General features: G+C 29.8%; 3 protein-coding genes, 1 long non-coding RNA gene and 3 pseudogenes across 10 annotated transcripts; 5 read left to right on the top strand and 2 right to left on the bottom strand.

The window, feature by feature from the left end:
• The first annotated feature begins 2,197 nt into the window (after window positions 1-2,197).
• Window positions 2,198-5,334, top strand: LOC149877953 (uncharacterized; annotated as a pseudogene). Its single transcript, XR_016448053.1, has 3 exons — window positions 2,198-2,248; window positions 3,127-3,383; window positions 3,528-5,334. The product of XR_016448053.1 is annotated as an uncharacterized LOC149877953 (transcript).
• A 5,507-nt stretch (window positions 5,335-10,841) lies between these two features.
• Window positions 10,842-29,042, top strand: LOC149877952 (uncharacterized). Of its 2 annotated transcripts, XR_016448113.1 has the most exons (4): window positions 10,848-10,968; window positions 11,192-11,261; window positions 25,865-28,168; window positions 28,788-29,042. It is a non-coding gene; the product is annotated as an uncharacterized LOC149877952 (long non-coding RNA). The 2 variants fall into 2 exon arrangements; XR_016448112.1 differs by lacking the exon at window positions 28,788-29,042 and having other exon boundaries at window positions 10,842-10,968; window positions 25,865-28,246.
• A 9,629-nt stretch (window positions 29,043-38,671) lies between these two features.
• On the top strand, window positions 38,672-103,940 carry LOC145191501 (uncharacterized). 3 transcript variants are annotated; one of them, XM_090073564.1, is made up of 83 exons: window positions 38,672-38,779; window positions 40,650-40,752; window positions 40,851-40,938; window positions 41,136-41,324; window positions 44,299-44,456; window positions 44,576-44,866; window positions 45,222-45,418; window positions 45,686-45,774; window positions 50,433-50,546; window positions 50,648-50,743; window positions 50,897-51,124; window positions 51,390-51,543; window positions 52,222-52,343; window positions 52,421-52,609; window positions 52,698-52,945; window positions 53,990-54,086; window positions 54,255-54,378; window positions 54,856-55,046; window positions 55,344-55,466; window positions 55,621-55,818; window positions 61,525-62,212; window positions 62,313-62,684; window positions 63,400-63,582; window positions 64,078-64,257; window positions 64,570-64,847; window positions 64,934-65,239; window positions 65,485-65,679; window positions 65,767-65,915; window positions 66,982-67,438; window positions 67,576-67,931; window positions 68,143-68,299; window positions 68,392-68,734; window positions 68,919-69,425; window positions 69,552-69,812; window positions 70,121-70,570; window positions 70,951-71,330; window positions 71,742-71,934; window positions 73,917-74,774; window positions 75,086-75,422; window positions 75,597-75,838; window positions 76,038-76,223; window positions 76,320-76,535; window positions 76,734-76,889; window positions 77,010-77,652; window positions 77,887-78,125; window positions 78,711-79,001; window positions 79,232-80,710; window positions 80,859-81,143; window positions 81,348-81,467; window positions 81,584-81,859; window positions 81,960-82,166; window positions 82,434-82,853; window positions 82,998-83,336; window positions 83,623-83,959; window positions 84,337-85,082; window positions 85,312-85,950; window positions 86,144-86,374; window positions 86,480-86,722; window positions 87,253-87,696; window positions 87,858-88,162; window positions 88,258-88,548; window positions 88,694-89,551; window positions 89,750-89,861; window positions 90,020-90,397; window positions 90,510-90,635; window positions 90,763-91,151; window positions 91,245-91,481; window positions 91,652-91,849; window positions 92,644-92,847; window positions 92,974-93,150; window positions 93,633-93,758; window positions 94,232-94,408; window positions 94,694-94,918; window positions 95,008-95,211; window positions 95,324-95,404; window positions 95,767-95,932; window positions 96,994-97,178; window positions 97,332-97,485; window positions 100,701-100,940; window positions 101,027-101,304; window positions 101,747-101,891; window positions 102,287-103,029; window positions 103,151-103,940. In XM_090073564.1, the coding sequence occupies exons 2-83, from the start codon at window positions 40,703-40,705 to the stop codon at window positions 103,694-103,696; spliced, it is 23,880 nt and encodes a 7,959-aa protein (XP_089929690.1). In that variant the 5' UTR covers window positions 38,672-38,779; window positions 40,650-40,702; the 3' UTR covers window positions 103,697-103,940. The 3 variants fall into 3 exon arrangements, with proteins under 3 accessions (XP_089929690.1, XP_089929689.1, XP_089929691.1); XM_090073563.1 differs by having other exon boundaries at window positions 38,768-38,904; XM_090073565.1 differs by lacking the exons at window positions 38,672-38,779; window positions 40,650-40,752; window positions 40,851-40,938; ... (15 more) ...; window positions 55,344-55,466; window positions 55,621-55,818 and adding an exon at window positions 56,630-56,672.
• Window positions 46,419-49,097, bottom strand: LOC149877951 (uncharacterized; annotated as a pseudogene). The gene is made up of 4 exons (XR_016447812.1): window positions 48,849-49,097; window positions 48,208-48,551; window positions 47,671-47,863; window positions 46,419-47,591 (listed from the first exon to the last, which is right to left on the bottom strand). The product of XR_016447812.1 is annotated as an uncharacterized LOC149877951 (transcript).
• LOC149877950 (uncharacterized) lies at window positions 59,076-60,606 on the top strand (annotated as a pseudogene).
• LOC149877949 (uncharacterized) lies at window positions 97,667-100,638 on the top strand. The gene is made up of 2 exons (XM_090074307.1): window positions 97,667-98,420; window positions 98,610-100,638. The coding sequence occupies exons 1-2, from the start codon at window positions 97,820-97,822 to the stop codon at window positions 100,001-100,003; spliced, it is 1,995 nt and encodes a 664-aa protein (XP_089930433.1). The 5' UTR covers window positions 97,667-97,819; the 3' UTR covers window positions 100,004-100,638.
• Window positions 103,941-104,827: 887 nt separating the features above from the next.
• Window positions 104,828-111,184, bottom strand: LOC149877948 (uncharacterized). Of its 2 annotated transcripts, XM_090074275.1 has the most exons (7): window positions 110,902-111,184; window positions 110,585-110,777; window positions 110,238-110,311; window positions 108,963-110,073; window positions 108,637-108,868; window positions 105,666-105,750; window positions 104,828-105,099 (listed from the first exon to the last, which is right to left on the bottom strand). In XM_090074275.1, exons 1-7 carry the CDS (start codon window positions 111,108-111,110, stop codon window positions 105,057-105,059), a joined length of 1,947 nt encoding a protein of 648 aa, XP_089930401.1. In that variant the 5' UTR covers window positions 111,111-111,184; the 3' UTR covers window positions 104,828-105,056. The 2 variants fall into 2 exon arrangements, with proteins under 2 accessions (XP_089930401.1, XP_089930402.1); XM_090074276.1 differs by lacking the exon at window positions 110,902-111,184 and having other exon boundaries at window positions 110,238-110,315; window positions 110,585-110,718.
• Window positions 111,185-112,636: the final 1,452 nt, after the last annotated feature.

Raw genomic sequence — 112,636 nt, 5'->3', positions numbered from 1 at the left:
TTATGAAAAAATTAAAATCATTGATTTTACCTCAGCACCCCATATTTTAATCCCCTTTTCATCAAAGCAAATCAAAAATAAACTTAAAAATTGAAATATTTTAAAAATGGAAGTTAGTAATGTGAAAATTTGATTTGTTATGTTTTAAATGGTATTTTTTTGGATTCATTACACCTTAAAATACTTTACTTCCAAATATTTCAAATATTAATGATGTAGATTTAAGATAATTAAGAAACCCCCTCAACATTTTGTCTTAACTTACGTACTTAAAACAAGCCACAAGAGTAGAGGCAAGAATATTTGGTATGATTTTATATATGTAGTTCAGGCTAAAAATTCGTAATTCCAAAAAATCTACGTACTGAGCATAGTGATTTTTCTTGTAAATGCAAGAAAAGCCATTATACTCAAGGGGTTAATGCATTTTTTTTATTCAGGGGGAAAACCGGGAAAACTTAGGGAATGTTTGGAAAAACTCAAGGAAATCATTATACACATTATTTCATTATACACTTTCATAATAATCAGGAAAAGTCATTTCTTTTTAACAGAAGAATTGTTTAACGTAACCAGTAAGAAAATAAATTAACGTAATAACTTGCGTTGCCAGTATAAATTATTTCAATTTCAAAAACTGTATGCAATTGAATACAAAGAAGAAAATAAAAAAACCATTTTAAAACTCTGATATTTAGATTTTTTTTATATCATAATGTTATTTTAAATTTATACAATGTTAACAACCTCTTCATACTTCGATGGATGTATATGTTCACCGATCGCAACGCAGCAGCAAATTCCTGAACAACACCCAGTTCCCCCAGCTATGTACTTAATAACTGCAACACCATTACAAAATGTTGTAGTCATATGAAGCGGATTAACACATGCTGCTATACTGCCAGCAAGGCAAAGTGCCCCACAAACCGAAGCACCGCATTTGCCTAAAAGTGCTGCGCCGCCAAGCGTACTCCAACAAAAAACCTTAGCGACTTCCATTTGGTTGTTTTATTCCTAAATGTAAATTTATGATTTATAAAAATATTAATATTTTATATTAACATAATTTATAAAAAATATTAATGCATATTTTAATATTTAGATGGAGATTTTAATATTTAGATGCATATTTTAATATTTAGATGCGTATCTTAATAATGTTCAAGTCATCAAATTCTTGAAAGCAAAAAAATATTCAAACTATACATTATTTGTATTTTTATAAACTGAGACTGAGCAGTGGACGTCTTTAGGGAAAGAGAAAATACTTCAAAGTAAACTAGAGAAATTAAACCAAAGAAACAGGTGTGGAAAGGTGTCCAAAAGTTACCACTACACAAAAAACTATAAAAAATTGGTTCTAGCAACTTATAGGACTTGAACGATTACACTAGATTAAGATGACAAATGATCCACAAGTTTGCTAAATGTACGCTACCTAGAACAAAAAAATTATTATTATTATTATTGTTATCATCATTATAATTATTATTATTATTATTATTATTATTATTATTATTATTATTATTATTATTATTATTATTATTATTATTATTATTACAATTGTTATCGTTATTATTACTATTATTATTATTATTATTATTTTTATCATTATTATTCATATTATTCTTCTTCTTCTTATTATTATTCTTATTGTTATTATTATTATTATTATTGTTATTTTATTGTTATTTTTATTAATTTTATTATTATTATCATTATTATCATTATTATTATTATTATTATTATTATTATTATTATTATTATTATTATTATTATTATTATTATTATTATTATTATTATTATTACTATTATTATTATTATTATTATTATTATTATTATTATTATTACTATTATTATTATTGTTGTTGTTGTTATTATTGTTATTATTATTATTATTATTGTTATATATGAATCTTAAAAAATATTAATCCGAAAAAAATTAAAAAAAAAGAGTGATGTTGTTTTCAACATAAAATACTAATTAAGGAAAGAAAAAATACTCCATTTATTTTTTTTTAGACAGCTAAAGAAAAATGATGCCAAAATACATTTTGTTGGGTTGTTAACATAATAATCATCAAAAAAATCTTAACCTATAAAAATTGTTACAAAAACCACATACACCATTAGTAAAAATAAACACAGGCGCTTTCAAGGTTGTAAGAGATGAATTTTAGATCGTTTCTAATATATGCAACTTAATAAACGTTTTGTCCCTTTAGCTTGCAAATATTTGGTAAAGGTTTTAAAATTTGGACTGGATATTAGTAAGAGTGGACGAATCGTATCGTTATAAATTTCAATATCCGAGAAAAAATTTCAATATAATTCCGAGAAAAAAAGATTTTTAAAAAATGATGATCTGATTACAGGAAAATTAGCAAATCAAAAAATCCGAGCATATTCTGACGTCATTAAACAAATGTTACCAATAAAAAATTTATTGAAAATAAGAATTTTTGAACCGAATGAGATATTAAATCACCGATTGAATCAAAGTTTATCAATTAAAGACAAAGATTACCGAAATTAAAAATTTTATTACTTCAAATGGATTATAAAACTAAATATTTCACTAATAATCATGTAGATATATTTAGTTTTTGTTCTAGTGACGTCATCATTTTACTTTTTTAATTTGATAATTAAGCTTGTTAACAGTGTAAACTTTTTTAAAAGTGAAGAAAAAAAGGAAAAAAAAAAAAGCCTAAATTAAGTTCTTCTAAATAATTGAACCCGTCATTTTGAAAAGGGCACAAGTCACACTTTTTTCGAATTTCACTTTTTTGGGCCATTTTATTTATTGAAGTGTTTTACATATTTCATTTGAAAAAGGAACAATTAAAAAAATGAAAAATAAAATGAAAATTAAAGTCTGTTTGAAAATGGCACCAGTCCTAGGACTTATGCCGCTTTCACGTGAAACGAAACGAAACTATCAAATGTAACATCACTTTATCAGTTACAAAAATGGAGAATCGCGAGCCTGCCGAAAACAATGATATATTAAAAATAACTAGATGTCTAACTTCCGCGTATTTTTTGAAGCAAAGATCGGCCATTATGGGGGGCAAATTTAACAAATCAAAAGCTTCGTATTTGTTTTGTTTTGATAAATAGCGTAAAGATTTTGCCCCCCATAATGGCCGATTTTTGCTTCACTCTTTCTTATACCGATTTACGGCAGTTAGACATCTAGTTATTCTTAATATATCATTGGCCGAAAATGCTTACAAATCTAGAAAAAGAGTGTCTGGTATAAAAAACAGTGAAAAATATAAACATACTAAAATAAAAAAAGCTGAAATTGCTGGAGAAGCTCATAAAAACCACAAAGGGAATGATGTGGCACCAAGATATACAGGAGCTTCTTGCAGGTTAGTTTTTCTATCTTGTTATTTTGTTTATTTGCTCATGATTTTTTACCACCAATAATTAGCAGTTAATGGTTACCTTAAGGTAATAGTATAGTTCTTATATCATTACCTCAAGATAATGTTGATTGTTTTCTTTGTTTATAGATGCAATTCAAAATGTATGGAGCTTATATCTGAAGATGCTATGAAAAGTACTATACAGTTTGTTAACAAATTTGATAGCAAAAACGCTCTAGGCACATATTTGCAATCATTAATTGAAAAGAAGGATATACAGAGAAAACGTCCTAGATCTGAAGAACCTAAGAAAAAAGAATTTACCTTTATCACATTAAGATAAACGGTGTTAGAAAAAAAGTGTGCAAGAAAGCTTTTTGCAGTATGAATGGAATTTCTATGAAACAAATGAGACGTTTATGTGTTTTATTAAAAAGAAATGAGCAGCCCATAGATCACAGAAGTAAATCTGAGGGATCAAGAAGCAACGAATTGCCTGGTGATACATTAATTAAAATACAAGAGCATATTGAGTCATTTCCTGTTAAACATGTGCACTACTATAATAAAGATGCATCATCTTATTATTTAGATGAAAAACTCAATGTGAAAATTATGCACACATTATACGAACAAAAATATCCAGATTATCCTGTTAAATATAAATTTTACTTAAAATATTTCCTGGAAAATTTTAGCTTATCATTTGGTAGAAAGCAAATTGATATCTGTGGGCTGTGTGAAGAGTTAAAGATTAAACTAAAAAATCCACATAATGATGAAAATGCAAAAAGAGTCTATCAAGCAGATATTGAGATCCATAAAAGATAAGCAAATAAGTTTTACAAAAAAATACAGGAAGTAGAAACTAAGTGCAAGAATGATCCGAATGTGTATGGGATTGCATTTGATTTTATGCAAAATTTGCCACTTCCACATATCCCTGTCCAGGAGATTTTTTATCTACGTCAATTATGGCTATATGAGTTTTGCATATATGATCTTAAAACAGGTAAATCAGTATTTTATTCTTATTGTGAAGGAGTTGCTAACAAAGGTCCCAATGAAGTATGTACTTTTGTACTGGATTATATTTAAAAATATATTGGCAATGATGCCAAAGAACTGCACCTATTTTCAGATGGTTGTGCTGGCCAAAATTGGAATCATGTCATGGTCCGGGTTCTTTTATCACTGGTAGCTGAACTAGGTAGCAATATAAATGAGATCCAATATTACATACCCAAACAAGGTCACTCATTCCTGCCAAATGATAGAATGTTTGGGACAGCGAAAAGACATATTCGAAAAAATGACAATTTACACACCAACTGAGTATGAAAATCTTATAGCTGGGGCTAACAAAAACTTTGAAATAATAAGGCCTAAAACTGAAGATATTATTGACATAAAAACATGGTGGCCGAACCATTATAAGAAACTAGTGCTATCTGTGGATTCCTATGGCAAAGGAATACCCAAGGACAAAAAATTAATTTTTGGTATTTCTAAAGTGTCACATTTTACTTTTTCTAAAACCACACCTGGTCTAGTGACAACACGTGAATCCATAGATTGCTTAGTCAGTCATGATTTCCAGCTCTTACAAAGGATGGGTACCAAGCCATCCTTACCATCAAGTAATACTCCTGCATATGCTGGGAAAGTGCCAATCAATGAAAAAAAAATATCAGATTTGAAAATAATAGAAAAATGTATTCCATATTCAATAGTAGAGTATCAAAACTTCTATACAGAAGTTTTTGCATGGCCAACAACTTTAACAAACAATGAATATCAAGAAATAAAAGATGATTAACTAAAGATTTTTCTGAATGTCATTGGATTTGTATGTAAAAAAAAGAATTCATTTTGAAAAAGGCATTAGTCCAGAAGTTTAAGTTAAAAAAATCTGTGATTTTTTTTTTTTTTTAATAAATAAAGTTCACAAAAACTCTGTATGTTTTTTTATTTATCTACTCCTATATTTAGTTTTATAAGCACCGTAGACTTTTTTGATAAGAAACATATTTTTGTTCATCCTGAAAAGTTTTAATTAACGGACTTGTGTCCTTTTCGAAATGACGAGTTCAATTGACAAGTTGTCAGAAATCTTCATGTTGTCAAAATGGTCTTGAAACAAATATTGGAAGCTAAGGGTCTGCGTCTCGTTATTTTTTTAAATCGAGACGAGACGATCCTAAAAGCTTTGTCCCGATTAGCGATAAATATGTAGACAATTTTTAATTTTCACTCGAAATCCGGGACGATACCGAGACGAAACGAGATGTCCCGGACAAAATAGGAGCTTCAGAATTTCCCGGAATTTACATCTTTTTAACGGGACATAACAAGACATACTAGTTAATCCTTAATGTGAAATTTAGTATTCTGCTGGGGGGCTCGGCCATTATAATTGTTTTGGTTACTTTATCGTAATTAAACTATTTACCGAGACTTAACAAGAAAAATAAAAATTGAAATGAAAATTTGCATGTGTTTCATTTATTTTATTTGTGATTGTTGTACTGTAATACACATTAACTAAATTTTATTGGCAATAAATAAAAGTTTTTAATTACAAACTTTGTCAAATAATTCATTTACTTGTGTCACTAGTTGAAGGTGCATCAGTTGGAGCTTTGGATCGTCCAGCAAAAGGAGCTGGAGCAGAACTCCTTGAACTGGTAATTAGTGGTGTAATACCTGGTACATGAGATGTTGTAGCAGTAGAGATTCTAGAGGATGCCGTACTTGCTCGTGATATCGGCTGACTTGGCAGTCTTGGATTAACCTGAATCTCAACCACATCATCTGATTCAACAACATTGGCTTGATCACTCTCTTGAGACAACAAATCTGGAAGGAAATTTACAAAATTTTTTTAAACTGAGAAAAATTTCAGTTTGAAAAGAATTTAAAAGTTTAAAGTTAAAACAAAAAACATAGAAGCAATAGATGGAAGTTGCAAAATTTAAGATTTTACTAAAGGCAAAGACAAAGTTAAGATCTCTCTTTAGAATTTTTGTGGATGCCCTACCAGGATGTTTGTCATCTTCTGAGGTCAGTTTCCAGGACTTGATTTGAACAAAGTCATAGTTCTGTTGGATATAGAGCAACTTTTCAACATTTTCCGGCTGAAGCTTGGTCCTTTCGTGTGTGACTATGTTTCCTCCTGCAGAGAAGGCCCTCTTGGACGTGGCCGAAGATGCTGGAATTGCCAGGTAACACCGTGCTGCTTCAGCCAAAAGAGGTAAAGTCATTTCATGTTTTTTCCAAAACCCTAGAACATTTTCCTGGGCCTCTTTCATTGGCCAGGGATGCATATTCTTAAGACATCTCATTCCTTGGCAATGTTGGACTTGTCCGAAATTGCTGTGTGTTGAGAATGAAATTCAATCACGTCTTGAGCCAACGAATCTGTTTCCTCCTCCAAGTTTGCAGTGGCCGTTGGTTGATCCATAATTTTGTTGAGCCATTCATGATGATTGGTGTGGTTTTCAACCAAGTACTTGTAGGTTTTATCATAGGTTCCAAATTTTTTGGATGCCACACCCTTGTAGTAAGGATTAAGGAGAACACCAAGAAACATGGTTTGAGCGCCAGCATTGGGAAACCTTTTATCAAGCTTGGCTGAAAAAGTTCTTAAAAAAGATTTGCTTGTGTCTGACAAATCATCCTTGACCAATTCAACCCTGTTGATGTGGTGCTGCAAATTGTGGAGACCACCAACAACGATGTGTAGAGTTGGCTTTTTATCTGCACTAGGTCTCTCAGATGTCTTTGCTAACAGTTTGAGAGTAGGCAACAGTTCCTCAAAGATTTTAAACTCCAATTCAGAGGGCACAAGAGATGCAACATCTGCTGGGTCAATGCCTGGCCTTGCTTTTATTGCCAAAAGAGGTTCTTTCATGTCAAAGACACTCTGCACACACCTGTATGTAGAATTCAAGCGAGTGTTGTTGGCAGTGATGAACTTTTTGTAGACCAACTCTGTAACATTTTCCTTTGAATCTGTTTCCATGGCAAGACGAATATCCCTGTTCATAGCTGCAATTTCGGCCTTGATTCTCTCATTCGCCAAATGACTCTTGTGCGTCTTTTCTGCTAGCCTTTGAGCACAAGTGATTCCATGATCTACTGCTGTGGTGGCATCGACAGTGTCCTTGATGGCCAAATTCAAGGTATGGTCCACACAAAGCAAAGACTCATCAATAAAGGTGCATTTTGAAATTGCAGCTTTGAAATTGGCAGCATTGTCATGAGTTACGACAACTGAAACAGTTCCTGATGCAGGTAGATCGGCAACAACCCTAAAAAAGTAACAAAAAATTACAGCAAACTGAAATGTCACAGTATGGTAATTTATATCTAATACAAACACTAAAATAACTAACTTTTCTTTGCACTGATTATAAACGTGCATAATGGCGAGATCAGGCATATCACTTTAACTGTTGAACACAATTAACTTAACTCATGTAAAAAAGTACATTTTGTAATTTAACTTACTTGTTGATCTCTTTGGCAATGCTGTCTGCTGTGTGCCTCTCCCTGAACGGACTGACAGAAACGACAAACTTGTTCAGGGTCCACTCCTTGTCAATGTAACGAACAGACAATAATTGGTATGGATCAAAGTTCCTTGAAGTCCAAATGTCCGTGCTCAGAGCCATTCCCGGACTTTCCAGTAGATCAGTTTCCAAAACTTTATCCACAGCCGTCTTGACATTGTCATACAACAAAGGCAGCTTGTACCTAAAATAAGTTGTGGCAGCCTTGCTTTTCAGCTTTGGATCTAAGTAGTGCATAAACTCCTTGAAAGGTCTTGCCTCAACAAAGCTGAATGGAAGATTCATCCTTGCCAGAAGTTTCATAATTTCCAAGTTACCTCGATGTTGCTTTGGACCTCTGGATTTGTACTTAAAACACTGACTCAGTCTTGCCTGGCTTGACTTGCGCTTTATAAGATCTGGGATAGAAAGCCGTCTTTTCTTAACGGAGCGGTTGAGAACTTGAGGAGATTTTTCGTCTGGAAAAAATCTAAAAATAATTTAGTATTGCTAAGTCTCGTTACGCTTTTCCCGGTTCATTTCGAGAAAACAATTCCGAGACGCAGACACTTAATATCTAGTTAATATAATTGCTCTGTCTCGTAACGTTTCGTAAATATCCGGGACACAGTTTTTAAATTCCGAGAAAAAATTTATGTCCCGATTTATAACTTTATTCCGGGATAATCGTTTCCTTTGTCTCGTTATTTTTTTCCGGGAAATTTCTCGTCATGTTATGCTTTTCCCGGTTCATTTCAAGAAAACGATTCCTAGACGTAGACCCTTATTGGAAGCACCTCAGGTAAGGGAAACTGGTTATTTTTAAGATTTTTTAAATTACTGGTATAAGCATATGAAAATCAACATTTATGAACTAAGAATATATTTTAATGTCCAATAACAAACAAACAAATATGAAATAACAACAAATATGAAATAATAACAAGCAAACAAATATGAAAGCTTTTTCCATGTACCAACTACTTAAATAAGTTTTTAAACCCTGAAATTATTTTGAAGCTTCAACTTAAAGAGTAAAAGTGCAAGATTTATTTAATAAATTACTGTCCATTTCTAACCAACTTCGTGTTAATTAATTTTTTCATAATTAAATTTAATTGGGTAAAATAGCGAGCTACAAACGGTAACTTTACCTACAAAGTATTATAGGATATTTTGCGGAACCAAATACAAAGCATCTGCCTCTCGTTACTTTTTTATTCGACACAAGACGATCCTAAAAGATTTGTCCCAATTAGCGATAAAAATCGAGTATATAACAGTTGTATATATATATATATATATATATATATAATTGTTTCTGTAACATAATCCCCTTTATTTGCTAGGATACTGTCTGTATTTCCTACAAAATATAAAATACTGGGATACTGTCTCTACTTTCTACAAAATCTTAAAAACGTTAGTTTTAAATTCTTTATCAGAAATTCTTCCAACCCAACCATGTGATGGAAATCTTATTGCCCTATCAATAACGTTTCTATGAAACCAATCAAAATTCAGCTGGGCTGAAACAAATCAGATGCTTTAACGTATTTAAAATCTCAGCATAATCAATTATGACGACACATTTCTTAAAATTTGAAAATTGTGACGGAAGATTTCATCGTGTTGCAATTCGTGAAGCCCATACAGTTAGATATTTAACTTTTAGCCATCGCAGGCATCCATTTTCAATAAAAGAGATATCTATTTGGTAAACCTTATTATAGTTTCATCAAAAATAAGAGACAAAGATTTTCATAGCTCAACTTTTTTCACACTTACGTGACACCTTCTATGAAAAAATAAAGAACCCAATTAAATACCTGACATCTTCTATAAAAAAATAAAGAACCCAATTGAATACCATAATTTGAACTTCATGACTGGTTTTTTTTAAACCAGCCATGAAGTTCAAATTATGTGAATTTATTTTCACCAAATTACTTACTTTTTTTTTATTTTCCCAGTATTTTTGTCTTTCGGAAAATTATATTCATCTGATTGTTAAGCTTTTCTTACTTTAATCATACAATTTCTTCTTTACTAGTTTTGCATTTCCGGAAACATGAATTTATTTCAATGATAAGAAATTAGTCTTTAACATTTCTAATTTTGAAGAACAATAGTATATTTATTCTCAATTAACCAATTTGCTCTTGATTAACCACTTGCTCATGACGCTTTAACTTTCCATTTTTGTTTATTGCTGTTTTATTGAAACAGAATAAGTTTGAAAAGTGAGTCAGGGTTTTAAGCGATTGTTTGATTTCTTTCCTATAAAATGATAGTTATAAATAATAAGTCGCTTATTCAATGATATCACTCTTATAAAACAATATAAATGATATAAAATGGAGACTGTAAGTGCAAGCATTTTCTTTATTATTATTTTTGTCTCCATTTATCTCCATTTATTGCATCTATTCATAAAATCCTTCTTCTTTTTTCCTTTTCTGATTTGTTTATAAATGGTTTATTCTACTTTTTTTTTTCGTAGAACCTAAAAACTCTGTTATCACCTCTTCTTTTCGTAATTCAAAACTCAACTCCTAACCGTATTCTCTTTTCCATCCCTCTCAGTTTGCCGGTCTGTCTTCTCAGACTTCTTTTTTGTTGTTTTTTTTTGCTTGTTATATTGGTTATATTGCTTTGAGCGTTGGCGTCTTTTCATTTTTATTTGTTACTGTATAAAATATTGATTGATGTTTTTGAGTGGTTACAGTGTTATAAACTGCAGCTTGTTTCAATTTGAATTAGCTTCCTCACAGTATTGGCATTTCTTTGAAATCTGTATTTTTTCTCGGAATTATATTGAATTGTATAACGGGATAATATAATACGGGACGTAATACGGGACGTCCACTCTTAAAAATATCTAATCCTAGTTTCAAAACTTTTAACACATGCACACAAAAGAAACGCAAATAAAGCCAAGTAAAATTTATTTAAGAGAGATCGTGAATTCAACTTTAATTCTCCAGCGCCTCTAATTCTTTTTACAAAACGTAAACTCTTGTTTAAGCATCCATGTAAGCTAACTTTTGTTTTGATAGACATTGTGTCAATAAACCTACAAAATGTGTTTTTGCTATTTTTTCCTTATTTTCCTTAAAACTAAATGAAATATTTTTTATTTCCTTAAAAAGCGTTTTATGCTAAATTATTATCTTTTTAAATCATTATTTTATATAATTATATAAATATTTCCGCATAATTATTAATCATGCTGAATTATTCGATGTTTTTTTTTAGGATAAATGTAATAGAGTAATTCCTGATCAAAAAAACAAGGGAGTTGCATCCTACCTCACTAAAAAACAAGGCGGTTGCATCCCTACCTCCTTGTTGCATCCTAGTCGCTGAAATTTGCCTCAAATGTTTTGAGACATTTAAGAAAGACTGTAAACTCTTTTCTTATAATTTGAATATTATTTACATTGCATCTTAAGCGCAATGAGCTTCACTTCATCTCCATCCTTTATATAATAGTCTTCCATCGTTAATTAGATCTGAAGATGCACTTACCATTTGTTTTGATTTATTTTCTACAAAATCATTTCTAAAAAATTATATTTCGCTTTAATATCACCATTGTATTAAATACGGGTTACCATGAGTTTTGAGCTAAAATAAATAAATAAATATAAAATGATAAGTAAAACACACCAATGTTATTATTTCTTTTTGATTATTAGGACTTCCGTAATTAACTAATGAACTGTATCACATTAGTAAGTTTCTAAAAATAGTTCATATGTACAAATTTCATTGGATAGCCAATTTTGGATTCTAGATGTCCACATCATTTGCTGAATCGAAATACCAACTATCAAGCAGGACTTTGCCACTATTAAGCCAAATACGACTTGAAAAAAATTAGTGACATATTTTCGAAATCTTTTTTGTTTTTGTACATTTTACATGTAATTTGCTCTCATAAAATAAAAAATTTGAATGTAAAGCATAAAATCCCTAAATGTCTTCTTTAAAAATGCGCTTTTAAACCTTTTAAGTCAGTATATGGTTTCTAACTTGATCGATCTCAGCTAAACGTGAGGCTAAACGCGAGACTAAACGTGAGGTTAAACACGAGACTAAGCGTGAGGCTAAAACAAGATTAGTCCTCAGAATAGGCATAAATTCAACCTTAAAGAAAATGTAAGTAGAATATTTCTTTTTTCAGGTTTTATGTTGATTTGAGAGATAAGAAACTACAACTTTCAGATACATCTTAAACTACATATGCATACAGCGTAACACCACAATTACAAATACCTTATCAGCGTAATAGTAAACGTTAACAGTTTATCTCTTGTCCCCTTTCATTTTTAAATTGACCAAACTTCAAGAACCTATAAATCTTGAACAGATAGGAACTCGAAGGAAAAAAGATACAGTCCTTCCTAATTAATATTTCTAGACATTTTATTTTACATTTTATCTCTAAACGTTTTTGTGGCAAATTTCAGGTGATGTAGATAACAGATTTTTGTTTTTTTGCGTTATTTGACATGGAATCACTCAAAAATGTGTTCTGGGTAAGGCTGTTTGTTTTCAAAACTTAATCAAGCAGTTTTTAACATAACTATTGATGATAAAAATGTTGGCTAACTACCTACCCTAGTTTTAAAATGTCTATAAAAACTCTATATGAATTTTAATTTTAGAAGTCACTAAGACTCTAATAGATTCTCAAAAGTCAATAAAAATTCTATAGGAATTTAAAAGAACTTTTGTCAGGGTAGCGTACTTTTCAGCCAACTAACAGACTATTAATTATTTTAATGTAATGCATCAGTTCAAGTTCTGTAAACTCTTAGAGGCAATTTTTTAAAGTGCTTTCTCTCTTTCTCTACCTAAAGGCGTCCATTATATATATATTATTATTATTATTATTATATATATATATATATATATATATATATATATATATATATATATATATATATATATATACATATATACATATATATAATGAAAAAAAACATATAACAAAAATATATAAATTATATATAATTTATATACAACATTAAAATATGGATAAAATTAATACCATCAGTTACAAATATTTATATTTATATTTAACTTTTTTAAAATAAAATTTATATTTAGAGATTAAGTAAAAAAGTATGATGGGGGTAACTGGAAGGTGTTGTATTGCTTGGTTTTGTGCAGCTGCATGGTTTTCTGGTAGCATTTCAGCGTGTGTTAATCCGCTCAATATTGGTGTAGTAATCGCTAGAATCACAGCTGGAGTAACTGCATATTTTTCAGGTTTTTGCTGCATGCTTGGGATCAACCTGTGTAGAGGCGAACCACCATGGTATGAACAAGGATCCTATGAAGTAGTATAAAAAAATCTAAACCTAAGGACAATGTGTTTAACTGCATATAGTTTTAGAAATTCTACACAACTTATTCTGTAACTCAACTTATTGTCAAACTATTTTCAAAGTTATTACGCTGGACAATTGACCAATGAAGACAACGTTTCCTGATTATTATAAATTTTTTGTAATATCTGGAGTATATCAGATGTTTCCTGACTTTTTCCGGTGTTCCTAAGTGTAACATTTTTTCTTTACATTTACGATATGTAGATTTTTTTGAATTTGAATTTTAGTTTCGGTACTTTTATCATTTTTCCGGCTTATTTATCATTTTTCCGGGTTATTTAAATGTGCACACAAAGAAGTTTTATCAAAACTATATTTTAAAAGGAAAAGTAATGCAATTATGACAAGAGCTATAGTGAGGATCCTCTGCATTCTTCTAAATAAACTTTTCAGAGAAACTACTCAAAAGATCTGATCTTTTTTCCAAGTTTTAATCAACTTTGAAAAAGTTTACGTAAGTCATTTGATGCTGACAAACAACTGTACATCATAATCTACTCATAAGCTCTCTTTTAAAACGAGTTTACAAAATGCATAAGGTTTTACATTACCAAAAGTTATTTACATACTTTTAAAGTTTTTCAATATTGCCGCAACCCTTTAGCGGCCATTTCTCTCCTACAATTAATACTTAGGAAATCTGTCTCTTGCAAAAGTCTGTTTCATAAAGCAAAACAAAAACTGTAAACCTGTAAAAATGAGACAAAAAAACGAGTCAATTTCAACTTTAGTTCCTTCAGCCAATGTTAAAGACAATACTCACCATCAGCGGGTGACGCTTTTGAAAGGCTATTTAAAGTGGCAATGTGGATTTCAAACATGAAGATGAAGACCGCTTGAAGGATAATTGTGCCCTAAACGTGCCTGATAAAGAGGAACCAGTTCTAGTCCCGGAAATTGATTCCGTGATAAAGAAAGTTCGTGTAATAGTGATCGCATGAACGAGATGTTGCAGCAATACGTAGTTCTAGGACATAAAAAGAGCTGCAACTTTTGAGAGACTGGAAAGCTCGTCGGATCTCGAAGCTGAATATGATTGAGAGGCTTCTACTGCTACAACGTGCAATACTTTAAATATTAATGTGTATATGTATCTAATACCTTTGTAGTTTTTTCAGGCAAAATGAATATAAATGGAGCAGATTTTAATTTTTTGGAAGATCTAAAACGTGTTACTACCCATACTCTTATATACTTAAGTGGTAGTTGAAGCTCTGTGAAGAGACAATGCATCTCTTCTTACTGTTTGATTTTTGCTGATATAACAGGAATATTAGGTAGATTTAATTGTCAGATTGAGGATTGAGGAGCCCTAATACCAGTATGCTCTGGTTATGAGTTGAACTGTGAAAGGTTTGGTCAGTATTGTTATGAAAAAACTGCTCTTATACTAGAAAGGTATTCTTGGTAGCTCTTGAAACATGGGGTGCAGATATCTGAGGCATTAGAACTGACTGTCAGGAGTCACAACAGGCTCTGTATAAGGAAATTCGCAAAGCAAAGATTGAACCATACCACCAAGATATCTAGAAAGAATGTTAGGATGAACCAGTACCAATACCTCTGGATCAGAAGTGATCGTGTAATATCTAACATTAGTTTCAAAAAATACAAATCCAAAAATGGATCACCACTTCCCCCAGAAAGTTTGTCTTTATCAAGGACGTAATAACAAAATAAAGCTGTTGTTGCTAATACTACCTTTTTTCTTTTTTTGTTTCGGTCATAGAAAAGATAATACCTTTTGGTTTTTTAAATGCAAGTTTTTTTTAAACTTTTGAAAAAAGTTTTTTTAAAAAGCCAAGTTACTTTAGTTTATATACGTGCGTGTTTTAGTTTGAGGAACCCAAATTTTTTTTTATTTAAATCAATTTTTGTGCGCGTAAAAGGCTATAACACGCATACGCGTATGTAGTGCGCGCTTTAGGTACACGTAAGGTTTATTTAAAAAATACGTGGTATAAATTTTCTAGGTAGTATAATATGATATTTGGGATTGAAGAGCCTAAATTTTTTATTTAAATCATTACTTACGCGTAAATTACACTGAGACGTGTACGCACACGAAACACGCGTCTTGGGTATGCGTAAAATTTTTTTATATTTTCTGACCCAAAAATACTAGAATTGATATATCACATTTTTATATTCGATGGTTATATCATTTTTGCCGTTTTTTCACCATTCAGACTCACTGTGCGACGCGAAATAACGGAATTTGCGAAAAGATAAACTCGACTAAAGAAGAGCTACTAAAAATTCCGGAAGTCATAAAGGAGTTCAAAATGAATCAGAAAGCAGAAAAAAATACTTTAGTTTCCTGGACCGTACAACAAAACTGAGTGTAAGGCTTCTTCTGTCAAATATGGTTCTACTTTTGTTATTGACTTTGCAAAGGCGTATATATATATATATATATATATATATATATATATATATATATATATATATATATATATATATATATATATATATATATATATATATATACGCCTTTGCAAAGTCAATAACAATAATTTGCTTAGTTGTTACGATACACTTTGCTAATTTAAATAAAAACTTGGTATCTGATAGAAGATCTAATGATCTTGTCGCCAGAACCATAAAAAGTTATAATAGAATATAACTTAGGCCATTAATAAATATAGACAAATAAAAATGACAAAATACAAAAAACAAAAGACCGTTTTTATACAAATTTCTTATTTTTAAAAGTATTTCAACATATTGACATTAAAGAGAATGAATTTTTTAAATTTCTTTTTAAAGACTGGGAAGGTAAGTGATAAATCAAAATGAGGTAAAACAACTTTGTTCCAGAGATTGGGTGCACGATAAGCTATACAGAACTGATTGAACTTTGTTCGACAAAAGGGTTCAAAGAGTGAGTTATCATTTCGTAGTGTATACTTATTTATTGTTTTTAAGGTAATAAAATCTTTAAAAACGTGTAAGGACGGATTGATTTTACATTGAAACATAAAGCATAATATTTTATATACATTCACTTCATAAATGTTAGGTACTTTTATTTTTTTGAATAAAAACTTTGAATGCGTAAGTCGATTTTCAAAACAAACTAAGCGTATTGCGTATTTCTGACGATGGTAAAGAGTGCGCAACTTACTTTTGCTTGTACTTCCCCAAGCAATATTTATATAGTTAATATAACTATGTATAAATAGTTAATATAACTATGTAAAAATGAGTTAATATAACTATCTTATATTAACTCATTTATACATAGTTATACATTTATACATAGTTAATATAACTATGTATAAATGAGTAATAGAGTTGGATTAAAATGGTTTTGTTTAAATAATTTCTTGACTTATAGAGGACTCCTATATTTTTAGAAACCTTTGTACAAATGTAGCCAATATGTGGTTTCCATGTAACATTCTCATCAAGATAAATGCCAAGAAAACTAGTAAAAGTTTCCTTTTTTATTTCTAGTTCATCAATAAGAATTTTTGGCATGGTTGTTGGTAAAAAACGTTTTTTAGATATAGGGTGAAATAGAATGTATTTTGTTTTATCAAGGTTTAAGGTCAACTTGTTACATTTAAACCACTCAGATACGCATTTAAGTTCTTTGTTCATATCTGAAAACAGCTCATTAATATTACTGTTTGATAAGAAAATTCGTATCATCAGCAAACATAATACTTCGAAGATTAGCTGCTTTGCTTAAATCATTAACATAAATTAAAAACATAAGATGACCTAGAATAGAGCCTTGTGGAACACCGCAGGCCATCATTATAGGTAAGAAATTGCTTTCTATTTGAAAAGTAACTATGAAACCATTTTAGCATGTTGTTTTTGATTCCATAGTATTCGAGCTTTTTAAGCAATATTTTATGGTCAAAGGTATCGATAGCCTGCGAAAGATCAATAAAGACTCCTAGGGTATATTGTTTTTTTTCGAAAGATTCTGAGATTTCCCTAACAAATTGAATAATTTCGTGCTCAGTTGAAATATTTTTTTTAAAGCCAAACTGTTTGGAATATAGTATATTATTTTGGTCAAAATATCTAAATATTCTATTATATATTATTCTTTCCAATAATTTTGAAAAAGTTGAAAGAACCGAAATCGGGCGATAGTTGTTGATATTTGTTTTATCGCCATATTTGTAAAATGGTATGACTTTCGCAATTTTCAATTGATCCGGGAAAATTCCTTGTTTTATAGATGCATTAAACACTTTATAAAGAATATCTTTCAGACATTCATAACATTCTGCAACTATGTTACCACTTACTTCATCAGCACCAACAGCTTCATTTCTTTTTAGAGATTTAAAGGTTATATCGAGCTCGTCGTGGGATAATTCAGAAGAATACTCATTGTTATAATGAGATTTATTTATAGGACACAAGAAGTCTTCAAACGAACTTTCGGTCATAGGAATTTTTTTAGAGAGATTGGTTCCAATTTCAGTAAAAAATTTATTAAGTATGTTTGCAATTTTGCTCGGTTCACATATATTTACATCTTCAAATTTTATAGTTTGTGGTAAAGAATTTAAGTGACTTTTTGATTTACCTGTTATCTCTTTTACTATTTGCCAGGTGCGCGTTGAGTTGTTTTTAAACTTATTGATCAGATTAGTATAGTAATTTTTCTTTAGATTTTTGCGAATTTTTTCAAATAAATTTTTATAATTTTTATATTTTTTCATTTGCAGAAGATTTAGTTTTTAAATATTTAATATACAGCTTCTGCTTTATTTTCGAAGATTTTTTAAAGTCTTTTGTAATCCAAAAACTATTGAAGGTTTTATGACATAACTTTTTTACGTACTGGAAAGTTCGCGTCATATACTGAGTAGAATGTTTCAAAGAATTTATTATAAATAGTACTTGCATCTTCATTAAAGTTGATGTGCCCCCAATGAAGTAATGATAGTTGATGTTTAAAATCATTTATTTTTTTGTCGCTGTAAATTCGTTTTTTTACAGTTCTATTTTGTTTAATTTTATTTGATAACGTTGTGTTAAGGGTTAGGAGAATAGGAAAGTGGTCCGATATATCAGTTTTTACGATACCTTTTTGGATGGAGTTATTAAAGATGTCTGTAGTAAAGATATTATCAATGAGAGTAGTAGAATTTTTTGTTACTCCAGTTGGATGATTGATAAAGGGAATTGCGCCTGCTAAAAAAATTTCATCGTAGAAACTTCTCACTTTTTTGCCTTTGTTATAAGTAAGACAGTCCGTATTAAAATCCCCAATTATTAAGTTTTTTTTCTTTCGTTGTTACCAGCGTGAACTATATTAAGTTGCAAATAAAAGATAAAATTTTCGCACGCGCCGTCAGGTGGCCTATAGCAGCAGTTTATAAGTATGTTTTTTCCTTTGTTAATGATTAATTCAATAGTTATGATCTCTTTATCTTTGTCAGAAACGCTCCAATCGCTTCTAACTTAATACGCAATGTTTTCTTTAAAGTATATAAGAACTCCTCCATCGCGTTTGTTTGTTTGTCTTTCTAATGAGATTAATTCAAATTTCTTTATATGAAAATTAGAATTATTTTCAAGTTCGATAGAAGGGCACCAAGTTTCCGCAACACATAATATTAAAAATGTTTTCAGTTTCTTCTAGAAAATGTCGAAAGTTTTCATTATTTTTGGTTAAACTCCTTATATTTATGAATCAGAATCCTCCACATGTGGGGATTCTGATTCTTTCACTGTTCGTTTCATTTACATTTTTAAAAAGAAATTCTTTAATGGTGCTAGGGTAATGATATAAATTGTCCGTGTACATATCACTAAAAAAAATTTACATCTGGGTCTGCGTTTTCATCTGACATAATGTATTTTTCATAAAAATTATGGGTTAGCGATTGAAAGTCATTCATTTTTGTAATTATTTTTTGTGCACAGTTTAAAAGAATTTCTTTTTGTTATCGTAATCAATTAATCGCGCGTTATAAGTTTATTATAGACAACTTTTGCATACTTATCTGAGGATCATAATTCTTTAGCTTTTGCAAAGAGTATTTTTCTTTTTTCAATCGTTCTTTCGCTGTAGTCGTCGTTAAGATATATACGTTCATTCCAAAGCTTTAGTCCTTAATAATGCTGTAATATTTTTTCTTTGTCTTTATAGTTTAGGAACTTTAAAACTATTGTTCGTCGCTTTTTATGTCCAGTTACTTTTTTTTTTTTTTCGTGTTCTGTGGGCTCTTTGTATTTGAATGTCGTGTTTTATATTTAATTTTTCTTTAATAAAATATTTTACTTTCGACTCGCTTTCTTCCCATGATTTGTTTTCTTTTTCTTCAAAACCCTCAAACCTCAAGTTGTTTCTCCTGCTGCGATCTTCTAATTCAGCAATTTTATCTAAAAAAAGTTCGCTTGACTTTTTTTTTTATTTTCTTTGATTTGATTTTTTAGTTCTTCATTAAGTTCGTTCGTTTCCTTTATGGTTTTTTCGAAGCATTCGTTTTGGAAGTTCATCCCTTTTTTTATTGCAGCAATTTCATTTTTTAGTAAAATGTTTTCGTTTTTTAATTGCTCTATTTTCCCTTCAAGTTTGTCAATTTTCTCTCCAAAGATTTTTAATAAAGTATTTTCACGAGCTTCTAATAGTTCTTTCACTTGCGCGATTGTTAAATTTTTTTTTTAAGAAAGAAATGCGTCTCAACTCGACGAAAGCTCCACGCAAAAAAAAAAAAAAAAAATTGCAAAAACTGCTAGAGCAATTTTTTAAAAATGTTTTTATTTTTGTAGTGGACACTTGTTCCACACTTATTCTTTGGTTTAACTTCTTCACTTTGCCTTGATATCTTATCCCTGAATCTTTATCATTAATAGTTATGAAAAAAAACATGCATGGTTAAACTTTGAAATCAAAAAATAATCTCAGTACACAATATTACTTTTTATATTATTATTATTATTATTATTATTATTATTATTATTATTATTATTATTATTATTATTATTATTATTATTATTATTATTATTATTATTATTATTATTATTATTATCATTATTATTATTATTATTATTATTAGTATTATTATTATTATTATTATTATTATTATTATTATTATTATTATTATTATTATTATTATTATTAGTATTATTATTATTATTATTATCATTATTATTATTATTATTATTATTAGTATTATTATTATTATTATTATTATTATTATTATTATTATTATTATTATTATTATTATTATTATTATTATTATTATTATTATTATTATTATTATTATTATTATTATTATTATTATTATTATTATTATTATTATTATTATTATTATTATCATTATTATTATTATTATTATTATTAGTATTATTATTATTATTATTATTATTATTATTATTATTATTATTATTATTATTATTATTATTATTATTATTATTATTATTATTATCATTATTATCATTATTATTATTATTATTATTATTATTATTATTATTATTATTATTATTATTATTATTATTATTATTATTATTATTATTATTATTATTATTATTATTATTATTATTATTATTATTATTATTATTATTATTATTATTATTATTATTATTATTATTATTATTATTATTATTATCATTATTATTATTATTATTATTATTAGTATTATTATTATTATTATTATTATTATTATTATTATTATTATTATTATTATTATTATTATTATTATTATTATTATTATTATTATTATTATCATTATTATCATTATTATTATTATTATTATTATTATTATTATTATTATTATTATTATTATTATTATTATTATTATTATTATTATTATTATCATTATTATTATTATTATTATTATTATTATTATTATTATTATTATTATTATTATTATTATTATTATTAGTATTATTATTATTATTATTATTATTATTATTATTATTATTATTATCATTATTATCATTATTATTATTATTATTATTATTATTATTATTATTATTATTATTATTATTATTATTATTATTATTATTATTATTATTATTATTATTATTATTATCATTATTATTATTATTATTATTATTAGTATTATTATTATTATTATTATTATTATTATTATCATTATTATTATTATTATTATTATTAGTATTATTATTATTATTATTATTATTATTATTATTATTATTATTATTATTATTATTATTATTATTATTATTATTATTATTATTATTATTATTATTATTATCATTATTATTATTATTATTATTATTAGTATTATTATTATTATTATTATTATTATTATTATTATTATTATTATTATTATTATTATTATTATTATTATTATTATTATTATTATTATTATTATTATTATTATTATTATTATTATTATTATTATTATTATTATTATTATTATTATTATTATTATTATTATTATTATTATTATTATTATTATTATTATTATTATTATTATTATTATTATTATTATTATTATCATTATTATTATTATTATTATTATTATTATTATTATTATTATTATTATTATTATTATTATTATTATTATTATTATTATTATTATTATTATTATTATTATTATTATTACTATTATTATTATTATTATTATTATTATTATCATTTTTATTATTATTATTATTATTATTATTATTATTATTATCATTATTATTATTATTATTATTATTATTATTATTATTATTATTATCATTATTATTATTATTATTATTATCATTATTATTATTATTATTATTATTATTATTATTATTAGTATTATTATTATTATTATTATTATTATTATTATTATTATTATTTTTATTATTATTATTATTATCATTATTATCATTATTATTATTATTATTATTATTATTATTATTATTATTATTATTATTATTATTATTATTATTATTATTATTATTATTATTATTATTATTATTATTATCATTATTATTATTGCTATTATTACTATTGTTATTACTATTATTATTATTATTATCATTATTGTTACTATTATTATTATTATCATTATTATTATTATTATTATTATTATTATTATTATTATTATTATTATTATTATTATTATTATTATTATTATTATTATTATTATTATTATTATTATTATTATTATTATTATTATTAAAAATATTAATCCGAAAAAAATTTTAAAAAAAAGAGTGATGTTGTTTTTAGCAGAAAATACTAATTAAGGAAAGAAAAAATACTCCATTTATTTTTTTAGACCGCTAAAGAAAAATGATGCCAAAATACATTTTGTTGGGTTGTTAGCATAATAATCATCAAAAAAATCTTAACCTATAAAAATTGTTACAAGAATCACATACACCTTTAGTAAAAATAAACGCAGGCGCTTTCAAGGTTGTAAAAGTTTACATCATTTCTAATATATGCAACTTCATAAACGTTTTGCCCCTTAAGCTAGCAAATATTTGATAAAGGCTTTAAAATTTGGACTGGATATTAGTAAGAGTGGACGAATCGTATCGTTATAAACTTCAATATAATTCTGAGAAAAAAAGATGATCTGATTACAGGAAAATTAGCAAAACAAAAAATCCGACTATATTCCGACGTCATTAAACAAATGTTACCGATAAAAAATTTATTGAAAATAATAATTTTTGAACCGAATGAGATATTAAATCACCTATTGAATCAAAGTTTATCAATTAAAGACAAAGATTACCGAAATTAAAAATTTTATTACTTCAAATGGATTATAAAACTAAATATTTCACTTATAATCATGTAGATATATTTGGTTTTTTTTTCTAGTGACGTAATCATTTTACTTTTTTAATTTTATAGTTAAGCTTGTTATAAGTGTAAACTTTTTTAAAAGCGAAGAAAAAAAAAAACAAAAAAAAAAGTCTAAATTAAGTTCTTCTAAAAAATTGACAAATTGTCAGAAATGTTCATTTTTTCAAAATGGTTTTGAAACAAATATTAGAAGCACCTAAGGTAAAGGAAACTGGTTATTTTTTAGATTTTTTAAATTACTAGTATAAGCATTTGAAAACCAACGTTTATGAACTAAGCATATATTTTAATGTCCAATGAGAGATTTTTACTTTTGTGTCTTTACCCTTCAGGTGGGATCTCTTTTCCAGAGTAGACAACCAACTCCTGTAACAAACAAACAAACATGAAAGCTTTTTTCATGTACCAACTACTTAAATAAGTTTTTAAACCCTAAAATTATTTTGAAGCTTCAACTTAAAGAAAAAAAGTGCAAGATTTATTTAATAAATTATTGTCCATTTCTAACTAACTTTGTGGTAATTAATTTTTTCATAATTAAATTTAATTGGGTAAAATAGCGAGCTGCAAGCGGTAATTTTTATTCGAGACAAGACGATCCTAAAAGATTTTTCCCAAATAGCGATAAAAATTGAGTGTATAACAGTTGTGTGTGTGTGTGTGCGTGTGTGTGTGTGTGTGTGTGTGTGTGTGTGTGTGTGTGTGTGTGTGTGTGTGTGTGTGTGTTTGTCTATATATATATATATATATATATATATATATATATATATATATATATATATATATATATATATATATATATATATATATATATATATATATATATATTTCATTGTCTTGCATTTCGTGAACGCCATACAGCTAGATATTTAACTTTAGGCCATCGCAGGCCAAAATATATATATCATTTATAATTATATATATTATTTATAATTATATATATTATTTATAATTATATATATTATTTATAATCATATATATTATTTATAATTATATATATTATTTATAATTATATATATTATTTATAATTATATATTTTATTTATAATTATATATTTTGGCCATTTTCTTCTTGAAACATTTTCTGTGCTGAAATTAAATCAATAAAAGAGATCTCTATTTGGTAAACCTTATCATAATTTCATCAAAAATAAGAGAGAAGAATTCTTTCTTTTTTCATAGAAGATGTCATGTGTGAAAAAAATCTCATAGCTCAATTTTTTTCATCATTTTTTTTCATCTTCTATGAAAAAAAAAAGAACCCAGTTGAATACTTTTTTGTTTTTTTTAAACCAGTCATGAAGTTCAAATTATATGAATTTATTTTCACCAAATTACTTGCTTTTTTTTTCTTCTCTTTTTCCTAGTATTTTTGTCTTTCGGAAAATTATTTTCATCTGATTGTTAAGCTTTTCTTATTTTAATGATACAATTTCTTCTTCACTAGTTTTTCATTTCTGGAAGCATAGATTTATTTCAATGATAAGGAATTAGTTTTTAACATCTCTAATTTTTAAGAACAATAATACAATATTTATTCTCAAGTAACCAATTTGTTCTTGATTAACCAATTGCTCATGACGTTTTAACTTTCTATTTTTGTTTATTGCTGTTTTATTGAAACAGAATAAGTTTGAAAATTGAGTCAGGGTTTTAATCGATTGTTTGATTTTTTTCCTAATAAAATGCTAGTTATAAATAATGACTCGCTTATTCAATGATATCAAAGCACTCTTGTAAAACAATTTAAATGATATAAAATGGAGACTGCAAGTACAAGCATTTTCTTTATTATTATTTTTTTCTCTGCCCATTTATCTCCATTTATTGCATCTATTTATAAAATCCTTCTTCCTTTTTGTTGCTGCGCCAAATGGAATACGGTTTTTATTTGTTTATAAATGGTTTGTTCTACTTTTTTTTTCGTAAAACCTAAAAACTCTGTTATCACCTCTTCTTTTCGTAATTCAAAACTCAACTCCAAACTATATTCTCTTTTCAATCCTTCACTGTTTGTCGGTCTGTCTTCTCAGATTTCTTTTTTGTTGTTTTTTGCTTTTTATATTAGTTATATTGCTTTGAGCGTTGGCGTCATTTCATTTTTATTTGTTTCTGTATAAAATATTGGTTAATGTTTTTGAGTGGTTACATTGTAATAAACAGCAGTTTGTTTCAATTCGAATTGAAACAAACTGCTGTTTATTACAATGTAACCACTTCAAATTTCTTTGAAATTTGCTTTTTTCCGAGAAAAAAACAGATTTCAAAGAAATGCCAATACTGGCATTTCTTTGAAATCTATTTTTTTCTCGGAGTTATATTGAGTTGTATAACGGGATAATATTATACGGGACGTCCACTCTTAAAAATATCTTATCCAGGTTTCAAAACTTTTAACACACGCACACAAAAGAAACTCAAATAAAGCCAAGTTGAGTTAATTTAAGATAGATCGTGAATTCAACTTTTAACTCTGCAGCGCCTCTGATTCTTTTTACAAAACGTAAACTCTTGTTTAAGCATCCTTGTAAGTGAACTTTTGTTTTGATAGACATTATGTCAATAAACCTACAAAATGTGTTTTGGCACATTTTTCCTTATTTTTCTTAATACCAAATGAAATATTTTTATTCCCTTAAAAAGAGTTTTCCGCTCAGTTTTTATTTTTTTAAATTATCATTTTATATAATTATATAAATAATTCAGCATAATTATTAATCATGCTGAATTATTTGATGTTTTTTTTTAGGATAAATGTAATAGATAAATTCCTAATCAAAAAAACAAGGGAGTTGCATCCTACCTCACTAAAGTCGCTGAAATTTGTCTCAAATGTTTTGAGACATTTAGGAAAGACTGTAAACTCTTTTCATATAACTCGAATATGATTTACATTGCATCTTAAGCGCAATCAACTTCACTTCATGCCCATCCTTTATATAATATAATTCCAACGATCGGAAGATGCACTTACCATTGGTTTTTAATTAGTTTTTGAAAAATTATTCCTAAAAAATTATATTTCGCTTTAATATCACCATTATTTTAAATTCGAGTTTCCAGGAGTTTTGAGCCAAAGTAAATAAATATGAAATGATAAGTTAAACACGCCAATATTGTTTTTTCTTTTTCATTAATAGGACTTCCGTAATTAATTTATGAACTGTGTCATATCAGTAAGTTTCTAAAAATAGTTCATACGTACAGATTTCATTGGATAGCCAATGTTGGATTCCAGGTGTCCACATCGTTTGCTAAATCAAAATACCAACTAACAAACAGGACTTTACTACTATTTTTATTTAGCCAAAGACGACTTGAAAAAAATTAGTGACATACATTTTCGAAGCCTGCTTTCATAAATTAAAAAATTTGATGTAAAGCATATATAAAATCCGTAAATGTCTTCTTTAAAAATGCGTTTTTATACCTTTTTGTTGTCAGTATGATATGAATTCTAACTTGATTGATCTCAACAAAATGTGAGGCTAAACATGAGGCTAAACGTGAGGCTAAAACAAAATTAGTCCTAAGAATAGGCATAAATTCAATGTTAAAGAAAATCTAAACAGAATGTTTCTTTTTTCAGTGATTTTTTTTGGAGATTTTGTAGTTTACACCCTCTTTTATTGCAATATTCTCGTGGATCTTAAAACAACTTTATTGCAATATTTATATGGATCTTGAAATAAACTATTTTATGTTGATTTGAGAGATAAGAAACTACAATTTTGAAATACATCTTAAACTACATAGGTATCGAATTTCAGCGTAATACCAATATTACAAATACCTCATCAGCGTAATACCAATATTAAAAGTACCTCATCAGCGTAATACCAATATTACAAGTACCTCATCAGCGTAATACCAATATTACAAATACCTCATCAGCGTAATACCAATATTACAAGTACCTCATCAGCGTAATACCAATATTACAAATACCTCATCAGCGTAATACCAATATTACAAATACCTCATCATCAGAAGTAAAAGTTAACAGTTTATCTCTTGTCCACTTTCATTTTTAAATTGACCAAGCTTCAAGAACCTGTAAATCTTGAACGGATAGGAACTTGAAGGACAAAACATACTGTCTTTCCTAATTATTATTTCTAAACGTTTTATTTTTACATTTTATCACTTAACGTTTTTGTGGCAAATTTCGGGCGAAATAGATTGCAGGTTTTCGTTTTTTTAAGTTAATTGACATGGAATCACTCAACAATGTGTTCTGGGTAATATTGTTTGCTTTCAAAACTTAATCAAGCAGTTTTTAACATAAATCTTGATGATAAAAATGTTAGCTGGCAACCTACACTAGTTTTAAAATGTCTAAAGAAACTCTATATGAATTTTAATTTTAAAAGTCACTAAGACTCTAATAGAATCTTAAAAAAAGAACTTTTGTCAAGGTAGCGTACTTTTCAGCCAACTAGCAGACTATTAATTATTTTTATGTAATGTATCAGTTCAAGTTCTGTAAACTCTTAGAGGGAATTTTTTAAAATGCTTTTTTTTTGCAGTGGACACCTGTTTCCCATTATTTTTTGGTTTAACTTCTCTAACTAACTTTGAAGTCTTCTCTCTTTCCCTAAAGGCGTCTATTGCTCATATATATATATATATATAATGAAACAAAACATATAACAAAAATATATCATTTGTATATAATAATTTATATATAACTTATATATGAGAACATTTTTGGCTTTCAAGGTTTTGTGACTGAAACAAATAATTTAACAAATTTAACAAAAATATCAAATTAACAACTCATACATCGTTAAAATATGGATAAAATTAATACTATCAGTTACAAATATTTACATTTATATTTAACTTTTTTAAAGTAATCTTTATATTTAGTGATTAGTTAAAAAATATGTTGGCGGTATTAGAAAGTCGAAGGTGTTGCATTGCTTGGTTTTGTGCAGCTGCATGGTTTTCTTGTAGCATTACAGCGTGTGTTAATCCGCTCAATATTGGTGCAGTAATTGCTAGAATCACAGCTGGGGTAACTGCATGGTGTTCAGGTATTTGCTGCATGGTTGGGGCCTATCTGATCTCAAATCTGAACTTCAATCTGGTTAGAAACGAAGATTTTTATAGAGATTATACTGTAGTTTAAAGAGATGCATAATATCAAAACCAAAAGACCCTTTAATGTTGTTTGATATTTTTTCTACCACGTATTCAGTTGCATTTAGTTTTAGAAATTTCTAATAACTTATACTGCAATCCAACTTTCTCTGTCAAACAATTTTGTAAGTTACTGCATTAGTCAATTTACCAAGGAAAACAGTATTTCTTGATTATTATGAACTTGTTTGAATGAGCGAGTTTGATTGAGTAAAATAAATGAGTTTTGCAGAAGTTTCCTAAGGTTTTCTGGTGTTCCTGAGTGTAACTTTTTTCCCTTGCATTAACAATATGAAGATTTTTAGAATTAGGTATTTTAGCCTAAATACACTGTTAAATTTATGCCAAATTTGCTTGTCTTGATTATTGCGACTTATTTAAACGTGCATACAAAAAAGCTTCATCTAAACTAATTTTTAAAGGAAAAGTAAAGTAATTATGACACGAGGTACAGAGAGGACCCTCCCCTATCCTTTTAAGGATTTTTTTTCAGAGAAACTACTTAAATGATCTAATTTTTTTCCAAGTTTTAATTGGTTTTTAACAAATTTACTTAACTCATTTAGTCAACTTTGAGAAATCGGCTACGGTTGAGAAGTTGGAAACAAACACTTGGTGTCATTCGCTAAATACCACTAAAAATGCTGGAACGCCTCATAGAAAACTACACTTTTGGAATGGACCCTGTGATCCGTAGTTAAGGACAACACTTAGAAGAAGTTATGTTAAAAAAAAATTAAAAAAATTTTTTTTTAATGATTTAAAGATTTTTCAATAAAATTAAAAGAAATTTTTTTCATTGTTGAAAAAGGTACATCTAAATGAATCACCCTTTACACAATTTCAAAGTATTTTTTAGATGCTCAGAAATTATTTAACTTAGATAAAGTTTTTTATCTTTACTTGTTTTCAAACTTGTTTTCAAAAGTTCGTTTCTTTTGAAACGTCTTTATTCACCTTTATTTCCTTAACAGTTTTCTTTGGATGCAAGTCAACATCAACAATATCGTGATTTGATATCGAACTTGATTCTAATTCAAGACCTTCTTTCTTTTTATTCTTTAATGCATCAACAGAAAAAACGGAGTGGCTAGAACATTTTTTGGTTTCAAGATTTTGAGATTGGAGCAAATAAGCAATTTAATGTCTTGAAATATATTAAAATACCAATATAAAATTAGTATTATCAGTTACAATTAATAACATTTGTATTAAATTTTTTTTTAACGACACTTTTTTTTAGAGATAAGTTATAAAATATGTTGGGGGAACTATTAAAACCAAGGTGTTGTGTTGTTTGGTTTTGTGCAGCTACATGCCTTTCTGGTAGCATTTCAGCGTGTGTTAATCCGCTCAATGTTGGTGCAGTAATTGCTAGAGTCACAGCTGGGGTAACTGCATGGTGTTCAAGTATTTGCTGCATGGTTGGGGCCTATCTTTTTAGAAACGAACCGCCGTGGTATGAACAAGTATCCTATGAAGTAATATAAAAAAATCTAAACCTAAGGACAATGTGTTTTATTGCATATAGTTTTAGAAATTCCACACAACTTATTCTGTAACCCACCTTATTTTCAAACTATTTTCAAAGTTGTTACGCTAGACAATTGACCAAGGAAAACAATCTTTTCTGATTATTATGAATTTTTTGTAATATCTGGAGCATATTAGATGTTTCCTGACTTTTTCCGGTGTTTCTATGTGGAAAACTTTTTCTTTACATTTACGATATACGATATGAAGATTTTTTACCCATCTCTTTCATACGTTCGAGTTATAAAACGAACTTAAAAAAGCTCTTAAGAATTTCAAAACTCTAATATCCAGCAGTAGAAAAGCTACTGAGCACAGTGGCTCTCCGATGTGGTATGGTATTCCATTTTCATGTGTCGTAATATGTACAGGGTTACCTTTAATTGTGCACAAACTTTTGAATACTGAAACTGTTCTACAATGTAACATTTTAATTTTGTAACCATAACACACATAAAGCTTTCATGAATTTCTATTTAATAAGTTAAGCTTTTGTGAGTTTGAACATAGCCAAAGATAAAGTTATAGAAACTAACTCACTGTTCTGCCGTTAATTGAAAATGATTTTTGGAAAAAACCAAAACAATTGAGTGCTCCATGTTTAGGTTTACCTGAAGATACTTCTAATGCTGATACAGAAGATTTCATTGCGTACATTCAGAATATATCAACTGTTTGTTAGCAGCATGTAAATGTTCGGGTTGAATCCCAAACTTCTTTAAATGGTTAGTTCCAATAACTTCAAAGTTGACCATAAATTGCATTTCCCAAAGTCCATCTAGTTCAGAACCAATCTTATCCGATTGCGAACAACCTGCCCCTAGCCTTTCCAAAAGTAATGTGTCTAAATGCTGCTACTCGCTTGGCGAGTTCTGTATATCGCTTTGCTGATCCTAACGTCTATCCGAAATATTTTATTTTTAGACTAATTGAAATATTAGAGTAGTGACAAGATGATCTGAATTAAGAAATGGTAACAGTGAAACAGCAGATCCGATCAGACAACAGTTGTACAATAGAAAAAAATTTTCCCAAACATAAAACAATGAGAATAAGAGAGATTTTAATTTCAAATCATTGGTGCGTAAATTCATTTTAAAAAGCCAACCTTTGGTTTGAGGATCATACCTAGCAGGGGGGGGGGGGGGGGGCTAAAATTTGTTGGGACTGTGAAAAAAAAATCTTGAGTTGGCGTTAGGATCAGCAAAGTGATATACAGAATTCGTCAAACGAGTAACAGCATTTAGACACATTACTTTTTGTTTTATGAATCACTTATATGAGCTAGCTTACTATTCCCAGGTAATAATAACACAGGGCTGCGTTTGAAAAAAAAAATTTCTGTTCATGGGGGTTTCTAAGGTAATTCCTAATGAAATTGGCCTCCTAAACCGGAATATGACATTCTTTTTGCTCAATCAGGTTAGGTTATTGAAATACAGCACACCTACTTTTTTTTTGAGAAAAACATATGTTTCAAGATCTTTTCATCTCTCATTTTCATCCATATAATACATTGGAATATTTATTAGTGACCTGAAAAAAGGCTCAATTTAGTTCCTTTATTAACTTTAAACTTAAAAAAACTTGTGAAGTAATCGAATAATGTAAAGAAAAAATCTATTTCCAGAGGAAAGAAGTCCTTGATGCCTTCCGTTTGTGAAGAGTTATTGGTTCGTCACGTTTAAGACACCAACAATAGTCAGCTAACATGTGTGTGTCCCAACGTCCTTGATATCTCCATCGTTTTTATATCCTGGTGGAATCTTTCACCCTGTTCCTCGCTGTAATCTCCACAGTTTTCAGAAAAATAGTCAAGATGTGACTAGAGAAAATGCATTTTTATTGACATGCGAGCTCCCAGTTTTTCGAAGCTTTTCATGAGCTCATTGACATGTGAAACATACTCAGAGCTTCTTTTATTTCCCAGAAATCCTTTAATTACTGTGCTGAACGTTCGCCATGCATCTCGTTCAATACCTTCCAAATATACCTGCATGTAGCTTGGCATCACTGATCTGTGGGAACTTTTGCAATAGATACTTAAAAGCTTGGCCTTCTTTATTCAGTGCTTTTACAAAGTTTTTCATCAGACCAAGTTTGATATGGAGAGGAGGAAGTAAAACATTTTCTGGAGGGACTAGTGGTTCAGCTTCCCGAGATGGCCAGTCTTTCTGCTTATAGTGAAGACTATCTGCCCTACTATCCCATAAGCATAAGAAGCAAGGGTATTTTGTGTACCCCCCTTGCATCCCAAGTAGAAAGCACACAACCTGAAAAGAAAAGATTTATTCATAAAAAATCAAATCTTATTAAGTTAAAATATATTTCTATTTCTTTCTAAAAAATTACCAACAGGTGCTAAAGTATTTTCAAAGGAAAGCTTTATATTGACAAGAAAACTTAATAAGTATTTTACTTTTAGTTCACCACATATTTGCCAATTGTGGTTGGAGTACTTGATTGCATCAATCAATATTTTCATATTCTTGTAGCTTTCTGTCAACTGAACTGAATGTCCAATAGGTACAGATGCCATTTTATTATTAATGTGTAGGATTACAGCCTTTAGGCTTATGCTAGAGGAATCAATAAAAAGCCCCCATTCTCTCGGTTGGTAAGGAACGCCAAGTGCCTCTATTAAGCCTTTTACATCATTGCAATATGCCAACGAGCTAGAAGAATCAACTTCAAAGAATCTTTGAAACTTTTCTTCTCTGTTTCTATACCAATAGAAGGTAGTTTCTTTGGAGAGGAGATTGCTCTCACTAAGACGGGAACCAAGAAGTTGTGCATTCTCTTTAGAAAGACCAAGATCTCTGGTCAAGTCATTTAATTGACTTTGAGTGGTCTTGGCAAAGTCATGCTAGACGTTGGCTCATATGTTGCTGTTATGTCAGTGTCTTCATTTTTTACACCTTCCATATCCTCTTCTAGTTCTCCTTTCTCAGGTGGAGAAGGAACTGGAACTCCTAGACCATGTGGCACTGGCTTAACGGCAGATGGAATATCAGGATAGACCACCATGTGTTTGTTTTTCTTATTGACACCTGAAAAAATTCACAAATTTTCAGATTTTTATCCAATTTTTCTATACAATTTAAAGAATTTTTTTGCTGAATTTCAACACAATTTTTATAAACAATTCAAACTTCATTAGGGGCGGTTTATATGAAAAGCGTTTGCCGTTTTCCGAGATATCAACGTCATCAATATTTTAACTTAATTTTATTTTGCGTTTATATGAATAAACAAGGTAGCCCGGATAGCAAGATCTCACTGTTTTTTGCCGAGATCTGGGCAAACGGGCTGGTTAATTTCTTATACAAACTTGTACGTATGCGTACAAGTTTTGGGAATTCTTACATTTTTTAAATTTGAAAGCTTCCGCAAAAAATAATAAATTTAATAATAAAACTGGCAATTTCCGTGTACTTAAAATTTCAGTTGTTTTGCTTTTATAATTTACCAAAGATCCAGTATCTTTTAAGTAATATAAAGTAATAGCTACTTTTTTATCTGCTGGTAGAGCTCTAGAGTTAGGTGAAAAAGGGTCAGGAGATAAATAAGAGCTTAACTCTGAAACCAAATTCATGAAAAGAAACCGTGAAAGCTAAAATTTTTTTTCGATAAATCAATGGGAGCTACACCAGTTATTATACTATGCCACCATCAATCAGTTCTGCCAGTTTTAACCCAGCAACCACGATTTTTTCTTTTAAAGCGCCTCGCTTGTTTCATCTTTTGAAGTGATTGTGATCGTTTTCGTAAAAGAATAATATTTAAAAAATTATCAAATATAAATTTTTGAAGCTTACACAATACAATTAGGCTTTTAAGAAGCATTATTTGGGTTATAATACCAGTTAAACATATTGTTAAAATGCCATATGTTTTTTTGTCGCTAGCCGCCATCTTTAAAGTTATTATTTTACTGATAAAGAGGCCAGCCCTGCTAGAAAAAACCAGGCTGACCTCGATATCATTTTTTATTTTTTTGGCAAAAAATCCAAATAAACGCAAATTGAAAACTGGCTCGTTTTCCGGGCTAGCTCGGCAAACGGGCTAGCCCTTGTTCATATATACAGGCCCTTAGACTATAAAAAAATATATATATGTTTGGATTAGTTAAATATTTTTCTTTTAAGAAATTATTCTACCTTGAAAAGTTCAAATAAATAGATTGCTGGTTTCTCATTAAAGATGTTTGAATGATTTTGATCTATTTTTAATGCGAGTTTTATATCTTCAGAGTTCTCCGTCATTATCCTAGTATTACGTAACTCGCTGAGTATATTATGAAAATATAAATGGAAATCGAAATATTTCTCGTCGAAAATTTCGTTATGACAACGACAAAATGCCTCTGCAGCTTGCGTGGATTGGTCATGGCCATCTGATTAATGGTTTCAATTGTGCCTAGGAAAAACTGCATCTTTTTATGCTTAGCAGCTACCATATAGACCTGTAGTTAAGTGCTTTGATCATGAAGTGTTTGGTCTGGAACCGGTTTCCATCGTCAAAAGTCATCTCTCAACAATTAAATGAATTTACATTTGAGATAATGCTATAATTCTTTAATGAAGTGTCTTTATTGAAATAAAAAGTTTCCCACAATCCACCTCAGAGAAGTGGAATAAACAACTTTAAGTTATGTCATTCTTTGGTCAAAGCAGAAAAGACAAAAAGCCACACTAGATCCCACATTTCCGAAACTTTGACAAAGAATACCGTTTGGTTTTTCGGTTTTAAACAAAAATAATAATTAATAAAGAACAAGTTTTTATATCAATTTTTCAAGAAAAAATCAAATTTTCTAAAGTTTGTTAAAATAGAACTCTTTATGCCTGATTTTTTCTGTGACGTATTTATATTCGTATGTAGACTTTTTAGTTAAAACTTGTTTTAATTGAACAGCAGCTCTGCAAAATGCCTTGAAGGGTAGAAACAAAATAACATAAGGATTGCGAGGTATCACCATTTTTTCTAAAAGTTAACTTTGTATGTCAGAATATAAAAAATTAAATCAAATTAGTTTTATTTTAAATGTGCAATTTTAAATTTTGTTTGTTTGTTATTATCCCGTTAAAAACCGAAAAACCAAATATCGATGCTTGATAAACTATTTTGAGTACATTGTTAAACGTATCGCCAGTAACACACTACCCAGGTAAAGGTACCAACAGTAACAGATTCAAAGTTGATTTTCCAGAAAATTAAAATAAACAGCCTCTAGTTTTATCAGAGATTAACTCTTCAAGACAGAATCCGAAAACCCGCTATTTATAATAATTAAAATAGCACCGATAACAACATAAGCTCCCTGAGCAAATCGCTCGAAGTCCCTACGACAAAATTTATTAAACGTCATGAAAGTTAGGGACTCCTACGAAGATGTAGGTCGTGGTCTTAAAGTCCTGTGTCTTGTGCCTTGACAAGAAGTAAGATTTTTTCTCAAAACTGCGTTGTAACTGAAAAGAAAAATGGAACTTGCCAACAAAAATACAATGTGGATATTTGGAAAATACACGAAAAGCTAGACATTTAAAAGAGGAATGTAAATTCCATCGGTCATGCAGTTTGACAAAATGTGACCCTGTCGTTTCATCCCGTGGAGTCTTCATATCTATTATTCATGGAAAATTATGTAAAAATAAAAACAGTTCATTGTAAAAAGAAAACGTAAAAAGAAAGATGAAAATAATTATACGTTTGTTAGGGTAGGGGCGGGTCTAGTTGAGCATTGGGGAAAGTTGGGCAACTAAAATATCTCAAAAACTACGCGTCAAATGACAAAACATCTAATGGATGAAAGATAGGTTTATATAATGGTACTACAATGCGCATCAAATGGTTGTTGGACCGCGGTCAGCTGAGATGCACGAGCACTTTTTCAATTTTGAACCAAAAAAGAATAAAAAATATTTTTCTTATTTTTCTCTTAGACTCTCAAAAAAATATTTATTTGGCATCACTTAAGTGTTGATATTTCAGCCATTTACTTGACTTTCGATTATACTTATCCATTTTCCCTAAGTATTATACCTCTTTTTATAACCTAACTTTTGTGTGACCAAGTCTAGTCGGGGTAAGTTGAGCAGGTTTGAAAAAAATTAGTTAAATTAAATAATAAAATTGATTAACAAAGCGGCATTATCAGATACGGAGAAACAAATTTTGCTAAGTAAACATTTTAAGGTCCATAAAACACTTTTAAATTAATCATTATTAAATACTCTTAACAGTTAAAAATAATATCTGAAACCCTTTTTTTCAAAAATTTGTAAATGTGATTTAAAACTATTAAACTTTTGCTTCTTTTAAAAATATTTTTATTTAAATATTACTTACTCAATAAAATATATAAGCCAAAAGTTCAGAAATAAAAATTTTAATTTACTAACTTTATTTTTAACTTACCCTACGCAGCTGCTCAACTTGCCGCGTTGGAGTAGGTTGAGCATTTCGGTAAACTTTAGCGAATATTTTCTCAAACAAATCTAAAAAAAGTTTTTTTCTTAAGCAATTTTTAGCAGATAACATTTTTTTCTAATAGTGAAAAAATGATGTAAATTCGAGGCACCGTTCAAGAGATCTATTAGATTTAGCAAAAATTGCTCAACTCACCCCCCACCCCCGCCCTACCCTACACAGTTTTCATCTTTTTTTTATCTTGTTCTTATGTAGAACTTGTACTTCATCAAAATATTTTAAAATTTGTATCAAAAAATCAAATACTTCTTTACATTAAATAAATTTAAAAATACAGTGAAGTGCTAAGAAAATAACTTTTCACCCGCTGATCTTTAAGAAAACCTAAAACAAATGGGCTCTATTCGTCTATATCTCCCCCCTCCCCTTACCCTTACCCCCTCTCCTCCATATTTTTATGATTGATTATGATAGAGAAATTTATACTGATTAAAAATCATGTAAAAAATAGGTTTTCAAATTAGTATAAAGTGTTCTAATATGAAATTGAAAGTACAAAAGTTTACAGCAAATCGCTAATATTCACCATCTTGAATAAACTAACTTTACGGTTGGTTTGGCAATATTTGCTTTTTAAGAACAAAAGCAACCGTAATTTAGTTTATTTTTAATTCTTTTTTTTTTTTTTAATTACTTTGACCTTTCACCGTACTTTTCACCGTACTTTTCACCGTACTTTTCACCGTACTTTTCACCGTACTTTTCACCGTACTTTTCACCGTACTTTTCCCACCAACACCAATATATAGAAATCATAGTTAAAAAAGAAAAATACTAATTATTAATAAAGGTACCTGTCTGCAATTTGAAAATTATTAGATTACGGAAAGGTTAAGCTTTATCTTAGAAATTAATTAATATAGGTGATACAAAGGGTAGTTTTCTTTCTAAAGAGGAGCATGAGGTAAGATGACGAATGGGGCACGATGACGCCCTCCGTTATCTTCAAAACTCAACTAAATGTAAAAGTTCACTGTAGCTGAGAGAGAAGAAGATTGTATCTTCTTCTCTCTCAGCTACAGTGAACTTTTACATTTAGTTGAGTTTTGAAGATAACGGAGATATACAGAGAAGAAGATTATATCTAGATTTATTTATGATTTATTTATTTATACTTTCTCTATTTATGCTTTCTTTACAATTATTATTTTCCGGATGAAAGATAAGTATTATCAAGGTTTTTCCGATTTTAAGAAAGAAAAAAAATTTATCCACTTGTATTTAATTTATTTCATCATTACATCACCAGCTAAAGGTAAGCGAGATACTCTCATTCAGTCTGTTTAATTTGGAAGCCATGCAAGTGGTATTAAACTATTATACAAGTGAGATTAAGCTATGATAACTTATTTATGTAGAGTTCTGAATCATTTTAAAGATTGTGTAGCCTAGGGGCAAGATGAACGGGACAAGATGACTCGTTCGTTGCTTCGCCGAAGTACATGTTTTACTATAAACTTGTGCTGTAGTAACCGTTGTGTAGCTTCGTCATTATTACATTGCTTTATTATGCATTAAAGTATTAGACATTTGCTGTATTTTCTTGTGTTTGAATTTGCTATGAACTGATTAGTAGGTTTTTTTTTGCATAACCCTCTTTAAATATATAGTTTAATTGATTTAAAAATTACATAACCATTTATATCACTTATATTATAAACTATGAATTTATGATATCGTGTTGTTTGAGAAGGTAATGGTATCATAGAATTTACTTTTTTAAAAGTCTTTTAAAGTAAAGATTTGAGGTAACATTAGTTAATGAGTTTTTTCCGGCCCATTTTCAACTTTTATAAGGTTTTTGTTGATACTTTAGTAACGCATAATAATTTTTATCACTTCTTGATAAAGTTTTACTTGTTGAAATAGTTATTGACTAAGATATAAGTGCTTTTCAAAACGTTCGTTATCTTGCCCAATGTTCCCCTGCTTATGTTTATTTGACTATAATTATAGATTACCATTAAAAAATTTTTTTATAACAACTTTTTCTGAAATAATATGGATTGAAGCCTTATTAAAAAAGGTTTGGTTTGAGTGCCACAATATAAAACCTGGCGGTCTCTTTGTCCGGCGGGTACTCTGAGAGGGGGTCTAAAAACTCTCAAAAGCTAACCCTATCTCTAAACCCCCCTCCCCCTGCGTGCTACGATAAAAATTAAAAAAAAAAGTAGTTAAAAATAGAGAAATGATAGAGAAATATTATAAAAGTAAAGTCAAGCAAATAATAAACATCAGTAAAAAAATCATATTAAAAACTTATTTCCAAATTCTCTCCTAAAAAAGTTCAATTTTTTTAAATCATTTTTTCCTATCAACAAACAAATTTAAATTACAAATTCCAATGTTGTTAAGGAGATAGCGCGCTTTTAAAGTGACCGTTGTCGAGATGGAGTACAAAAGCAAAAATGTTTCAAGTTTTTTCAGCGGCCAATCCTATTCTCTCTAAAAGCGTATCCAACGTTATTTATTGCACGCGATCGAAATCAAAATGCCCTCGTGTTTACATTGTTGTTAAAAAATATTGAAAAAGGTAAAATGTAACATAAAATTAAATAATTCTATTAAGAATCATGAAAGATTTAAAAATTCTATTTTGGTTAAAAATCATTTCGGCAACTTTTTATTTGTTTTTTTGTATGCAAAAAACATCAGCAGGTAAATTACATCACTCACTCTTAATGTAATTATCCTACATTGACTGTCATTAATTTATACAACATTTAAATTAAATATTACATATAATTTGTATATGCATATATGTAAGTTAATTATTAAGTAATACTGGCCCAAGCTCATAAGGGAAGGGGGGGATCTTTTATTTTTATTAAAATTCACTAACTACTAAATAAAAATTCACTAATGTGATGTCCCCATTTGGTCCACACAAATCCCATCAACAACTAATCAGAATGCAGGAACTTGTCCCTCATTACCTGTCTGGTTTACTGTGGAAACTCATTGAATTGCAGCTATTATTTGTTTGTTTGTGAGATGCACGATGAAAGAATGGTCAAAGCTCTTTTGCATTGTCTTTAACAACATTCACGCGGCCAATGTACAGCTTTTACTTATTTTAGTCTTCATTTTTGTTATGTTTATTTAATCTTTTTGATAAAAATGGCACTGAAAGTTACAATTTTTTAAAGAATGTTCTACTTTTTGTCGTGATGAAAGTCCTTCTCTTATAGACTTAAGTCCTGAAAATTGAATTGGATTCTGTTTCAAAACCTCTCAATAGCAAGCTTCTCAAAATCTGAAGCTTTTACCAATAGTCCAGGTCTTTTCTAGTTGCTTTTGCTACAATAGGTGCAGCAAACCAGTTTTGCACATATTTCCACATTGTTCTTCTTTGGTTCTTTTGGGTTAGGACTCAATCCACCATTTTGATTGCATTATCACTCAGGCTATTTATCTGGCATGATGTAAATCACCTGGTTTTTTTAAATGAACTCGGGATGATATATCTTCAATGAATAAAGTAGTTAATTCATTAAACTTAGATAATCCGATTGTGGGTGGGTCTTCTGTATTTCTTTCTTACAGAACATAATTGTAGATGTCTCTGCAAAGTTTGATTTATCAAACTCAAATTTTTCTTAATCTATTAAATCCCAACTACTTTTAAAAATTATTGAAATAGCTGTCTGACCCAAAAGACATAGCTATTTCAATAATTTTTAAAAATAGTTGGGATTTAATAGATTCCATTGTGATGACACTTGTAACAATTTGATTTATGTGATGTTGTCATACTTGAAGAAGTGATATTCCAAGCTCAGATTCAATTGTGATGTATACACCTTGTTTACTAGTAGTATTGCTGGCAATCATATTGAAAGGCATGGTCTATATTATGTTTGTCAAACTCCAATCTTCAAAACATTTTATAGCACCACTTACAATATTGTTACCATTTCCCTGAACAAAGTTTTTGCACAATAATGTGTTTTAAATTACCTTCTTCCCAGATTACCAGAATAGATAATCTCTCAGTATTACTATAACAAATAACATCTTGTTACATTATTCTGTTCCAGTGTACAGTAAGTAGACATCTCTTATGAGACTTTGTTTTATATTATTATTTGTCTTTCATAACATAGCACTCCTTTGCCTCTGTAATTTACTTCTCAAAACAACTGTGTGTGTATGTGTGTGTGTGTGTGTGTGTGTGTGTGTGTGTGTGTGTGTATGTGTGTGTGTGTGTGTGTGTGTATATATATATATATATATATATATATATATATATATATATATATATATATATATATATATGTATATATATATATATATATATATATATATATATATATATATATATATATGTGTGTGTATATATATATATATATATATATATATATATATATATATATATATATATATATATATATATATATCAGATATATCTTCTTGTGATCTCACAAAATGCTCTTTTGCCAATTGCTCTGCTGGGATGGTTTGGAAAGATTCTGTTGGATGCTCACCTTGTCCATCAGGATATTTGTAAATAAAGTTTATGTTTTTTCATTTAGAACTTATTTTATTAAGTATGATTATTTTGTAATGTTCAAATTATTTCAAAATTTAAATTGATTTTGCAGTTGCAAAGGGTTATCTGAACCTTCAAATCCATGCCCTGCTGGTACATTTAATCCATTGGTCTCAGCTGTTTCTCAGGATTCATGCATTGTTAGTAAATTTTTATTAATCAAATTTAAATCACATCACACAGTTTACATCATATATATATATATATATATATATATATATATATATATATATATATATATATATATATATATATATATATATATATATATATATATATATATATATATATATATATATATATATATATATATATATATAAAATGATATGCTTTTAGATATGTCCTACAGGTTCTTACAGTACTGCAGGCTCCACTTCATGCACACTCTGTCCTGCTGGTTTTAAATGCCTTGCTAACAGTACTATTGCTCCTTGTGAACTGGGAACCTATTCTCTTCTGGCACAAATGATATGTATGCCATGTCCAAATGGCTTTGTTTGCATAACCCCAGATGTACATCCCCAGGTATTCTAGATTTCATTTTAAAATTTTATTATATATTATCAAGTATTTGTAATTTATTTTTTTATTTTGAAAGGATTTGTGAAAAATTTGTATTGAGTTTGAACCAAAAAAAGCATCAGGCTGAAAAACTTGATTAAAACAGAATGAAAATGTAATTGAAATTTTGTTAAATTAAGTTTTGTTAAAATAAATTTTCTGAAAGTAAATTTTCTTACACTAAATTTTCTTAAAATAATTTTTCTTAAACTAAATTGCTCTCACAACATGATGTCCTTTCAACAAATGCAATACACGGTGCATAGGAACATGGTCTAAGACCATTTTTAGCAACACTTTTTTCTCAGAAATATTTTTTTGTTTTGATTATCAAAAAAAAATTGCTCCAAAAATGTTAAAAACAACTTTTTCTACTAGGGGGTGAAATCATGTTTTTTAATGAGTGCCCAGGAGTTTAATTGTTCAGGATAAGTGACAAAGAGGTATGGGGCATGCTGAAATATCTAGTATGTTGATGCTGGTGCTAAATGAAGATGACTTGGAAAAAATTAGGATAATTGAAGCTAACTCATTCCTACCTCAAACTCTACTTGCCCCCTTCCTAAAATTAGATCTTCTAAATTATAAACTTTTTTTTTTTCTCATTCTACCATAAACTAGATCAAAGATTTAGGAACAATTAAAAAACCCATTTACCCCCTAAAAAAACCCATTTACCCCCTAACTTTAAATGTTGTAACTTGTAAATGAGAATTTTTTTTGATGAAGTTTGAAATCTGTCAATGAAATATGATCAAGTTTAATAAACACACAAAGTAAAAAAGTTGAAAAGTGTTTTTAGGAACTATACTCTAGGGAGGGCTATCCGGGGTTGAGTAGGGTATGCTTACAATCACTTTAATGCCATAAAAATATTTTTCTGGCTTTATGGTTAGGTTTTTGTTGATGTTTTACATTACAAACTTATATTAAGCATTTGTTCTTAGAAATTTTCATGTTTACTTTTTACAAGCTACATTCCTGAAAATAGGAAGCTACTTTAAAAGTGCATGTAGTTGTAATCAACAACTATTTTTTAGTGCTTCAATAAAGTTTAAACTGTGCTCTCATTTTCAATTTTTCATTTGTCAAAACTGGTTGAATTCTTGATAAATTGATTCTGGAGCTAAAATCCAGTAGCCAAAATCTACAGGGTATAAGAAAACAAAAAATACAAGTTTATTCATTTAATAGTTGCCATAATTCAACTGTTGAAACAAATGGTAAGTATTTAATCACTAATACAACAATTTTATTTCATCAAATATAAAAATTATTTATTGTACTGAAAACTGCATATTTCAAGTCAATGAGTTTGATAATATCTTGTTCAACTATGTGCACCTTCTATGAAGTTTAGCCTTTAGATTTCTATGGCTCATTAAGAGTTGTTCTAAATCTTTGACAAGATTTTTACTTTTTTTCCAAAACAGCCTTGGGTTCTTTTCAAAATCTCTAAGTACTTGAATGTATTTGGTAGCTGAAACTCAAAGACCAGATTCAAACAAAAAAATGGAACTCAAAGCTATCAATGTTTTTAAGCAACTTGTTGCAAATATTGCATTCAGTATGACACTGACTTTGGTAGAATATTCTTCAGATGTTTACTGATATATCTGTTGACAAACTATAGCTCATGCCCTTTATTTTCAAACAAGTTTTTTTTAAAATTTAGTCTGTACCACCTAATAGTATATGTAAACTAGGACTATTTGCAAGTTCTGTAATTTTCTTGTTCTTGTCTCCTGTTGATAAAGGAGGGGAAATAATTTTTCTGTACTTTTTGTACCAACAGCCACCCATTGGACATACAATCTGTGCAAAAATTCAAAAGTATAATGGTTAGCTTTTTAAAAGTTAGGAGAAGAGGTCATACAAAATGGACAATGGTGCTTTGGAACAGATATTTCCAAAATTAAGGTGTTCCCTGATTCCTTTGTGGTCAAATATTTGATAGAACTGAACAGAACTATTCCTTAAATTGATATAAATATTCAATGATGTGCTGCTTTGGGTTTACAGATTGTTAAAAAAAGAAAAGTTTGAAAAGGTGGGTCTTAACCTTTTGGGGAAGCACAATTTGTTGATATATTATATTTGCAATAAGCAAATGAAGTTTAAATAAGATGTGGAGTAGAATAATGAGTTGTTATATTAGTAATTAGAAATAATTAGTAGTTAATAATGATAACTTTAATTATTTCTTACTGTCTTTTTTCTGTGTTTCGTTTTTCCCACATGAAAACAATATGCTCCATAGAAAGAGCGAATTAAAGTAATGAACATTAATTTGATGAATTTGCTGCTGAATTCATGGGATGCTACACCATACATTTAATTGTGGCTCAGAAATTATCATTCAGTTGATAATAGCTGAGTGTAACACACCACAACAATTTCACCTGCTGATTGCCAAAATGCAGTTAAAAATCTTTTTCTAAAAAAGTAAATTATTTTTGTAATCTGTAATACAAAAATAATGTTGCTGCTAAATACAAAATAATGTGCTGCTAAATTTTTGTAATCTGTAATACAAAAATTTAGCAGCACATCACTTATGATATTGATTTTACAATGGTTTGTAAAATCAATATCATGAGTGATGTGCTGCTAAAATACTAAGGCATGTTTATTGCCTTGATAAACAAGTTTTCCTGACTCATATTTAACCATAGGGGCCAATATTTTTCCCATTTTTTATTCACTCACACGGTGATAAAAATTTTTTTAATCATTTTTAGAGTAAATGATTTTCATTCTGACGAAAGTGAAAAATTTCTGGGAGTGTTGCAAAATCTAACAACATGTTACTATGTACTGTGAATAAGTAAAATTATGTTCTAGTGATAAATAATGTTTTTTTTTGTTTGTTTGTTTGTTTCTATGGCAAGCATTTTTCTATATAACCTGTTTTAGTAGTTGTTTTTTTCATATACAGAAATGCACTCCAGGTTTTGTTGCCAATAGTGTAAACAACAGTTGTGAACCATGTAGTGCTGGAACCTATTTCCTAAACAACACCTGCATTTTGTGTATAAATGGCACTTATAGTGCTAAAGGATCAACAATGTGTAATACATGCCCTGATGGATATAGGTAAATATTTTTTTGAAAAATACATGCTCTGATGGATATAGGTAAATATTTTACTGAAAAACTTTTAGAATATTTAAAGTTCACTAATGAATTATTAGTTACTTTATTTGTTTTAACAGTTGCGCTGATAGAATCAGTTATAAAAAATGCTTAAAAGGAACTTATGCTGCAAGTGATCGTATGAACTGTGAAGGTTGTCCATTAGGTCATAGTTGTGAAGTTGATGGATTAAGTAATCCTACACGATGTTCAAACGGGACTTTTCAAAATAAAGTAAATGCAACAGTTTGCCTTTTGTGCCCTGCTGGTTATGCCTGTGTCAGTGTTTTTGAAGAGCCTGTTTCATGTCCTGATGGAATGTACAGTTTATTGGGAATGATGGAATGCTTAGTTTGTCCTGCAGGTTTTAGGTAAAAATATTTCACTGTGTACATGAAAACATCATAAAAATTTTATAAAAATGTTTATGGTTGTGAACCATTTTGAAACAGATGCTACTGAATAAGAAAAATACATTAAGATTTTTTGATTTGGTTAAAGAAATAATTTTTATTTATCTGGTTAAGGAAATAGTTTATATAGGTATGTTTTATGCATAAATTAATGTCTTATTTTGCTGTTTAATTCTGTTATTAATTCTGTTGTTTAGCTAGTTTTACTATTTGTAAGTGGATTTAATATATGTTTTATAACACTTTAATGAAGGGGGGGGGGGGGGGCACTACATAGGCACTTCATTTTATATTTATTCATATATTTTTTAAGCTGTCCTACTTCAAATGGACTTCAAACTTTGCTGGCTTGTCCCAGTGGCTGGTATTCTCCTGAAGGAGTGATGGATTGTATCAATTGTACTAAGGGTCACTATTGTCCTTTCACTGGATTATCAGTTCCATATGAGTGTCCTAGTGGATGGTATGCTAGTGAAGTAGGATTTCAGCAGTGTAAACTATGCCCTAAAGGTTAACTAATAATTTATATAAATGAGTAAGAAAATACAGTGCTTATTTTATGTTATTAAAAACTCTATAAAATAAAAATAAAATAAAAATACTTGTTTGTTAAAGTAGGAGATTAAGCAATTGTAAGTTAACAAAATGCAACAATGCAATGCAACGATGCAATGCAACAATGCAATGCAACGATGCAATGCAAAATTATTTATTTAATGAGTTTTTTTGCGCTTCTAATGTTATTGCAAAATTTATAATTTCAAAATAAATTTTAAGGTCATGCTTGTCAAACCACAGTAGATGATCCAGTAGAATGTGTAGCTGGATTTTATTCTGCATCAGTTGGTCAAAGTAATTGCAATCCTGTAAGTTTTAGTTGATTTTTTTTTAATAACTAAATACAGTGCTTAATATATTTCATGATAGGATAAATATGTATCCGCATTTAATAAAATAAATTGGTAACCATCAAAATGCTTATTTTAAAGAGTTTATAAAAACTCAAATTGCTAAAAATGCTTTTTTTCAGATAAATATCATAAAAGTATAATTAAATTTATGACATTTATTTATGAAAAAACTTAGTTTCAAGACCTTTGAAATTAAAAAAAAAAAGAGCTTTTGGTGGCAATTAAAAAAAAAGATTTCTAAATAGTATTTATTTCAGTTATTTAAGATTTTTTAAATTTTAAAATTTATCTCATATTTTGTCATTTTTCATAAAGGATTTTATAAAGCAGATATTTCCACAAAAGTTTATGTATCTTAAATACCTATTTTAAGTCACACTGTGGACCAAAGAGACCGCCAGGTTTTATGTCGTGTCAATCGAATGAAACCTTTTTTATATAAGAGCATTTGTCTTATAATAATTGAAAAGAGCATTTTTAAAATCTAAACAAAGTGCTAAGGGTCATAAATGGGGCAAAAGGGTAAAATTGAGGGGCCCAAAGCCCATTTAAGAATTTTTGAGGTCCATTACAAAAAATAAAACTTTGTTTTTTTATTCTTAACTAACTCTTCTTCCGTTAAAGTCAATCACAGATGAGAGGAGTTTTCCTCCATGGTCTTTGTTTTCTTCTTGTCTTTTAAACCTATTCCATGTTGGTTTGAATTTAGAGTGAATTGATTCACCACATTGTTCAGAAAATTTAGACAAGCCACAATTGTGGTACTCAACAAAGGGTTGCACATGACACAAGAGTATGTGTACTTTCCAACTTACTGAAAGTTTTTTTCCAAGAATACCTGCAACTTCTTGAGTAGATAAAAATGAGTTTTTAAATTTTATTATTGCCTGCTGATATCCAGGCTCAAGTGTTCGACCAAAACAAGAATCTTTTACAGCCTTGAAGTCTTTCATACATTGAACTATTGGAACAAGACCAGGAACCTCAGATACTATAACATTTTCCAACTCATCTAAACACTTAAGTATCTGGTTTGAATTGTTTCCATCCCAACCTCTGCCTTGATATCCTCTCTGTAATACACCTCTAACTTTCAAAAAATTACCAAACTCTGGCCAAAGATTCATTAATAAGCAACCTAGTGTGGTTACTATTCCTATCAGGATATGTAATTCAGGAGGAGGTACTAAATGTTGGATTAGAGTATCTGGATCTTCATCAAGGTAGAGAATTCTTGGATAAATCACATTCATAAAATAATTCATCTTTGATTTCCTGGAATTATTTTCAACATTGTACCTTTGATACCAATAGTCAAGGCTTCCAAGTGTTCGTAGTTTACCACATACTTCACTTGAGTGTCCTTCACACCAAAGACAAGCTTTTTTTCCTGCATGACTTGATATTCCAAAAACTGCATTAGCACACTTCAAATCAAAAGCTGCTGAAAACTTTAAATTTTGCAAAGTGAGTTTCTCCAATATCAGTCTTAAATTGAAGTTTGATTCTTGCACATCTTCAACTATGGCTAAGATTTGGCAACGCTGTACACCACTATTTAATTATAAATCTGAAGTAGTATTTTCATTTTCATCAAAAACATTTACAATAACCTTCATGAAACTACCTCCTCCATCCATAGAAATCCGAACAAAAGCAGATTGGGGGTTTAGATGACGTTGGTTTATCAAATCTAGAACAAAGCTAGAAGTGTCTTGAACAAAAACAAGGTCTTTTGTAATTGTGCCATCAACACTGTCAAGGAAGTTAACCTGAACAATAGCAATAATAACTCAGAAAAAGGTTTTTCTCTTTATCTAATTTAAATAACAAAAGATATATAAATGTTACCTTTTCTACTTGATAAAAATGTGATACGGACTCTTCTAGGTCACTCAATTTTCCAAAGATGTTGTTCTCTACTGCAGACTTACTTCCCATTCCTTTCTGAAGAATAGATACCAGCTGGCCTGTTTTATTCAGGGAAAGTTCTAGGATAATCTGAAGTTCCTTAATCACCTGAAGAGATACTTGTTTCATAGACCTAGGTATAAAATGTATGTAAGTATAAATGTATGCACTTGTGTGTGTGTTTGTGTGTGTGTTCACATACAAATTCTATACACATAGTATACATATGTAGACATTGCAAAGAAATTAAAAACAAATAAAAAGTAATGTTAAATAGTTATTCAATAAAATAAGTATAGACATAAATATATAAAACAAATTAGTATAACTCACTTTCATCATTTCTGAAGGAAATAATGAAAGTGATTTGATGAAACTTGAAATAGATCTGTAAAAGATAAGTGATTTATGCTATTTAATTTATATCATATATATAATATTTTATATATACTTATTTACATAGAATTGAAAAGGTACCTTCTCTTTGCCTTGTTATCAGGACATCCAACTGTAATTGTTAATGGGTTTCCACCAGAAGACAGAGTAAATGATTCCCCACTTGCAATTTCATCTGTCTTCATTTTTGCTTTTATTATTCCAGCAGCAACTTGCTCTGCTTGCAAACTTCCTAGACTTAATGCTAATAAGATCAGGTTTGCAACTGCAGATGAAGAAGAGCAGTTGTGTAAATGTCCTTGTGCAGCAGTTGTAAAACACTTACTATAAAGTTTAGAAGCCACAATTGAGGTTGACTTATCTGAAGTTTCTTCAATTTGAATCATTGTTGATGAAGCTGTTCTTGTCATCATCCTCCATTCAATCTTAAAACAAGTTTATATATATATAAATTTGTTTATATATATATAATATATATATATATATATATATATATATATATATATATATATATATATATATATATATATATATATATATATATATATATATATATTTAGTATACAAATTTATATATATATAAATTTGTTTATTATATATATATATATATATATATATATATATATATATATATATATATATATATATATATATATATATATATATATATATTATATATTACAAACAACTTTTTTCAATAACTTTATAAATCATTTACACACTTGGGCAATTTTTTCTCCCTATGAACCTCTAGCAGGTTTTACAGCCCTCAACAGGTAGAGATTTCTCTGACATCCAGAACATATAACATTTGGATAGCTACACACGTCTAGAGAATACCCTGGATAAACAAACAGCTTCATCATATCTTCAATAGTTGAATTAACAATACTTAAAGATTTAGACCTTGCTCCGAACATTTGGCAACAACAGCAGCACACAGCATCTCGTTGAAAAACAATATTTTCCATTTAAATAAATGTTTTTGTATATAATTTACTTTATGCGATTTAAAATATAGTAAATTGCATTCTAGATTATATATATATATATATATATATATATATATATATATATATATATATATATATATATATATATGTCTGCAAATTAATGGAAAGTGCTCTTTCTTAAACTTGAAATAACAAAAATTACACTAATATTCTTTAATAACGCTAATGTTTGCCATCTTTTCAAAAATCTTTTTATAACTATTCCCCCTGGATTTTATTTTTGTTATTAAAAATGTTATATTAAATTTTATTGCTTTAAATTGACTAATGGTCAGCAAACCATAAAGATAGGCAGAGCCATTCCAGAGGAAAGGGGGAACAGGACATTAGGTCCACGCCAATTAATTCTGCTGTTAAATCACTAATCTTAACAAAATAAAAAATCAAACAATTTTTCTCTAATAGTAGTACTAAATGGTAATAGAAACCAGCCTTTTTAATTTCCGTTAAGTTTAGTGAGTTATGAAAAAATTTTCAACAAGATGGCTAATGCTACAAGTGTTTCGAGAAAATTTTTTAAAACTTCAAATTTAAATTAGAGTAATTTTTATTGATTTTCGGACCTATGCTTTTATACAAATCTTGATCAGCATAAAATTTTCTATAACAATTAATTATAAAAAGAAGAGGGGTAAAAACTATATTGGTGCCCCATTTTGGCCCTTTTTTGGCCCTTTGCACCTAAAAAGAATTTCAAAAGCCCTTTTTTCTCTAAGTACACTACCAACACTCTTATAAAAAAAAAGTTTCAACTAATTGACGCAACATAAAACCTGGCGGTCTCTTTGGTCCACAGTGGTCAGAATGTGCATAAACACAAAAATCTTTAGTAGATATTGTAATGAACTTTTTAAAATAAATATATCATCATTTATAGTATAGGAGGTCAATTTTTACCTTTTATTAATCTAGTATGCAATCTAGTGAAATTGATATAGAGTATTTTTAAATTAGTTTAAGCACTAGAAAAAATGTTACACAAATGTAGAGCTGTTATATCTTAAGTTTTTGTGATGCATTTCTAAAAAAAAAAAGTGCTCTTCAGGCTCTTAATAGAAAATCTTAAAATTTTCTGGAAAAAAGTTACTGTACACTTTTTTCTTGATGTTTATTTATGCCTGCTGTGAAGAGACAATCTAAAATCTGCACTTCTCTCTACAATTAAAGAATAGTTTTTATTTTAAACTTTTAGCATCACAAACTTTGTTGTTTGTTATTTTGATTTTAACGATAAAGCACTGTGTATAAATATTTTTATTAACTTTATTTTTTATTAACTTCTTTATTTTTTAGTGCCTGACAGGTTTTTATGCAATCTCCAATGCAAGTGACCACTGTCTCTCATGTCCTGCAGGGTATAAATGTCCATTTCCTGATAAGCCTCCAGTCAAGTGTTCTGATGGCGAGGTTTATTTCATAGTTTTATAACCTACATTATAAAATATTAACAAAGCATTAAATTGAATTTGAATTTTTTTAAGTGAATGTTTGTCTTAAACTTTATTTAGTATCAAAACAAAGAAGCTCAAGTAAATTGTCTATCAGCATCACCTGACTCAGCAATTATTGATTCTTCTAAACTGCCCATTCGATGCAGTGAAAAGGTATAAAAGATGCAATTATGCTACAGTTATTCTTAGGTTGCTTTTGTATATATTTCATACTTCATTTTTCTGTTTAGTTTCTAATTGTGCTTTATTTTTTCTAAAAACTTGAAGTTACTTTTATTTAATTTTTTTAAAACTTGTCTTTTACAGGCTGGTTATTTTTCAAATGGCACTGCCTGCAATTTATGTTATAAAGGTCATTACTGCCCTTCATCTGTTAGTAAACCAATCAGCTGTCCTTCAGGTACCTATGCTGATAATGAGGGTTCAGTCTTATGTCAATTATGCCCATCTGGATACCATTGTTTTAACGCTAGTGAGGCTCCAAGGCAATGTGAACAGGGCACATTCAGTATAGCAGGGAGCATTTTTTGTCAGGTTTGTAATAACAACCTAGTATTTAAAATTTTTTACTACAGTATAAGTGCAACATAAAGAATTAATTTTTTTGCTTTAAAATTGTTAAATTTGACCACCCAAATTATTCAATTAAGTTTAATTAAATTCAAAAACTTAATTTAATGATTAATGATTAGACTTTGTTAAAATTTGACCAGGGAAAAATTCAAATTTTGTGAATTTTATGTAAAATATTTAGTATGAACCCTGTTATTTATATACTTATGTTTTTTATTTTTACAAGATGTGTGCAAAAGGACATTACAGTACACAAGCATCATCATTATGCTTGCCTTGTCCTAGTGGTAGCATGTGCTCAATGGGTATGCCACCAATACCATGCATAGCAGGAACTTACAGTCTGCCTGGTGATGATGTCTGTCATAAATGTAGCCCAAGTAAGAAAAGCTAATTTTTCCATTTTTCGTATACTGTTTATTTATATATAAAAAATTTATATTCCAAGCTTCCCAAGTGTCCAGCTGGAGGTATGAATGCCCTCATCCTTTGTAAGCTGATCTACAGATTATCCTTTCTATTTTATTTAAACAACCTTTGAATTATTTGTTTAGCTTTTTTATTTGTTAGAACCTATGTACAAAGGGTGCATAAAGAAATATTTATCTTATTAAAACTTTCAGAGATATGTATACAGCAACCATTAGTTTCAGTAAAATGCCTGAAAGTTTTTGTCTTATGTATAAAGTGAAACTTCAATGAGTCATTGGCCAGTAAATTAAATTTAAAAAAATGCTTTTTTACAAAAAAGAAAGGAAACTTGCTAGGAAAGGAAAGTTTATTAAAAAGTTTCATGAGTTTAAATGAACTGGTTCCATATTTCCCTCTATAATTTTTTAAGATAAGAAAGTTGGGATTTTACTACTATTGCCCAAATGAATGTTCAACAGAAATTCACTCTGTTGTTTGCAAAGTGCCAGAAACAAAATCACAAAATGAACATGAAAATAAACAGTTTACTCAACAGCATGTTAGACTTTCTTTTACCTCTTTCTTTGTACCTTTAAACTTGATGTAAACTTTTAAACAAAATATTTTCTTAAGTTCAATTATTTTAGACACTTTCAGTAAAGCTGGAGCTACGTTTTGTTTGCCTTGTCCAATTGGCTTTTCGTGCATTGATCCTTCTGCCTTACCAATCCCATGTGAAAAGGGGACATATTGGAGCAACAGTGATGAGGTTTGTAGATTTAAAAACCTTTTATTATTGATTTTTATTTTATGCTCTTATTAAAAGTTTAAAAAAATTTCTTGCAGATTTCAAAGTGTGTTTTATGCCCGTTTGGTTACACTTGTAATGACCCTTTACACCCTCCTCTTCTTTGTAAACTGGGTACCTATTCCACAGGTGGTAACTCATCATGTTTACCATGTCCTGAGGGAATGTCATGTGTTGACCCATCAAAAACTCCAAAAGCATGTAAGGATGGAACATTTAGTCTTAATGTAAGTAAACAGCATGCAAGCAGATTTATTATGACCAAATGGTAAAAGATTTGGAATATTTTTCTACATTTAACTGTAAATAATTTAGGGTGTTGCATACTGCTCTCCATGCCCTGCTGGAAAAGCATGTTCTTTATCATCAAATGTTGAAATGTGTCCCTTAGGAACCTATTCTTTAAATGGAGAATCAACGTGCAATAGTTGTCCTGTTGGGTATATGTGCCCAAACCCTTTTACTTCACCACAGCCTTGTCATTTTGGTGAATACACAGATGAAAAAGGAAACCAAACCACATGTAAAAAGTGTCCAGCTGGGTATGAATGCCCTCATCCTGTGTAAGCTGATTTATTGATTATCCTTTCTATTTTATTTAAACAATCTTTGAATTATTTGTTTAGCTTTTGTATTTGCTAGAAGCTATGCACAAAGAGTTTTATTTTTTAAACCATAATTGGTAAATGATTAGACCTTTGCCATAGTTGATAATTTCTTTTGCGTCTACTTTGTCTTCATCTTCACAAGGACTATTACAGATAATATCTAGTCTTTTCTTTTTGCATGTACATTTTATAAAATCATCCTGGAAGGGGATTGGGAAAAAAAAAGCTGTAGCAACTTAAAGCTTTTTTGCAGAGAACAAAATGTTGCAATTGTGAAAATCTTTTTAAAGGCATGAAATTAGAGAAAAAAAATCATGAATCCAACTTCAAGTTTTTAAACTTTTAAGATTAAACATTTATTGATTGCTTTTGTTAAAAATTATAAAATATGTTTTTGTACTTTTAATGGTGATTCCTGAAATAAAGAAAAATTGACATTGGCATCTGTCAAATTTATTTCTTTTACACAGCACTTTATTAAAATGTCTGTGAAATAATTCATTTTGATTATTCCACTAATTATGACAGGCATCATTTTCTAATTAACTATGACAGGCATCATTTTCTAACAGGCATCACTTTCTAACAGGCATCATTTTCTAGAAATCACAAGAAAATGAGTTAAAACCAAGTTATTTCAAGCACTAGCAAAACTTAATTTCTTTGATTGCAACCATTGTTTGCACTACTACATACCTTGCCCAAGTAAAGAAATTGCTTTTCATCACTCATGCATAATTTTTTATTTGTTGCTATTGCAATCCCATAACCTATTCATAATATGGACTGCACCAGCCAATAATGTCTGCTTGTAATGTTAATGTGTTTAGGATTATATGGATTTAGTTTAAGAAGATTCCAAAATTATAACTGTAAAGAAAATTTCATCTTGAAAATGATAACTAAGGAGATTAAGTTTATGAAATGCTCAGCGTAATATCATGATGGCTTCTAACTAGGTAAACTTAGTTCCATTAACCAAATTTGTATCTCTTGCAGAAGTAAAAAAGTTCCTTGCAACCCTGGATCATTTAGTCTTGGATCAGCTATTTCTTGCACATTATGTCCTCCAGGATACAAGTGCTTGAATACTGATGTGAGTTTTTGTAACTTTTTGATGTTTTTATATTGCTTAATATATTTAACTCTTATCTTAACAATAGTTTAAATGTTTATTTTTTGATGTAGGTATTGTTGCATAGGTATTCCTTTTTATTAAATAACTTTTCATTAATTTTGTTGTTTGTTATTTACAATTTCACAGAAGCGTCCTGAGGTGTGTCGCCCTGGTGAATTTTCTTTGGGTGGTCAAGTTACATGCAGTATATGTCCTGCTGGTAAATCTTGCAGCTCTCGTTCAACTAACTCCACTACTGATTGTCCATATGGTATTTTCTTTTAATTAAGAACCCATTAAATATCTTTTATTTAAGATTAAATTTTCTTAACTTTAAAAAACATTTCGATTTTTTAGAAGGGTAGTAAAGTTTAGAAATATAATTCATCACCATTTTGTTTTGTGTTAGCAAAATTTTTTTGGTAAAAATAATATTAATACATTTTAATTTTTTGTGCTTCCATTATCTGCTTTGCTTGTTAATTATTAGTTTGCTAAAAGATCTGTTATACAAGTTTGCTAAAAGATCTGTTATACAAGTTTGGTAGTGAAAAGTTTGGTGCAATAGTGTTTTTCTTCACTACTTTATGTGCTACCAAGTTCAATATTAAACAAAACTAGAATTAAATAAATATTAAATAATTAGGTTAATAACTGCTGTTTTAGAATGCTAATATTGTTTTAGTTTGAAATATCAACTTTAAAAACATTTTTTTTTTAACAAAAATTTCAAAATTACTTTCTTAAGGGACATTCTCCCCAGAAGGTCAAGCAGAATGTTCTCCATGTCCTAACGGATTTACATGCCCTTCTCCATTTGCTTATGCTGCAACTGTGTGCGTAAATGGTACTTACTCTGATGCAGGATCTTGTAAACCATGTCCACCTGGATGGGCTTGCCCTTCACCAGATGGTTCAAAAAACATCCAATGTCCTTTTGTAATAACGTTTATCTTTTTTATTCTTTTAACATAAAATCTTTGAATTGTATTCTTTGCTTCATTTTATTTCTTTGTATCATTTTGATTTTAGCCTAATATATTTTTATAACTTATTAATTATGTTATGTTAATTTATAATTTATAGTGTTATTTAAATATTTAAGAATACATTATATGTTTTTCCATTAAAAAGTTATAAACATAATTTTTAGACTAATTAAGCTTAGATCAATCAAATCATAACTTAACGTCATATTAAGTAATTATTATTCATCAGTTTACATCATATTTGTAGGGTTCCTATTCAACTGGAAATGCAATGGAATGTATTTTATGCCCTGTAGGCAAAGAATGTCCAACAACTACTTCTCTACCAAAAAACTGCAAACCTGGATCATTTTCTATTGGATCTCAAATGGTAATAACCTCTATACATCAAACCATTTATAAATTGTTTTTTGTTAATTTACATAAGTATTGTTTTTATCATATGATTATTGATTTAAATTTTTATTGTTGTTGTGGCTGTTGTAGTAATATTTATTGAGATATAATTATACTTTTATTGACAGGCATGCACACTCTGTCCTTCTGGAAACTATTGTCCGAAAACTGATAGCGCAACTATTTTGCAGTGTTCATCTGGCTCTTTTAGCTTGATGGGACAAAGTTCTTGTACACTTTGCCCTGCTGGTTTTGCATGTCCTAGTCTAAATGAACCTCTTCAGATTGCTTGTGCAAAAGGATGGTATTCCACATTAGGAATAGGGGTGATTTTTATATTTTTAATTAATTTAGCATTATTGTTTACATAGTAACGTCAATTTTTAGCTATTTCAAAATAATGGAAATGAGTATAATGAAAACGAAAGTGAATAAGATAATAATGAATATCATATAAATAAACAAATAGCATATTAAGTTTATAATTAACTCTAAAAGTTTATCTGATAAAAGTCACTTAAGTTATGATCATATTCTGTAAACATAAATAACATTCATAGAGAAGTTTGAATAAAATACAATGAAATAATAACTAAACTAAATAAACCATTATCTTTGTTTTTTATGTTTTTATTTTCTCTTTGAAATTCAAATAGTTAACAGCTGACCACCAAAGTTTCTGCTTAGTGCTACTTATCAAAGAGTTAATAGAATAAGTTGAGTGATAAAAAAAAATCACTACCTTACAACAAATGTTGCTAAGAAACTGTTTGTTACCATCTTGTAAAAGGTTTTTACCTTTGGCTAATAGTTTATGAAACAAGAGATGTTCATGAAGGGCTTAGTGCAGCCAGTACTTAAATGTAATTTGTCAGTTTTGAGAAAAATGAGGTCAAAGTTTTTAACATGAAATACCTGGTATTTCTTTAAATGAACCGCTGATATAATTTTCTTTTTTCTTTTCAATAATTTTTCTTTTCTTTCATTAAGCACACACTTCTACATATTCGAATAATTTTTAAATTTTTTTTTTAAAAAAATGTTGATTTTGTGGTGAAGTTTTGCACTTCAGTGATTTTAGCTCTGAATTTTTAATTTCAACTTTTTTTTTTTTAGCTTTACAAGCGATCTTTTGCTAATGAAAATGTTTTTGTCAATGTGTTTACAACTCAAGCAGCTGGTATTATGCTGTTTTAAATCCTAAATAAGATAAAAATTTTGTTAAAAGTTGAAGCTCAAACAACTTAATCTGTTTGCATCTATCAGAAATCAAGCAGCTGAATGATTTCCCCCTTTTCATTAAACTCAAATTAGTAGCAAGAGCACCAGTCATTGAAATTTGGCAACAGGTTTCTTAAGCCATTCAAATAAAGTTCCTCTTATACTGGCAATACCCTCAGTAGATTTGACAAGCTTGTCTAGGCTAGATTTAAAATCTTTTACCGTGACTAAGGTTTATCATTAATTTCTAAGTTATCTGTAAATGGATGTTCTAGATAAACAATTTTCCAAGAATTATGAATATTAGACTTTGAATTAAGATTGACTATGCCAGATTCTACCTTTGTCACACAGTATTCTACTGTGACCTGGAGCTGGATAATTGATTGTTATTTTAATGAGTTTAACAACAATATACCAATATACCAATTTATCCTGTGAAAAAAACACTCATCTATAAAAATTACTAGTTTTTTTTATGGTCTTAGATAATTTATGTTGTGTTCAAGACAACAACACTTAGATCCTTTATTAGCAAATTTTTCTAAATAAATGTGAATAGAAGTATTTCCTGTGCATACATCATGTATACCAAGGTTATGCATTGCCAGCTACCTCTTGTAGTAGTTTTGACAAATCCTAGTTACAGGGTAAAGCAGGTTTGAAAGTCCATAGCTATTACTTTTGTATTATTTACAGCCAGAGCAATTACTTTTTCCACTGAGTCTTTCATATATTGAATAATAGTTATTCGTGAGAACCATGTTAAGGTTGTCGTCGTCGTCATCATCATCATCATCATCATCATCATCATCATCATCATCATCATCATCATCATCATCATCATCATCGTCATCATCATCATCATCATATTATCGCCTTAATAAATGTAAGCAAGACTGTATATATATATCAATTTTAGGCAAATAATTTTGTTTCTTGCAAACAATTTTAATTAAACCAAGATATAAGTGGAATGAACTTACAGACCAGAATCACAAAAAGGCTATACACTAACATGGCAATATCACAAAGTGTCAGACTCATCATCACAAATAACTTAAACCATTTGGTTTTGCTTAAAGTAAGCAACCATTTCAAATCTAGATCACATTTTTCAAGATATCACATTCAAAGAGGAGTTTTTATTAAACCAGTGATTATGGAAAATAGAAGCGAGCAGCACAAATATTTTTTTAGGAATTTATTAGCTTTTTCCAAATCAAAGCAGCATTACTAATATAATTCATATACAATGACAGTATAATACAAAGCTATATATCTATATATAGGTCAAGATCAGGGTGGTATAAGTGATTATGCCAGTATCACAAATATATTAGTCACATGCTAACCATAAAGGTACAAATTTAAAATAAAAGTAGTATGACTTAACATTGTAACATTGAGTTTATACATTTTCACACAAATTTCATTTTATGAGTTAAAGTATGAATATGAAAAACAACATTAGTTGTGTAAAATTTGTTTTTATTAATGCCTTGTAAAGAATACTTTTCAAATTTGAAAAATAAACCATTAAACAACATTGTTCCTAAAAACACAAAACATGAAAATGACCATGTGAGTATTATGTAAATACCTATTGAAAATTTGACCTTAGTTTGTGTTAATTGCCATAGAGTAGGTAAAATTGATAAGTGTAAACAGTAAACAACAGTCTGATGGAGCAAATTGAAGTTGTGGAATAAGCACCCTTGTATTAAGTGAAAAATCCTTGTCAGATCTTCAGTTAAAATAAAGTTGTTTGGGACACCATGGAAAATAAGTCATGTTTTGTTCTCCACATAAAGAAAAACTTTCCCATCAAAAAGAAACTTATCACATCTTGTAACAACTCATGAAATGTATCTAATGTATACTTAGGCATCAAAGATGTCTCATACATTTTTACTTGGTAAAGATACCATAAAAGTGCCTAACTTTGCACAACCGTTGGTAACTTTGCACAACAGTATGTCAAAGATGTTTTACTCTCTAGCAACTAAAAATTTGAACTACAAATGCAAATCACTTTAGAATCCGACGGTTTGTTTTAGTGTCAATACGAAACTCATGTAAAATAGTTTTATAACCGCGATTTCTCGCAACACGAGTCGTTTTGTGTAAACACAGAAGTAGAATAAAAAAATTATGTCTTACAACTTTTATTTGTGCAGCAGATCAAAATTGAACACAAAAGTGAATAAACTGCTTAATGTGTTTATTATGGTATTGATTTGAAGTATACAAAGTGTTTAAACTAATATCGATATAAAAAAATTAAGGTTTAACAATCTTGTAAACAAAGTACTTTTTAGGCAGAATTTGGGGTAACTTTGCACAATGTACAAAGTTCACCTTAAATGTCGTTGGTCATTTAAAAGCAATACTTTCTAAAACTTCATGCAAATATTCTATATAATAGAGTTAATTTATACTTTTTTATAGCTTGAAATAATTTCTTGGGTAGCTCAAGGTCAAATTAAGTTATTAGTAATGTTTTTTCCAGATGTCAAGTCATTACAAAAAGAATCTTAAAACCAGAAAATACAAAAACTATACAGAGGACAATCTAGCTAAATGTCTTGAAGATGTAAAATCTAAAAAGCTGACACAAGAGCAAGCTGCTACAAAATATGGTGTTAGTCGAAGAACAATTTGTTGAAAGGAGAGTATAACTTAAAACATGGTAAACCATATTATTTTTCCAAATTAGAGGAGACTGCCTTTGTCAAATGTACCATTCAATTAAGTCAATTTAGATTTCCTATTGGTAAAGATGTCTTACGTCATATTATGTACAAATATATCCATAGTTCTGGTAAAAAAGTAAAAGAATATAAAATCTTTCCTGGGCCTGATTTAATCAAGTCATTTTTACAAAGACATCCAGAAGTAACAAATAATTTTGTGCCAAACATAAAAAAATCACGAACAAATGTTAATGAAGAAATTCTAAAAGAATATATTCAACATCTTACCAAAACCATACAAGATGTTCCTCAAGGCAACATATTCAATTATGATGAAACAAATCTAACTGATGACCCTGGCTTAAAAAAGTTCTTGGTAAAAAGAGGCAGTAAATACCCCACAAATATAAGAAATACTTCTAAAACAAGTATTTCTATAATGATATCAGGTAATGCAGCAGATGAAATTTTACCACCTTTTGTTGTTTATAAGGCTACTAATTTTTGGTCAACTTGGTGTGTAGGTGGTCCTAAAGGAGCCAGATATTTCAGTATTAAAAGTGGGTGGTTTGATGGAGTAGCTTTTGAAGAGTGGTTTTTTTCTATAGTTTTACCTTCTTTGAAAAAGAAGTTAGGAGTTAAAGTTCTCTTAGGCAATAACCTATCCTTTCACATCTCTCCAAAAGTTATTGAAGCCTGTGAAGAAAATGAAATAAAGTTTGTTTGTCTACCACCAAATAGTACACATATAACTCAACCCCTAGATGTAGCTTTCTTTAAACCTTTGAAAACAGCTTGGCATAAAATTATCACAGAGTATAAAGATTCACCTGTTGGCTGCACAAAGACATCGCTTGACAAACAACATTTCCCAGAACTTTTAAATAATTTAATGTCTGCTGTAGAGCCAAATTAGGCAAGTAATTTACAATCAGGTTTTAGAAAGTGGGGAGTCTATCCAGTGAATGTCAATGAACTTCTTACAAAATTTAGAGAAAGAGAATCTTATGATAAAGAAGTTCTAGAAGACAGCTTTTCTTACAAGACAAATTTAAATCTTTGGAATCTGTAGAAACTAATAAACGAAAAAAGAAACTTTCTGTTCCTGCAGGCAAAAGTGTTAGCATTGAAGATCTAGAAAAATTTAACGAGGGTTGTGATTTTGCCTCAAAGAAAATTGCAAAGAGGAAAAAATAAGCAAAACTAGGAAACTTTTCAAAGTACTAGAATTAGGCTTTCAATAGGACTTTTGAACTGTGCTTTGTTAAATTTGATTTTTTATTCAAAAAAAGGAAATCTTTAAATATTTTAGTTTACGTAAAAGTAATTTTTAATTATTTAAGTTTACCAAGATACAAATGAGCTTTTTTGTGTTTTTAATAAGGTTGTGTTCAGTTTTTGTTTATCATAGCATGTTATATTCTTTATTAAGCATAGTAATACTAAAATTAATCTTTTGTTTTTTTTGTTAAACTTTCCTTTGAATTATTTTTCCTTCAGAAAGTATGAAAAAAGAGATCACTTTGCACCAATCCCATACATATCATAGAGCTATTGTAATTTTTTTTAAGTTGTGCAAAGTTACCCAGACCCCTGGTTAACTTTGCACATTTTTTAAACAATCTTGAAAGATTCTTCTTAATTAGTAAAAATAAATTTAACAATTAAAGTAGAATTTAGTTATCCTAAATAAATGATTTGCTAGTTTACATTAATACAATAAGAAGTTTAAAGCAGATTTTTATAGATTGCAGATATTTATTAAATTGCATATAAGTCAAAATTTTGTGCAAAGTTAGGCACTTTTACGGTACTTGAACTTTTACGGTATTCACTCTTTTACCCCTTTCTTCATCTTGTTCTTCTTAACAAGTTAAAAAAGAGCCAAGTTTTAAATGCACACTTTTCAAGAAATTTTTGAGTAAAAGTAAGGACTATTGTTACATTATAGTTTACAAAATACTATGCTACGATATAAAAATAAAGTTTAAAAACTATTTAAAGGTTTCTATTTTATCCATGCTTTATCTGTCATAATTTTGTTCTAGAAACCAGTTTCTTCTATTCATATGTTTAGTTTATTTTCATGCAATTTTTTTTAACTTTCATCTTTAGGAATGTATACAGTGTGAGGCTGGAAATTATTGTCCGAATAAAACACAAAGAGGTTTTCCGTGTGAAAAAGTTGGTTATTACAGTTTAGCAGGGTCTGTTGCTTGTTCTCCATGTCCAAAGGGTTATTATTGCAAAAGTAAGGATCAACCCCCTGTCCTTTGTCCTGCTGGTTTTTATTCTGATAAACCAAGTGTAGAATGTACTAAATGTTCTCCTGGCTATATTTGTGATGAAGGAAGTGTAACTGAAAAACCTACTGCTGGAATTTGTCCACTAGGTTACTATTGTGAAAATAATAATAAAATACCATGTCCTCCTGGACAATATGGTTCAATTAAAGGTGCTGGAAGTCAATCACAGTGCATTAATTGTCCTCCAGGGTATTATTGTCAAGAAGCAACTGCAGGCTATCCAACAGAATCGGTTAAGTGTCCTCCTGGTCATTTTTGTCCACTTTCTACTGCAACAGCATTTGCTAATCCTTGCCCAGCTGGAACATGGAGCAATGAGCTTGGGAATGATAAAATTTCACAGTGTAAAGATTGCAGGGCAGGATTTTATTGTTTTAGCGGTGATCCTACTGGTGATTCTTTGTGTCCTGCTGGTCATTTCTGTCCATTTAAAACAACTTCTGCAACACAAAACAAGTGTCCTAGTGGAACTTACAATGAAGAGCAAGGATCCACATGTAACTTTTATTATAAGAGTTGGTAATTTAAAAGTTGCCAAAAGTTGTTATAATGTTAATTCTATTTAAATTTAAACAATAAAATCTTTTATTTATTTAGCTTCAGGAAATTGTAAAATATGCCCAGCAGGTTCTTATTGTCCTGAAGCATCTGATTCACCAATTCCTTGCAATCCTGGCACCTATAATCCACTGCAAAATCAAGGCGACATAAAAAGTTGTATTGACTGTATTTCTGGTATGGCTTGCCCTCAACGGGGTTTAGTATATCCATCTGTCCATTGCATGGCAGGGCACTTTTGTCCAGCAAAATCTGTTTTCCCAAATGAAACCTTTAATCGCTGTCCTGATGGAACATACACAGATTTTTTTAATGCAACATCAGATGCTGATTGCCTTCTATGCCCAGCTGGTCAAGCATGTGATGCAGGAACAGGAGGGATACAAAAGCAACCTCGACCATGTGCTCCAGGTAAATAAGTACAGTAGTTTGTTATTTTTTTTTTTTTTTACAATTAGACTATTATTTGATGTGTTTTTACTTTCTATGCCCAAAAAAATATAAAATAAGATATAATTATTCAAAATTTGTAATCTTTTATTTATTATTTATTTTATTACTTGATTAAATATTACTGAAAACTTATTGCCAACTTGATAAAATCAAATTCTGAGTATTGTGTAGCCCTATGCATTGGGTATGTCTTATGACCCACAGAAGTCTTAGATTGTATTTATTAACACAGTGCTTCATTTGATGGGTAAATTTTATACTAGTAAAAGTCTAATATTGGCTCATTATTAGTTGGATTCTAATATTTGCATGCATCTATAAATATATCCTTAACATTTGCATGCATCTATAAACATACCCTTAACATTTAAAGTTTTTATGAGTGGAGGAACTGTTCAAAACATTTTACAAAAGTTTTTTTCAGTCTTTGAAAAAAGGGTTCATAATCTGGATCCAAGGTACTCTTAATTTGCTGATTAAATCATGTATCAAATAAAAATATGTTCAGCATAAATTCTTTTGCATTTATTTTTAATTTATAAACTTTTGATTAGTTTTATAAGAGTTGTTTGTTAGAAAAAAAGAAAATACTTTAAGATACCATTTACTCATGTTAAAACACTGAATAGAGTGACAGAATAGTGAGGATTTATTTTTACTGTTAATTTTTTAGGTCATTGGTGTAAAATAGGAACAAGGCATCCAAAACAGTTCCCATGTTCTGCTGGATCATGGTCAAATCTTACAAATTTAAAAAGTGAAGCAGGTTGCCAAGAATGCCCTAAAGGTTGGTTTTGTCTAGAAGGTGCATCTTCCCCAAGTGGTCTCTGTCCAACTGGTCATTATTGCCCTCCTGGTAAACAAATTAGCTTACACTTTTAGTTATAAAATTGTTTGATTTTTAAAGTTGTATTTTCCAGTTATTGTTAGTTTTTTTAATTACTAGCAATAAACTTAAATTACTGTATTAAGAGATGTCTGGCTATTAGAAAACTATGTTTGAATATTAGCTTTTCAACTTTCTTTTTCTTTTTTTTATTTGTTGAATGGTGCAGTAGTCAGTTAGAAGAGTTTTAATTGATAAATACAGTTATCAATTTTGTTTAGAACTTTGAAAGTCTTCTTTTATGATACACACACACACTCACACACTCACACACACACAAAGGCACGAAAGAATTCCTATCTTTTTTAACAATAAACAAATTGTCCCTAGATGACAACTTAACACCTCAGATCACACATGCATTTATTTGATGTGACAAAGTTTACTACATAACTTAAGTTTACTATGCAGTCATTTGCGATGTTAACTCCTCATTTTGGGATAAAATTTAACTCTCTTTTTTAGGTACTCAGCATTCAACACAGTTTCCTTGTGCTAAAGGAACCTTTTCAAAGCGTCAAGGAAACACTCGTTCAGAAGTTTGTGAACCATGTATTTTAGGTCATTTTTGTATGACAGGCACATCAAACCCAGAACCTTGTCCTAAAGGAAGTTACAGAGATGAGTTAAATGGAGAATCTGAGGGTAAAGCATCTACTTTTTATATATAAAGCATCTACTTTTTATATATAAAGAATCTACTTTTTATATATAAAGCATCTACTTTTTATATATAAAGCATCTACTTTTTATATATAAAGTAAATTTTTTAGAAATTGTGATAAAAAAACAGCGTGTTTTTCTGATCAACATTTTGTTAAATAAAGTTATAAGAAAAAAAGATTTCATAAAAAAAAAGTTATAGAAAAAAAAAATATTTCAATTTTTCTCTTTTTAGATAAGTGTTATTATTATATACATACATATTGATAAATAACACAGTTTTTCTCTTTTTAGATAGTTGTAAGTCATGTATGGCTGGATATAAATGTGAAAATATTGGCACAATCTCGCCAGTTATCTGTGGTCTGGGAAAATATTCCGATAAGAATGCTGTTGAATGTTCTGCATGCAACAAAGGATATTACTGCCCTTTGAATAACACAAGCTATGAAGTAATGAGTAATAAATTTATTTGCCCAGCAGGTATGCATTGCCCTGAAGGTTTATCACACCAACCATACCCAGCAGTCAACCCATGCAAGAAAGGTTACTATTGCTTAAAAGGAAATGAGGTGAGTTTTTTTTCCAGAATTTTTTTGTAAAGTATTTAGGGTATATCATTCTTTATACTTTATACTTTTTTTTTTTAATTGTTTAGGATCCAGATCCAAGACCTTGCCCAATTGGAACATTTAACACTTTTTTAAATTTAAAACATATCAGAGACTGCCAACTTTGTCCAGCTGGATATTACTGTGAACCAGCTGGTTTAACTGAACCTGCTGGAAAATGTCCACCTGGTTACTTTTGTCCTGTTGGAACTGGATTAAAGAATACAAACCCTTGTCCTTTTGGATTTTATCGTAATGCATCTGCTGCAAGATCCAGTATGGATTGCAGTGTTTGTATTGCAGGGATGTATTGCAACGAAGAAGGTTTACCTTTTCCTAAAGACTGTCCCCAGGTTTTTTTACATTTTACTTTGAACATCATATTTTCCCATAATGTTTCATAGAAGTTGAAAGTAGCTCACTAGAAAATGTAAGGCTTAACAAGGATAAAATAAAATTGTTCTTTCTTGTATTTTGTATTCTTGTATAATCTTGGGCATTCTCTGCCAATCCACAGAAGATAAAAATAAAAAGAGCAAAAAATAAGTATCTCATAATACTAAATCTTGTTTAACTTTGTTGTTTGTTGTTTGTACAGGGTTCATTTTGTCCAACTGGATCCACAATTCCACAGCCATGTCCGTCAGGATACTATGGGAATTCTACACGTTTAAAAAGATCAAAAGACTGCACAGCATGTGAAGCAGGCATGTACTGTGCTGGTGTTGGCAAAATTGCACCAACTGGAGAATGTGATGCTGGATTTTTTTGCAGAGGAGCTGCGTTCACATCGGTGTGTTCAAAGTTTTACTGGTTATCAAAAATGTTTGTATTTTAAGTTATGATTATTGAGTCTAAAAAATTTTTACTTTTTTTAAAGGCTCCCTCGGGGGGAATTACCGGTGGTCTATGTCCTAAAGGAGGCTACTGTTTTCGTGGAGCAAAAAAACCTAGTCCATGCCCTATTGGGAAATACAACAGTGATGAAGGAGCAAAATCACCTGCAGATTGTCTTGATTGTAAAGCAGGGTATTATTTTTTATTTATATACATATAATACATTTAAATATACCTTTAGTATTTATACTATATATACTAAAAATAAAGTAAGATATATTACATATATAAGTCATGAGTCAACTACATGGAACTTTTGTTCTGCTAAACCTTTACAATTACTTTTAATGGTTTTTTAATGCATAGTTTTTTTTTCTTTGTGCGTATGTGAACAATTGGTGGGCACAACAAGTTTTCAGAATATAGAGAAAAACATTTTTTATTCTAAACTGTTGAAAGCCATTGTAAGCCTTTTCCAAATACCACTTGAAGATTCTGAATACAGTTGAGATTAGAAACTGAAGGTTGATGTGTTCAAATATTTTTTAGTACTGAGAGAACAATAAAAGTTCACTGTCCATGTGTTTTTCTTTTTAGTTTCAGATTGATACTTTTGTTGTAAAAATCTAATCTCATCACAGTTGCCTAAAATTCTAAAATCTTAACCTCATTCAAATTATTTTAGAATCTTTTTTGTGTTTTATTACCAATTTTTTTCAATCTAATATAATTTCTTTTGGAGGAGTACAATTTTTATTGTTTTCAATCTAAGACCATTGTTGTTTAATACTTGCTCTTTTTTACTTTATCTTCGAATTTTTATGACTTTAATTGATGACTTTTAAACTCAGACTCTTAGAGATTTTTTTGTTGTCATAGAATTTTGTAGCGTCTTCATATTCTATACCATGCCAATAAATCTTTTAAAAATATTTGTAAATATATTTTTAAAAATATTTGTAAATATATTTTAAAAATATTTGTAAAGATATTTTAAAAATATTTGTAAACATATTTTAAAAATATTTGTAAATATAGCTTTATTATTATTATATTTATAAATTTTTGTAAATAGCTTTATAAATATTTGTAAATAGATTTATTTTAAAATGCTTTATATCAGTTTAAATGATGCATGGATATTGCAGTCAAGAAAAATAGAATATTAAAAAAAAAATTTTAACTAGAAAAATAATTTTATCTTTCATGCTAAAAAAATTTAGTCTCTTTTAAAATATTTTAAAATCTCTTTGTGTAGATTTTATTGTGCTGGTACATTTACAGATGGACCTACTGGACCCTGTGATCCTGGCCATTACTGTAATGGTAATGCAACTGGACCTAATCAGCATAAAACACCTCCAGGGCATTATAGTGAGAAGCAAGCTTCATATCCTATTCCTTGCCCACTTGGTTTTTTCCAGTCGTCTGCTACTATGTCCAAATGTGATAAATGTCCAAAGGGATCCTACTGTAACAAGACTGGACTTGCCATCCCAAACAATTGTTTAAAAGGACATTACTGTCCAGAAGGTACTAAGGATCCAATACCATGTCCTGCTGGAACATACAATGATGAAATATCAAGAGGTGCTGTTGATGATTGCAAGTTTTGTACCTCAGGAAAATATTGTTTTGGGACAGGTTTGACAGATGTTTCTGGTAAATGTAGTGAAGGATATTACTGCCAATCTAAATCACCTGTTCCTAATCCGGTATGCACATATAAAAATAACAGGAGTGCTTAGAATCACTTTTGTTGTAGATTAATTTTTCATTTATTTTGAAATACAATGTCAACTGATATTTACTTCCCTAAAAGTTTAGATAATAGTATTTTTTAAATTTATAGGGCAATTTTACAAATGGAATTTATCAAGATATGGATTATGGTGGAATTTGTCATCGGGGCCATTTCTGCAAAGAGGGAACATCAAAACCAACAGAGTTTCCATGCAAGCCTGGAACCTATAATCCATCATATGGTGCAACTAATGATTCATTCTGTTTAGAATGTACTCCAGGATCATATTGCTCAACACCAGGACTAGAACAACCTACTGGAAATTGTTCTTCAGGTTATTATTGTAAAAAAGGTTCAGTAACACCTGAGCCAAAAGATGGTACCCAAGGAAACATATGCCCAGTTGGAAGTTTTTGTCCCATTGGATCATCTGAGCCAAAAGTTTGTCCTGAAGGATCATACAGGTTAAATATCTTAGTTAATACTAAATGAAAATGCATGACTTTAAGATATTTTTTAAACACCTTATTTTGTTAGATATTTTTGGGCATTTAATCCAGAAAAATAAACAGAGAAATAAAGTTCTTTGTTTAAAAATACCATTAAATAATAATACCATTAACTAATACCATTAAAATTTTCTTTTGCTGCAGTTTAATATTAATTTGGTTTTAGCAATGGAACTGGTTTTTCTGAATGTATCAAATGTCCTCCACGTTTTTATTGTGATGATGGAAAGAGACTTTATCGTTGTCCTAATGGGTACTATTGCAAAGAAGGCACATCATTTCTTAGAAAGAAACCTTGTCCTTTTGGAACTTATGATTCAAGTGTAAGTTATCATAATATTTTCATAATCTCAGAATCTTTTTTCTGTTATAATCTCACTAAATCATGGGTTAACAAACAATAAATTTGGTTTAGGGTGGTTTGGCTGACTCAAGCGAATGCACACAATGTCCTCCCGGAAAGTTTTGTGGTGGTTTAGCTATAACTGTATTTCCAATAGCAAATATATCTGGATCATGTGAAGCTGGATTTTACTGTTCAGCTGGGATATCTTCAAGTAAACCTTTACCACCGTTATCCTCAGGAGTAGGTGGTCTTTGTCCTGCTGGTTATTTTTGTCCGGAAGGTACAGGGGATTATAAATCAACACCTTGTCCTCAAGGTACATATTCAAATATTGAAGGACTCACAAAAGCAAATGAGTGTAAGCAGTGTACACCAGGGCATTTCTGTGAAGGAGGTCAAAGTACAACATCAGGTTTGTTGTTCACATGCAGTGGTTCAAAACGTAATGAAGCACATGCTTTTTTAAAATTCATAATTATGAATAATACTCAGTTTTTTCTTGAATATTTTCATAAATGTCCTTATTTCATAAAAGATGCATCATTATTTCAAAATGTATGAATATCAATAGACAATAATACAACACTTGTGTTTAGGATTATGTGATGCTGGTTTCTACTGTAAAAGTGGTTCTTCAAATCGTAATAGTTCAATAGATGATGGAACTAGTGGACCTTGTACTGTGGCTCATTTTTGCCCTAGTGGTACTTCAGAGCCTCAATCTTGTAAACCAGGTACTTACATGCCTCAAAAAGGGGCAGAAAAATGTTGGTCATGTCCAGCTGGATATTTTTGCCCATCTAATCAATCAGATTATCTTTCTTTTCCTTGTCCTTTTGGCCATTTTTGTCCAGAAGGAACACAATATCCAACACAGTTTAGATGTCCAGCTGGTACATTTAGCAATAAGAATAGGTCTAAGAGTGTAGAAGATTGTACACCTTGTCCTGGAGGATTTTATTGTGAAGGAGAAGGGTTAATTAAACCTTCAGGTGTTTGTTCTGGTGGTTATTTTTGCTTGTTGGGAGCACGAACATCTACACCAAATTCTGATAGTCATAATTATTCAACGTCTGATTGTATATGTCCAGCCAACTTAACTGGTAAAAAGTTATTTAATGATTTTTTTTTTTAACTATGTTCATGAAGGTAAAGAGGGTCATTTTAGTAATTCTTTTGTCACAATTTTTTAGTTTAATTCAACTAATTTTATTCAAAACTAAATTTAGGTGGTGAATGCCCTTCAGGATTTTACTGTCCTCCTGGTACTGTTAACCCTCTTCCTTGCCCAGGTGGATTTTTCTGTGAGGCTAAAGGTTTACAAAATTATACTGGTCCATGTGACGCTGGTCATTATTGTAGCATAGGGTCCTATACAAAAAACCCAATTAACAAGGAAATTGGTGACTTATGCCCAGCTGGTTTTTATTGTCCTAAACAAACACAACATCCAAAACCTTGTCCACCAGGCAGTTACTCAAATACTAAAGGTATTACTTAATACAAGTATTATTTACTACAGGTATTACTTGCTACAGGTATTACTTGCTACAGGTATTAGCTTGGTTATTGTTATTATGTAAAGAAAGTTATTTACAATAAGTAAAAATGTAAATATTTGCTGGTATTCTTTATATAAGAAATATTATGGTTATAAAAAAATTTTTAAATTAACTTTTTACTTAAAAATATTTTTTGAAGTTATTTCATACAAGTAAACCTTGAATACTTGATATTTGAATCAATAATACATAAATGCAAATGAATAATATGAACAAGTTTGTAATATCTTTTTAAGGTAATTCAAAAGTTGAGGATTGTGTTTCTTGTAATGCTGGATATTATTGTGAAGGATATAATAATACATCTGTTACTGGTCCTTGTAGTGAAGGATACTTTTGCCCAGGTGGACAATTTAGTTCTAAACCAGAAGCGTTTAGTTGTACCCCTGGTCATTTTTGTAGAGAAGGTTCTATTGCACCTGAATTGTGTGAAGCTGGTAAATGGAACCCTAATACTCATCAATCTAATTGCAGACTTTGTCCTGAAGGTTACTATTGTGAATTGCAAAATTCATCTTCACCCCTTATTGATTATTCTAAATACCCATGTCCTGAAGGCTATTTTTGTCCAAATGGGACAAAATATGCAAAACAGTTTGGATGTCCACCAGGAACATTTGGGAATAAAACACGGTTGACAAGTAGTGATGAATGCTCTAAATGTCCAGCGGGAAAATTTTGTCTTGGTAAATAAGTTTTATGTTATCAAAAATATAAACTGTTTATACTTAGTGCTTTAAAAAAAAAAGAAATAGTTATGATTCAATATGCATCCTGTAATACAAAATTTTCTTAAAAAAAAATTTGTTTTTTAAATAAGTATAAAATCATATCACTATATTTCTTACGATGTTTAACGATGCTTACGATACGATGTTTTCTGTATAATAAAGTTGTTTCTATGTACAGCTTAGTACTTTGCTAATACTATACTAATACTTTGCTAACTGTATTTGAGTAAATAGAATGTTAAGATTTAAAATAGATCATTCTTTCTTTAGGTGTTTAAAGTTAAAAATGTATAAATGAATAAGTTAACTTAGATGTTAAAGTTTGTATTTCAAAGGTTCATCCTCAACCTTTTCTGGTTATTGTGATGCTGGTTATTATTGTATCCAAGGATCAAAAGGTCCTATACCTACTAATGAAACTGGAATGGCATGCCCACAAGGCAAATTTTGCTTGAGAGGAACTGAAATCCCTTTTGATTGTCCAGTTGGGACATTCAGCAATCGCTTTGGACTTCAAAGTTCAGATCAATGTACAAATTGTACCTGTGGTATGTACTGTTCTTTTCCTGGTCTCATTACACCAACAGATGTCTGTGAAGCAAGATACTTTTGCAAAAGTCGAGCAGAAGATCCTAAAGGAAAGAATGGTATTGGAGGAGAATGCATCTCCGGTCATTATTGTCCTCCCAATTCTTGTGAACCTCTTCCTTGTAAAGTAAGATCTTTTAGTGAACTGCTTTTATAATAGTTATAGACAAACTTAGCTTGTTTATGTAAGTTATAGACAAACTTAGCTTGTTTGTCAATTCTTGATGATGATTACTACTAGGCATGAAACTTTAGGTACCATACAAAGTTAAAATGAATAAAAAGAAGAAAGTACAATAAATGTGTGTGTATGTATGTATGTATGTATGTATGTATGTATGTATGTATGTATGTATGTATGTATGTATGTATGTATGTATGTATGTATGTATGTATTTACATTGATCTGAATCTATGTATCTATGTATCTGTATCTATATCTATGTATCTATGTATGTATCTATGAATCTATGTATACTAAAATAAGAAGTAAATGTACATCTGAAAAGATATATTCCAATAACTTAACATATATTAGGATGGAACCTATATGAATAACAATCTTGCTGAATCATGTTTGCCCTGCCCGCCTGGATTCTATTGTGTTGGAGATCATACAAAACCTATACCATGTCCAAGTGGATTTTTTTGTGAAGAAAAAACAGGATTCAATTGGAAGCCATGCCCTCCTGGTACTTTTAGCAACAAAGAAGGTCTTCAGAATATTTCTTGTAAGTTTGTATATATTTTTGATAAAAATTCATTCATTTATGTAAAACTTAACTTGATAAAATTGTCAATAGTCTTTATCTTTACAAAGTCTATCTTAAGCAATACAAATTATTCCTTGTAAAAGTTGACAAAAAAACTTTTTTTATTTTACAGTTTGCATGAAAAGCTTTGAAAGTAGAAATCTTTCATATAATATTCTTAAACCCATAAATATTGATTGTTTAAAAAAAAAAGTGTTTTTTAAACTTTTTTTGAATTACATAAAAAAATTCACAAATGATGCTATCAGAAAATGGGTTTGGTAGTAAAAGAGCATGTTAGTATGTATAATATCCTTTATTTTTAATGCTAAACAGCTAAATTGCATTGAGTCTACAAATTTTTGCTGTTTGCTCTAGGTATCTTGCATAAATACTCATTTTAAAGGCATTTTGTAGTCAGTTAAGGTAGCATATTTCTTTGAATAATATATCTGTACAGGTAATTATTCATTATTCCTTTCTTCTAGAACATAGACTCAACTTCGCAGTATGAGAAACAGCCCCAAATAATGATTTTTGCTCTACCATATTTAACAGTCTGTAATGTTACTGGGGCTTGTAAGTTGTTTACAATGATCTTCTGACTAATGAGTACCAGCAGAACCAAAAGGGATGATTTTGCTTTTTTCAGACCATAAGATATTGTATCATTTTATCAATGGCTAAATACTCTTTTCAACATGTCTTTTCAGAAGTGACACTCTCCAGCATTTCAAACTTTTTGGCTTGTACTGTCTTCTTATTGCCACAGTATTAGCAATCAAATTCAAATTTTATTTGATTTTGGTAAAAGTAATTTTTGGATTCTGTTTGGCTAAATTTAAGTTTTGATGTTGTCTCGCAGTTGTAATTTTCTAATTCTCTCCTTCTTCCTCTTGTTTCATATTTTCATTTGATGCATTGGCAGCCATTTACTTTGATGCATTGGCAGCCATTAACTTTGATGCATTGGCAGCCATTTACTTTGATGCATTGGCAGCCCTTCTAGGTGAATGTTCGAAAGTAGAATTCAGAGAAAAAAGATGAATTCAGAAGAATTTCTTTGTAGGTTCTACATTTTTTATTAAGATTTCTGATTAACAAACATTTTTTCCCTAGTGCAATTCTTTCCACAGCCCATGTTAAAAGTAAATTTTAAGTTTTTAAAAAAAGTATTTGTTTACAGCTGTATCAATAGCTGTCAAAGCACATAATATCATTAACTTTTAATTAACAAGAACAATGTGTTTGGGTATGGCAACCCCTTTTTTTTGAACTCTTAAAATAAATTTAAATAAAGTTTCAGTTTATGGAAATTTGTGGAATTGCTTTTAGAAATAAGTTCTTTAGTTGTTACCCCATACAGCTAGTTTCCAGTTTCTTTTGTGAATAATATTTTTCCAGTTTCTTCTTAAATTTTAGTAAAAAAAACAAACTAGAAAGTCTGTATATTTTCAATCACTGTATTTTTGAACACAGCTCTATCTTCTTTATCTGACAAATTTTTAAAAAGAAGTATTCGTTATGAGCCAAATCTGGCAAAGATATTTAAACGGATCATTTTTATTTCACTGAGTTTTGTTATTGATGTTGGAAACAAAGGAGCAGATTATTTTAATACTTTACTTTTACATGAGTATCAGTTGCAAATGATTATTTCTAAAAATAAATTTAATCACTAAATCACTTTTTTTTTTTTTTTTAAAACATTTTGAATCAAAAAAAAATAAAAAAATCAATGGACAAATCAAAATGAAATTTTTAGCTTGTTCTTATGAAAGCTTGTTCTCAAAATATTTCATGTATATTGATCACACAGCTGACTGACATATTTACCTTTTTATTTCTAACTTAGAACTTCTTTAAAAATTTTGGGTTCTTTAAAAATAATTCCTTAGAATTCTTTAATAATTTTTTAAGATAAAAATTGTGAGTTTTCGAATTGAATTTGTTTTTTTCAGTTTGTGAACGGTGTCACAGTGGTATGTATTGCCCGTATTTTAATGCAACTGCTCCTGAAGGTCCATGTGCTCCAGGTTTTTTTTGTAATATTGGATCTCCTAGTAAAACTCCACCTTTAAATAATCCATACTATGGACCATGCCCACTGGGAAGTTATTGTCCATTAAATACCACCAACCCTATACCATGCCCAAGAGGTAGCTATGGTAAAAAGACCCATCTTAAAACATTTCATGAGTGTTCCCTTTGTGATCCAGGATACTTTTGTGAAGGTGGTTTGAGTAATGTTTCTGGTGAATGTTGGGAAGGTTTTTATTGTAAGCTGGGGTCTAAGTTTCCCAATCCTTCTGAAGTAACAGAATCAGGTGGACCATGTCCAATTGGCCATTTTTGTCTCAAAGGCTCATCATTTCCTCTTGGTTGCCCAAAAGGAACTTACAATGATAGAATAAGTCAAAGCAAGTGCGAAGACTGCTGTAAAGGTTATTTTTGTTTGGAAAACTCAACAAAATGCGAGTATCAATGTCCTAAAGGTCATTATTGCCCTACCAATACTAAATATGCTGAAAATTTTCCATGTCCAATGGGCACTTACAATAATGCAACTGGAAAGACAAGTTTAAATGACTGTATACTGTGTGATCCAGGCAAATATTGTCCTTATGCTGGTGCAGAAAAACCATTTGGTTCTTGTGCCAAAGGGTGGTACTGTAGTAGAGGTGCTTGGTCACCAAAACCAGTTGACTTTGGAAATAACACAGATTCCTGTTTTTGGTTAAATATTAGCACCGGTGGGTTATGTAAAACGGGAGAGTTTTGTGAGGAAGGTTCCTTTAAACCAACACTTTGTCCACCAGGTATGTTTATAACTACATGTTTTATATCATTGATTATGGGTTATGAGTATAACTGGTTCTGCTTGCAGTATTACGATTTATCTTATATATTTTTTTACAAATGAAGTTCTTTCTTTTTTTACTTGGTTTTTTTTTTATTTCCTAAATACTAGCTTTAGTTTAAATATCTTTTACTAATATACAATCAATATAACATTTAATTAATACAGCATCATATGTAATTAATGATTTTAATGATTTAAATTTAATTAGAAAATTTTTTGTTCACATTCATCTTTTATTCTCATGTTCATATTAATCTTTATATCCAGGTAAATACTGTGAAAAAGATGAGCTGTCAAGCTACACTGGCCTTTGCAATCCAGGTTATTATTGTATTCAAGGAGCTAAGTTAAAAGAACCTATTGATAATATTACTGGTAGTATCTGTCCACAAGGGAAATATTGTCCAATTGGTTCATCCGCACCCATAAGTTGTCCATATGGAACTTTCTGTACTTCAATTGGAAATAAAGGAGTTGATGATTGTCTTCCTTGCACATCTGGATGGTATTGTGGAAGTCAAGGTCTTATTGAACCAAGCGGAAAGTGTTCTGAAGGGTTTTATTGCCCTGGAGGTCAAAATAGTAGTAGACCTTTTGAATACAGGTTAGATAACCTTTTTCTTTTGATATAAAGTTGAAATAATTTAACTCATTATTATTTTGCTAGAATTGTGATGTGAAAATATTTCTGTTTAAGTATATTAAAGTTATGTTTATAAAAGTTGTACTTATAAAAGAAATACTTATAAAAGAAAAGAAAAACACAAACTTAACTTAGATGCATGCCGGGTCATTATTGTCCAATTGGCTCTGCAAAACAACATCCTTGTTTACCTGGAAGTTATCAGGACCAGTTTGAGCAAGCAGCTTGTAAAAAGTGCTTAGCAGGTTTTTATTGCGATGGTTTTGTACTAAATGAAACAAGCTGTTCATATGAGGTTCAGTTTCCAAAACTTTGTCCTAAGGGCTATTATTGTTTGGCTGAAGCAATAACAGGAAAAGAAACAGGTTGTCCTGAAGGTAAGGCTTCAAGTTCGTATATATATTGTATGTATATAATATATATATATATATATATATATATATATATATATATATATATATATATATATATATATATATATATATATATATATATATATATATATATATATATAAATTAAATGATAAAGATTTTTTTGCTTGCTCAAATTTTGTCAAAGCATAATTATTAACTTAGGTACATACAGTAATCAAACTGGTCTTAAATTTGAGAAAGACTGTGAGGATTGTCCTGCTGGAAAGTTTTGTAGTGGTACTGGTAAATCTTCATGGAGTGGAGATTGTTCAGCTGGTTACTTTTGTAAGGGCAAGGCTTCCATCAATAATCCAAATGATGGAATAACCGGTGTTATTTGTCCAAAAGGTAGATGAAGAAATAATAAAAAAATTTAAGTAAATGCTTTTTATTAACAAATGAAGTTTGTTTGAGAAACTTTGCAGAAAAAAATTTTGTTCTTAGGATTTTTTTGTGAAGAAGGTACAGTAGAAATGAAAGCTTGTCCTCCAGGAAAATACAATCCTTCAGAGGGACGTCACAATGTTGAAGAATGTTTATCATGTGATCTTGGTAAATTTTGTGGTGAGTATAATATGACCACTACTTCTGGAAATTGTAGTGATGGGTATTATTGCAGGGGGAACAGCTCATCTCCAAAACCTACTGATATGGTATCAGGTGACTTATTATTATAGTTTGCAACTTTTTGTTGCACTTTATTTTCAATTTTTTATTTTTTTAAAATTTGTAATTTTTTATTTGAAAATGGTAACTAAAAAAAAAAAAAAAATAGCATAAAAAAAACTAAATTGAAAAAGTAAACACTTATAGAGACTAAAATGCTAAGAAAGAAATCACTTGAGTGTTTTGTTTCAGGTCATCCATGTCCTGCAGGATCTTTTTGTCAGTATGGGTTGCAGTTTCCATGTCCACCTGGCACATATATGAATGAAACAAATGCAAGGGAATGTTTTGAGTGTCCTGCTGGAAGTTTTTGTGTGAACAGATTTACCCCAGAACCATGCACACCAGGTTTTTTTTAATGGTTGCTTTTGTTGTATAAATTTAACCATATTTAAATGATATTTTAATAAAATAATAAATAATATTTGTTTAAATTTCAAAACAGTTAAAAGATAGAACTTCTTTTAGGTTTCTATTGTGAAAAAAATACTGGGTACAACAAAAAACCATGTCCAACAGGCACATTAAGCAACAACATTGGTCTTTCGTCAATTAGTGAATGTTTACAATGTCCTGCAGGTTATTTTTGTGCTGGAATTAATTCAACTGTTCCAACTGGAATTTGTGAAGCAGGTTTTTTTTGCTTAAAAGGGTCTGATTCAGCTACTCCATCTGGGGGTAATAAGGGAGTCGCTGGTATTTGTCCTACTGGCTCTTTCTGCCCAGCTGGTAATCTGTCCCCAGTCAAGTGTCCTACAGGAACATTCAATGCTCTTACTCATGCAAAAAGTGCAAGTGACTGTCAAAATTGTACTGCTGGATATTTTTGTAATGGAACTGGACTATCAAACCCAACTGGGGAGTGTGATGCTGGATACTTTTGCGAATATGGCTCTTCTATGAAAAACCCATCTATCACTCAAGGTGGTTATGGTTTGTGTCCTGCTGGCTATTATTGCCCTATAGGGACTGCAAAGCCATTAAAGTGTCCACCAGGTACTTACAATAACATTACTGGTCAGGCATCTTGCTTCATATGTCCTTCTGGATTTTTTTGTTGGGGACATGAAAAGTATACTGATTGTCCTAAAGGATATTTTTGTCCTGAAAAGTAAGAATTATAATAATGTCTTTACATATGATTTTGCATATCATACAAGATAGTTCATATGCTTTAATTTTGATATTACATAATTTATTCTTCAAAAGTTTGTTAAGTTGTGAGTAAAATAAGCATTAAAACCAAATTGATATTAAAATTTTTTTTTATTGCACGTTTGCAATTTTGTATTTACTATTTTTTTTTTTTTTGCTTTTCTTTGAAATTTATAAATAATTTGTTTAGCACAACATATGGAGAGCAGTACCCATGTCCTGAAGGCACATTTAAAAATTTCACAAGAGGTTCGACTGTAGATGACTGTAAGCTTTGTCCTTCAGGGATGTTTTGCAGAGGAATTGGTCTTTCAGAGCCTACTGGTACTTGTTTGGGTGGTTTCTATTGTTTAAGTGGCTCATGGACTGACAAGCCGTATGGAAATGAAACATTCAATCTCACTTTGAATTGTAAACCGAGAAATATTGGTGAATGATTTTATTTTACTTTTATACATTAGTATTTTAAAATATAATAAAAACTTTTAATTATGTTAGAATTTTATAAGTTACAAATTATAAGTGTAACAAAGTCAAAGTAACAAAGTAAAAGTTGGGACTTTGTTCCACACCTTGGACATTTATTTATTTTGATATTTATAGCGTGATATTTATATTGTTATTAAATTTGTTGTATCTTATTTTAATTTCATGGTAATAAATAATAACTGATAAATCAATTACTAACATATACAAGATATTTTGAAATTTCACCAAAAATTTTTTTAAAACCATTTTTTAGCTCTTCATTATTATTTACTTTTAATATGTTTTTGGGGAATTTTCTTGAGAAGAAAAAAATGCATTAAAAGCACTGTTATTTATTTACAATATTAATTAAAATGCAAAAAAAACAGCAGTTATTTAAAAAGAAATTTAGTTATAATAAAATAGAAATTTAAATTATAAAATTAAACAAGTTTTTACTTTAAACTTGTCTTTTTTATTTAAAATTGTATTGCTATCATGTGTTTCATACATCTATTATTCTTTTTTATATATATACAAATTTAGGGGGTATATGTAAAAGAGGAACCTATTGTCCACCAGGCTCAAGTGTGCCTATTTCTTGTGATCCTGGGTACTATTGTGATCAAAATGGTTTATCAGCAGTGTCAAATGTGTGTGCTGCTGGTTACTATTGTTTAGGAGGTTCAACTGAAGAGCGTCCATTTAAAAAGGCCTATGGTGATATTTGCCCACCTGGATTCTTCTGTGTTGCAAAGAGTACAACACCTTTGCCATGTGATAAAGGATTTTTTTCACCTGATTATGGGAATAAAAATATCTCTGCTTGCACTATTTGTAAGGAATATTTTAATTTTTTGGTTCATTTATATCATTATCAAACATTTATTCACTAAAAACGTTGGTAATTGAAAAATTCATCTTTTTATTAGTAATTTTGTTAATAGTATTAGTTTAATTATGCAATTATTATGCTTTTATATACTTTTAATATTTTTTTCGCCACTGTTTGGTGGTTTTATAATGGTAGCAAAAAATAGTCAGCATATTCCAGAAATTAATACTAGGTACTGCTGGAATGTATTGTGCTAACAGTGGGCTGGCTGAACCAACTGGTAATTGTTCAAGGGGTTATTACTGTCCTTCAGGATCAGTTACAGCAACAGAAGAAATCTGTGAACCAGGATATTTTTGTCCAGAACAAAGCAAGATTCAATATCCTTGTAGCGCTGGTTTCTATCAATCAAATTATGGAAAAGAAGTTTGCGAAGAATGCCCACCAGGATCTTATTGTCAGCCTGAAATTATTAGTGAAAAAAATGGTAGTCGTGGGGCAATAAAAGCAATTACATGTCCTAAAAAATATTATTGCCCAAAGAAAACTGGTTTTTATAATAATTTCCCATGTCAAATTGGTTTTTTTGGGAACGAATCTGGTTTATCTACAGACAAGCAATGCCATCCATGTACTCCTGGGTTCTATTGTGATAAAGAAGCACAAGATACTCCCACTAATAAATGTCATGCAGGGTTTTACTGCATTCATGGAGCAACAACTCCTGAACCCAAAAATATATCTGAAGGTGGTGAGCCATGTAGACAAGGATTTTATTGTGAAGAAGGAGAACAAGAGAAACCATGTCCCAAAGGAACATATGGAAATCAAATGCAGTTGAAAAGTAAAGAAGAATGTACAAGTTGTGATTTTGGAAAGTTTTGTAGTGAAGCTGGTTTATCCAGCCCTTCAGGTGACTGTCAAGAAGGATTTTTCTGTACAAGAGGTGCTGTTGAGTCTAACCCATTAAACAAATCATATGGTGATGTGTGTCCAGCAGGTCATTTTTGCCCATTAGGAACTTATGAACCTCAAGCTTGCCCCCCTGGAACATTTAACAACAACACACAAAGCTCCAAATTTCAAGAGTGTATGCCATGTACTGGTGGACATTATTGTAGCGGATCCAGAAATATTCAACCAACAGGTAAATGTGAAGAGGGGTATTACTGTATTAGTGGAGCATTTACTCCAACTCCTACATGGTCTTCAAAATTAATATTTAACATCTCAGATCTGTATAAATGCCCAATTTATTCTATAAATAATACTGGTGGGATATGCCCAGCAGGTACTTATTGCCCCCCTGGGTCTGTATATCCTACTTTGTGTGATCGTGGAAAGTATTGCGCTAATGAAAAGTTAGGAAAACCATCAGGAAATTGCACTGAGGGTTATATTTGTGATTTTAATTCCACTTCTCCAGAATCAGCAGAGTGTCGCAAAGGTAGATATTGTCCTCAAGGATCTCCTGTTGAAATTGAATGTCCTATTGGTACTTTTAACCCTTTTATGAAGCAATTTAAAGAAGAACATTGTAAAAACTGTACTTCTGGCTTCTATTGTCCTGAAAAAGGAATGTGGTATACATCCTTGAAATGTGCACCTGGTTTTTACTGTCCTCCTGGATCTACAAGAAGAAATGTTTATGCATGTGAGGTGGGCTCATATTGTCCTGAAGGTGTTGGAAGATCTATTCCTTGTTCTCCTGGTAAATGACAATCTATTATATGTATATGTGTATTTAATTATGTAATGAATGTTATGTATGTACCAAATTATGTATAATGTTATCTATCTAATTTATAGTAAAAAATATATCTATTTTAAAGATTAAATTTCAAATTAAAATAATTTAGGTACTTATCAAAACCAAACTGGTCAAAATGAATGTATTGAATGCCCAGAGGGATATTCATGTGACCCTATTGCTCAAAGAGTTCTTGGTGTAGTTATACCTGACCCTTGTATTCCTGGCTATTTTTGCCCAAAAGGCACTTTCACAGTAAAACAAAATCCTTGCCCAAGTGGTACTTACAGTAATACATCTGGTAATTCAAGAGAAGCTGATTGTAACAAGTGTGACCCAGGGTGTTACTGCAGTGGTTTAGGAAATACTTTTGTAACACAAAAGTGTGATGCAGGTTATTTTAATATCTAATAATTTTTACTGGCTATTTAAAATAGATGTTTTTATGCTTATTTTTATAATTTTTCTTATTTTTTTTTTTAATTTTATATATTTTTTTAAAATATAGTATTTCCTTTTTTTTTTTTTTTTTTTTATAAATAATTTAATTTTTGATGGATAAGCTTTATGGTAAAAAATTTATTTGAAAATTATTTAGGTTTCGTGTGTGTATTGGGTTCCAATACTCCCAAGCCAACTGATGGTATAGTGGGTAATTTATGTCCAATTGGTAAGTTTTGTCTGGTAGGCTCAATACAAGGTGAAGATTGCCCTGCAGGTAATTTTTAAGCTTAGGTCTTTATTTAAATGACTTTAAACTTTGATACAGTATAAATTTACTGTCCTGCAGTTTTAAACAATGTTGCTGTAAGGTAATCTTGTGGGAAATTTTAGGTACATTTGGTAGCTCAGTAGGCTTGCATACTGAGTCAAGTTGCACACCGTGTCCAGAAGGATGGTATTGCCCCTTGCCTGGATTGTCAAAAGAGTTTAAAAAGTGCAATCCAGGTCACTGGTGTATTGAACGTTCATATGAATCTAATCCTGTTAATAAAACGTATGGAAGTTTATGTCCAAAAGGTTATTATTGTCCTGAGGGAATTCCACTTGCATGTCCTCCTGGAACTTATCAATCAGCAACTGGAAGAACACGTTTTGAGGACTGCCAACGTGAGTTTTATGGTTTACAAAATTTTTTAGTACAATTAAAATAATTTCAATTTAAAGATATATACGGATAGAGCTCATTTTGTTCTTTAATTTTGTACAGTGTGTGATCCTGGTTATTTTTGCGGTACTACTGCTTTGCAAGCTGTGTCAGGAAAGTGTGATCCTGGTTTCTATTGCAGTGGTGGTGCTAATAAATCTAACCCAACTGATGGTCTCACTGGTAACATTTGTCCAATGGGTTCATTTTGTGAAGAAGGTTCAAAGTTGCCCCAGCCATGTCTTAACGGAACTTACACTAACTTTACAGGTAGTTTTGAACTCCAATTTTAATTTTACAACATTTTCAGCTTTATTGCAACATAAAGAGTATTTACAAAGTGTACACATGTAAAAACTTAGTATCTGAGCTAAAAGCTATTAGAATTACTACATTCATATTACTGGTGCTATTCTCTTTGCATCATTTTTTAAAGTCATTTAATATTAAAAAATACTTTTTAAAAGCAAGATTTGGCTGTTTTTTACTAATGTAAAAAAGTGGGCTAACATTAATGACTTTTACATTTTTTTGCAGCTTCAGCAAAATGTGAAATTTGTCCTGAGGGTTATTCATGTACAGGCCAAATTTTTCCTGATCTCTGTGAACAAGGATTTTACTGTTTAAAAGGAACTGGTTATAACAAAGTGCCTTGTCCAGAAGGAACTTACGGATCTCAAGTAGGTCTTAGTAGTTCTGCCCAGTGTACCAACTGTACTGCTGGGTCATATTGTGAAGGGGTTGGGTTATCAAAACCAACTGGTTTTTGTGAGCCAGGGTATTGGTGTCAAAATGGCGTAAATAAAAAAAATCCAAAGAATGATGATCATACTGGTTTTGGTGGAGAATGCTTTCTCGGACATGAATGCAAAGGAAATACTTCATTACCTTTACCTTGTCCTTCCGGGACATTTGCAAGTATACTGCGAACAACAATCTGTGAAAAATGTCCTGAAGGTGAGTTATTCTCATTATTTTGATTCTGTCTGAAATATATTTATTTTATTAACACTAATGTTACTCACTTTTTAGTCTTGACAACTTTTTAAAATTATCTATTGTGACTTTGATATCTTTGAATACATTATTTGAATATTCTAGGAAAGTATTGTAATGGAAGTACTATAACTCCATTTGATTGCCCTATGGGTCATTATTGCTTGATGGGTACTCAGTATGCAACACAATACAAATGCCCCCCTGGTACTTTTAATAATAACACAGGATCAACAAGCATAAATGCTTGTTTGCTTTGTCCACCTGGGCAGTATTGTGAAGGATTTGGTCGTGTTGTTCCTAATGGTTGGTGTTCAGGTGGTTACTTTTGTAAAGGAGGGGCAATGTCCGAGAAGCCAGGAGATCTGGGTATTAGTAATGGTACAGATTCTACATGCTTTTCATCACAACTATGTGTGTGTCCAGATATAAACCAGACTAAAGGCATGTTTATTTTGTTTGTTTAGGTGATTGTGGTTGCTTTTAACTATGAAAGATTTATTTATGCAAAGTTGATTTATCTGGTTATTATTCCAAGTTACAGGCCTTCAAAATATTTTAAAATATTTAGGACTTTTCTTAGTTTACTTTAAACTTTTAACATTTTACCCAATGTTATTGTTAAATAAACACTCTGGAAACGAGATATTTTTTTAAAGTTGTTTTCTTCACAAAACAAGTTTTCTTGAGAAAATTTTATGAAATTTGATCCTTTTATCACATTATTTAGGTAGCATATGCCCAGCTGGTTATTTCTGTCCTCCTGGTACCCCAATCCCGATTCTATGTACTCGAGGAATGTACTGTGAAAACCAAGGGCTTACATATCCCACTAATAACTGCTCAGCTGGATTTTACTGTACTGAAGGTTCAGTATCTCCTACTCAATTTGAGTGTCTTGTTGGTTATTTTTGTGAGAGCGGGACTAAATACCCTACTCCTTGTGAACCTGGAACATTTTCAAACAGTACCAAAAATAAACAAAAGAGTGACTGCCAAAGATGCCCACCTGGATTTTACTGTGACAGTACTAAGCAAGATCAACCTGCTGGTAAATGTGCAGCAAAGTGAGTTAACTTTTCAGGTTTAGTTTTTTCAATGTCAGCTGCTTATTTAGGAATCAAATGAACTTTGGACCAGAAGTTTAAGTGATAACTGAATTTATTGATATGTATTTAGATTTACAAGTAAAAAATAAAATTTGAATTTAAAATAAAATATAAGTTTAAAAAATTAAATTCATTGATGGTATAAAAATGTAAAGTATTCAAGACATAATAAATATTCACTTTTAATATTTATATGATATTTATATGATATTTATGGAAAATAAGCTTCAAATATAAATGGTAATTCTAACAGTAACATTATTCATAATAAATCTTTTTGAATGTTAAAGAGTTGAAAATAGTTCAAATAATTTTATGATTTGGTATTGATCAAGGTATTACTGTCCTGGTGGTCAATCTTCATCCAGACCTATAGGGTTTGAATGCTTGGCTGGTCACTATTGTCTTGAAGGATCTGAGGCTCCTGCACCATGTTTGAATGGTACGTATCAAAATCAGACAGCACAAGATAATTGCTTACCATGTCCAGAGGGTTTTTATTGTAATCACGAAGATAATGCAGCTGTTTCACCTCAGTTATGTCCTATGGGTCATTTTTGTCCAAAAAACACAGCCTACAAATATGATTTTCCTTGTCCTAAAGGCACTTTTGGTAATGAAAGAGGCTATGCAAAAATTGAGCAGTGTTCTTTGTGTTCAGAAGGGAAGTACTGCGCTTATCCTGGCATTTCAATACCAACTGGTGAGTGCAAAGAAGGCTTCTTCTGTTTTAATGGCTCCCAAGTTGCTCAACCTATAAAACATATCCCAGCTACTGGTTGGATTTTTGATTTCTACAATGATATTTGTCCACAAGGTTACTTCTGTCCAAATGGGTCTTCTACTCCTAAGCCGTGTCCTCGTGGATATTTTTCTGATGATATTGGGCTAAAAAAACTTATTGACTGTCAACCTTGTCCAGCTGGCAAATACTGCAATGGTACAGGAATAGAAGCTCTAGTTAATCCGCCTAACTGCTCTGTAGGCTTTGTATGTGTTCTTGGTTCTGATTCTCCTACTCCAACAGGAGTTGATGTTTCAAGAGGATATCCATGTCCACCTGGCTTCTATTGCCCAGAAGGTTTGCTTTAAAGGAATATTATTTGAATTTAGGGTTTTTTATTTGAATTGAAAACCTACATTTAATTTTAATCATTAAATAAAACAAATAAAATTATATATATATATATATATATATATATATATATATATATATATATATATATATATATATATATATATATATATATACACACACATATATATACACACATATATATATATATACACACATAACACATGTTCATTAGGTACATTAAAAGAGCTAAGTTGTCCACCAGGAACTTACCAATCTCTACCACAACAAGGAAATTGTCTTACTTGTAAAGCAGGTTCCATGTGTTTAGATTATAATATGACAAATCCTGTCAGCTGTAAGCCAGGTTTTTATTGCCCAGGTGGAAGACCATTACTATGCCCTGCTGGAACATTCAGTTCAGAATTAGGTTTGACATCTGTGGATGGTTGTAAAGAATGTCCTCCAGGTGAATATTGTATGGGTGGTCAATCAAAGCCTGATGGAAAATGTAGTGCTGGATATATATGTGCAGGAGGTTCTAACAGTCCTGCTCCAGATATAAGTAATCCAAAATTTCCTAAAAATGGGCCATGTCCTGTAGGTAGATATTGTAGAGCAGGTACTGCTTTTGCTGAGCAATGTCCAGCAGGGTTTTACAGAAACACAACAGGGGCAACTAAGGTAGGAGATTGTTATTCTTGTACACCTGGTTGGTATTGTGAAGAGGATGGTCTTGAAAAACCAACAGCAAAGTGTGGTGCTGGTTGGTTTTGTCCAGAAGGTCAACAGAAATCTCACCCAGATAATTACACATGTAATCCTGGATATTATTGTCCTGAAGGATCAGCTGCTCCGCTGGAATGTGAAACTGGTAAATTATTTTTTTTAGTTTTTAAAAATAGGTTTTGTTTATGTGGCATAATGAGTTACACTTTTGTATTTTAAAACCATTTTTAACCATTTAAAACCAAGTTTGTTGTTTTTTTTTTACATTCAGCATAGACACAATATCAGTAGAATAGATTGCTAAAATAATTATTAAAAAAAAACAAAATTTATGCTAGGCACTTACCAGCTTGCATCAAAACAGTCTTTTTGTGAAGTTTGTCCTCCTGGATATTTCTGTGAGAATGCTGTAGCAAAACTTCAAAAATGTCCACCTCGATACTTTTGTACTGAAAGAACTAAAGTTCCTTTTCTCTGTCCAAATGGTACTTATAGTTATGATAATGAGACTGGGCTGGAAAAAGATACTGATTGCCGACCATGCATTGCTGGTCATTTTTGCATTATGGGTAAGTCTTTTTTTTCTTTTCCTTTATAAAGTTGTTTGCAATGTTGACTATTTGGGTTTGTATTGCATGCTAATCTATCCTTATAAAACTTGCTTTGTAATTAAGGTACAATAAGGGAAAAATGTGCTGCTGGTTACTTGTGTCAATCTGGAAGTCCGTCTCCAACACCTAAAACTCCTTTGTCAGGACCTAATATAAAAGCAGGTCCATGTCCTCCTGGTTTCTTCTGTCCTTATGGAGCAGTTATTCCTGAACCCTGCCCTGAAGGAACATTTAAATCTTCTTATGGGGGCTATGGAAACATTTCTGATTGTTGGCCTTGTCCTGCAGGTCAACAGTGTTTTGGAGGTTAAAATTTTTTTTTTTTGTTTTACAATTTATGCTTTTCCCTCCCCCCTCCTTTTCTTGAAAGATGAAGTCATTGCCCTAGTTCAACAGTGTAACATCTCTAAATTAGTCATTTTGAGGTGCAATCATTCTGAGCAATAAGGGAGGATGTTTCCTGTGCAACACTGCAATATATCAAAATAATTTATTTTCCATTGCTTTTTAACTTATCTTTAACTATGGTTCTTTGATTGAAAGGCATATTCTTTGGGTTTTAAAACTTTAAAGTCATTTTCAAAATGTCTGGTTTTTAGATGTTACACGCTTGAACTGGGGCAGTGAAATGGTCTCTGATTTCAGGTCAATAGTATCCCCCGAGACACTATTGCCCTGAAATCAGAGACTTCTCAAATGGCTAGGGCAACTTACTGCTGTTTCCATGCAACTTTATTAAAATCATTTTTATTTCATTTCTTCATTTTTGTCTTCAAAAAAAAGGAAAACACAGATGGTTTATCTTATCTATATTGAGTATTGATTTTTAAATGTAGGAAATTCAACCATTCTACTTTGTCCTTTGGGTAAATATTGTGAGGAAGGTCGGCCTCCAACTAATTGTCCTATTAACTATTACCAAAACAATGTTGGAAGTAAATCACTGCAAGATTGTTTACCATGTCCTGCAGGTTTTTATTGCAACATCCCTGGTATGTCTAACTTTTCTTCTAGTGAATGTCCAATTGGATATTATTGCTTAGAAGGGCAATCTCCTATGTATTGCCCTGCAGGAACTAGAAGAATTAAACCAGGTGCTAAGAATGCCTCAGATTGCACACCATGCCCAGCTAAATTCTACTGTCCATTTGGACATGAAAATATTTATGGAACTCCATGTACCTCTGGATTTTTCTGTAAAGAAGGATCAAAAGTTCAGTCAAAGTGTCTTGGGGGATTTTATTGCCCTGAAATGACTGGTGATCCTTTACTTTGTCCAGGTAAATTTCACAAGTATATAAAAATATTACATTATATATTACATTAAATTATTTACTTTATTAAATTTTTACAATTTTGAAGTGATTTAACATTTAGTTTTATCTCTTAGAATTTAAATTTCTACATTTAATCTTTTATAATAATACCTTTTATTCTTCAGGTGGTTTTTACTGTTCTAATGGAACAGACATTCCAATAATCTGTGAGTTTCCTCACTATTGCCCTCCAGGAAGTTCTTCTCCTCAAATATGCAACTTAGGCTACAAAGCAGTAGCGATTTCTGGTAATCGCACATCTCATGATCTTGCTTGCATGATATGCCCTGCTGGCTTCTATGGCAATGATATATCCCGGTTAAGTTGTAGAGAATGTCCTGAAGGTTACATATGTCCTCAAGGAACAGAGGATCCCTACAAGCATGTTTGTCCTAAAGGTTTTTACTGTCCAAAAGCTTCAGCTGAAGGGGTTTGACTTCTTAACATTAACATAAAATGAATGTATAAAAAGATTTTTAGTTGTGTTTTTTTTTTGTATAAAAATAATTTTTCTTGTTTTTATAGATACCTTGTCAACCTGGTATGTATGGTAATCAAACAAGAGCCAGTAAATCAAGTGACTGCCTGCCATGTCCAGTGAACACATTTAATCATTTAAAAGGTATGGAAGCCTGTCGCCCTTGTGGTAGCAGCTCAATAAGTATAGAAGGTCAACTAAAGTGTAAATGCAAAGGGCTGCATCGTTCATTTCAAGTTTCAGATGGGTCTTGTGTGTGTGAAAGTGGCTATGTTTATTATGATATTTCTGACATAAAGTTGGTGGAAGGAAACAGCGATAAATCTTGTCAACCATTGGTAAAATTTTAAAAAGAATGCTTTGTGTCTTTTTTAATATCTTTAAAAGCTTCTTGATTTTTTCATCATTTAACAAAATGACAAATTGAAAATTTTTATGAATTGCTATTTTAGTTAAATTAGTTTATTTGCCACTTTTCTGCAGGTTGCTAATCGATGCCAAGATGGAATGATGAGAGATTCTAACACATTACAATGCGTTGATTTAAGTTTGATCAGTTCAGAATACTGTCTTCCTTCTTGTGGACCTGAAGGTGGTGAGTTCAATGTCACAGGTGGAAGATGCACCTGTAATAGCTATGTTATGCTAAAGCAAATCTGCAATGCTTCATGCCTGGCTAACTCTCCAGTAGTTAAAGTTCAGCGTCAAGTATCAGGTGTTCTTTATATGGTTATTAACACTCCTGATTCAGAGAAATCGACATTGGTTCCACTTTATAATGAATATGGAATAAATGATTTTGATTATGTTCTAAGAAATGTAGAATTTGTTGAATTTCAAAACGAAGGCAGCTTTGGTTTCTTACCAGCAACTACTGAAGAAGTGTTAAGTTTTTTACAAGATCTTAGAGTGAATACAAGTCTTTCTAGATATAAGCGGAGTATGGATGATATGTTTACTTCACAAGGTATGCGCAGTATACGATCCCCTGTTGTATGTGTCAATGTTGGTCAAGCAGTCTTTTTCAAAATCAGTATCAACCAATTAAATCGATCATCAAGTCATTATCCACAGTATAACAAAAATCATCTTTTTAATACTAACCCTGGGTTTGACTATGGACAGTTTCGTCAACTAAACTTGCTTATTCAGACCACAAACTTAAATATAAATTCATTTTTGAATGTATTTGCTGAACCTGGAACCTATGTTTTTTATGACAACGCAGAAAATAGAAGAGAAACCATTGTTTATGTTCCAGAAAGAGGATCATACTGCCCAGATAGAATGGATGCTTCTGCACCATTAGTTTTAACAAAATTTGGAATTGGTGTAAAAATGGTAAGAAATAGAGCTGGAATAGTTAAGAGATGTATATACAGAACATGCATGACAGATTATTTCATTTAATATATTATACTGTTCTATAGTGCATTACACCATATGTTTTATAAAAGAAAAATAATTTTGCTTTTAAATTTTTTTTTTTAATCCAGTTAATAACTGAGACAAAAACTAATTTTTGAACATTTTTTTCAGGTTTTAAATGAATCAACAAATTGGGAATCAATATGGATTATAATTGGACTCATGTTCGTTATCACTGTTATTTTGGTGATTCTTGCAATTTTGTGGAGACCGAGGGCTCTTGGTAAAATTTTCAGATTCAACTTATGAGCTTTGTGACAGTTTATTTTTATTTTTTTGATAATGGTAGTTATCATTATCATCATTATTTTTGATGTTATCAATAACATTGTTATTATATATCAATAGTATTGTTATTCATTTTGTTTTTTTGTATTACAGGGATTTTTCCAATATCGTTTTTGCTTCCAAAGTATAAATCACTCGGTGCACCTTTACCAGTAGTTCCAATACCTGATGTTAATGATGCTCCAGATGGGTATTCAGTGGACACACCTCATGTTTTATATAATGAATTTTCTTTTCCTGCTCAAACTGGGCTTCTGGAAAATTTCAATGTTCGCACTTTATATGATAAATTAGAAGATCAAACTTTACATATTTCTTCTCAGCTAGCAAACCATCAAACTGACTTGCAAGGATTTTATGATAGAATTAGTCAGCAGACTGAGGGGCTGAAAAAAATGCTAGATAACTTTGATGCTTCTGCTATAAAAATTGGAAAAGAAAATAAGCTTGATGAAGCTGGACAATTTAGAGGTATTATATAGTTTATATTATATATATATACATATTGCATGTGTTTCTTTTTTGTTTTTAAAAAAAAAAATTTAAAAGATCAAATTATTCATCCAAAAGTATTCTTTTAAAGATGTGTCTCATGATGGCTCAAAAAATCCATTAAGTACTGCTACAAGACAGGCAGATCTTATAAAATCACTACAGGCATTACTTGATAAATATAATGGAAATATCAGACCAAATCCTGGTGTTAAAGGTAGTTTACATTAACAAGTTGATAATTGTAGAGCTTGATATACAATACTTAATACTTTTACTTTTGGCAGAGTGAATGATCTTAGTAAATGCAACCACACAAAATTTAGATCATTTTTTATTTTTAGGCAGTTTGTGGGGTGGAGCTGTAGATGTTGCAAAAGATGCTTCTTTACCAATCAGTAAGAACCCATTGCTATATCAAGATCAAATCCTAGGGTTTCCACTCCATCAAAATGCTGAGTTAATTAGTTCTGATCTCTTACCCACTGTTAACATGGATCGTTTAGAAGGTAAGTCTTCTAGAGGTTTATCTTGGGATGTTGGAGTATTAAATGATCCCTCAATGAATAATGCAATTAATATAAAGAAAAAGGATGGTTCCCCAATGAATATTCAGTTTTCTGCTGGAGATTATACCAGCCTCATCAACACAATGATGGCTGAAAAAATGACATTGGAGAATGCTTTGCAAGATGAAGAAAACAAGAAAATGAATGACTTTAGTGATTTTAAGGTAATTTTGATTTGATATTTATTTAGTTATTATATGAAAGCCTTTTTCAGATTTAATTATCCATACATTTGTGTTTGTTTTTCACTCAATTAGAATGCAGAGCGTAAAGACATTGTGCAAAAGATGGCCATGCGGTTAGCACAACAATTGGCTGGAAGTGTTTCTCCTGTTGAAATGCAAGCTATTATAGATCAACATAATGAAGAACTTTTGCAGTTTGAAGCAAAATTCAATGAAGAGAAAGAAAAGCAAAAAGATATTTTGTTGAATGAGTTGAGAGAAAACAGAGAAAAGAAATTAAATGCATTGCAATGGAATCATCAGCAGCTAGTAGGGTTTCTTTAAGATGACATTTTTTACTTTGCAAACTGTGAAGAACAAGAAATTTATTTTCAATAAACCATACAAAGTCATGTATTAAAATTTTAAGATCTTCAGTTTTATGGTTTTAAAATATTTTGTTAGTATTCAAGATCAACATTTATGATTTAAATTTTTAGGCAATCAAGTACAATATTAAACTTGCTGATCTTGACACCTCAGCTAATATTGCTTTAAATCTTGCCTCACAACAGAATGTGTTTGAAATAGCTGCGTTAAGTGATTCTGAAATGATCTCAGGAGCTGAAGCTAGTCGTGAAACTTTAGAAGGACAAGAATATGCGAATCAGATGAGCAGATGTTTTATGAAGCAGATGGTAATTTTTAATTTTTTTTTTTTTTTTATCTTTATGTTAAATAATTAAAATAATTTTTTTTTTAAATTTATTGTTTGAATTTTGTTAAAGTAATTTATTTTAATCAAGTTAATTTTTTTTATAATGAAACAGAAAATGACACATGTTTTGTATGAAAATTTGTTTCATCTCAGCAGGCTTTTGTAAGAAAATGACACATGTTTTGTGTGAAAATCTGTTTTACCTCAGCAGGCTTTTGTAAGCAAAACATCTCTAAATAAAGTATTAATGGTTTCTCTGAATGACCTGCTATTTAAAAAATGGGGAAAAAATGTGCACTAATGTATGCTGTAAACGTTTCCACTAAACCAAATATTACGTTGTTGTAAGAAAATTTATCACATAGTTTGTTTGAATAGAGCGCAATTTACATTGCTCATCGATGGAACATTTTAGAATTTAACCCTTTGCACTTTGTTGTTGCTGTATTTGTGACATTAAAATGCAAACATCAAATCCACTGTTGCAACTACGGGGACAAGATTGTTTTACTGACTCAGCGCTCTTAACTGTTAGGTCTCTTGCAACTGGAGTTATTGGTATACTCTATGAGTTACTAGGCTGGAGTGCAAAGGGTTAAAAAAAGATATTTCAGTTGTGTTTCAATCTTAGTTATAGATTAGTTGCCTTTTTTTTTTTTTGACTTGTAGTTTTTTTTTTTAATTTTATTTATCTTAATTTTCTTTTTATTGCCTTATTTTTCCCTTTTTAAAATTACTTTTTTTCAATGCTACTGTAATTCATTCTTTAACTAGGATTCTTTAGTTGCAAATAAATCTATTTTTGCTGATGAGGCGCAAAAATTAATTGATCAAGAGAATACACTAAATGCAAAGCTGTTAAAAGACATGGAAATGCAAAAAGCCAATCAGTTAGCCACATTTAATGAAAAATTACTCAGAAGAAAACAAGCAAAGTTGAAAGAGCTTCAAGAAAAACACGACAAAGAAAATGCTCTGGTAATTCTTTCTAAATTATATTTCAAATAGTTATACATAGGACAAAAGATTTTCATTACAAAATTGTGTTTTGTTTTTTTTTTATATTAAATGTTGCGCTAGAAGTTTTTTGTTATTTTATGGCAGGCAATCAAAGAAGGAAAAGATTTAGAAGCGCTCGCTAAACAACAGGGCTTAGAAAGAGAGATTCTTGAGAATCAATTTGCAGCTGAACAATCTGAGCAAACTGCTGAGGTTATCAAAAAACTTAACAAGGAGTATAAAGTTGCAGTTCGTAAAGGTCATCAAAACTTCTTAAATGAGGTAAAGATTTTTTTTTTTGTGTGTTGTATAAATTATATTAAATAACTTTGTTACCTTCTTCTTAGATAATAAAAAAAGAGTTTGTTTTTTTTAAATAATTTATAACTTTTTTTTGTTTTTTTACTTCATAAGCATCCAAGTCATCTATTAATATAATTATTATTTATTAATAAAATTAATTTATTGATAAAGTTAATGTAATTTGATTTTAAAAGGTATTTAAAAAAAAAAAAGAAGCCATTTTGATTAATTTCTTATTTAATTTGTTAACATTGTGTTAAGTAGCGTAAGGAAGAAAACTAAGTAAAAACAAAATCATAAGAGAAGCCTTTTTTTAAATTACATAATGAAATGCGATAAATTTATGACTAATTTTTATGTCTTGTCACTAGCAGATTATGTCATGGTGTATTGTTTTTGCTATGTAAGTTGTTGTTTTGTATTTAAAATTATTTTTCAACTTTCCTGCTTCCATTTTTTAGTTAGCCAAAGATAAAAACATGGATAAAGAAACTGCTCAAGCACTAATTGATCAACTTCGAAGAGATAATGGTGAAATTATGGATAAGCTAGAAAAAACAAAACAAAAGAACATAGAGGACTTGCAGGTCTAAAACTTATATTTTGAATTTTAAGTAATATAATCTCTATAATTCACCATCTAGCAGGAGATTTTGTCAGAATATTTATGGCTCCCAAGCTTTCTAAATAAGAGACCACAGGGAATTTAATTACAAGAAAGATACTAAGAACAAATCTAAAAGTGAAGGATAGCAAATAGCTAGCAATAATTTGTTTTGAACTATTTATCATGGTGTTTAACACCAAATATTTATGTATGATATTTTATATTACATGTAATATGTTTTATAGCTTAAGTGATGATTGTTTTCATAAGATAATTGGTAAAAGTATGAAAAAAGGCATCAAAATGTTTTATGTCAATAAATTTTATGGAAAGATATTTCTTGAAGATTGTCATAGTAATGTAGTGTTAAAATGATAGCATTTTATTCTTTTTTTCATGATTAATGAAATAATTCTAAACGGATTTATAAGTTGAATTTAATTTGAAATTCAGGCTAAATTAAATGCTCGGAAACAACGTCGCCTTCAAGAAATAAAGCACAACCAAGAATTGGAGACATCTCACAGATTACTTTCTGAGCAAAGTGCTCTTGCCTCTCAAAGCTATCTATTAAATGTAGATGGAATCAATATTCCAAGTGTTACAAAGGGAGAATCTGAAGAGGAAAAGGTACAAAATTTTACTAAATTTTAACAAAATTTGTTAAAATTTGCACATAAAACTCTGAAACTTGCACATAAAACTCACTTTATATTTATTTTCAGTAACTAGTTTAAAGTTTTTCCATGCTTAATAAATTAACTATTTGCAAACCTTCTTTCTTTTGTTTTCAAATTTAAGTTATTAGAATTTGCAAATTGTTTATTTCACGCCTTTAAGTTAAAACTCTGGATGTAGTTTAAAGCTAAATCTTTAAACTCCAGTATATTTCTTCGATAAAAAATCAATTTTTAGGCTTTATTAAGAGAGCAGCAACGTGCCCTAGAAGAAATTAAAGAAAGGCATCAAGAGGAAACAGAGTTAACTGAAGATCGGTTATCAAAGGAACAAAAAGAAGCACAGGAAAAAGCAATGTTACAATTTGAAGACTATCAAGATCGTTTGATCCGAGAAACAAAGAACAAGCAAGCAGCAGAAGTGAATGCCAGAAGTCACCTTTCTTCAGAAGAGATGCAACAAGTGATTTTTTTTCTCCTGTGTTTTTTTTTTTTAACAAATCTTTTTTTTTTACTTGATTAAAAAGTTTGTAATTAATTTTGCATTCATAGCTACTTGCCACTCACGAACAACAGCTTGAGAACCTTCGGCAAGCTCTTGAGGAAGACAAGGCTAAGCAAAGCAAATCATTGCAGGAAAAATTAGAAGAGAAAAGAAAAGCTAGACTTGATGCTTTGAGAAAAAAGCAAGAAAATCAGTTAGCAAGGGAGATGTTAGAACAAAAAAAAGAATTAGCTGATACGGAACGAAAAGCAGTAATAAAATTTTTAGCAGTAAAATATGAATACTTATTTTAATGTTGTCATAAATTTTAGAGATTTATTTTGTGATTTTCTTGCAATTTAAAGCTGCTCTTATTGGTGATAGGTAATGGATGCCGAACGTCAGGCAATCTTAGATGCAATTAGAGATAATGGAAGCGATGCTGTTGAATTTATAATTAAAAAAGTTAGAAATTGTTTCAATTTTATATTTTTGTTTTTATAAAAAAAAGTTAAGTTTTCTTTCAAAATTTAGTATTTTCTTTTAGAAATATTAAGAAAATTCTTTGGTCAATGTTACTAATGAAATATTTTAGATAATAATAATAATAAATACTAATAATAATGATAATAATAATAATAATATTAATAATAATAATAATATTAATAATATTAATAATAATAATAATAATAATAATAATAATAATAATAATAATAATAATAATAATAATAATAATAATAATAATAATAATAATAATAATAAATAGCATTAAAACAAATTTGTATCTGTATTTTACTATATGATTTTAAATTTTGGTATCTTTTTAGGTGCTGGATTTTCGACACACCAAAGAAATGGCACAGCTAGATACACTATTTGCTGAAGAGCGTCGAATCAAAGTGGATGAATTGCTGGAAAAGCTCGGCGATAAACACTCAAATGAAGTTGATGAACTTACTTCAAAGCATGAAAATGAACTCAAAGAGTTAGAAAGTGCGTTTTTTGCTGTTTGCTTTTTTTTTTCATCAAATTTAAATTAATAAACTTGAAAAACTTTTTGATACATTTATCATAAATATCTATAAATATAACCCAGCTTAAATTACTATAAAACTAATTTAGACTTTAAAAATGTATTTAGTAATTAGTTAAATGTTAGTTATTGATATAATTATTCATGTGCATTATTTAGTTTATAGTTCTCTCTAATAATACTCTATTGTTTCTTCATACATTTTGAACAAGTTTAAATGTGGACTGCTCATAGCAATTTTTTTTTTATTAAAGATATCTTCAGATGACAGATTATTAAAGATATCTTCAGATGACAGATTATTGTTCTATTAGATTTTTTTTTTTCAAATGAGATAATTGTTTGTTATTCAAAATGTCTTAAGATAACAGATTTTTATATTCACCAAATGACAAAATATTTACACAAACATTTTAAAAACTATATTTGTAGATCTATATTTATAGATTTATCAAATATTTATAGATTTATTATGTATTAAATGTTTGTGTAATGATGATGTGGAATCTTTTGGTTGTCATTTGATGAATATAAAAAGCTGTTTTCTTAAGACATTTATGAATAACAAATATATAACAAATAAAAAGTATAATATAATAAAAATGTTATAATAAAAAGTTTAAATTTAATTCAATTAAATTTAGTTTATCATCATTAATTATTTTTTAAAAAAAGAATAACAACAACAAAAATTCATTGTTAAAAAAATTAAAAATCTTTTAACATAAATTTACATAAATTTCAACAAATTCTACATAAACTCTTGGACAAAAATGTGTGCCTCCTAAAACCTACTGTCAGATACCAAGAAAGTAGTCATGGTAATGGTACTAAACGGAAGAGAGCCCTACCTTCACTTTTTTTCCATAAGTTACCAATACACCTTGTATTTAGTAAAGTTATGAACTAAGCAGATCATTAAACAGATTCACTGAGTGCTATAATAACCATTGTTCATTGTTTATTATTATGATGATGATTGTTACAATTTTGAAACAAAAAAATTTTTTATCTATAACAGTGACTGGTGATCCAGAAGATCGTGAACAGCTTCGTGCTCAGCTGTTAAATAATCAGCAAATGGAATTAAATACATTGAAAAAGAAACATGCAGATCAGAAAACAGTTGCAAAGAAGAATGCATTAGCAGATTGGGAGTTAAGATATGCAAAAGGGAAGCTTGATCTCAAAGAAAGACACTACACGGTACATCTTGCTACATTTTTTTATAATATGAGCATAAATTTTATTTTTACTTTTTTGTAATTTGTATACTTTAAGATCTTCTACTATTGTGTTATACTTCAATAATTTTGCGATTGTAATTCAACTAATCGGTTTATGGATTTCTTTAATTAGGAGTTTGCCGACTATTTATCGGAATTTTTGACTGATGATAGAGAATCGTCAATAAAAAGAGCTCAAAAGGCTGCCCAAGAGCTGAAAGATATCAGGGAGAATCTGGAAGAACAGAAAAGATTAAACGAAGAAAAACTTAAAAAAGAAATTGAAGGTTCAAATATGTGTTCTTGAAGTTGTTGTTTGTTTTTTTTTGTTTTTTTTTTGATTGGTTAAGTGAGTATTCACACTTGTCCAAAATTGGAAATAACTACTCCGAAGCTTCCCGAAAAAACCCTTTGGAGCGGAGTATCTACATATGTTCCTGATTAGAAAAATGAAAAAAATGAAATCCTTCATGACCGTCCGAGCGAGAAATTTTAATTTTTTTTTTCAAAATTTGATGAAAAAATCAGTTCTTAAGTATTAGTGGCACATCCCTAATAAAATATTGAACCAAATTTCGGGAAAAGGCATTTTAATGACATATTCATGTTTTCATTCGTGGAATGCACAACTCAAAAATGCCAAACTCAGCAAAAAATCATGAAGACTGTCGGAAGTCAGTTTGTCTCCTCTGTATGAAAAAATGTTCTAGGGAGCTAACAAGTTTTCTTAAAGACCAAGTCAAGAGTCTGATTTCTCAGGATGTTGACTTTTGTGACACACGAGTCCCACTTGGAATGTGTGATTCTTGCAGACTGCTTCTGAGGAGAAAGAAAAATGGTGAGAATGTCTCTGTCCCTCCCATTTTTGATTTCTCATCTGTCATCCCTAGGCCTGAGACAAGAGGACAGCAGTGTGATTGCATCATTTGCAAAATTGGACACCTGAAAGCATTGCAAAAGCACCCATTTGAAATGCCACAACAGCCTTTACCATCCCAAGACCAAAGAAGATGTTCTGATTGCCTCTCCTTAATTGGAAGAGGAGTACCTCATCAATGCAATCAGTTCACATTCAGGCATAACATAAAGATGTTGGCATCAAAAGATTCCAAAGTCAGTGAACAGATTGCTTCAGCAGTCATTTCATCTAAAGAGGCTTCTCCTCATGGAACCCTAAGAATAGCACAAAGTGGTGGTGGGCGACCTTTGCCAATTACTCCAGGTAACAGTAACTTGCAAATCTTTTATCTGATAGTAATTAAAACTTTGTCATTGTCTTTGTCTTTTACAAAAGAAAAAACCTTTAACAAATAAAATTTGCAGTTCAAATCTAAACTTTACTTTCCATAAAGAAAACTTGGTTGTTTATGTGAAAAATTTGCTCCTACTCATAGCAATGTTTTTAATACAGGTGCAGCAAGCGCAAAAAGACTCTTTGGTGATGAAGTAGTTCTAAAAGCCCAAGACCTTGCAAACATTCAGACAAACACAGGGCTGTCTAATGCAAGCGTCAAAAAATTGGCCTCAACATTGAACCATGTTGCACAAGCCAGAGTTGTTGAACCTCAATTCCGGGCAAAATTCCATCAAATAGGTACACAACTATCTGAACATTTCACTCACACAAACATAACTGTGACACATGAAAAGTCTCAGACAAAGAAACAAATTGTGGTTCACTGCAAGAATCTCTCTGAACTTCTCAATGATGTCTTGCTCAAAAGACAAGTGTATAAAGAGCACATAGTCAAGCTTGGAATTGACGGTGGTGGTGGTTTCCTCAAGGTTAGCCTTGGGATTCAAGAAGATGAATTGATTTCTCAAGTTCAAGCTCCACCAGACAAGAAGACACTTACATCTTTTGCAGCAAAAGACAGTGGTGTGAAATCTCAACTTCTTGTTGCTGTAGCAGAGGATGTACCAGAAAACTATGAGAATTTGAGAACAATACTATCTCTCATCTTCTCTGAGCGAGTTGACTTTCTTCTTTCAAGTGACCTGAAGGTGGCAAACCTTGTGTGTGGGCTTCAGTCACATGCCAGCTCACACCCTTGCACATGGTGTGACATTGACCACAATAGGTTATCACAGAATGGTAACTTTCGAACCTTTGGATCCATCAGAAGATCTTATGCCTCATTTAAAGCAGCTGGTTTAGACATGAAAAAGGCTAAACAATTTCAGAATGTGGTGCATGAGCCCCTCTTGGATTTTTCTGACAATGCACTTGTTCTTGACATCATACCAGCAATGGAGCTACATCTCCTTCTCGGTGTAGTGAACCATCTGTTCAAGGCACTAAAGGACTCCTGGCCTGAGGCTGAAGAATGGCCTAAAGCTCTTCATATCAAAGAACAGCCTTTTCACGGAGGGCAGTTTGCTGGGAATGAATGCCGCAAACTCCTCAAAAATGTTGACCTTCTTCAAAGACAAGCAGAGAATTGTTCAGCTTTTCATGTTTTTCCATTCATCGACACTTTGAGAAAGTTTGATGCAGTTGTGAATGCCTGCTTTGGAAATCATCTGGATTCAAACTACTCAAAGAAAATTGACCAATTTCAACTGGCTTTCCTCTCCTTGCCAAAAGTAAGTGTGAGTCCAAAAGTCCACACTGTCTTCTTTCATGTCAAGGATTTCATTGATCGTCACAAAAAGTCTCTTGGACCATTCAGCGAACAGACAACAGAAGCCCTTCATCACAGTTTCCCAACCCACTGGGAGAGATACAAAAGGCCTCTGGGTCATCCAGACTATCCAGAAAAGTTGCTGAGTTGCATAGTAGATTTCAACAGCAAGCGTCTTTAATGCAAAGTTATCAAGAAAACATCGTCTCTTTGTTTCAGTTTATGTTTTAGTTTTTCAAAAAAGCTTGACTAACTAACATTAAAGCTGCCCCCAACTCAATTTTTTAAAGAGTACATTGTTTTCTCACATTGTTTTCTCACATTATTTCTTTGTTATGTGTTCATAGAATAAAAAGAATAAAAGCAATCTACAGTGGACAATTGTTAAATCATTTTTAAAAAAATCAAAATTAAACTTGCTAAACAATCATTTTACTTTTGATTTTGAAGTTTTTTAAACATTTTAGTGACTTACCCATGCATCAGGGATCTGTTATGTAGTGTAGATCAATGTTTAGTGAATAAAAAATGTGTTTTCTTTTGATTGCAAAAAAATATTTTTTGTCGCAATTTCTTACATTTTAAAACTAAAATTTCTCGCTCGGACGGTCATGAAGGATTTCATTTTTTTCATTTTTCTAATCAGGAACATATGTAGATACTTCGCTTCAAAGGGTTTTTTCGGGAAGCTTCGGAGTAATTATTTCCCATTTTGGACAAGTGTGTATTGTAAGTTTCAATTGGTTAAGTTAGTATTACAAGTGGTCACTATTGTGAATCTTATATAAACTGGGCAAGAATATTAGGGTTGATGTGGGTTTATATTTTTTATAATGAACTAAATGAGTTTTTCTTATTTTTTTATTTTATGTTTAAAGATTTTGAAGCGAAAGAAAATGATCGTGTTCAGCAGGAACTGATTCAATGTGATATTGAGATTGAGAAAGAAGCTGAAGAAGAACGCAAAAAAAATGAGCTGGCTATTCAAGCGTTGATTGAACGCAAGGAACTTCTTTTAAAGCAGAAAAAAATGAAAGCTAAGCAAGAAGTTGCCAAGCTCATAAAAGAAGGAGCTTCAAAGGAAGAACAAGAAGCCCTTTTGAAGCAACACAGCGAAGGTGTGTTATTTATAGATAAAGTTTTCATTAAGTTTTGTTAAACTAACAAAGCATAAGAATTTGAAATAATAAATTTAATTCACTAGGGATTGCAAAGGTTATGAACAAAATGGATGCTGATAGGCTTCGCATGCAAGGTCAACTCGAAAGCCGTTTGCAAAAGATGCGCAAAGGAAGACGAGATTCCAAGCTTAAAGAGGTTTTGAGTCGGTCAGAGCAAATCAAAGAAGAATTGAAAGAAAAAATAGACAGCGAAGAAGATAAGCTAAACGCTGAAGTTGCAGACAAGTTAAAAGAAACTTTGAACATCAAATCGTCAATTGAGTTGCCTTCGATTCCGAATTCTCCTCCTCCCGCAATCCAGGTTCTTAAATTTGTTTCACGATTCAAGCGAAGTTAATTTGTAGATACATATAGTTAACTTATTAGATTGGTTATTTGATTTTTTTTTTAAACAATAAAGCTACAATTGTTCCCTTAGTGCAAAACTAACTTTAACCGTTAAATAAAAAATTGCTGATGAGAGCACTTTTAATTTTTTTAAACTTAATATTCGATGCCGTAATTTTGGTTTTAACGGCTTTAAAACAATAACACATTGTCTTTTAAAACAATAACACATTGTCTTTTAAATGTTTGGTTCTAACGAAAAGTTGATCATGGAAATTTTAAAATGTTGTACTTAACAAGACATTTTAATAAAAAATGTTTATTAAGTTTGTTCTGTATTAAAAGGGCGAATTTAATGAAATACAGTTCATATTTCGAAAAGCTTTATCAATAAGTTTTATGGGTTTTCTCCATAGCTTCCAACATCATATTTGATGACGGCGCCGTTAAATGACGATGCTATTATCAATCTACTTTTGCAATCGCCTCTCTATGATAAAATCCGTCATATAAAAGAAACCATATGCAAAAGTAACCTACAAGCTCCGCAAAAGCAACAAGGTATAATTTTTTTTGCTTGTCAACAAATCTTGAATTAAAGCTTAAGAATTCTTCAACAAAAAAAACTCAACGATAAATATTTTTTTAATAGATCCTCTATAAATGCTTCTGTCCGTGTGCTTTATTTGAACTTTCATAGTACGAACATGTCGCATTTCATGTGTTCGAAATCTGACAGGGTTAGCTAGCTGTTCAGAAAAAGCCCTTTTGTTGCTTTTTTCTTAGTTAAATTCCTAATAAATATTCAAAACAACTGAAAATTTTTGAATTTCTTTTGGGACATTGAGATGAATAAATTGCAACAAATTGTGATTTTAAAAATTTTTTTATTTTTTTTTATTTTTTTTATTTTTTTTTATTTTTTTTATTTTTTTATTGAAAAATTTTGTTTTTAGATTCAAAGTCTTCACCAAACGATGAGTTGGTTCCGGTGGACTTAACTTCTATTAATGCTCGTGATTTCGTAATTTACAGATTTTCATGTTTCGTTCGGGATTTACTAGTTGTTCATTGCTCCCATCATCCAGTTGATGTTCTGCTTGCAGAAACGCTACCGAGTAACAGTCTGATGAACAACAATCCTTACAACAATTCTTTCCATTATGATGCCAATAACCATATTTTGTATTTGAAGCGGAGTAAATTGAACAATGTTGGTGAATTTATCTTGACTTTAGTACATTCTCTCTGTCATATTCACGTTAAAGATATACGTAACGATTCAGATCCAAGATTCCTTATAGAATTTCATAAAGCTCTTAGTGTAGTATGTATGGATCTATTTTTATCACGATACCAAAAATCGAACGCTCTTAACAAAGCACTGAATAACGTCCCTGAAAACGAATATTCTGGAGATAAAATTCTGGAGAAACTGTTTGGAGATTCCCATGAAGAAATCGCACGAGAAAATGTTGTTAATGATCTAATGAACGTAAAGCTCGTGCGAAATAAATATGATCAAAGTGAAAATTTTAGTGAAAAAGCTATTTATCAGCGCCTGTGTAAATATAGAGAGTTTATTATCGATAACAAAGTCCAAGGTTTTTTAGGACCTGTGGAGATTAAGCTAAAGGAATCGAAACTCCAAGGGACTGGAACAGAAATTGACCGCAGAATAGAGCAACTAAATTTAGAGGTAGTTAAAGGTTTTGTTAATTTTTTCAGATTGTTGGTGCATGTTTTTCTGGCTATTAATCATGTATTAATTTTATTATTGATATATATATAAATGATATTTAACGGGTTTTTTTTTATAGGCAATCAATAAACGCCCAGTTTCTGACTATGTCCCTAGAATCAATCTTCATCAATCTCAAGATTTATCACGTAGGAATATTCGCACTATGGCGACTGCACGAACACCAGTTGCTCTATTAAACCCGGTTTCTTCTGAAATGAGAGGACAACCGGATGGGGCGGATGAAGACTTCTTTGAGACATATTTGGTGAGCCAAATTGAAGAGTTACAAGAAAAAGTAGACGAAATCGATTACGAATTCGCGCACCTTTCGCGTGAAGCTGTTGAGTTAACGCAGTTAATTAAGTCTTTAGAAGGTCAGGTGATAACTGAAAACGAGGCTGTGCGTAATTCATCTCCCAAAAGCAATGAGCGAATTAAACTTAAGGAAATTCTTCGTTTATCAAACAGTAAATTAAGCACTGCGCGATCGCAGTTTACACTTGTTACGGTAACAAAAGCAGAGAGACTTGAGAAATTAAAGCAAATAAAGAATGAACTAGAAGAGAAAAAAACTGCTCTTGAGGAACATCAACGAAAAACTCCCGCCAAAAAATTACCGTAAAAAACTGTTCTTGGTTTAAACTAATTGCATGATAGATTGTTATATAATGAAAGTCTAAATAAAGGCTACATCAGTGTTACCTTCAAAAAACGGTACATTATCATCGCATCGCAATTTGAATTATTTTTAATGGCAAAATCAAACTTTTTGTTTGTTTAATAAAATTTATATTAATTTATTCTTAAAATTTTTATTTGAAAAAAAACTACAATAAACTCTGAAATATTTATTATTGTAGTGTGGAGAGAGTCTTTTTATGCTAACACCTCAGCATGAATTTTCTGGTTTCAACCTGTAATTAACTTTTTTTTTTGGGGGGGTGGGGTGGGGTGGGGGCGATTTAATCCGTAGTTCCGTCTAATTTGTTATTTTAGTAAAATGACATCACATTGACAAATTGCATCTCCAAAACCTTTTCTAAACCGAAATGACGTCACAATTGCTACGATAGGGTGGTTCACGTTGAGTAAAGGGGCAAGTTGGGCAACTAAACTATTTTAAAAACTGTGCATCTAGTGACAGAACTCTAATCGAAGAAAAATAGGAAGGGTAACAATCAATAATTAACTTCAGAATGATCAATAATTAACTTCAGAATGGCGATTTTGTTAGATACACTTTTTTTGATACTAAAAAGTAAAAAAAAATTTTTTTTTTTTTTCATTTTTCTCTTTGAATTGTTATGAAGCGTTTGCTTAGAGCAAATTTTTCGCATCACAAAGTGTTGCGCAAAATTTGCTCGTTGAAAACTGTTGCAACAAAATTTGCTTAAAATTTTTACTGAAGCGTTAATATTTTAATCATTTAATGAACTTTCGATTTTAATCGGAAGTCCAAAGTCTAACCATTCTTTCACTAACCCAACTTTTGTTTTACCAAGTCTAGTCGGGGTTCTAGTTTTGCAGTATTGAAAAAAAAAAAATTATTACCGCACAATCGAATTTGACAAAAGAACTTTGCCATTTATTTATAACTTGACAAACGGCAGTTAGATTGTCAACTTACCTAATTTCATAATTATTAAGTCATAATTAAGAAGTATACACGTTTCGTTGTCTTAAAGAACAACAATTAACTTAACTATAAATTACTACTTTTGAAAATTTAGTTCAGAAAAAACAAAAATGCAAGTGCAAAAACAAAATTTATTTTTTAAAAATAAAATTAAAAATCGCACTTCATTTAACTCTTTAATGAGCAAAAAGTATCAATAAATAACAACGCACTTTTTTTTTCTCTTGACAAATCATTATGTTGTAATTCACCATGACTTTCAAAAAACAATTTTTGGTTTTATTTGGCTAATGCATCGTAGAACGTAAAAAAAATACTCAAACCCACGTCGAAATGAAAACATATTTTATGCAATTAGTCGGTCTTTCTGAATTGTCTTGTTTATTGAACTAAAATCACATAAATATTCAAAAATAAATTAATGTATAAATTCATACATACATACATACATACATACATACATACATACATACATACATACATACATACATACATACATACATACATACATACATACATACATACATACATACATACATACATACATACATACATACATACATACATACATACATACATACATACATACATACATACATACATACATACATACATACATACATACATACATACATACATACATACATACATACATACATACATACATACATACATACATACATACATACATACATACATACATACATGCATGCATGCATGCATGCATGCATGCATGCATGCATGCATACATACATACATACATACATACATACATACATACATACATACATACATACATACATACATACATACATACATACATACATACATACATACATACATACATACATACATACATACATACATACATACATACATACATACATACATACATACATACATACATACATACATACATACATACATGAGTTTCACACAGAGGCAGTTTTCTTACCTCAATTTTTTCTTTAAAATTTTCCTTCGATTTCTCAACTCTATTAATATCTCATCATCGATGAATTCACTTTCGCTTGAACTTACTAAACGTTTAATTAAAAAATTGTTACAAATAATAACAACAAAAATTGTAACCAAAAAATTTTTTTTTACTTTATTATTTATTATAACAATATGTAAGTTTCATTACCACTTTAAACAAAAATATCCTTATATCTTTCCATCATCATTATGCTAGCTCTGCTTATCTAATTTTAATAATAATGTTGAAAGTTAAGATTATATTATCTCTGTAATATCTCCGTATATTATCTCTATAATTACTTGCATTTTCGTAAACCGAAAATTTTTCTTCTGTAATAATTTTATTAAATAATTTAAGAGCAGTGAGAAATAAAGTAAATTATATTACTACATTATGAACAAGAGAAAGAAATCTTTTTTTTTTCCTGCTCTCTAAATAATATATTAACATATCGTTAATATATTAGCTAGACCTAATATAATTTTATGTAATTTTTTGAAAGTAAAAAACAATTGATTTTTTATATTGTTGCATCAACATATCTTATAAAATGATCTTATTTGAAAAAACCATTTGCCTTCAGGAAGGTTTTTAAGTGTGACAACCAAATGTCAATTGTAGCACACAATAGACACAATAGATCCATCAAAAAATTACTTTCTTCACTAATAATTTAAAATGTATTTGGATACATTGGTCAAGACCGAGCAGTGAATGCCTCAGGGAAGAAATAGCAAAAGCCTCATGATTAGGAGAAGTAAAAATAATAACGGACAGATGTCCAGAGTCAATTAGAGACTTACGTAGTGGAAGAAAATCAAATCACACACAGATGAAAAAGTTTCTAAGCCCACATATTGTACATGCCTCAGACCGCCAAACAGTCCTTATTTACATTGAATTACTCAAAACTTCTGAGTAATAGATGTTATGCCTAAAATCCTTTATTTCCTTCAAAAATGAAACTTCTGATTAAATTTCTGATTAAATTGAGATTCTCCTGAAGGTACTTCAAGACTTATTCTCTTAGTTCTATAATAGTGTCAATATTCGTTGTAATATTAACATAATGTCAATATTCGTTGTAATATTAACATAATGTCAATATTCGTTGTAATATTAACATAATGTCAATATTCGTTGTAATATTAACATAATGTCAATATTCGTTGTAATATTAACATAATGTCAATATTCGTTGTAATATTAACATAATGTCAATATTCGTTGTAATATTAACATAATGTCAATATTCGTTGTAATATTAACATAATGTCAATATTCGTTGTAATATTAACATAATGTCAATATTCGTTGTAATATTAACATAATGTCAATATTCGTTGTAATATTAACATTTTTAAAGAAAATTAAATTCTTGTTCAGTGTATTTCTAGCCTGATTAATTTAGCTCTAGCCTAGTGTCAATATTTGTAGTAATATTAACTTATCTCTGTGTGTTTCTACTCAATTCTCTAAGTTCTAGCCTAGTGTCAATACTCGTTTTAATATTGACTTATCTCTCTATGTTTCTAGCCTGATTCTCTTATTTCTGGCATAGTGTTATTATTCGTTTAAACATTGACCTATATCACGGTATTTCTAGCCTGATTCTCTTATTTCTAGCCTAGTGTCAATACTCGTTTTAAAATTGACCTATATCACAGTATTTCTAGCCTGATTCTTTTATTTCTAGCCTAGTGTCATTATTCGTTTTAATATTGACCTACATTACAGTATTTCTAGCCTCAATCTTTTATTTCTGGCCTAGTGTCAATATTCGTTTTAATATTGACCTGTATTACGGTATTTCTAGCCTCAATCTTTTATTTCTGGTCTAGTGTCAATATTCGTTTTTATATTGACATATCTCAATGTCTTTCTAGACTTATTCTCTTACTTCTGGCCTATTATCAATATTCGTTTTAATATTGACTTATTTAAATGAATTTCTAGCTATATGATCTAATTTCTGGCCTATCATCAATATTCATTTTAATATTGACCTATATCACGGTACTTCTAATCTATATCTCTAAGTTCTAGACTAGCGTCAATATTTGTTGTAATATTGACCTATATCACAGTATTTTTAGCCTGAATCTCTTAATTCTAGCCTAGTGTCAATATTCGTTTTTAACATTGACTTATCTCCGTGTGATTCTAGCCTCATTCTCTTTGTTCTAGCCTATTGTCAATATTCGTTTTACTATTGACCCTTCTCAGTTTATTTCTAGCCTGATTCTCTTATTTCTGGCCTAGTGTCAAAATTCATTTTAATATTGAACTATATCACGGAATTTCTAAATTCTAGCCTTGCGTCAATATTCGTTTTAATATTGACTTATCTCTCTGTGTTTCTAGCCTGATTCACTTACTTCTGGCCTAGTGTCAATATTCGTTTTAATATTGACCTATATCATGGTATTTTTAGCCTGCAATAGACACAATAGATCCATCGGAAAATTACTTTCTTCACTAATATCTTTAAGCTCTCTGAATTTGAATATTATTCTAAAGATCGTACCCTCTAAAATTTGTAGGTCAGAGGATTTAAATCTGGGCTTCCAGAAGGCTAATCAAATCTTTAAATCTAATCAAATAATCTTCGTGGACATAATTTTTGTATATTAAAAATATCTCCCAACTTTATGTAATGCAATTACAGCAATAATTCTTTTTATCACCCCACAGCTCAACGTTGACTAAGAGATGTGGTAAATTAACCAAAGAAGAGTAATAGGGGTTTTTCATATTGTTTAGATTTTAACACCGACCAAATTTGTTTTACAATATTTATGGCAGGTCTATATCAACAGGGTTTGTTAAAGTGGCTTTTCCTATACAATTTGCTGAGCATTCCAAAGAAGAACTAAAAGTTGTTTTTGTTATTCTTTAAGATGAAAAAGAGCTTTTATAAATTTAGGAACTAAAATTAAAATACCTTCATTCATCAAACTGTCCATTAAATTGGATTCATGTAATTTAAGACGCTCAACTTCTGGAATGACTACTGATGTAGCACTATGATGATTCATGCCAATTTTAACCTGACATCTTTCTTCTTCTTTTATCTGATTTATATCATTTTCATTACAATTGGAGTTGAATTTTAATAAGGGTTCTTTAACACTGTTATCTTCTACACTCATGGCAAAGATACGGTCATTTAACACCTTAAAGGCAAAAAATTTCATGAAAACTTTTATATGAGCTTTTATATTATAATATGTAAAAACGGACAAAATAAAATAAAACAAATTTCATTACTTGGTTTATAACAGGATCCAAAAGATTTGTGTGGAATTGGTCAGTTTTCCCATCACCAACACACTTTTCAATATCAGGTTGGTTGGAGAGTACAGTACTTTGATTGAGTGTTATAGATTTTTTATGAGTTGGTTTTACATAAAGTATAGAACCTTCATTAGACAGGCTGGACATTGTTTTACAATTAAGTGGACTGTCAGTATGCTTATGCAAAGTTATATTAGTAGGAGTGTTAGAAGCGAGAGTAGATTTTTTGTTGAAAACTGGATTGTCTGAAGATTGCTTGGATGATTTTTTATCAGAAAGAATACAAAAAGTTTGAGTAGAAACAGTTTTACGCATAGGAGCAGTACTATCTGAAGGCTGCATAGAAATTATTTTCTCAGAAATAGGTCCTAATGGTTGCATAGAAACTCTTTTATCTGAAGAAGTAGCCATGTTTGGGGTTTGGGTAGAAGCTTCAGTGGAAAAAAAACTTTCATTTTTTTCCAATAAGGGAACCGTAGGCTGGTCAGCAGTTTGTTGCATTGTAAATTTCCCACAGTGAAATGTCTTACTAGATCTTAGACTATGGCTAGTAACACAGTTATGACAAGGTTGTTTAGTAACACAAATCTCATTGAAACCAACACATAATTTCTGTGAAGGAAGGTTTTGAGTTTCCACTTGTTGATTTATGCAACTAAAAACATCTTTTTTATTTGTCATACTAAGACAGTCTTGACACTGCATAAGTTCTTTACCTTGAGAATCTGCAAACTGATTATTATGTGATACATTACTTGGGTTTTTTAGACACTCACAATAAGCTGACGAATTGCCTGTTTTATTTAAAGTTTTAGGTGAATGATTTTCACTTAGACTATTGTGTAAAAATGGACTTCTTTCCATTGTTTTAGCTTTCTCAATTCTACGAGACAATCTCCATTGGTACAAAATATCTTCTTCTGGTCTGAGAGATCTTTGAGAAATGTTAGTCAAAAGATTTTTCCCAAGACCTAAGTGAGAATCCAATGTCTCAGGGTTTTCACTTTTGTTATCAGAAGAATATTTTTCATGTTTTTCACTAAGCCTTCCAGCATCCAGCTTTGACGCAGAAATCACTGCAGCACTGACGAAATAACATTAAAAAAATATCATAACACACAAAAACATAATTATATTTTGTATCCTAAACTCTGCAGCTACTTATCTTAAAAAAGCGGCTATTTATCTTAAAATCTGCAGCTATTTATCTTAAAAAAACTGAGATGAAATTTAAAGAAGAAAATAAACCTAAGATGAAGAAGTTTTTCAGCTTTTTCTTGTATTACTTTTGTTTCTTCCTCATCTGCCATTAAGGTTTCATCCTTGCTTAAAAAAATGATAATAATAAGATTTACTATTAAAATATAAAAGAAATATTTTATACTTTATATGGAAAGTATTATCTATAATATGATTAGCTAAATATGATTAGGAATATATAAATATGAATAAATATGATTAGCATTTACAGGATTCTCAAATGTATAAAAATACCAGACTAATTGTATTTAAAAGTTCAATAAAGTAGATAAATACACATAACTAACAAATGCACAACAATTCATAAATAAATAACAATAAAACTCAAACTTTACTTTAAAAACTTTAGCAAAAGAATTTTTCTGCAAATCAGATGAATAAGAGGAATAACCAGACTTTTTAAAAGATGTTTGTGTTCTGGGTTTATTTATAGAAATATCAGGAGATGAAAGCCACCAGAAGTTTTCAATACCATTTAAGCGCTCATTTTTTGGTTGAGGTGGTTGCTCACGAAAACGCTGGACAAGTCTAAAAAAAGGTAAGTCCTATTACAAAGAAGAATTATTAGAACCAACTATTAAACTTTATTAGCAGATTTTGCAGATAAAAAATAGCATTAGATATTATTAATATGTATTAATACAAAAATTACTTGGATAATAAAGTGCCTTGTGCATTTTTGTCTGAATTATGTTGTAAAAATTTTAGTAATGAAGTATTTCTGTCACATTCATCGTCAGAAAGTGAATTTGTTTCAGAGCTTTCTGTTAATGAATCTTTAACTTTAAAGTGATTAGTTTCCAAATTTCTTCTGTTTTCATCTTTTACAGGATTATCAGAGTTAGTTTCATAAAATTCCATAATAAACTTTAACAATTTTTAAAAGATATTAACTCACTACAGCAATAATTTTATCATAACAATTATTTCAAAAAAAATCTTAATTTATCACAACATACAAACATATGTATGTATGTATGTATGTATGTATGTATGTATGTATGTATGTATGTATGTATGTATGTATGTATGTATGTATGTATGTATGTATGTATGTATGTATGTATGTATGTATGTATGTATGTATGTATGTATGTATGAATGTATGTATGTATGTATGTATGTATGTATGTATGTATGTATGTATGTATGTATATATGTATGTATGTATGTATGTATGTATGTATGTATGTATGTATGTATGTATGTATGTATGTATGTATGTATGTATGTATGTATGTATGTATGTATGTATGTATGTATGTATGTATGTATGTATGTATGTATGTATGTATGTATGTATGTATGTATGTATGTATGTATGTATGTATGTTCCTATAGCCTTTCCCCTTAGGTAAAAACTAATCTGGGTTGAGAATTTTCATAATTTTGCAATATTTAGGATATGTTTAGTGCAACTCAATTCCCTACTTTTCTACAAAGTTAGTAGGGTTGCCAGATTTCTTTTCTAAAAATACCGGACACTTTCATACATCCGAGCCCCCCTCCCCCTCCCCCCTCCCCTAATATTCTTCGTAAAAATCCATTTTGTTTCATTTGGAGAACTAAAGATAGAACAATATATTTATATCAATACAACAATACATTTTATGAGGATATACAAGGAATAATGAGCCGTGGGACCCTCCTACTTTTTTCTAAATATAAAATATAATATAAAAAGATATATAGAAACTTTTATGACTCCCGTCACTTTCGCTCAAATTTGATAAAAGTTATCAAAGTTAAAAGTACTTTTACTATTACTTTTACACTACAATATAATACTAATTTTTAATTTTTTTTTTTTTCAGTTTTTAATAGTGCTACGTGCTTCTAATATATATGATTGTGAAAGTGACGCCTAATTAAAATAAAAACAATATCTTTATTTAGGAATTAAATTTCAAACAAAATTGTTTTATATTAATGAGGCGGCTTTTTCTTGCTTGTAGTAGATGTATAAAAATTGAAAATTAAACAGTTTTTAATAAATTTTTGTTTGCATTTATTTTATTATTTACACAAACTTGCAATACTCCAATAAAAATTCTAAAATTTGAACGTTTGAAAATTAAATTCCTTTGCGTTTAATATAATTAAATGTAACTAAACATTTTCACTAATAAAAAACAGAATTTATTATTTTTAAAAAATAAACTCTGGCTGTTTTTTAAAAATAACGCGTAAACAATCAAATGAAGAAAAACAGATATTCCATAATTTTGAAAAAACCAGACATTTACAAGTCCGGTATTTATTTTTGCTTTTTACAGGACAGACTATTGAAATAATGGACTGTCCAGTTCAAAACCGGACACCTGGCAACCCTAAAAGTTAGGCATTTGATTTATTAAAATAATCATAGCAGAAGTTTAAATCAATTA

This window comes from Hydra viridissima, unplaced genomic scaffold (genome assembly GCF_058129835.1).
Source record: "Hydra viridissima isolate aposymbiotic clone 2 unplaced genomic scaffold, HvirCarnegie_v1 scaffold_16, whole genome shotgun sequence".
NCBI classification, from domain to species: Eukaryota; Metazoa; Cnidaria; class Hydrozoa; order Anthoathecata; family Hydridae; genus Hydra; species Hydra viridissima.
Note: the sequence above shows the minus strand (reverse complement) of the source record. Positions and strands in the feature narration are given on the sequence as shown.

What these genes read in the sequence shown, in the direction of transcription:
- LOC145191501 (XM_090073563.1), top strand. Translation starts at nt 38,820, where the DNA reads ATGAAAGATTTAAAAATTCTATTTTGGTTAAAAATCATTTCGGCAACT. An exon ending in TTTCTATTGGATCTCAAATG is followed by an intron (nt 55,467 to 55,620) that starts GTAATAACCTCT and finishes TTTTATTGACAG; the next exon opens with GCATGCACACTCTGTCCTTC. An exon ending in AGAAACAGGTTGTCCTGAAG is followed by an intron (nt 75,839 to 76,037) that starts GTAAGGCTTCAA and finishes TTATTAACTTAG; the next exon opens with GTACATACAGTAATCAAACT.
- LOC149877948 (XM_090074275.1), bottom strand. Translation starts at nt 111,110, where the DNA reads ATGGAATTTTATGAAACTAACTCTGATAATCCTGTAAAAGATGAAAAC. An exon ending in CTTTTGCTAAAGTTTTTAAA is followed by an intron (nt 110,312 to 110,584) that starts GTAAAGTTTGAG and finishes TTTTTAAGCAAG; the next exon opens with GATGAAACCTTAATGGCAGA. An exon ending in TGGATCCTGTTATAAACCAA is followed by an intron (nt 108,869 to 108,962) that starts GTAATGAAATTT and finishes TTTGCCTTTAAG; the next exon opens with GTGTTAAATGACCGTATCTT.
- LOC149877949 (XM_090074307.1), top strand. Translation starts at nt 97,820, where the DNA reads ATGCACAACTCAAAAATGCCAAACTCAGCAAAAAATCATGAAGACTGT. An exon ending in ACCTTTGCCAATTACTCCAG is followed by an intron (nt 98,421 to 98,609) that starts GTAACAGTAACT and finishes TTTTTAATACAG; the next exon opens with GTGCAGCAAGCGCAAAAAGA.